Source organism: Nannobrachium achirus (assembly GCF_963921795.1).
Source record: "Nannobrachium achirus genome assembly, chromosome: 21".
NCBI lineage: Eukaryota > Metazoa > Chordata > Actinopteri > Myctophiformes > Myctophidae > Nannobrachium > Nannobrachium achirus.
The window spans coordinates 16,111,191-16,223,805 of NC_137828.1; the positions used below are offsets into that span (position 1 = coordinate 16,111,191).

The 112,615-nt window shown below is 41.4% G+C and overlaps 3 protein-coding genes across 4 annotated transcripts; 1 reads left to right on the forward strand and 2 right to left on the reverse strand.

Moving 5' to 3' along the window:
* Positions 1–16,978: 16,978 nt before the first annotated feature.
* Positions 16,979–76,760, reverse strand: nsmaf (neutral sphingomyelinase (N-SMase) activation associated factor). Its single transcript, XM_080752183.1, has 31 exons — positions 76,646–76,760; positions 74,355–74,441; positions 67,054–67,132; positions 66,801–66,862; positions 65,934–65,970; positions 65,732–65,782; positions 64,958–65,032; positions 64,739–64,786; positions 63,192–63,244; positions 59,622–59,751; positions 58,349–58,420; positions 58,007–58,115; positions 56,261–56,437; positions 54,631–54,710; positions 53,257–53,347; positions 51,669–51,732; positions 48,175–48,226; positions 47,652–47,772; positions 43,901–44,032; positions 41,202–41,244; positions 39,959–40,128; positions 38,954–39,065; positions 37,128–37,186; positions 35,140–35,207; positions 34,976–35,043; positions 32,707–32,830; positions 29,925–29,999; positions 27,979–28,129; positions 22,206–22,308; positions 21,865–21,974; positions 16,979–20,344 (listed from the first exon to the last, which is right to left on the reverse strand). Exons 1-31 carry the CDS (start codon positions 76,681–76,683, stop codon positions 20,250–20,252), a joined length of 2,736 nt encoding a protein of 911 aa, XP_080608309.1. The 5' UTR covers positions 76,684–76,760; the 3' UTR covers positions 16,979–20,249.
* Positions 76,761–78,873: 2,113 nt separating this feature from the next.
* On the forward strand, positions 78,874–89,084 carry tmem241 (transmembrane protein 241). Its single transcript, XM_080751949.1, has 15 exons — positions 78,874–78,951; positions 79,559–79,605; positions 80,929–81,006; positions 81,707–81,788; positions 82,846–82,923; positions 83,162–83,187; positions 83,881–83,932; positions 84,522–84,570; positions 85,812–85,857; positions 86,061–86,096; positions 86,270–86,304; positions 87,034–87,103; positions 87,344–87,437; positions 87,684–87,748; positions 88,982–89,084. Exons 1-15 carry the CDS (start codon positions 78,880–78,882, stop codon positions 89,043–89,045), a joined length of 894 nt encoding a protein of 297 aa, XP_080608075.1. The 5' UTR covers positions 78,874–78,879; the 3' UTR covers positions 89,046–89,084.
* A 1,034-nt stretch (positions 89,085–90,118) lies between these two features.
* Positions 90,119–108,804, reverse strand: rbbp8 (retinoblastoma binding protein 8). 2 transcript variants are annotated; one of them, XM_080751984.1, is made up of 19 exons: positions 108,740–108,804; positions 107,041–107,211; positions 106,425–106,467; positions 106,171–106,266; positions 105,024–105,139; positions 104,137–104,203; positions 103,546–103,727; positions 102,220–102,309; positions 101,483–101,541; positions 100,874–100,929; positions 98,816–99,062; positions 97,343–97,469; positions 95,403–95,491; positions 94,887–94,998; positions 93,521–93,667; positions 92,980–93,040; positions 91,949–92,036; positions 90,702–90,843; positions 90,119–90,282 (listed from the first exon to the last, which is right to left on the reverse strand). In XM_080751984.1, exons 2-19 carry the CDS (start codon positions 107,159–107,161, stop codon positions 90,182–90,184), a joined length of 1,944 nt encoding a protein of 647 aa, XP_080608110.1. In that variant the 5' UTR covers positions 107,162–107,211; positions 108,740–108,804; the 3' UTR covers positions 90,119–90,181. The 2 variants fall into 2 exon arrangements, with proteins under 2 accessions (XP_080608110.1, XP_080608109.1); XM_080751983.1 differs by having other exon boundaries at positions 101,483–101,544.
* Between the last annotated feature and the right edge of the window lie 3,811 nt (positions 108,805–112,615).

A 112,615-nucleotide genomic window follows, 5' to 3' on the forward strand; every position in this document is an offset into this window, starting at 1 on the left:
GGCAGGGCACGACACTGTGCGAGTCCAAGGGCTGAGACCGTGATGGATAGGAAGATATGCATCCTGCTCTGTTCTCACCCACAGCTCTGGAAGGTCTAGGAGGTGGGTGGCAGCATGATATAGATGCCTATATCATGCTGCCGCCATGGGAAGGCAGTCCCCTGTCCATCTACAGAGCCAGCCTGGCCTATATCAACGGACAAGGCAATATCATGTAGCTGTATCAAAGGCTGCCAGAAAAACTGTTCATGTGCGAAGAAGGGAATTGCATGCTACTTGGGGTGTCGTTGCCAAGGACTGGAGACAAGATGCAGCAGGATAGGTACACATGACAGTGATAGTGACTAGCAATTATTTGCATTATAATGCAGCCTGTTTTAATCATGTGTTCATTATAATTTCCCTGAAGCTGAAGCATGTGCATGTCTATGTGTGAAAGACCCAAAAAGGCAGTTGCATTCATTTCATTGAGATAATCTCTCTCTTTTTTTATTTATTTTTTAATAAAAAAATAATTTCTAAGATACATTGTTTTGGTCTCTGATTTTATCTGAAGTCATTGCGACCGTAGGTCGCACTTTACTATCAAAACCACCACAAAGTGTAACTCCGTCCGTCCGTCCCTCCGTCTGTCTGTCAGTCTGTCTGTCACACCTCACACGTCACACTTTTTCCCTGCTTATATCTCCGCAACCGTTGCCCCGATCCATGCCAAATTTTGCACACACGTTCCTTGGCTGCCAAACTACATCCTCCAAGGACCCCCGGAGCTCCAGGGACCTGGCTGGGGGACCCCCAGATGTAAAAAATTACCAAATGCGCAAACATGACCAAATGACCACCCCAACGGGGCTGCTCACGGGGAATTCCCGGGGACCACCGACTCCTGGTGCTCCAGAACGGATGCAAAAGTGGTGGCGCCCCCAGTGGAGGACCCCCTACACTGCAGCTCACATCAAATGCCGTAACTCCGGCTAGGAGCGACCGGGACAGCCGGGGCCGGTACCTATTCGTCCGCCTTGCCGGCGCGGAGACCCCACCCCTCATTTCTCACATGGCCCTCTTCTAGCGCCACCATGAGGCCGATTCTTGCAAAACACATTTTTGGACACTGCTCCTACAATTTTCGCCCTAAAATCACGAAAATCACTACACAGTATGTCTACACTCATGTCATCAACATGGATCAGGAAGATTTTGGCAAAACACATTTTTGCCCTATTTGTGGAGATGAGTGACCTACGGTCGCTTATCTCCCGATTAGGGAGCCTTACTGGTTGCTACAACTACATACAGTAGAATCGGACAGGAAATATAATATCTCGTTTACAGCCATTTTGACAACATGCAAACTCAAGAATAGTCCCTTCTGTGCCATAAATCTTAGCAAATGGATTCATATTGCTTGTATTTGCAAAAGCAGTCAACAATCATGGTAGAAATTATGTTAAAGCTCTATTTTGGGAATCCACCATCTTGCAAATATGCACAATAAAGGTCCAGACACACCCAATAATAAAACCAGTAAGACTCCCTAATCGGGAGATAAGCGACCGTAGGTTGCTTATCGGCATTTTATGTGAGCTGCAGTGGAGGGGGTCCTCCACTGGGGGCGTCACCACTTTTGCATCCGTTCTGGAGCACGAGGAGTGGGTGGTCCCCGGGAATTCCCCGTGAGCAGCCCCGTTGGTGGTCATTTGGTCATTTTTGCACATTTGGTCATTTTTTACACTTGGGGGTCCCCCAGGGAGCTGGGGGTCCCTGGGGCTCGGGGGACCTTGGAGGTTGTAGTTTGGCAGGCAAGGAGTGTGTGTGCAAAATGTGGCATGGATCGGGTCAACGGTTGCGGAGATATGAGCAGGGAAAAAGTGTGACGTGTGACGTGTGACCACATTTGGTCATTTTTTACATCTGGGGGTCCACCAGGGACCTGGGGGTCCCTGGGGCTCCGGGGGTCCTTGGAGGTTGTAGTTTGGCAGTCAAGGAGTGTGTGTGCAAAATTTGGCATGGATGGGGGCAACGGTTGTGGAGATATGAGCAGGGCAAAAGTGTGACTGACTCACTCACTCACCCACCCACGGACAGCCTGTGGAGGTTTTGGTAGTAAATGCGACCTACGGTCGCAATTAGCTATTCCATTGAGTCTCCCATGGTCAGACACCATGAAATAGACACCAAGTTTGCGTTTCTAGCTCATCTGGTTCAGAAGTTAGAGGCAAAACCTATTTTCTGTGTCCTTACATTATGGCGGCCATATCGTGGCGGCCATATTGGATTTCATGGAAACTTGCAATACAAAGAATTTTCATATGTATACCATTGATCAACCTGTGAAGTTTCGTGGAAATATCCCTCAGTTTAAATTTTTGCCCTATTCACCCCCCATTAAAACTAATAGGGGCTAATATTGAGGCGGCCATATTGGACTTTGTTGTACAAATTGACCGGGTTGTCCATATAGGTTGTGATCCTACTGGGTCATAGATAATATTTCTGGTGGACAACTTTTTATGTCGGGGCAAATGCAGGTTTCCTAAAAAAAGGCTGGTTTGCCCCCTGGGTAATCTTGGTTTGAGGCTCAGAAATACTGTCGGGAAACAGACAACCTCTTCTTGAGATCCTTCACAAATGACACGTTTATCCACATAAACCCTACATAATTGACCGGAGTCCCTCAGGGCTCTCTATACTGGTGTATTTTCAGTTTTCTGTTATTGTGGGGAAGCTTTGGCTGAAAGTACCAGAGCTTTTCCATCTGCTATTTACTGCGAAAGTTTTCCCCACAATAGGGATGCTGGGGTTTAAGTGGTCATGTGTTCCTGGACTTTGAGAGGACACATGCATTTAGTGTTACAATTAATGGGTGGGGACCCAGATACAGAACAGAGTGTTAGGTTGAACCAATTAAACCCAATACTTGATTGACCCGAGTCCCTCAGGACTTTAACACCCAAGGAGCCAAACACGTTCAGTGACGAGTTAAGGCCACTAGGTGTCACCATGCCAAAAGGAGTTATCTCGTCGAGAGACGAGACAACGAAGGGTTAACTGTACGCGCTGCTGCCTGCCCTCTGAATGACCCGAGTCCATTACGTCACCCCGTAGCAGAGAGAGAGAGAGAGAGAGAGGGAGAAAATGGCGGAGGCTGGTTACATTGATTTCCATTCTACTCTGAAACATAAAAAGGGCTTTATCTATGAATGAGGTGAAAAGAACGCCAGGGAAGCAGAGATCTGATTGTTTTCACGGCGACACTTTACCGCTTTGGTCGGCCGCGGTTTGGATTTTAGTTTCGCGAGCTTTTGTAAACAAAGGGATTATCTTCCTCAATCGTCAGTGGACACCCACGTGCACATGCACAAAGCTTCCGAGGCTCTTCAAAATAAAGCGTGAGTGAACGGCGGCAGCAGCAACAGCTAGAAATGTTATAAACATGAGCAGCCCATGTGATTAAACTAGTGACTTTTCAGTTTTCTCTCTAAATGAAATATCTTTGCTGAAAATTGCCAATGTACTATATTGGCTTTTTGAAAGTGTTAGCAAGCGTGACGCATTGGGAAATATTATGTCAGATTTTCACACGTAGAATTCTGCAAAAGTTACGGCAAGGATATTGTGGTCCACCGTCATACCTGCTGTAGAAGCTGACGATGGACTTCAGGGTCGTTCACATCAGCCCCAGAGCTTATAACTTGAGCTTCGAACCTTGAGCTGCAGAACCTAGAACACAACATGGAATACTAGTAAGACTCCTAAACGGTCGCTTATCTATCTATAAATGCGAGAAGTCTCTGCGTGTGTGTTTGTAATCCGCGTATCTCGAGAACCGTTCGTCCCACCGGCTTCAGATTCGGCACGCGCGTTCCCCGCCGCGGCACGGAGTGCAGTGCCGGGCCTCGACCCGACCCGACGCGTGGTTTTCCCTAACCGGCGCGAAACGCTCGGAATCTCCTTATGCGGGCTGATTGTTGACATCAGGCTGTTCCGGAGGAAATCGGCGCAAGCGCTGAGTCATTGTGACATCACTGCAGTGCCGGGCCTTGCCTCGACCCGACAGGCTGATTGTTGACATCAGGCTGTTCCGGAGGAAATCGGCGCAATCGCTGACTCATTGTGACATCACTGCAGTGCCGGGCCTTGCCTCGACCCGACAGATATCTCCGTATATGGGCATGAAAGGGACACAGGCATATACCGGTATATGGGCATAAAAGGGACAAATCGGCGCAAGCGCTGGGCATAAAAGGGACACAGACAGATATATGGGCATAAAAGGGACACAGACTGAGATCTCCATATGCAGTGCCGGGCCTTGCCTCGACCCGACAGATATCTCCGTATATGGGCATGAAAGGGACACAGGCATATATATGGGCATAAAAGGGACAAATCGGCGCAATCGCTGGGCATAAAAGGGACACAGACAGATATATGGGCATAAAAGGGACACAGACTGAGATCTCCATATATGGGCATATGGGCAGATACAGAGATCTCCCTATATGGGCATATATAGACAGATATCTCCGTATATGGGCATAAAAGGGACACATACTGATACAGAGATCTCCATATATGGGCATATGGGCAGATACAGAGATCTCCATATATGGGCATATGGGCATAAAATGGACGCAGATAGAGTATATGGGCAAGTATATGGGCAACCTATAACTCCATATATGGAGACATCTAGCTGCTGACATCAGTAAATCGGCGCAAGCGCTGACTCATAGTGACATCACTGCAGTGCCGGGCCTTGCCTCGACGGATATCTCCTTATATGGGCATAAAAGGGACACAGGCAGATATATGGGCATAAAAGGGACACAGACTGAGATCTCCATATATGGGCATATGGGCAGATACAGAGATCTCCCTATATGGGCATATATAGACAGATATCTCCGTATATGGGCATAAAAGGGACACAGACTGATACAGAGATCTCCATATATGGGCATAAAATGGATGCAGACAGACAGATAACTCCATATATGGGCATAAATGGACACAGGCAAACAGATGGTCAAAACGGGTCCTACAGAGATCTCCATATATGGACATAAAATGGACGTAGACAGATAGATATCCCCATATATGGGCATAAATGGACACACGCAAACAGATGGTCAAAACAGATCCTATGACAACAGGTATAATGGGGTTTGCATTAAAGGGCGGGGCATTCATCCCCTATTTACATTGTTCCCGAGTTGCCCAGGGCGCCGGGCGGCCGAGCTTCTAGTCTATTTGAATACACAAATAGGCCAAAAATGTGTTTTTCAAAAATCGTCCAGATGGTGGCGCTAGATGGGACAGATGCGTTTTGATTGCGACCGTTAGGTCGCAGTTACTTGCACTCCTATACTATCCAAACCTCCATCGGCTGTCAGTCCGTCCCTCCCTCCGTTAGTCAGTCTGTCAGTCACGTCACACGTCACACTTTTCCCCTACTCATATCTCCGCCACCGTTGCCCTGATCCATGCCAAAACCTCCAGGGACCCCCGGAGCCCCAGGGACCCCCAGGTGCAAAATGACCAAATGTGCAAAAATGACCAAATGACCACTCCAACAGGGCTGCTCACAGGGAATTCCCGGGGACCACCGACTCCTGGTGCTCCAGAACGGATGCCGCGCCCCCAGTGGAGGACCCCCGCCACTGCAGCGCACATAAAAGGCCGTAACTCGGGCTAGGAGCGACCTGGAGAGCTGGGGCCGGTACCCATTTGTCCACCTCGGCGGCGTGGAGACCCCACCCCTCATTTCTCACATGGCCCTCTTCTAGCGCCACCATGAGGCCGATTCTTGCAAGACACAAACCTGTACACATTATCTCTACAGTCATGTCATCAAAATGCATCTGTCCCATCTAGCGCCACCATCCACTCATCATCAGTACTACTGTCATCTGAAGAGTCATAAGGTGGGAGCTGCTGGGGCAAGGGGGGAAGGGTGTGATGCACTGGTTGGCAAGTTCCCAACCATAACCAAGGGGTAAGGGATGCTCTAGCAGGTTGTAATGGAGCTGGCAAAATGTAAGGTTTGTCCTTTCAAGATGAAGATTCAGTGAATCATCATCAGGAAGAAGACAGAGTGTAAATTGCTTCTTATACTGTATGTGCCACTTTGAAGCTCTGGCCTGCCCACAGGTAATAACTGCACTCTCACCATAGATGACGAAGAGCACACATGACTTCATGTCTCCTCTGACATCTTGTAACCTCAGGATCAGACATCACCTTCTAACACTGTCTTAGTATTGTCTTAGTATGGTAGCCTTCATGGACTGGCTAAAGTGCTATGGCATATGACAACCACCATGACTATGGGAGGTGGATGTCAGATTATTTCCCCACATACCCTCTGCAAATCTGCAGAGGCAGATTGATCTGGTATCAACTGCCATCATTGATGAGCAAGCAGTTCAGGACCCTGAAGGATGGCGTGCATGAAGGATTTGAAGTGAGCTATTTGACAGGTCTTTTCCTACACTGAGGTCATTACAGTCTGGTCTGGTCGACTCACAAGAGGTAGTGCATGACCTTAAGACTGCACTTTTAGATGGCCAAACTCAGGTTGAAACCTCCAATACCACTAACATGTGGAACGCCCTACCGAAAGCCTTAAAGGAGTGTATATCCGTAACTTCCTTTAAAATCGGTCACTTACAGGCGGCTGCTATACTCGAAATTTGTAATAGACAAAGCCTATACTTACTTACCTCCCCTTTTCCACTGTAAATATATTTTATTTATTTTCTTCTTTAATTAATCTTTTTCTGTTTTACGGCTGTTTTTCTTTCTTTTTTTTTTTTGCTATTGATGATATCCTCTGCATAGTACTGTGTTCTGTCTGTCTATGATTCAATGTTATATGAGATACATAAAGGTTTCCTATGTAAACAAGCGAAAGGCTTTATTGGATCTCCTTTTAGTTGACCTTGTAACAGTGAACTGTACTGACATGAAACCTTTTCCTATTCAAACTTCTAATAAAGTCTTCAATCAATCAATCAATGTGGCATGGCTGTTGACCTGGCGGTTGGCTATTTAAACAACATCATTTTCTCAGCTTGTGGTGCACTCAGAATAAATAAATAAATATAAAATATTTATTTATTATATGTCTAGGCTTTTGAACTCTCATGTTCTTTTAGAATGTGTATCTCACTAAGTGCTAATGGCCTCTTGTGAGCTATTTGACCTGCTGTGGTAAGCGTCACTCAAGTCTAAAAAGAATTGCATGGAACAGCATGATACAATCCAGGGGCGTCATTTGGGCCTACAGTGTTGCCAACCCTATAGTGTTAAATCCATTTGTAGGGTTCAGGGTGAGAGAGAGAAAGAGAAACAGTCACCGAACCGAAGCGACGTTCATGTGGATTTTGGTCTCTAAAAATATTTCCCCACCCTTTTTAAAAATACACCCCGGCCAAATTTGTTTAATAACCCTCCTAGATGACAAATCCATTGAGAAAGGGACCTTTGCTCTCCACGGTCACGGAAGTGCCATAAACGACCCAACTATGTAGTGACTCGACTCGAGTGGACTCGGTGGGGGGTGAGTCAAATGGTCCGAGACCGAGTCGAGTCCAAGTCAAATTAAGGGCGAGACCGAGACGAGACCGAGTCAATGGAGATTTGGACTCGAGTCCTGACTCGAGACGAGTCAATGACTCGAGTACTACAACACTAAAAATAACAGATCGACAAGCTCACAAATGTTGGGGTTTAAGTGGTAAAGCAGGCTGCCATGCCCAAATGCAGACACAAACGGAGAGTCAAGTAAAGGTATTCACAAGAGTGGGGAAGCTCATGAGACAGCAAAAGAGGCTGCAGCGGAGCAGGTACAGCAGGGGTGGGCAACTTTCATGATGGCGAGGGCCACTATATTTCCACCTTCACTCCAGAGGGCCACATTGCATATTGTCAAGTCCTACTTTGTCATTCTAGTATCTCATACAAAAGAATCAAAAAATAGCAGATCTACAAGCTCAAAACGCATCGCGCTGCGATGCGTTTTGAGCTTGTAGATCGGCTATGTTTTGCTTCTTTTGAATTGGAATCCTGAATAATTTTGTTGTTATTTTTTAATTGGAATCCTGAAATGTAACATTTTGATTTAATTTCAAACATATTTAATTATATACTCATGTTAACTTTATGAACTTGAATACAAATACATTGGACATAAAACATGCCATTTTAATACTACTATACTAGTCATTAAGCTACTAACATAGAATGACAGAATTAAAGCAGGTCATGTTTAGAATTGTAACAGCTGAAATCAATAATATATCAGTATTCCATTAACCTGTGGGCCGCATTAAGTGAAGGTGGGGGCCGCATGTGGCCCCCGGGCCGCCAGTTGCCCATGTATGAGGTACAGTAAGTAAGTACTGTATGGTTCAGAGGCAGAAGGAAATTGTTTGACTCGCAGCCAAAAACACACAGGAGAACACCGAGTGCAGTCACAGGGAAAAGTGTGGTGTTGCGGCAACAAATAGAGAGCGAAGACAAGGCCTTAAAATACTGTGAGGTTGATGAGCTTGGCAAGGCAGGTGGATTAACTTGAGAGAAACGAGGAAACTAGAGACAGGTGTGCCAAAGCTGGAAGTCGTGAGCCGGTACACCCAATATAGACATACTGTAGTATACGCAGGGGTGTCGCACCAAATTCTGGGCCCCGGGTACAAGGATTCACTGCGGGGGAGATACAACGCGGGCTTCACGCCGAAACGCGTCCGTTTGTTTCTGCTGCTCTGCAGCTTGCCCTGACCAACTAAACTTAAAATAAATGTGCCTTAAATGGACTTGTCCGAGAGTGCTGGTGTTCTCTTTGAGATTTCTTGTATAGTTACGTGTCCCGACCGTGCACCCGGTAAGAAGTTAAACGATGTTGAAATGAGTTTGAGTTGTGCTCGCACCCCTGCTGTAACGTTCACTGCGGGGCCCCCCATGAATGTTCTTCATAGGGGGAGGGGGTTTAACCCATTTAGACTGGGAACGCATTATTACGCATAATTTTGTGCTTTTACTGCTTTAACAATTGAAAAATATCAGATATACAAGCTTGTAGATCTGCTATTTTTGAAAAAATCTTTGAATATTTCAAATCCTTCAAATCCAGGTTTAAAAAAAAAAAAAAAACAACTTTGTATCTGTGTCAGTGGAGCTCAAACCTTTTCATGTGTGAAGGACCCCCAAAATGATATGTATTTGGCCACGGACCCCCTTCTCAAAATATTTAGTACCAGGGACCCCCCAGAAGCAAAATTTGAGTTATACATTTTTGCTTAAAAAAAATACAAAGATTTGCACACATTTTCACAACACTCGGTGCCGCGCTGTGAGCTTGTATATCTGCGATTTTTCAATAGCTAAAGCATAACATAACTTATTAAGGCCCCTCTACCTTGGGCCCTGTTAACTCAGTCCCCCCCTCACCCCCCTTGTGACGCCCCTGAGTATACGCTTACACAATCTACAGAGGCCCAAACAGAGACAGACACAGGCAGGAATCACACATAGAATAGACAGGTGGAAGAGACGGACGTGACACTAGAGCAGTGCATCGTGTGTATATCTATTGTGCGGGATGATTGCCTTTAGATGTGAAAAAAGTGCAACAAGACCCAGCTGTCTACATGTCTACAGTGGTTTTTTTTGAGCGGTGGTCACAACGCTCCTATACGTGGCCGTGTGTGTGGGTCTGTCTGTCTGTCTGTCTGTAGCCTGCAGTAACCTTTTCTGACCACACGTTAAGGGAGGGGCGCTGTTGTCCAGGCCAGACCAGGCACACACACACACACACACGCACACACACACACACACACACAGGGGGGAAGGGGGGGGGGGGGGGGAACCACCGCTCAGTTCACACGGGTGTGATTTTTTTTTTTGAGCGGCGGTCACACCGTCTCCTATACGTGGCCGTGTGTGTGGGTATGTATGCGTCCGTGTCTGTCTGTCTGCCTGTATGTAGCCTGCAGTACCTTTTCTGACCACACATGTTAAGGGAGGGGCGCTGTTGTTCAGACTCACAGACTTGTGCAGTTCAGATGTAGCCAGGAAACTAAACAAATAAGAATTTCACCCATATTACCTGTAATGTAATCAGTGATGTGACAAATAAAGATTGATTGGAACAGCCAGAAATGTTGTCTACTTTTGCTACTTCTGTTTCATGTAGCCAGGCAGCAACAGACGAGTTTTGAGTGCAGTCCGTTCATCACATGAGAGGATGACAGGATGTTGTCTATTACAAGAAATAAATAATTCTCCATATGCAGTGCACTGTCAATCTTCATCCACTTGAAGTAAACACAGTAAATGTTTCTTTCATCCTTTCAGCAGATCCGGTCTGGTCTGAAAGATGGTAGAGCTCTCAACTAATGGTTGATGAAACAAATCATAAAAGCCTGTGCTCTCATCAGCTGAGTGATCAGGCCTCAGACATAACCAAAAACCTTGCAAGTCTGTCTCCAATATTGTTCTCATAAAGACGCGTCCATAACAGGGATCCGTGCATAGAAATATCTACTTCCTATTTTCCTTAATATCAAAATCAAAGCCTGTGCGTGTGCACTATAATAAAGGACTGCCACAGACATTATCCTATATGTGCATCAAAATGCATGAATGCAGTATAAAGCGGGCCGTAATATATATATATATATATATATATATTATATATATATATATATATATATATATATATATATATATATATATATACTAATAAGTTATATATTGGACACATCATGTCATTGTTGTGTCCTATCAGACCTATAGGACACAACAAACAGTCAAACTGTTAACTGTGAACATTTGTTCATTTTTGTTGTAACAGTCTTGTGTGCATTTAATGAAGTTGTATGTATGGTATGGTATGATATTGTTACTATTCTACTTGGAGGCTGTTCCAGAGTCTGGGGCACACTGTACCTATGAACCTGGAACGACATGTTCCTGAGTTAATGATGTTCCTTTAGGGAACATCATTAACTCATCATACATCATGTCATGATCCAGAGAGGTGTACAGTAATTAAGGCTATTTGTTATCACAAGGAACATGGAGTCTATATTTACCTGGCGGTTATGTCCTTATGTTAGGTTTGGATATGCTGGCACTCAAACAGTGGGAGTGAGCTGACTGTATCCACAACTTTCCAACATCCCATCGTGCATTGCGCAGAAGTTGCACGGAGCTTCCGGCGCCGCAGCGGAGTGTGATCTACAAGCTCACAACGGTTGCATCTGCGACGCGACGTGAGCTTGTATGTCTGCTGTTAACCGGAAGTGTGGTGCAAAAAATTCCCCAGTAACCTCCCGCGGAAAGAGGTGGATAAACTGCAGCTTCTTGGTGAGATATACTTCAGTGGTAAAGTTGCTTGTTAAAGACACCTATTTCAAGGGGCATGGTGGCACAGTCGGTAGTGCTGTCGCCTCACAGCTAGAAGGTCCTGGGTTTGATTCCCTCCGAGGACGCTGAGGGCACTGTGTTCTCTCCTCCGCGTCATCAGCGCCCACATCCTAGGTGGGGTTGGCGAAAGGGCCTTTCTGTGTGGAGTTTGCGTGTTCTCCCCGTGTCTGCTAGGATAGATACCCTCACAAAAAACAGTAATCGTGGTCTCTATACTGCCTCCCCCTGGCCAGCCGGGGCGCCTGATGGAAGGGAAAGGAACTGGTTCGAATAACGTGTTCCTTCCACATGCTACAGTATGTCAAACCGGGGAATTTCCCCTCTGTCGGGTGATAAGTAGCGGCCTGCTCACTCCTCATGCATAGAAGGAAGCATGAGTTCAGTTTGGGGCTCTCCCCGGGTTGGCAGAGGGAGAGCAGAGCCCAGGATTACAGCTTAGGCAATTGGCACTGGGTGAAAAAGGGTTACAAAATCGTGGGATAAAAATAATGTTTAAAAAAATAAAATAATAATAGCCTAATAATAATCTACAAGGTCCCTTACATACATGAGTATATGACTGCTTATGAGAATTATAAATTACATTCAATGTCGTTTATACCTTCATCAGGTTATCTTTTAGGACTAACAAAATAACCTGATGGACTTAAAAGCACTAAAAAGATCTGAATATGTTAATTAACCCTGCAAGGACCAGCGTTGCTTTTTGGCAACATTTTTTTAAATCATTTAAAAAAAACGTTATAATTAGTTTTCCTGTTCTTTTTTCACATTAACATCACCATTAAATCCTATTGTTTAGTATTACAATGCCATTGGCCACGATATTTGCATATAAATACCCCCCACAGAGACTGACATTCACACCTCCCAGAGAAGTTGAAATTCAAGCGTCTGGACGAACAACATCTCACTTTTTAACTGAAGCTATTCCTCACTGAAACGTAAGTAAAATGCCTGTAATATTGTTTTTCGTGATCATTAGAATGTCTAGAACATGTACATATGTTATTATTGTGAAAAATATCCCAAAAATGCAAATTAGAGCTTGATTTATGATTTATGGCTATAAAACCTTACAAAAACATTATTCATTTTTTAACATTGCGTTTTCCTGTGATTAGGACTCCTACAACTCCATCTGATTTGTTTTAATTGTTTTGGTCTTGCAGGGTTAAAAGTGACTTAATTGCATCTGTCGCCTTTGTAGGTGTGCAAAAGACTTGCTTTTTACAAAGGTCACACCTCACCTAGACACAGTATCAGACACAATATTTTTCAGACACAAGCAGGCAGGCTCTATTACAGGGGTCTTCAACAGGGGCCCAAAGTTACTACAGGGGGGCCACCAAATCCTTGTGTGATAGGATAATCATTTTAAATTAACAACTTGAACCACCGCATCCCTATACAGGGTTCCCACGGTCATGAAATTCCTGGAAATATTTTGAAATTAGAAAAATATTTTTCCAGGACTGGAAAAGTTTTGGAATTGATCAAGGGTCCTGGAAGGTCCTGGAAAAAATAGCTATGCATTGTCTTTGGTTATTGATTTTGTTAATAGCTCTGAAATGTCAAATTAAACATGGGCCAAATTGTCAAATATTAGAGGCAGAAATTGTGAAAATAGCCGATCTACATCTCACAACGCCTCGCAACGCGAGGCGTTGTGAGCATGTAGATCTGCTATTTTTACAATAGAACCGTTTTATATAAAATTCCTCAACTCTTAGTGCTCGTCAGGGTGCCGGGGTCCCCAGTTAAAACATGATTATTTCGGGGGTCACGGCCTGAAAAGGTTGAGAACCACTGGCATACACTACCTGTCTTTGGGCATTGCGCATAGGAGTAAGCAACCTGTTATTGAGCTGATGTTATTGTTATATAGTCCTGGAAATCGGGTTAAATATTCTGGAAAAGTTTTAGAAAAGGTTTGGAAATTAATTGGTAAAATGTGTGGGAACCCTGCCTATAATCTGAGGAGAACTTTAGCCAAAAATAGCAGATCTACAAGAGGCGTTGAGAACTTGTAGATCTGATCTATTTATGAAATCGATGAGAATCTCCATCACACATGTATACAATATCTCAACTAAGGGGTCCTTGGCCTGGAAACGTTGAAGACCCCTGCTCTATTAGCTCAAAGGTAAAACATTTCAGCAGGAAACCGTGTTCAATCTGGGGTGGAAGAGGAAAGTCACACAGTGCAGATTTAAATGACTATGACCTTACCTTGATCTGTGAACACGACTTTCTCATAGGGTAGGGATAGGTCTCACAGGTCATCGCTGGAATGTCCAAAACTGTTATTTTTTCAAGAAATGTAATAAAAGGATCTGTGTTCCAAACAATGGATCCAATGTAGTTAGTATTTAGTCACACAAGCTCATGTTCAGTATCTCTAAAACCCACTTAACCACTTTTACTGGTAGCCTACATTTAAAGTTTTCTTAAAGCAGAGGAATTGCTGATCTATAAGCTCAAAGTGCGCAGACCACTTTGAAATTAAGTCTTTATCGTCTTGTGTCCTAAACATGTTTTGGAATACTTATCAGTCGAAGGATCTTCACCAAAAGAATAATTGTATCGTTTGGACTGAAGAGGTGGCAAGTTACTATAGAGGCCCCTCTCAACATGCTATGTGGTTTTACAGGATTTCATATTTCTTTTAGCACTCTGCTGCCCTCTAGTGTCTATATCTGTCTGGTCAAACAATGTTTGTGAAGTGTTGAAAAGTACAAAATATCTTGGGCACATTATCACAGACACCTTAGAGGATGATGAGGATATGTCTAGACAGAGGAGAATGCTATATGTACAAGCAAATATTTTGGTTTGTAAATTTCACCATTGTACTACTGATGTTAAGGTTAACCTGTTTAGAGCTTACTGCACTCCTCTATATACAGCCCCTCTGTGGGTGAAGTATAAGAAAGAGAGCTTAAAGTAGCTGCAAGTAGCCTACACTGACTGCCTTCGCATTCTGTTAAAGAAACCCAGGAGCAAAAGGGCCAGTGAGCTCTTTGTTACTTTGGGTCTCACCACCTTCATGGCTCTGTTGAGGAACCTGTCTTATAAGTTCATGTGCAGACTGGATCGCTCCTTGAATGGATTAATTGGACTGATGACAGACCCTGGCAGTAGCTCTGTCAGGTACACGTCTACCATTAGAGGACACTGGCATGAGTGCCTCTTTAGCTCTGGAGGGGCTGGGTAAATGTACTGTACTGTTTCTCGTTTTTTGTCTTGCTTGTGTAATGTATTGTTTTCTACCCTGTGGGCCTTGAGCCTGTAATGAAGTTTATATATATATATACTAATAACCTTGTGAGTGACCAAGATGAACACTCAATAAATGGTGCATTTATATAGTGCCTTTATCCAAGGCGCTTTACAATGATTTTGCATTACATTCACCCGTTCATTCATACACCGATGGCGGAGGAAACCATGCAAGGCACGGTGCTCAAGGACACCAACACTGGGGGAGCCCGGGATCGAACCCAAGCGGCCGCTCTACCTCCTGAGCCACTGCCGCCCTATAGATCAGGGGTCTTCAACAGGGGGTCCTCAGAGTTACTACAGGGAGTCCTCCAAATCTTTGTAGATCGGCTATTTTAGGCAAAGAGGTTTGGTGTAGAGGGGAAAAAGAGCAGACTAAGTACAGAGTGAAAGGTCAAGTTTAGTAAGTATCGAGGGTTCAACTGGTTAAATATATGAAAACAAAGATGTACATGAATCTAAAATACACAATGATTGTGTGCTGTCAAACGATGAAACTACATGGAATCTATGAACAGGTTGTGGGGGTCCCTGCTTCATCTTTCTCTCAAGTAAGGGGTCCTTGGCCTGAAAAAGTTGAAGACCCGTGCTATAGATGACTGTGGTATAACAATTGTGAGAGTTCTGCCAATTTAACAATCATGGAGAAATGTCAGAAAAAGTGAGTCGGACTTGGGCAGTGACAACACATAGAAATGTGTGTGGGGAGGATTAATTGGTATAACAACTACATTGGTGAGCATAAGGCTTCAACATTTTCAGGCCAAGGACCCCTTAGTTGAGAGAGAGATGAAGCAGGGACCCCCACAACCTGTTCATAGATTCCATAATAGTTTCATCGTTTGGCAGCACAATCATCAGTGTATTTTGGATTCATGTCAATTTGTGTTTTCAGATATTTAACCACTTGAACCGTCAATACTTTATCAACTTGCTCTTTTTCCCCTCTACACCAAAGCCCTTTGCCAAAAATAGCCGTTCTACTGCGAGGCGTTGTGAGCTTGTAGATCGGCTATTTTTAGCTAAAGGTCTCAGAATATGGAAGAATTTGGTTCAAGTGGTTAATATAAAAAAGGAGAAAAAAAAGAAGTTTCTATCACACAAAGATTTGGAGGACCCCCTGTAGTAACTCTGAGGACCCCATAGGGGTCCCAGACCCCCTGTTGAAGACCCCTGGGATAAGGGGTAAAAAGCTAGACTTTTCCTCCCCAATCAGTTGGGAGACCAACTGATTGGCAAAGCAAAGCCATGACAAAATAAAGGCGTTTCTTTTAAATACTCAACTGAGCGGAGTGCCTTGGATCTTACCTGTTCTTTTCTTTCTTTTTTTTTTAAAATATTTTTATCCCACGTTTTTTGCAACCCATTTTCTCACCCAGTGCCAACTACCTAACCTGTAGTCCTGGTTTCCGCTCTCCCCCTGCCGCGCCAGGGGAATTGGGGAGCACCTGGCTGGTAGTATAGAAACCAGGACTAATGCATGTTTTTGTGAGGGCATCTACCCTAGGAGACACGGGGAGAACATGCAAACTCCACACAGAAATGCCCTTTCGCCAACCCCACCTAGGGTGAGGGCGCTGATGACGCGGAGGGAGGAACACGCCCCCAGCCACCTGTTCTTTTCATACTTGGATATCAGCCTACAACTACAAGGGAAGGAACTAAAATGTGTTGACCAATAAAAAATAGTTAGCTCTAAGACGAGGCAAATAGTAAGATTTACAAAGAACTATGGTTTGAGTTGGTTGGTCATTATTTATTGTTCTTCAGTAGAACAAAGTTCTTACGAAAATACAGAACCGAATAAAACACAGAGACAGAAAACTCAAGCATCAACAAATCAACTTAAAAGAAACAATGTAACATCATAAGATACACAACACACCTTTATATGAACGAAGCCCACAGAAACGGCCACGTTGACAGAACCAAAACACTGAAGTGAAAACCGAAGCCATTGTACAGATAAACTAACCCAGTGGTTCTCAAACCTTTTTCGCGTCAAGGATAGGGGTGTCACGATTAATTTTACATGACGATTAATTGTCACTCAAATAATTGCGATTAACGATTTAATAGTGTTTTTGTAGGCTTTGAAGTTGCACATGGCAATCATGACACATAACTTGAATAAACAAAGAAATTACTGACATATTTGACAATTTTATACTTTAAAAAGAACATTGATAGTGGAAATAGCCGATCTACAAGCTCGCAACGCGTTGTGAGCTTGTAGATCGGCTATTTCCACTACTTTTGGAAAGTGTTTGTAACCATTAACATTTCTCAACATGGAAACAATTATGACGATTATGCAAAATAATTGCGATTACCTAAAATAATTGCGATTAGACGATTATGTAATAATTGTAACAGCCCTAGTCAAGGACCCCCAAAATAATGGCCACAGACCCACAACGGAAAATATTTTGTGCTAGGGACCCCCATACAAAATGTAAAACATTTAAAAATTATTTAAAATTTCTTAAAAAAGGTTTTTAAAACAGCAGATCTACAAGCTCTACAATGCGTCGCAACATGCTGTGAGCTTATAGATCGTCTATTTTTAAATAGTTGATAGGGTTAAAGTGGTTTCATGCTATATTGACTACTTTTGCTGGGGACCCCCTGGAACCCGCTCAAGGACCCCATGGCTTCCCCGGACCCCACTTTGAGAACCACTGAGCTACCCTACCCATAGCTCTGGTCCATCGCGTCACCTCCAGTGACGCTCTGACAGACCAGTCGGCAAATGAATAGACCGCGTTTTCTCAGCCCCTACGAGCGCTCAACTTCAGTCAAAATAAACAAAACTACTTCACTAATCACCAAACCAAAGGTAGTTTTGTGTTGTTGAACGTCTATTCTCCACGGTGGTGAGCCCCTCAGCACTCCACCTACTCTGTGAAATACATTCTTTTTGTCATGAAATAAAGTGCATCCAACTCGACCGCCGCTTATTTCCGGGTTGTGAACCATTGTATCTGCGGTGGCCGCTGGGTGGCTCGAGGTGGGTGCGTTTTATTTCATGACAAAAATAATGTATTTTACAGAGTAGGGGGGGTGCTGAGGGGCTCACCACCGCGGAGAATAGACTTTCAACAACGCAAAACTACCTTTGGTTTGGTGATTAGTGAAGTAGTTTTGTTTATTTTGACTCAAGTTGAGCGCTCGTAGGGGCTGAGAAAACGCGGTCTATTCATTTGCCGACGGGTCTGTCAGAGTGTCACTGGAGGTGACGCGATGGACCAGAGCTACCCTACCCACAAGAACCCCTGCATGTCATAATAGGCGAACATTCTGCAGAAAAATAGACAAACTACAAGCTCACAACTGCTTGTAGATCATCTTTTCCTGTTTGTGTACATCAAAGTATATAGGCTTTCAGTGGTTAAAGGCAATACTGTCTGTTAATTCTGTGCACAGCAATGAGATTTGACTTGAAAGTACTTTTCTTTGGTCTCCGATTGAGCACTGTTAAAATGGCGGTTTCACTTGATACTGTACTGTAATGGGAGAGTGTTTTCTGCTGGTGTTTCAGTCCGAGTGTATCAAAGGGTGCATTCGGAAATGTGCACCGGGTGTGGTTAGGGTTAGGGGTTAGGGTTAGGTTTAGGCATAGTTTTACTGAGGTTAAGGTTAGGGTTAGGGTTGAGTTTAGGCATAGTTTTACTGAGGTTAGGGTTAGGTTTAGGCACTCACTACACTGAGCACACACCCGGTGCGCATTTCCGAACGCACCCTTTGATACACTCGGACTGAAACACCAGCAGAAAACACTCTCCCGTACTGTAATACAGTGTTTCTCAACCACTGTGCCTGGGGACCTTTGGTGTGCCACTGAGAAGGGTCAAGTGTGCCCCTTGAAACTGCTTGAAAGCCAGTATTGTATTTATCATTTTAAAAATGATTTAAACTAGTGAAAACAGCCGATCTACAAGCACACAGATCTGCTGTTTTCACTACTGTCGTGCGACAGCCTTGTATGATGAAGCGGGGCTTTACTTTGTGAAGAAACGTACAAATTTGAAACTTTGGAGATACAAGGTTTCTTCCCGACAGTGACGATATTTACACCCCCCGTATTATGTTGGTGTGCCCATGGATTCTTGGGACATGAAAAGTGTGCCCATGCAGAAAAAAGGTTGAGAAACACTGCTGTAATGCAATTGCTATACTGTGATATAGCAAGTTGGGGGATTTGAAGAATGTTCATCAAGTCCAAATGAGTGAGTCAGCCTTGGGCAAAGCGGTCTAGTTTGAATGAAGGTGCATTCACCAGATGAAAAGAAAAGAAACACATTTTTCAAAAGGTTTCAATATGTGCGATTCTCACTACTTGTGCCGCTCCAGGCGAGAGAAAAAAAAGCAAAGCATTTATCGATGACATCGAATCTCATCACGAAAAACAAACTTGCGCTGTGTCTGGTCGGTGGGAACGAACGGTAATACCGAGTTCAGACTGGCAGCTACAAAGCTAACCTTTCATTTTCAATGGAAGACGGCGACATGAAGACAAAGCGAAGTATGCAGCCGCTACAAGAAAGTACAAAGTTTAGCTGGCTTCAACATTTCGCAGCTACAAAAATACAACACGACCAGGTGTTTAACCATTTCCACTCGACTTCTCTCTTCACACAATTGACCCTTTGTCAAGTCCCGCCCGTGGTACCGCCCCTCTTCGCACCCATTGGTTTGCCGTTTCTTGGTTGGACAAAAATCCTGCCTCTCCATCCACTACCATTGAAATAACGTGTTTTTCGGTTGCTTCGTATTGATGTTCTGTGTGTTCAATTCTTAATTTAAACTTGGTGTCAGTGAAAAGGAACATCTCAGGTGCAGTATAGTGACTGGGCATGATGTTTTCTGTTCTCCAAAAATGATGTTTTAGAAAGATTCAACATAAACAACTATAAGGCGGAACAAGGCAGAAAGAGCCTGCTGGCTGGTCAGTCAGTCAGTCAGTCAGTCAGTCAGTCAGTCAGTCAGTCAGTCAGTCAGTCAGTCAGTCAGGGACCAACTAGAAGGCTAACAAAGGGTCAATTCCTGCTTGGGGAGCCAGCTCTGTGCTCTTTTTCATTTTAACCACAGGGTTTATATCACAGCTGTCGGGTCACTTGGGTGGAAAACTGTTACTTTTCAGTGTTCAAATAAAATAAAATAAAAAAACAGCAAAAGTAGCAGATCAAAGCAGGTCGTTTTGCGCCGTGTTTCGATCTACCGCTCTGCTACTTTTGATGCTTTTGTGTGACCCTGTAGTATGATCAAGTACGGCATTAAACACAAATAGTTTGAATATAGAGACAAGAGGAGCAATGATATTGTCCTTTATATTTCTCTCCCTCCTAAGACGCATGTGTGTCAATGAGCGTCGGCAGGGACTCGGTGACAGATATGCGGCATCGCTTTGAATCTATGTATCTTTTGCAGCTGCCAGTGTGAACTGTGAACGCAGCGTTTTACAGCTCATACTTCTGGTGTCCAGGCTGGAGAACAGTGTGCGGTCGACTGCTGCTCAGTCTGAGGTTGCTTGGTTAAAAGTGGGACTTCCAGTAGATGATCTGTTTGTCTTCTCCTCCTGTGATGACCGTCGTGCACTGCTCGCTCATCCACATGGCCGTGACCGCACCTGCTCCGACGACACGCGCACACACACGCAAAGACAAACAGTTGGAATAATTAAGAACTTTAAATTTAGGCCTAGAATTATTGAATGCTTTAACTATTCTGTGCCGCGCTGCGAGCTTGTAGATCTGCTATTTTTGAAAAATCGTGAGCGTTTGAATTTTGACCCGATTCTATAAGTGTCTTTTGATTCCTTCTAATGTTTCTATGTCAGCAATCTGGCTAGCCATGGTCAAAGAAAAGGTCCTTTTCACTTAACTGGAGCTCAGTTAGTCTGTTCTTGAGAGACTACTATGTCAGTATTTCTCAAACCTTTTTCATGTGAAGGACCCCCAAAATGATAGGTATTTGGCCACGGACCCCCATCTCAAAATATTTAGTTCCAGGGACCCCCCAGAGGCAAAATTTGAGTTACAAATGTTCGCTTAAAAAATACATATATTCAAAGATTTGCACACAGTTTTCACGACTTTTCAAAAATAGCAGATCTACAAGCTCGCAGCGCAGCACTTGGTGCCGCGCTGTGAGCTTGTATATCTGCTATTTCTCAATAGTTAAAGCATTCAATAATTCTAGGCCTGAATGGGTAAACGCAAATGTGGCAAATGTAGATCTGACCACAACTTGGGAGGAGAAACTAAAAACAAAACAATACTATCAATCTAAATACATTTCATTTTGGAGGCACAGTATTATTCTCTTGTTTCAAATAAAAACTAAAATGCAAACATTTTAAAAGGATTATGCCTTGGTCCCATGGGCGTCCGGGGCCAAATACATATCATTTTGGGGGTCCTTGACATGAAACTGTCACAGATAGAACCGATGATCTAGTCCAAACCTGTTACTTTTTCAGGATTCAAAAAAAAAGAAAAAGAAGCAGATCGACTAGGGGGAAAAAAATATGCGCCTCGTTTCGATCTTGCGGATCTGCTATTTTTGATGCTTTTATGTGACGCTGTAGTCTGATCCAAGTCGGATGTTAATTTATGAAAAAAATCTAGAATATGGAGATAAGGTTTCTGCCCAGACAGCAAAGATTATGTATGATGATCCTTCTGAGTGTGTGTGTGTAGGGCTGTCACGATTATGACATTTTACATGACTATTAATTGTCACTCAAATAACTGTGTGATTAACGATTTAATCGTGTTTCTGTCGTTGACAATTACATTTCTGTTTGGCTTTTAGACTTTGAAGTTGCAAATGGCAGATATGACACATAACCTACAGTAAATATACAAAGAAATGAATGGCATATTTGACAACTTTACACTTTAAAAAGAACATTGATAGTGGAAATAGCCGATCTACGAGCTCACAACGCGTCGCGTTGTGAGCTTGTAGATCTGCTATTTCCACTATTTTTAACTGTTTGAACATATATAAACATTTTTCAACATGTAAACGATTATGAAGATTATCACAAAATAATTGCGATTATGTCAAATAATTGCGATTAGACGAATATGTAATAATTGTGACAACCCTATGTGAAGGTTGGTGTTGATGCCTGGGTGGTACCTGAATGTGCAGGGATCTTGTTGGTCACCGTGTTGCTGAGCAGGTCCCAGATCAGCAGGTCCCCGGACCGCCCCCCTGACAGAACTGTGTTCCCGTCCCAGCAGAAACACCTGTGGACCCACAAAAGATGTTTTGGCCATTATCTCAGGAATGCAAGGTCCAATCTGCTCACTTTAAAGCTTGTTGGATGCGTGACTTTGAGGACATTGAGCTGGTGGGCCAGTCAAAAACGGGACGGAAGTGGCCCGCGGGCCGGAGTTTGAGTATCACTGCCCTATGCGACACTAAACTCAATGGACTTCTGGGGTTCGAGAAAACGTCCACAGAGACGGTGATCCTACCTCTGTTCCTCCTCGGCTTTCACAGAGGAGATGACCATGCCTGACTGCACGTCTGTCACCTTCAGACAGCAGTCTGCGCCCACGCTCAGAATGTGTCGACTGTCTGAGGAGGCAATATCACAGGTATTAGTACAAAACCCCGGCAAGAATTGTTGGTGTACTTCCTAAAAATCTCACTTTCAATAAAAAATTCCAGAACAGTATAGCCTTCTTGTCATTACTTGCTCGAAGGAGAATCCTTCTAGACTGGAAATCTCCATTCCCCCCTAAACCAGATTGTTGGATAAAAGATGCCTAAATCTTGAGAAAATCAAGTATGACTTACAATGTTCCCCCGGAGGATTTATGTCCACCTGGGGCCCCGTAATAACCTATTTTAATAACTTGAGACAACTTCCGGACACCCCATAGTGCTCGATCTCTCAAATTGGAAATTCCGCCTCCCGTTGTTCGTATGTTTCTTCATATTTTTTTGACTTGTTGGTTCCAAAACCTTGTTTCTGTCTGCATGTCTGTCTGTAAGTAGATGTATTTCAAAAAAGGAAAAAAGAAGCATATGTACTGTACTTTTCCCTGCCCAATAACTCCTAATGCTGAATAAAAAACTAAAAATGGACAAAACCCCTGCAAGGAGCTGCTTCTTCTTGTGGGCTTTGCATTTATTCCTGTTCATCATCCAACTCCCACTTCTCCCAGACAGTGGTGGACAAAGTACTCAATGCCCTGCAGGGCATGAGTGAAAGTATAGATACTCCATGTCAAATGTTAAGTTTATATACAGGAGTAACTTGCATTCAAATGCATTACAAACGTGTTCCTCCTCGTTGACTTACATTGTATGGTGAATCAGCCCTCAAAGACACTCTATTGGCACGTACAAACGCAAACAAAGATGATTCAGACAGTATAGAACAGTGGTTCTCAACCTGTGGGTCGGGACCACCAGGAGGGTTCCCAAATTATTTTGAGGGGTCCCCAGATGATTAACCTAATGTGCAACATTGTTTTCTCACTCAGCTGTAATTAAACCAACAAAGTTTAAGTTTATAGAGGGTAAAGGTAAATGTTTAATACTTCTAAAATGACAACTTAAACATTGGCCAAACTGTCAAATATTAGGGGCAGAAATCTTGAAAATCTACATGCTCCCAACGCCTCGCAACGCTTTTTTATATATTAAAAAATAAACAGTATTTGGTTTTGTGATGTTCTATATTGTCTGAATCAGCTTTGTGTGTGCTAAAAGAGTCAATGTAAGTCAATGAGGAGCACATTTTGAATGATCAATTTCTAACCAATACACTTTTATTTCTTCTTATTTCCATTGGCGTGACATCATCATGGCAAGGTAACTACACAACGACCTGCCTCTATTAAATTGTCCTTGCCTTTAAGTACTTTCCACCCCTGCTTTCAGAGCACGTTTTCACAGATAATGTTGAATCTGGCCATCTATGAATGGGTCGTGTCATTCAGATAAGAATACATTTCTACAACAAAGGAGTTCTACGGCGCGCCTCAGCCTACGCGGCTAGTCTGGTGCATCGCAGGAGCGGGGACAGACAAAATGCAGAGGAGAGATAGAACTAGAGCAGCTCAGACAATTCAAGCCTTTTATTCAGGTGCTAGTACTAACGATAATGACTGACATTGAAACGTCATTCATGATCATTTGCAGGGGTGTCACATGGGGGGGGGGGAGGGGGGGGGGGGAATGGGACTGAGTTACTAGGGCCCAAGGCGGAGGGGGGCCTTAACTATTTCATACTTTAGCTATTGAAAAATAGCAGATATACAAGCTCAATTTTTGAAAAGTCGTGAAAAAATTTGAGCAAATCTTTTAATATAATTATGTATTTTTAAGCAAACGTTTGTAACTCAAATTTTGCTTCTGGGTGGTCCCTGGAACTAAATATTTTGAGATGGGGGTCCCTGGAACTACATATTTTGAGATGGGGGTCCGTGGCCAAATACATACAATTTTGGGGGTCCTTCACATGAAAAGGTTTGGGCACCAGTCCACCGACAGAGAAACATAGGTTTTTCAAAAAAAACGTAGACTTGCACAAACGTTTGCGATTTTTCAAAAATAGCAGATCTACAAGCTCGCAGTGCGGCACTCGGTGCCGCGCTGTGAGCTTGTATATCTGCATGTATATCTAAAGTACCCAGGGCCCAGAATTTGGTGCGACACCCCTGATCATTTGTACTAGCACCTGAATAAAAGGCTTGAATTGTCTGAGCTGCTCCAGTGTCTCTCTCCTCAAGATACATTTCTACATCTGAACAGTTATCTGCTCTGAATAACATAAGAGTCGCCGGAAAGAAACTCGCCTGGGCTGATGGTTTATGCCTTTTGATTGATTGAGGTATTTACTATTTATTAGAAGTTTTGGAAAGGAAAAGGTACAGTTTCATGACAGTACAGTTCACTGGTACAATGTCAACTAAAAGGAAACTCGGTTAAGGCGAGGCTTGTTTGTCGTTTTCCATTGAGATCCTTAACATCCTTATATATCTCTGTAAACAATGCCTAAACGGTTAAACCTAACCTTATTCCTAACCTTAACCTCAGTAAAACGGTGCCAAAACCTAATAATAACCCTATTCCTAACCTTAACCTTGATTGAATCATTTATTTAGACAAACATGAATAACATGATAAGTGCAGACAACACAAATATGTGCAGTGCAGCACAGGCTGGTTAAACATCCTGTCCAAAAAGGAACTTCATAAATAAGACCTTTTACGGCTTTGTTTACGTTGGAAGTCCTTGGCATTCATTTCATCACAAATAGTACAAGAACAACATTTATTGCAATTATAAAATACATTATATGTATGGAGTAAAGAACTACATTCAATGCAATTAAAGGTGGATTTTCAGGGCAGCCTTGAAAGGGCCCAGCGAGCTACATGTCTTGAGGGAAACAGTCAAGGAATTCCACACTTCAGTGGCAGTAGGCGGCCCGCAGGCCAAAACTGGCCCCTTGGAAATTATTTCTGGCCCCTCAGATTATTTTGAGAATTATGTTTTTATTTTATTTTGATTATTATTATTTTTAAACAATACTGGACAGTCCCACATATACGCTATTGTAGCTATAATGTCCAAACAGAGAACGCATTCCCACATGCTTTTAATATTCAACGTAATCATGCTGAGTGAATAGGCAGAGGGAGTACGCAGCAGCCGTGTGTAGTGACAGATTGGCGGTGCTGCTGCTGCTTGCTGCTGCTATGAGCTTTTACCTGTGGTCAAAGTACGTGGAAACTAACTTTGGAGGTGCCATCCATGCTTCATCTTGGTGCTGTCTAAAATAATTTCCTTTCAAGCAGCCAAAAATGTCACGGCAAAGCTGTTGCGCTTCTAAAGGGGCTTTGCATTGATGAGTCCAGGTAGGATAAACGGCGCATAGGCGTTAGCGGTGTACATTTTCTGTCCATATTTCTCTATAAACGTCCCTTTCCACTGTTTCTGCTTCTTTATGCTTTTGGTTCGTGTCATTTCTCTTGCCTATTTGAAGCAGATAAGGCTGATGTTTAGCGTTCTCTAGCAGTCTGTCTTTCTCTCTGCCGAGCAGCTGCGATCACTTCATTAACGACCAATTTGTCAACGTGCAGCGGTGTTGCGCAACTTGCGCACAGTATATTGAATCTACAAACTCACAACGTGCTGCACAGAATTGTAAGATGTGCAAAGTGATTTATTATGAATCATGTTTAAAAAATTATTATATTTATGTGATGTTGTAGTCTACGACTGGCAGCAGAGAAGAAGGAAATAATAATTATGAAAATAAAAGTATGTAGGCTAATCATTACAATTATTAAAGGCTTCATTCACTACATCAGTCCATCAATATTTGCAAATAGAAAGGGGGGAAACCGCTCGTTTTTCCACATATATATTCTTTTCTTTTTATCACAGATGCCTATGTTTGTAAGGCAGTATGTCTTGGAGTTCCAGTAACATTGTTTAACTATGAATTTCTTAAATTAGCCTTTCCCGCGTCTCAAGTCCCTAAATAATTCCTATTTCCTTCACTTGTTTCCTATTTCCTTGTATGTTAGTCCCGCCCACTGGGTGTTGGCCTATCACCTGTGATGTTGTCATCAGAAATGGCCAATGGGACGTCTCATGGGACTCTATTTCCTCAATGGGAGGGATTAACATACAAGCAAGGAAATAGGAAATAGGAATTATTTAAGGACTTGAGACGCAGATGTTCTGGCCCCCCATCATGACTTAGAAAAGAATTGGCCCGAGGCCAAATCTAATTACCGACCTCTGATGTAGAAGGAGAATTAACCCATATTTGTGCTATAATGTGTTTGTATTATCAGATCATTTTGTGCGCTCCCTCTGGTGTTGTACCTTATACTCAGTAAAACAAATTCAAGACGGCGAGCTTCTTTCTGGCGACTCTACCGGTTACCAGCTCAGTTGCTTAAAGGAGTCATCCAGACCAAAACACATATAGGGTTAAATCTGTCTTTTATCATACCCCTTCATACCTGCTTTAGTCGATTTTTTTCATAGCTGCCCCTTTTGCTAGATTTCGGCTGCCCCTGTTGCTAGATTTTGCGGGCCCTCTCATAACTAACAGAGTGTATAGCCTTTATACTAGTGCGGTTATTTCTTTAGCTTCAAAGTTAGTATTTTTTTATTGGATTGTGTTTACACAACGTCCTGAGACCAACCAAACCACTGTTTTGACCTCACAGGCACCCTTACTTGTCAAACGGCTTCTGCTCTGCACCAGAGCAGGGAGAGGAGAGGCTAGAAAGGGAGGGGAGGGAGGGGTCGGTTTGACAAGTAAGGGTGCCTGTGAGGTCAAAACAGCGGTTTGGTTGGTCTCAGGACGTTGTGTAAACACAATCCAATAAAAAAATACTAACTTTGAAGCTGAAGAAATAACCGCACTAGTATAAAGGCTATACACTCTGTTAGTTATGAGAGGGCCCACGAAATCTAGCAACAGAGGCAGCTATGAAAAAAATGGAATAAAGCAGGTAAAAATTAAGGGGTATGATAAAAGACAGATTTAACCCTATATGTGTTTTGGTCTGGATGACTCCTTTAACGCTGGTTTTTGACATTACCAAAACGAAGCGGATAAAAGCGCAGAACTTTTTTTTAGGCTTCTTTAGGACCTAACGATGGATTTTATAAGGGTAAACATCATGGATTTTTGATGTTTACCCATATAATATCCATATCAAGTTGGGCTCCCATAGACTTTCTATACAGAGGAAAATACCCAGAAAAGAAATCTGCTTTAAGTAGGATGTGAGGGGTCTAACTAGGGGTTTGTCATGAATCTGAATCCATTGCAAGCATTTGTTTTGCACAAAAACCTTTCCTTGGGCGAGAAATGGCCCCCAAAAACACCCAAAAAACTCATCACTAAACCATCATTTTGTGGGGCCATTTCTCGCCCAAGGAAAGATTTTTGTGCAAAACAAATGCTTGCAATGGATTCAGAATCATGACAAACCCCTAGTTAGACCCCTCACATCCTACTTAAAGCAGATTTTCTTTCTGGGTATTTTCCTCCTGTATAGAAAGTCTATGGGAGCCCAACTTGATATGGATATTATATGGGTACACATCAAAAATCCATGATGTTTACCCTTCTAAAATCCATCGTTAGGTCCTAAAGAAGCCTAAAAAAATGTTCTGCGCTTTTATCCGCTCCGTAACGGTAATTTCACTAAGCCATTGCACCAGAATAGAGAGTCACATGTTGGGTGTTTGAGCACAGATACCTGGACTAAAAGAGATGTGGTGGATGGTCCCAGAGTGGCACTGGACCTGGTGTAGAGGGGAGACGGTACCGCTGTCCCAGACGGTGGCCGTCCCATCTTTACATCCCGACACCAGTAGAGTGCCTGCTGGATTCAGACCAATGGTGTTCACCTAAAAACACAAGACCAGTGAACCAAAAAAAAACATTTTTATTATTTGTTGTACCCTAACCGAGATTTTTGGACCGCCTTAACCCACTCAGGCCTAGAATTATTGAATGCTTTAACCAGTGAAAAATAGCAGATATACAAGCTCACAGCACGGCACCGAGTGCCGCGCTGCGAGCTTGTAGATCTGCTATTTTTGAAAAAACGTGATATATATGTCTTTTTTTTTTGGCAAGTCTTTGAATATCTTTTTGAAAGTGAACATTTGTAACTCAAATATTTGCTTCTGGGGGGTCCCTGATACAATATTTTGAGATGGGGGGGGGGTCCCTGGAACAACATATTTTGAGATGGGGGTCCGTGACCAAATACATGTAGTTTTGGGGGTCCTTGGCATGAAACATTTTGAGAACCACTGACAGAAACATAGTTAAAAAAAAAAAAAAAAAACCTTAGAAGGATTTAGAAGACACTTATAGAATCAGGTGAAAATATTCAAAGATTTGCACACATTTTCAAGATTTTTCAAAAATAGCAGATCTACAAGCTCGCCGCGCGGCACTCGGTGCCGCGCTGTGAGCTTGTATATCTGCTATTTTTTAATATTTAAAGCATAAAATATTGCGTAATAATGTGTTCAAGCCTAAATGGGTCAAAATGTTTGGTAAAATGTGTTCTTCTCCTGACAACACTAAGGCCCTGGATATACTTCTTTTGTGTTGTGTACCTTAATCATTTGGTGGTAGTTTGGTTCTTAAATGTGAATATTCTATTAATTGTAATAGTGACAGCAATTCATGCAATCAATTAGTATTTCTTTAAAAAAAGAAAATCATTTTACAGCCCTTATTTACAATAACTAACATTCTACAGTCCCTTAGGTTATGTTCGTGTTATTGCGACCATAGGTCGCATTTACTACCAAAACCTCCACCGGCTGTCCGTCCCTGAGTGAGTGAGTGAGTGAGTCACACGTCACACTTTTGCCCTGCTCATATCTCCACAACCGTTGCCCCCATCCATGCCACATTTTGCACACACACTCCTTACCTGCCAAACTACAACCTCCAAGGACCCCCGGAGCTTCAGGGACCCCCAGGTCCCTGGGGGACCCCCAGGTGTAAAAAATGACCAAATGTGCAAAAATGACCAAATGACCACCCCAACGGGGCTGCTCACGGGGAATTCCTGGGGACCACCCACTCCTGGTGCTCCAGAACGGATGCAAAAGTGGTGACGCCCCCAGTGGAGGACCCCCTCCACTGCAGCTCACATAAAATGCCGTAACTCGGGCTAGGAGCGCCCGGGAGAGCCGGGGCCGGTACCTATTCGTCCGCCAAGGCAACGCGGAGACCCCACCCCTCATTTCTCACATGGCCTTCTTCTAGCGCCACCTTCAGGCCGATTTTTAAAACACATTTTTGGCCACTGCTCCTACAGTTTTGGCCCTAAAATCACGCAAATTGCTACACAGTATGTCTACACTCATCCCATCAACATGAATCTGTCCCATATAGCGCCACCTTCAGGCCGATTTTTAAAAACACATTTTTGGACACTGCTCCTACAGATTGTGCCCTAAAATCACGAAAATCACTACACAGTATGTCTACACTCATGTCATCAACATGGATCAGGAAGATTTTGGGAAAACACATTTTTGCCCTATTTGTGGAGATAAGTGACCTACGGTCGCTTATCTCCCGATTAGGGAGTCTTACTGGTTAGTAATGTATATGGGACCTGACTCTATGTACGTTTTCAAAGTTTCAATGAAAAACAACACTTGTTGCACTCACCCCAGCATCATGTTCAAACTCGGCCAGCAACTCGAACTGAGACTTCTTGCTGCTTGAGACGTCACGTTGCCAAACCTTTGACATGAAACAAACTGATTATTATAAAAGCAAAAATCATATCTCAATAAAACAATCAAATCTGGACAAACGAGAAGGGATTTTTAGGGACATTAATGTAGCATCACAGACGCTAATATACTGTAGTAACCTTAGAAAATAACGTCTCTGTCACAAAACAGTGTTGTTTTTGACATGACAAATTTTGATTTAGTTGCGACCGTCAGGTCGCATTTACTACCAAAACCTCCACCGGCTGTCCGTCCGTCAGTCCGTCCGTCACACGTCACACTTTTGCCTTGCTCATATCTCCGCAACCGTTGCCCTGATCCATGCCAAATTTTGCACACACACTCCTTGCCTGCCAAACTACTACTACACCCATCAATTCTCACATGCCCCTCTTCTAGCGCCACTATGAGGCCCATTCTTGCTAAACACATTTTTGGACACTCCTCCTACAATTTTTGCCCTAAAATCACGCAAATCGGTACACAGTATGTCTACACTCATCTCTTCTACATCGATCTGTCCCCTTTAGCGCCACCTTGAGGCCGAATTCTTGCTAAACACTTTTCTGGACACTACTCCTACACATTTGGCCCTAAAATCACGCAAATCGCTACACAGTATGTCTACACTCATGTCATCAACATGGATCTGTCCAATATAGCGCCCCCATCAGGCCGATTTTTTCAAACATATTTTTGGACACTGCTCCTACAGATTTTGCACTAAAATCACGCAAATCGGTGCACATTATGTCTACACTCATCTCATCAACATAGATCTGTCCCATATAGCCCCACCATCAGGCTGACTTTTTCAAACACATTTTTGGACACTGCTCCTACACATTTTGCCATAAAATCACGCTGTGACCTGACGGTCGCTTATCTCCCGATTAGTGAGTCTTACTGGTTTTAGTCATAGTCTTTTGAATAAAATGTAATTTAGTTTTAGTCATAATTTAGTCACCTGAAAAGTTTTATTTTTAGTCTAATTTTAGTCGACTAAATCTACAGTTGATTTAGCAACTGAAAAGTATTTTGGCACTGATTTTACATTTGGTTGCTGCGACGCGTTGTGAGCTTGTAGAACTGCTATTTTCAGCACGCAACACCTGAGAGCAACCAAACATAAAATTACTCTTCTCCACTAGTCCCTCCCGAACATCTAGTTTTTATTTTGTTGTCAAAATTGTCAATATATTTAGTCTTAGTCATCACAGCTTAATTTTTATTTAGTTTTCGTCAGTGAAAAAAACGCAGTCGACAAACATCATAGTTTTAGTCGACGAAATCAACACTGGTCCAAAACATATAAAGTCCAAAAAAGTTACTTTTCAGGATTTCAAATAAAAGAATGGCAAAAGTAACAGCGTTTCGATTTACAACTTTTGCCATTTTTTTCATTTGAATACTGAAAAGCAACAGTGGAAATATGATGTTTCCACCTGACTGAAGCCTCGACCAGAGTCGGGTCCGCGGTGGAAGGCTATCCACCGCGGTGTAGTGCGGTGTAGTCTTTTTGAGCGTTAACGTTGTAGTTTTATGACTCAAAAAGACTACACCGCGGTGGATAGCCTTCCACCGCGGACCCGACTCTGGTCGAGGCTTTAGACGACATAGGGCTTAAAGAACAACTTTGTTTTTTTACAACAAGGGTTCATATTTTAGATTGTAATTAGAGAAAATAAAAAGTGAGTGTTAAAATGTTTTCATTTGCTTTGTTCTATTGTTTTATCGCGTTTACCGTGCTAAAATGTGGGGCATGCGTACGCATGGGGGCATGCGTACAAGTGGCTAAATATGTCTTTTTAGACACAACTAGCCCTTACCTGTTCAAAGATATGAGCTCCAAAATGATGTGCAGTGTGTGGGTTATGGGATGTGCACTGTGCACACAGTATATGAGGGATGGAAAGTAACTTTAACTGGTGCTTGCATGATGTAGGAGCATCAATGTAAGAAACCCGTTTCGTTTAATGGCTACAGAGATACTGTTCCCCCCCCCCCCAGCCTGCCCGCCCACCCGCCTGCACACACACCCGCCTGCCTGCACGCACACACACACACACACACACACACACACACACACAGAGCTGGTTAAACATTTTGCCTCAAGCTAGATGCAGAATAGATGTGCCTCATGCTAGATGCAGAATAGATAGTAGATACACCATAAAAATGCTAATATACAGCATACGATTTGTGAAAGTGACAAACGGGCTTCACAGTTATGTCAGGTGTGTTCATATGCTTATGGTGATGCGATTTCAGATCAATTGCTCCAGCCACTGAGGAGAAACGCTGTGACAGACACTCAGACACTCAGACATTCGCAAAATTATAGTATAGATACGCCAGCAGTTTCTTTATTGCTATTTACTGTAACACTTCTAGCCCCATAAGTCACATCCAACCATGAAAGGTTGCGTTGTATCTTGGGAATGGGCTTATTCTGTGTAAAATGACATATTTAGCCACTTGTACGCATGCCCATAACCACTGAAATAAGAATCTCTAAAACAATAGAATGAAGTAAATGAAATAATTTTAACACTCATCTTTTATATTCTTTAATTACAATCTAAAATATGAACCCTTGTTGTAAAAAACTAAAGTTGTCCTTTAAATGGCCAACATCCTTATAGCTGAACAGCTACAATTACAAGGCAAACAGACAAATATACTGTAGTGTAGTGGTGTGTTGTTGCCTTTACCTTGACCGTGGAGTCCCAGGAGGCGGTGTACAGCCGCTCATCATGCCAGCACATCTGGCTCACAGCGTCATCGTGTCCCATCAGAGTGTCCTGTCTCCTGCCGTACGGCACTGAGTAGAAGTACCTGCACCGCAGAGGGAACACAAGGTCACGATGAACCAGTTTAAGACCTGAGGCAGATCCTACAAACGCCTTCTAAACCAGCCGTTCTCAAAATCCTCCAAATTATATTTATTTGGCCACGGACCCCCCCCCCATTTGAAAATGTTTCATGCCAACGACCACCAGAAGAGAAGATTTGAATGAACATTTTCTAGATTCAAAAACATGTTCAAAAATATCGTATTGCGTTGGCTATTTTTGATTTGCCAACGCTAAAATCTCCCGGAAATTTTATTAGCTTTAATCATTATGAAACAATTAAAAGTATGATCGCTGTATATAGCCGTTTCGGAGTCTTAGGCCCGCCTCCTAACTGTATCCTGCCGTATTTCCGGTTCTGACCGGATCTAGGTTTCCGTATCCTGTCCAAGGCCCAATCGTAGCTTCCGTCCCATCTGTTTACAATGTAAACAGAGGAAGGAGCAGCACGGTCATTTCATCGTCTTTTTTCACGCGTTTTTTTTTTATTTGATAGCTGTTTGATTATTGTGCCCGCCTGGCATATGATCCGCGCACATATCGTCTGCTATGTGCGCGAACGTGTCCACGTGTTACCATAGCGCACAACTGGCCGTTTCCAATGTTTTCTTATGTAACACCGGCGGATACAGCAGGGGTAACAGCCTGGCAACGGATTTGTCTATTCCTTTTTTTTTTATTCGAAAGCTGTCATCTTGTCTACCGGTCTACTACATGAGTCGCGCACAGATCATGCACTATGCGTGCACGTGCCCACGTTAAAAGGTAAGGACAATTTGGCAGCTGCTTACTACAGCTATGTTTAAAATGGCAGCAACATTGTTAAAATGCAACAGAGTCCCTCACACGTGACATTTTATTTTATCTTCTTGTTATCTCCTACTTCATAATACCAGTAAGACTCCCTAATCAAGAGATGCAGCGTGATTTTAGGCCAAAATGTGTACCGATTTGCGTGATTTGAGGGCAAAATCTGTAGGAGCAGTGTCCAAAAATGTGTTTGAAAAAATCTGCCTGAAGGTGGCGCTAAATGGGACAGATCCATGTTGATAACATGAGTGTAGAGCAAGTATGTACCTATTTGCGTGATTTTAGGGCAAAATTTGTAGGAGCAGTGTCCAAAAATGTGTTTGAAAAAGTCGGCCTGACGGTGGCGCTATATGGGACAGATCCATGTTGATGACATGAGTGTAGACATACTGTGTAGCGATTTGCGTGATTTTAGGGGCAAATCTGTAGGAGTAGTGTCCAAAAATGTGGTTTAAAAAATCGGCCTGAAGGTGGCGCTAAATGGGACAGATCCATGTTGATGAGATGAGTGTCGACATACTGTGTACCGATTTGCGTGATTTTAGGGCAAAAATTGTAGGAGCAGTGTCCAAAAATGTGTTTTGCAAGAATCGGCCTCATGGTGGCGCTAGAAGAGGGCCATGTGAGAATTGATGGGAGGTTGTGGTTTGGCAGGCAAGGAGTCTGTGTGCAAAATTTGGCATGGATCGGGGCAACGGTTGCGGAGATATGAGCAAGGCAAAAGTGTGACGTGTGACAGACGGACAGACAGCCGGAGGAGGTTTTGATAGTAAGTGCGACCTGACGGTCGCAATTATGTAAATGGCATTAACCCATTTAGGCCTAGAATTATTGAATGCTTTAACCAGTGAGAAATAGCAGATATACAAGCTCACAGAAAAAGCCGTGAAAATGTGTGCAAATCTTTGAATATATGTATTTTCAAAGCAAACGTTTGTAACTGGGTGGTCCCTGGAACTAAATATTTTGAGATGGGGGTCCGTGGCCAAATACATATCATTTTGGGGGTCCTTCACATGAAAAGGTTTGAGCACCACCGACATAGTAGTCTCTAAAGAACAGACTAACTGAGCTCCAGTTAAGTGAAAAGGACCTTTTCTTTGACGATGGCTGGCCAGATTGCTGACATAGAAAAATAGGTGTTTCAAAAAATCTTAGAAGGATTCAAAAGACACTTATAGAATCGGGTCAAAATTCAAATTTTTCAAAAATAGCAGATCTACAAGCTCGCAGCGCGGCACTCGTCTCGGTGCCACGCTGCGAGCTTGTAGATCTGCTATTTTTCAAGTGTAACACAAAGTGTGTGTAAAGCACTTACACATTGTTGTCCCATGAAGAGCACACCACTGTTTTATCATCAGGAAGCATCAAACACGATGATAACGCCTGAAAGAATGGTCAAGTCTCATTAATCATACTGAGAGAGAGAGAGAGAGAGAGACACACACACACTCAAGAGTAGTAACAAACACTGCTGCGTACCATGTTGGAGAAAGACATGCTTCTCTGGAAATCATTTAAGTCTTTGGAAAACATTTTGAGCGTTGAATCTGGAAAGGACAATGATGTAAAGAATAAGATCATTCAATGTTGCTCCGATTAAAGAGGAAGAAACCCCAAACCCACTCAAGAACTGATTCTCATCGTTTCCCCACAAGCCCCCCCCCACAGAGACACTACTGTTTAGACCAGGGGTGGGCAACTTTGATGATGGTGAGGGCCACTATATTTCCACCTTCACTCCAGAAGACCATCATTCTAGTATCTCATACAAAAGAAGCAAAAATAGCAGATCTACAAGCTCAAAACGCATCGCGCTGCGATGCGTTTTGAGCTTGTAGATCGGCTATGTTTGCTTCTTTTGAATTGGGATACTGATTACTTTTTTTGTTATTTATTAATTGGAATCCTGAAATGTAACATTTTGATTTAATTTCAAACACATTTAGTTATATACTGATGTTAACTTTATGAACTTAAATACAAATACATTGGACATAAAAAAAGACATTTTAATACTACTTTACTGACTACTATATAGACTGAAGGAATTAAAGCAGGTTATGTTTGGAATTAATTCCATCAGTCTATATTAGTAGCTTAACTCATTGAGTGCCTATCCCGAATTAGTTCAGGATATATTATCGCATCCCAGAGTGCCTATCCCGAACTAGTTCGGGATATAAAAAAAAAAAAAAAAAAAAAATTGAAAAAAAATTTTTCGATTTTTTTTTTTTTTGGACCCCATCAAATCTAGTGAACATGATTTCAATCGCGATTTTGCATGTTCCACCCCCATACAACCCCATCTAACATACAGGGCAGCCATGTTTGTTTACATAACATGTAAAACATAATGGCGATTATCTCAAGAATGCCTGAACGGATTTCCAATCGGATTTTTTTGTTTGAAAGCTGTGAACAAACTGCACAAATCCACTCCAATGCAATCCAGGATTGCATTGGATTTTTTAGAGCTCATTCTTCTCTGTTTTTTTCCCATGCATGAGGTGTGCAAGGTTTAATCATGGCTAAGTTGACGAAAATAAGGCTTCTAAAATGCTTGGTAGCCAATAGCTAACTTCAAGCTAACTTCATCCTCTTCCTGTACATGCACAAAGGAAAGTGTTCAGGCAAGTCATGGCTGCAGGGCTTCTGCATATACCAGCATATCTCTATGGGATTTTCTATGGCCACTGGGCGCCCTCTAGTGGTGAAAGGGGTGGCACTAAATGAGTTAATGACTAGTATTATAGTAGTCATAAAATGTTTTTTTTTTATGTACAATGTTTTTGTATTTAGGTTCATAAAGTTAACATGAGTATGTAACCAAATGTGTTTGAAATTCAATCAAAATGTAAAAAAAAAAAAAAAGAATTTCAATTCAAAAGAAGCAAAAATAGCCGATCTACAAGCTCAAAACGCATCGCAGCGCAATGCGTTTTGAGATTGTAGATCTGCTATTTTTGCTTCTTTTGTATGAGATACTAGAATGACAAAGTAGGACGTAGCAATATGCAATGTGGCCCTCTGGAGTGAAGGTGGAAATATAGTGGCCCTCGCCATCATCAAAGTTGCCCACCCCTGGTGTAAACAGTAATAGATGGTGAACACACACCGGCTCTGGACGACGCGCAGACATTTTGCACCAACGTGGCAACGCCTGGAAAAAGGAAGCGTGGAGTATCGGAGCAGCGGGCGAGGCGTGAACATGCGCCTGCTCGTGTCTGACGCCGCCGGTGTGGGTAGGTTCATTGAAAATACGCGGCGTCCGCAGCCGGTGTGTGTCCCCCTTTAGAGTAAAAATTAGGCAGTCTTTCTTGACATAATCTGGGTGTTTTATGTGTAGTGCGCCACATGCCGTATGTGAGAGGATTTTAATTCATTTTATCTTCAAATCCCCCACCATGTACTCGTGATTCACATATACCGTGATGAAAGAGTAAAGCATCAAACAATATTTTCCAGACCTTGTGAGGTAGAGAAGATGGCTGATCCATCCTGAGACACCGCGATGCCCGTGACAACCCTGTGGAGACGACATCAAATGATTCAGTGAGTAGTCCTTTAGTAACTAAATAGGTTGTGTAATACAGTGGTTCTCAACCTTTTCAGGCCGCGACCCCCATAATAATCATATTTTAACTGGGGGCCCCCTCACCCTACGAGCACTAAGAGTTGAGGCATTACATTTTGTACAACACGGTTCTATTGTGAAAATAGCAGATCTACATGTGTTGCAAGGCGTTGTGAGCATGTATTGTAGATCTGCTATTATCACAATTTCTGCGTCTAAGATTTGACAATTTGGCCAATGTTTATTTTGCCATTTTAGAGGTATTAACACAATTAGTGCCTCTTAATCTGAAGGTTGCTTGGTGCCTCGGTGCCACGCGGTTTCCTCCATAGGCCGCCGCTATTATTTTGAAGGGCTGGAAGGGGGTTGTTTTTGTTTTTTTGGATTATCACTTGACGGCAACGATTACGTCATCTAGTCACATGACAGTGTGGGACAAGAAGACGAAGATGGCTGCGCCCTGCCTTGTTTACATTTAGATCTGCTGCAAAATGTCTCAAAATGGCTATTTTGTTTAAATGAAGTTTCTTTATGGGCCTCTCCATTGACTTAACATTGAGGAGCTTCACTTCGCGTGCACGCCCAACGTGCGTTGTAAACAAATCGCCGACATTACCGATGCGAGCGGGACCGGAGCGACATTAAGTAAGTAATAATATCTTTACTGTATATACAGTAAGATTCACAGTCCTCACCGTCAACGGCGCCATGGTATTAACCCTTTCAATGACGGTGAGGACTGTCAACGGCGGCAGAACAGTTAAAAAGTCCTTAAATTGTCATTTTAGAAATGGGCAGATACCCTCTATACACTTAAACTTTATGTTGGTTTGTTTACTGTTAAGTGAGAAAACAATGTTGCACATTAACTCATTGATTGCCCCTTTCAAGATGGCCGCCAAGTACCAGGATGCCACGTTCCTAAATTTCTAGTGCACGGATACATTTTTAGTGCACGGATCGTGAACAGCTTTCAAACAAAAAAAATCCGCTTGGAAATCCGTTCAGGCATTCATGAGATAGAAGGCATGAGATAGAAGCCTTCAAAGTCAGACAAAACAAACATTTTGCCATTTTGAAAGATGTGTTTGTTATGGGGCTAAACATGCAATTTCGCGATTGCGATCATGCCTAATACATTTTAGGCATTTTTGGATTTTTTTTTTTATAAAAAAAAAATATATTTTCTTTTTCCAAAATGGCTGCCAACTCGGGAAACTCGGGCTGTGGCAGCCTGGGACTACTGTAATAACTCGGGAAACTCAGGCCTTGGCAATCAATGAGTTAAGTTCATCATCTGAGGACCCCCCAAAATAATTTGGGGGGTCGACCCACAGGTTGAGAACCACTGGTGTAATACTCCTATGCACCAAGACAGGCACTCAAACAAAATGGATAGACGTGTGTTGGGAACCTTTCCCACTGCAGCTATAATATACATAGACACCTAATTATTTCAGTGGTTCTCAAAAATAGCAGATAATCTACAAGCTATTTTTGAAAAAGAATATCTTAAGTATTTGAACGATTTTGAATAATATAGCATTTTTTAACACAAATTCTCTTCTGGGGGTCCCTGGCACAAAACATTTTCAGATGGGGGTCCGCGGCCAAATAAAGAAAAAAAATAAACATGACATTGCTTTAGCGAATATATTCTTTTTATATGAATGTTATATTATCAATAAAATAAAAAACCTCCATAAACTCCTTACTTACTCTTTGTGTATTTTGTGGCTGTTGATGACTTTCAGATTCTCCATGTTTGCCCAGGCCAGTTTTCTGCTCTCTTCAGTCAAATCTTCAAAGGAGGAGCCCTCACTTATGGAGACTACCCAAAAATAAAAATAAAACAACTATTGAATATGACAGTTTTTTTGTACCATACTGTATGTACAGTGGTCCTTGCCCCTGCCATTGTGTACAACCAATGGAACAAAAGGTCACTGGTCTACTGTATTGAATAGCCGTGAGATCTAAATGCTTAAGCCAGGTGTTCCCAAACTTTTTTGTCTCAGCGCACCCCATAAATATTTTTTTAATCCGAGGCACCCCTACATTATAATTTTCACTCCCAGCACCTTATATTTATAGCATATCGTCGTTGTCGGGTGGAAACCTTGTAGGCCTATGTCCAAAACCGTTCGTTTTGTATTTATCATCTATAAAATGTGAAAACAGCAGATCTACAAGCACACAACGCCTCGCATCGCGAGGCGTTGTGTGCTTGTAGATCGGCTGTTTTCACTAGTTTTGTGCGACGGTCTTGTATGATGAAGCAGGGCAAAAGACGTACACATTTGAAACTTGGAGATACAAGGTTTCTGCCCGACAGTGACGATATTTTAGTGATTATGTTGCGAGGAAAACGTTGAGATATTAGGCATTTTGGTTAGAACTGACTGAAAATAACTTTGTACTTCAAGTTTAAAATTATACTAAATTATATTTTTTCAAATGTCCAAACAAATTCCAAATATTATCAAATGATCTCGCGGCACCCCTGGACTGCCATCGCGGCACCCCAGGGTGCCCCGTCACTTTGAAAACCCCTGGCTTAAGCATGTAAAAAATGCCTGGAGTCAGTTAAATATCAGTTAAAATATTAAGTGCTATGAGGAGACTTTTAAGGTAAACCCATACTGAAACACCTCAAGAAGAATGCCATTTACGCCGCTACAATAAGACTGGAGTATATTGAGTTGTGTGAGTGTGCAGGGTTACCTGCTGCAGAGAGCTCAGTGGCTGGCCTGTCCACGCTGGGGCTCTTGGTCATGTGGTGGAACCTGGGGGTGATCCTCTGAGGGTGAGGGCTGGTAAAAAGCTGCGTAGGGGTCTGGCCAAACTCCAGGATCTGGGTGAGCATGCCGATCCTCTGCTCAGGATCCTCAATGCTTTTCAGATAAGAAGAAGAAGAAGAAGAAGAAGAATGAAAAATAAAAAACATGGAAACATTTACGACATCAACATGGAATGGTTAATGCCGAAAATCATTGGTTCTCAAAGTGGGGTCCGCCTAGGGATGGGCGATATGGAAAAAATATGATATGATATTTTCCCAAGCGGTATCACGATACACGATCTTATCACGATTCTTCATGTTGGTTTTTATGGTTATTTTTCAAGTTACTTAACAGTACAATCACTACAGAACAAGGTAACAAAAACTAAAAGAAAAAGTAGTAACAGACCATTTAGACCAGTGGTCCTCAAAGTGGGGTCCAGGGACTCTCTGGGCTCCTTTTGGGAGGTCTAAATTGACCCTTACAAGTATGTAACTCTGAGAGTATACAAATGAAACCAAATGGACCCTTACGGGTCCATTTGGTTTCATTTGTATGCTGTCAGAGTTAAGGGGAGACCTTGACATTTTAAAGTTTGAGAAGTACTGATTTAGACAAAATGCAGGTTTAAATTACATTTTGCAATGAATCTCGGTTTTAACAATTAACAGGATTTGTTATAAGGCTCCCTCATTGTATCACGATTCACGATATATACCAGTAAGACTCCCTAATCGGAGGATAAGCGACCGTCAGGTCGGCAACCTCATGGTGGCGCTAGAAGAGGGGCATGTGAGAAATCAGGGGCGGAGGTTGTGGTTTGCCAGCCAAGGAGTGTGTGTGCAAAGACAGCCGGTGGAGGTTTTCATAGTAACTCGCGACCTGGCGGTCGCAATGATATCTCTGAAAAGGCATATTGAGGAGAGATTGTATCGTCTCAACGATATTTATCACCATATCGCCCACCCCTAGGTCCGCCGGGGACCACCAGGGGTCCTTTGGGGGGGGCATACCAGGTGGTCCCCAGCTAAATTAGTTAATATATCGTCACAATCATTTATTCAAAAGTAGCAGATACAAGCTCATAGCACGGCACGAAAATCTGCTTTTTTTAATATTTGAGGGGGTCCTTGAGACATGAAAGGGCTTGAAAACCACGGCCAAAATGGAGTTCATTTAAATACCTGTCATAGTCGACGCCACCCTCGTACGTCAATGGGTGGAACACTGGAAGGAAAGAAAGAAAGAAAGAAAGAAAGATAGTTTTTAGTCACTGACTGAGTGGATTGTGTGTGTCTTGCTTACTTTGGTCCCTGGTCGTGGAACGACCTGCAGACTTGATTCAAATTGGCTGCACTAATCCCCTGAGAAGCTTTAGAAGGATCACCTTAGATCAGTGTTGGGAAAGTTCACTTTCAAAACGAACTAGTTCAAGTTGAAGTTAAAAACTTCTAAAATGAACTAGTTAATTTCATAGTTCATAATTCTACATTTTGAACTAAAGCTCATGGTTCCTCAAAATGAACCAACTTAGTTCTTTTTCGTCCTTTTTTTAACCATAATATTTTTATACTTTTGGCTATTCAAATGTATTTTTTTTTTGCTGCAAGCTATTATTTGTCAAAATGATTTACACAGCCCCTATAGAACCACACACAGCAATTATTTCATCCAACTTAACATTGAAGTGCCCACAATATTTAGGTGCCCACTAGTGCCCAGTCTTCCTGCATTGTGAAGCCTGAGGTTTCTAAACATTGCGCACATCTGCATGTTTCCGCATTGGTTAAAATAGCTGATCTACAAGCTCACGTCTCGTGGATGCGACACGTTGTGAGCTTGCAGATCAGCTATTGTCGGCATGCAACACACGTCATACGACGAAGTATAGACAGGCTTTACTTGCGAGACGTAACGAGGCGGAGACTCACACACTGACACACAGCGCTTGATGTGAAGAGAAGCGCCCAGGCAGACAGCACCGCGGCGCTCACATATCAACTTTCGCAAGGTTTGCGAGGCTGCAGCTGGGTGATATTGGGGCATGTGAATGAAAAGAAAGATGCGAGGACAGACCCGCACGAACGAGCCGACGAGCGCCGTTCATGGACGTCAGAATGAACACGTTCGACAATAGCGTTCATCAAGCGGAAATGAAGAATGTTCAGTTCGCGTTAGCCCAAAATGTGAACGTGTTCATGAACGATCGTTCATTGAACGCGTTCGGGTACAACACTGCCTTAGATATACTGTATATACTAACATTTGCAATTGTTCGGATGTCTATTAGTCTCTCAGGTTTTTTTCCCCCAACACCATGTGTAGATCTACCTCATGTATGAAAAATATTTTATATGACTTAAAGTGTATGACTTTGGAGTTATTCTTAGGTATTGGTGTATCATGGATGTCCTATTTGTTGTTTGTCTTGTATTGCATGTGTAGCAAAGACTGTAATTTTATGTCTGTCTCTTGGCCAGTTCCCACTTGTAAAAGAGACTATGGCGGGCTCTATTTTGATTGTCTAAAGTACCAGCTCTCATGCCGTAACTTAAAGGCCTGTCCATACCGTCTCCGACCACCAAACTTTTCGTCGGAAAGGTCCGGTTCAACTACAAAATGACATCACTCGCATCTTCTGAAAAACATTATCTCGAATTAGAGTTCGGAAAGCTGCACGTCGGAAAGTCGGAACTCTCCGACGAAAAGTTTGGTGGTCGGAGACAGTATGGACAGGCCGTTAAGTTTAAGGCATAAGAGCAAGTACTTAAAGGAGGACTTCACCACTTTTCAACCTATCTTCATATAATTAGTCCTCACTAAAAAAATAGCTTTTTTTTCCTTTTTTTTTCTCAGAGGAGGGCTGTGGGCAGGTCAGAAACCCATCGTCTTGTGACATCATCGATTGGGAATCCAAGCTAATAGAAACTGCAGGCTTTCTATTCCTGAAAAGTTGCAATGTTAAGGTGGAAGCCATTGTTCTCGCGATAATAAAAATCTAAATATTTTTTTCAAAAATATTGATGACATTTTTTGGGGGAAAATGATGATGTCACAAGACGATAGGAGACTTGGACCGAGTAGAATAAAATGTCGCTATTTTATTATGAACATTAGTGGGGACCTATTATATGAAGATAGGTTGAAAAGTGGTGAAGTCCTCCTTTAACTCTTTGAGTGCCACCCCTTTCACCACTAGAGGGCGCCCAGTGGCCATAGAAAATCCCATAGAGATATGCTGGTATATGCAGAAGCCCTGCAGCCATGACTTGCCTGAACACTTTCCTTTGTGCATGTACAGGAAGAGGATGAAGTTAGCTTGAAGTTAGCTATTGGCTACCAAGCATTTTAGAAGCCTTATTTTCGTCAACTTAGCCATGATTAAACCTTGCACACCTCATGCATGGGAAAAAAACAGAGAAGAATGAGCTCTAAAAAATCCAATGCAATCCTGGATTGCATTGGAGTGGATTTGTGCAGTTTGTTCACAGTTTTCAAACAAAAAAATCCGATTGGAAATCCGTTCAGGCATTCTTGAGATAATCGCCATTATGTTTTACATGTTATGTAAACAAACATGGCTGCCCTGTATGTTAGATGGGGTTGTATGGGGGTGGAACATGCAAAATCGCGATTGAAATCATGTTCACCAGATTTGATGGGGTCCAAAAAAATAAATCAAAAAAAATCAAAAAAAAAAAAATCATTTTTTTTTTTTTTTTTAAAGCCGAACTTGTTCGGGATCGGCACTCTGCGATACGCTAATAAAGCCGAACTAGTTCGGGATTGGCACTCAATGAGTTAAGACAATCAAAATAGAGCCCTATGTCTCAATGTGTTTTTACTGGTTAAATAAAGGTTAAATAAAATGACAGCATGTTACCGTTGTGAGAAGCGACCGCTTCGCTCCCTCGCTGCTTGTAGCCAAACACCAGGTCAATCCACTCATGGAGGTGTTCAGACACGTACTGACTCTCCAACGCTACCTTGTTCTTCTGGAGGAAGTCACTGGCGTCTGGAAATAACACACACTGCTGTCAGGATTATGACATTTGACAAGGCGATTATTTGTCACACAAATAATTGCGATTAGCGATTTAATCGTGTTTTTTTGTCGTGGAACACGGTCCAGACCGTATGATTACAAATTACATTTTTGTTTGTCTTAGGTTTTTACCTAGAAATAGTAGAAATAGTAGATGGTTTTGGTGTTGAACACACATTTTCTTTTTCGTTTTCCCCAACAAAGTGAATTTTTCAGATAGGAGGTTTTGCGTTTTGGCCCAGTAGGAGCGAGATCATTTAGCGACCTACAACCGGGTCGCGACGTGGTCGTTATTTTTCAGCGACCGGGTCGCTAAATCGAGCGACCGGGTCGCTAAATCGAGCGACCGGGTCGTTAAATCACCGACCGCGCCGCTAAACCGACCGACCCCGTCGCTAAATCTACCGACCTGCCTGCAGTTTTAGGTCGGTAGATTTAGCGACCCGGTTGGTACATCTAGTGACCCGGTCGGAAGATTTTGCGCCCCAGTCGATCGATTTAGCGACCCCGTCGCTCGCTTTAGCGGCGCGGTCGGTGATTTAGCGACGCGGTCGGTGATTTAGCGACCCGGTCGGGAGGTTGCGTGGCAGGTTAGCCTAACTGAGGTAAGGTTACTGAGGTTAGGGTTAGGGTTAGGGTTAGGGTTAGTAGCCCGGTGGTCGGTGGAAGCGACCACCGGTCGGTGGATTTACCTACCCAGTCGCTGGATTAGCGTCCCGGTCGGTGGAATTAGCGTCCCGGTCGGTGGAATTAGCGTCCCGGTCGGTGGTTTTAGCGTCCCGGTCGGTGGTTTTAGCGTCCCGGTCGGTCGACTTAGCGACCCGGTCGGTGTTTTAGCGTCCCGGTCGGTGGTTTTAACGTCCCGGTCGGTGGTTCTAGCGTCCCGGTCGGTGGTTTTACCGTCCCAGTCGGTCGATTTAGCGACCCAGTCGCTGAAAATTACCGACCACGTCGCGACCCGGTTGTAGGTCGCTAAATGATCTCGCCCTCTCTCTTTTGGCCATCGATATTTAATAACTTCATACAATATATCTTTTTATGCATTTCTGCTATTTCTACTATTTTTGAAATGTTTGAAAATGTATTTTCAACATGGAAATACTTTTATTACTATTACCTATTCTGCTACAACTAGCCCTTACCCGTTCAAAGATATGAGCTCTGAAATGATGTGCAGTGTGTGGGTTATGGGGTGTGCACTGTGCACACAGTATATGAGGGATGGAAAGTAACTTTAACTGGTGCTTACATGATAAAATGTAGGAGCATCAATGTAAGAAATACCCGTTTCGTTTAATGGCTACAGAGATACTGTGTACCGATCTGCATGATTTTTGGACAACATCTGTAACAGGGCCAGACCCCCCCCCCCCCCCGGGAAATACGGTAGTTGTGCACAAGATGTAACAGTAAATAACAACCTTGAACCTTACCAGCATTGAATACACAGTATATGTGTATGGAAATTACACTATTATCTTCTGTTAGGGCAGCGTATGGTTGTTGGTAAGTTTTTTTGTTTTTTTTTTGACAAAATATCACAGTACATACAAAGAGAACAGGACAAAAAGCAGTCACATACCTATAAAATAAATAAGTTCAAGGTTATACATTTAGGCATGATATTCATCACAGATTCTTCTAGTTTTCAAAGCTTTAGTGTTTGTACAGTGTTTAAAGGTTTCTAAGTATGACAACAGCAGGGCTTTAAAAACAACAGTATTTGGACGTCGGTTGGCAAATTTGGTACAATGAATATGAAACTTATATGAAACAAGAAAACCCATTTAGAACGGGTACACATTATTTGTGTATCATTATTTTATGCTTTAACGATTGAAAAATAGCAGATATACAAGCTCACAGCGCGGCACCGAGTGCCGCGCTGCGAGCTTGTAGATCTGCTATTTTTGAAAAATTGTGAAAATTAGAATTTTGACCCGAGTCTTTTGAATCCTTCTAAGATTTTTTGAAAAACCCTATGTTTCTATGTCAGCAATCTGGCCAGCCATCGTCAAAGAAAAGGTCCTTTTCACTTAAATGGAGCTCAGTTAGTTTGTTCTTGAGAGACTACTATGTCAGTGGTTCTCAAACCTTTTCATGTGAAGGACACCCAAAATGATATGTATTTGGCCACGGACCCCCATCTCAAAATATTTTGTTCCAGGGACCACCCAGAAGCAAAATTTGAGTTAAAAACGCTCGCTTTGAAAACACATATATTCAAAGATTTGCACACATTTTCACAACTTTTTTCAAAAAAATAGCAGATCTACAAGCTCGCAGCGCGGCACTCGGTGCCGCGCTGTGAGCTTGTATATCTGCTATTTTTCACTGGTTAAAGCAGGGATGTCAAACATGCGGCCCGCGGGCCGAATCCGGCCCGCGAGATGATTCAATCCGGCCCCCCAGGCTAGAGCATACATTTCTGAGCATTTAGAAAAAAAGTAAGTCTCTAGCCCATTCCTGTCAAGAGTTATGATTGTTTTAAGAATTAACCTAACTAATGTCTGTACACTGCAGGCTAGGTTTCTCCCACCTGGCAGTGATTGAGTTGATTGATTGGAATGTTAAGTGACCAGCTCTCTCTCTCTCTTTGAAGATGACAGCATTGCTAGGAATAGGGTGGTTGGTCTGGCTATGAATAATACCTGAACATACCTACAATATTCGAACTGTACTCAAAGATTACGCATATTAGACATGGAAATTAATGTTGTTAAAAAAAATAACTTATTTAAAAAATATAATAATAAAAATGTAAAGGTTTTATTATTCCGATATTTTCTGAATATGCCATTATTGTTAGTTACTTTTTTTTTTTTTATTATAAAATACAATAAAAATAATTATTGTCCTGCATCAATAATATTTTTTTAGCCATTTACAAATTATAGCGTACTGGAGACTATCAGGAATTTCTATTATCAAATGGTTTATTCTTATTGGCACTTCTTAAAGGAGTAGTTCACCCCCAAAATGCCATGGAGCCAATGTAGACTCATTCCTAAAACAGACATTTGATTACAATAAATGCATGCCTATTGATTCCGGATGGGGACCCAAATGCATTTGGGTCCCCATCCGGAATCAATGGGGGGAAGTGTACTATTATCACATTTTTGTCTTAGTAATGCGACAAATAAAATAAAGATATATTATTGAACTCAATTCTCCATGGCGTGAGTAATCAAAGAAAAAAAAGTCATTTTGGGGATGAACTACTCCTTTAAACAAATAGCATCTCTCGTACCTAACTGCAACTGTAATACCAATAATGAAAGTAGCTATTTTACTTAATAATGAACACAATTTGTAAAATGATATACTGCTACTGCTAGCTACAGCAGTGGCTGAGACGACAGGAAGAAAAACAGAGCAAACATGTGTGCGAGTGTGCATGCCATCCGATCCGCGACTGGTTCGGCCCTCTTCAAGTCGCCTTTCATCCAATGCGGCCCTCACCCCAAAATGAGTTTGACACCCCTGGGTTAAAGCATTCAATAATTCTAGACCTAAATGGGTTAAGAGAAGGTCGATAATATACACTTTTGTCTACATTCAGTTTATCATCATTTGAAAGACCTACCGGAGCTCCATGGTGGGAGGATGACGTCACCAACCATGCTTCCATTCTGCTTTCTCCCCAAGTCAAGACTCAGCCTGTTTACCAGGAAGCTACAGTCATCCCCATAGAATTCTGGAATCAACTAAAAAAAACATAAACACAAGCAACCACGCAAAGTCAAGATTTTGTTCAGAGAACACATCGATAAACGGACAAAAACATTATCAAATTGAAAGGGGGGGAGGGATAAAATAATAATAAATACATCCCACTAAGCACGCCGTCTAAAAGTTGTCTAATAGTGGTATAGATTTGAAAGTTTTTTTGTCGTCTAAACTTAGACAAGACGACTAATAGACATCTAATAGTCGTCTAAATATAGACGGTCTGCATTTAGACGGTCTGCATTTAGACGACTATTAGACGTCTATTAGTCGTCTAGTTTAAGTTTAGACAACAAAAAACTTTCAAATCTATACCACTATTAGACCACTATTAGACCACTTTTAGACGGCGTGCTTAGTGGGATGTTACACATTTGTACCTCTTTGAAGTCTGTTGCACCATCCAAGCAGTTTTTCCACGTTTCACCCATGCTGTAAGCACATACCAACTCTTTATTAACAGACACTAGGTCCAATAAGAAGACATACAAAAACACAACATTAAAAACGTCACACCAATAAATAAAATAAAAGAGAGCAATCAGAACACTAAAATAAGGCACTATACCAGTGTTTCCAAATGCAAGAGTGGTATTTCACATTACTGAACTGGGTTTTAGTCAGCAGCATGATAATCAAATTATTAGATACATTCAGACGACAAATAAACTTGAACGTCAAATCAGGGGCGTACCCAGGAATGAGAGTCAGGGTAGGCGAGATGCCAGCCGAAATGCCAGCGAAGTGCCACCCGAAATGCCAGTACCCCCCCCCCCCCCCTAAAATTATTAAAAAATATTATTTAAAAATAAATAATAATTATTATTATTTAAAAATAAATAATAATAATCACACATTTTAAAAATAGTTATAATAAAAACAATATTCAAGTAGGCCTATATTCAATGTAAGGGACAGGTCGAAAATGCCATGACCCCTCCTAAAATCTAAGTTTATGCCTAACCTCAAAGTGAGAAAATAAAATGAAAATTTTGGAATTTGGCTGCCATAAATAAAATTCGAACCAGTGAACCAGCAGGAACATTAGACTGAGAGTCAAATGACGAACTATGGGTTGCATATCTACTGTAAAAAGGCTGTGAGATATTCGTGTAATGCTTGTCATCCAGGATGGAGAATAAAATAAGTGGAAGTTTAGCATGAGGGAAAGTATATAGGCCTACCCAGTACAGGGAATTACTTGATATAGTCATAGACTACAGAGCAGTGGTGTAAAGTAACTAAGTACTTTTACTTAAGTACTGTACTTAAGTACAGTTTTGTGGTATTTCTACTTTACATGAGTATTTCCAATTTTCAATACTTTCACTTCTACTCCACTACATCTCGGATCCAAATATTGTACTTTTAATCCACTACATTTATTTGTAAACTTTTGTTACTAGTTACAATTTGAAGATATAAATTATGACATTATAAAACATATAGGCTACATTAACCAATTTAGCCCTATTTTATACCTTGGCTATTTGAAAATAGAAGATCTACAAGCTCACAATGTGTCATGATGGACACGTTGTGAGCTTGTAGATCTGCTATTTTCAAACGTATTGTACTTTAACTTTTGGTACTTTAAGTATATTTTGATGCCAATACTTTCATACTTTTACTCAAGTACATTTTGAATTCCAGCCTATTGCCTGTATAAGTATTGATACTTTTACTTAAGTAAAGAATGTAAGTAGTCTACTTTTTCCACCACTGCAACAGAGAAAACAAAGTTACACACATGTAGACAATGACAATCATGCCGCAAAATCAGTGCCAATGTGCATTTTCCATCATTAAACTCCAGCCCCAGCTCCAGCTGACTGCATGGTGTTGAAAACTACTCGGTCAAATCCAAGCAACACTCTAGTCAATTTCAGAGGACAGTAGGCTATAGCCTAGCTTTCAGGTAGAGGTGATTGCCATGAGAACAAAAGGCAAGCCGAAATTAATTTACATCTCAATGAAGGACTTGATTAGTTGACAAGTGGTCGCCTTCCCCCGCATACCAGTGAATGGGCAAGGAACGGGTTGAGCAACATTATGTCGGTAAGCTGGGCTTTTTGGGGGGGTTTATTTGTATTGTTAGACAGGATCAAAAATAAATAAAAGGCGAGCGCCTTTTCGCCTTAATGAGCCGTCCGCGCCTGCGTCAAATTTCTCAAAAGAGCATGACAAGTGCACACTCCTACTTCACAAAACAATTGACTGGCACTCGACCATCTTGGTTTTCCGAGTAGAATCCTCATACTATCATTGTATGGATGCTTGTCTGCTTATATTTTACCCACAAGGGGGCAGTATACATGCATCAACAGATTGTTAGGAGAATTCTAAAATGTGCTTTTATTTGAATCATTTGTATGTTTAAAGTGTTTACATTTGTCTTGTCATTAAAGATAGCTCATCATATTATTTGAGTTGCCAATAGCGTAAACATGAAACTGTGTCAGTAGTATGACCTTAAACTTGAACTGTGTTCATCAACTTGATATGAGATCTTAACCCATTTAGAACGGGTACACATTTTGTGTATCATTATTTCATGCTTTAACTATTGAAAAATAGCAGATATACAAGCTCACAGCGCGGCACCGAGTGCCGCGCTGCGAGCTTGTAGATCTGCTATTTTTGAAAAATCGTGAAAATTTGAATTTTGACCCGATTCTATAAGTGTCTTTTGAATCCTTCTAAGATTTTTTGAAAAACCTATGTTTCTATGTCAGCAATCTGGCCAGCCATTGTCAAAGAAAAGGTCCTTTTCACTTAACTGGAGCTCAGTTAGTCTGTTCTTGAGAGACTACTATGTCAGTGGTTCTCAAACCTTTTCATGTGAAGGACCTCCAAACTGATATGTATTTGGCCACGGACCCCCATCTCAAAATATTTAGTTCCAGGGACCACCCAGAAGCAAAATTTTAGTTACAAACATTAGCTTTGAAAATACATATATTCAAAGATTTGCACACATTTTCACGACTTAAAAAGAAATAGCAGATCTATAAGCTCGCAGCACGGCACTCGGTGCCGCGCTGTGAGCTTGTATGTCTGCTATTTTTCAATAGTTAAAGCATAAAATAATGATACACAATAATGTGTACCCGTTCTAATGGTTATAAGGTTAAAATGTCCTATATATCTACCTATCAATCTGTGCCCCTCTTCCCTAAAACAATCTTGCCAATGCTCCACGAGTCCTTTGTAAGACATTATGGCGGGCCAGAATATAATAAAAATGGCTAATTAGAAAACTGGATCTTGAGAAAAACCACCTTATATGCAACAATAACGATATTGCTGTAAAAAAAGGTACATTTGTGTTGTATATAACTGCATACTGATAGAACTGTGTGTGTAATTAAAATGTTACAGTGGCAAATAGAAACGCTCACTGTAATCAGTGAATGTTGCACGAGGTCATTCAGTTGATTAAGAAGTGAAAAAGAATGTTTTGTCTGGAACGGAAGCCATACTGCTTGTCAAACAGAGAACAGGAGCTCTTTCATTGTTCGTACAGAGAGATACAGTGTAATGTTTACTTTAAACTCATTTAGGCCTAGAATTATTGACTGCTTTAACCAGTGAAAAATAGCAGATATACAAGCTCACAGCGCGGCACCGAGTGCCGCGCTGTGAGCAAAAATAATTGTGCCTTTATACCATTTGTTCTCAAAGTGCGGTCCTTGGGGTATAAACAAAACAAAAAAATCGCCTATACTGATGAAAATCCCAAATAGGGACACCAGGTTGAAAATGTCTCAAGAGAATGCAGAGGACTAACCTGTTAAACATGCGATCAGCATGCAGAATGCAGAGGACTAACCTGTTAAACATGCGATCAGCATGCAGAATGCAGAGGACTAACCTGTTAAACATGCGATCAGCATGGTCATAACGTCCGTTCTGTAGACACAGCATGTGCTCTGGTGCTGCGAGGAAAAAGGAGCAGTGTTTAGGACAAAGATAAGATCAAGAAAAAGGATATTTAACCACTTAAACCAGGTCTATACTAGGCCCACTACTGTTTTCACTCTACACCAAATCTCTTTGATGATAATAGCCAATCGACAGTATAAGCTCACAACGCAAGTTGATAGCTTGTATATCTGCTAGTTCCACAGAATGTTCGATATGCCCAGAATAGGGAAGCTATAGTGTATGTATGTGGTTAAACATACAGTAGATACAATTCATTACATTATTTGGGTATAAACAGTTGCCGGCAACATTTATTAACAGGCAGTACGAATGTGTCTCCAATGGAATTTATTGGTATATTCTGTCCTTCCTTGGTAGAAAATAATATTTGAAGGCTATTCAAATTTTAATAAAACCAGATATTCGGGCTGATATGCGTCCCTCATATCTAGACTGAAGTACAAACAACCCCAAAAAACATATTGCCTCTAGTCTGGAGGGACACGGCTGCCTCAAAATCCCATAGAATGTACAGTACGTATTTATGTATAGTTTACAGTATAAAACAGGGGTTTTCAATGTTTTCAGGCCAAGGACCCCTTAGTTGAGAGAGAGGTGAAGCAGGGACCCCCACAACCTGTTCATAGATTCCATATAGTTTCATTGTTTGACAGCACAATCACCAGTGTATTTTGGATTCATGTCAATTTGTGTTTTCAAATATTTAACCACTTGAGCCGTCATCACCTAATAAACTTGACCTTTTACTCTGTACTTAGTCTGCTCTTTTTCACCTCTACACCAAACCTCTTTGCAGAAAATAGCCGATCTACAAGCTCACAACGCCTCGCAGCGCGAGGCGTTGTGAGCTTGTAGATCTGCTATTTTTGGCAACAGTTCTTAGAAAATGGACACTAGGGTTCAAGTTGTTAAAGGTATATCCAGTGATTGTATTTCATTCAAATAAAAAATATAATTGGTAAATTTTCCATTCATTCTCCTAACTAGAATGTGTGCTGACCATATAAGGACTTCAAACATGGCCCGTGTTGCGAGCATAGCTATATTAGGTTTTCAGAGGTGGCCAGCCAGTCCTCGACCAATCAGGGTAGAGTATGACCGTAGTTATGTTATGTTTAGCTATGATGGTCAAAATAAAAGTTTTGAGAACCACAGTCGCTCTGAATTAAGAACATCTGCTAAATGCCTAGATTGTAAACTACTGAACTCATAAAATAACACAGTCTCGTAGTAAATCAGTATCATACATATCCTGAAGCTGGAGACGTAGGCCTACCGATATTCAGTGATTGGGTCTAATGATCAAAACGAGAACATTATAATGGTGTAAAAAATCTATAAAGAACTAAACATTTCCACGCTGTAAGGCCAGTAAGGGACAAGATGACCCCCAGCCACTTTCATTATCACTGAATACACCTTTAATATAAAAAGGATTGGAAGATTTGGAGGACCCCCTGTAGAAACTCTGAGGACCCCCTGGTATAAGAGTTGAAGGGAATGAATGGACATACCCACTCTGACCAGGTAAAACAGGACGTAACCTGGAGATGAGTAGTGACTGCCGTACATGAAGCGGGGCTCAGGCATGCCTCTGTAGCGGCTCTGGAGACAAGAGAGAAACATGAGTGGCAAAGGAGAAACACTACAAGCAATAAAGTGGCATTTACATGGCATTGTCCACTTGACTCCACTGGCTTTACTTTGTTTAGAATCACCTCAATGTTAACTGGTCGATTCGTCATAACAACGCCCACCTTTAAAATGCTAAACCGCAGTTTTCCCAGACTTTTCCTTGCCAAGAACCTGCACATAGTACCAGTACCAGGCAGGGGGGCAACAGTTAATTGAACGTATCCATTATACAAAATAATAATCCATCCATCTGCAACCGCTTATCCGGAATTGCGTCCTCGGGGCGTCCTCCCGCAGAGAGCTCCAAACTTCCCTTGACAGGGCTTCATTTGCCATGGAAGACCTCCCTAGGGAGATGTTCATGAGGCATCCGTACTAGATGCTCCCTAGGGAGATGTTCATGAGGCATCCGTACTAGATGCTCCCTAGGGAGATGTTCGTAAGGCATCCGTACTATATGCTCCCTAGGGAGATGTTCATGAGGCATCCGTACTAGATGCTCCCTAGGGAGATGTTCGTGAGGCATCCGTACTAGATGCTCCCTAGGGAGATGTTCGTGAGGCATCCGTACTAGATGAAGACCTCCCTAGGGAGATGCTCGTGAGGCATCCGTACTAGATGCTCGAGCCACCTAAGCTGGAGCGAAGGAGCAGAACGTATCTTGTGGATGACTGAACTTCTAGATTATTTGATTCATCGAAAGAATAATCGCTAAGAAAATAATCGATCGTTGCAGGCCTGGTCCTTTTCTTAATGGAAAACCAAATAAGGTGAGTAGAGTGGAGTGGAGCAGAGCTGGAGAGGCCAAACTAAGGTCATGGGATCTCACCAGCAGCTAGGGCTGTCACGATATGACATTTTACATGACGATTAATTGTCACTCAAATAATTGGCGATTAACGATTTAATTGTGTTTTTTGTCGTTGGTAATTACATTTCTGTTTGGCTTTTAGGCTTTGAAGTTGCACATGGCAGATATGACACATAAATATACAAAGAAATGACTGACATATTTGACAACTTACTACTTAAAAAATAACTTTGACTACTATTTCCACTATTTCAGAAATAGTGGAAATAGCAGATCTACAAGCTCACAACGCGTCGCGACGCGTTGTGAGCTTGTAGATCTGCTATTTCCACTATTTCTGAAATGTTTCGACATTCACGATTATGACGATTATGACAAAATAATTGCGATAACGTCAAATAATCGCGATTAGACGATTATGTAATAATTGTGACAGCCCTACCAGCAGCCTCTCCAGTCGCTCCTGGTTCAGCGCTCCAACAGGCCTGCCCAGGTCCCTGAACGTGGCTGCATTGGTCAGATCTACAGCAGCAGACAGAGAGGAGAGGAGGGGATGTAACATTTAGGGCTGTCACAATTATTACATAATCGTCTAATCGTGATTATTTGACATTATCGCAATGATTTTGTCATAATCGTCATAATCGTGAATGTTGAAAAATGTCAGAAATAGTGGAAATAGCAGATCTACAAGCTCACAACGCGTCGCGATGCGACGCGTTGTGAGCTTGTAGATCGGCTATTTCCACTATCAAAGTTATTTTTTAAGTTTTCCACCGGCAGCGATAACGATGACGATAGCCATAAAATATCACAGCGATAATTATGCCTTCACATTGATGTCCGATAAAGTTATCGGACATCAATGTGAAGAGGCGCCAATTAACAGCCACTCGCGCAGAGCGCACCTCGAGCTGTTTGTCAGAGACCCAGTTCCATATCACTGTGATCTTAACCACATCGTTGTTGATCCTAACGATGTAGTTGTCGGCTATCGTTGTCTTTATCGGTGTTGAGTGGATGCTGCCGATCCACTTCAATTGAAAACCCACTTTTTTAAATAGTTATCGTCATCGTTATCGCTGCCAGTGGAAAAGGGCCTTAAAGTTGTCAAATATGTCAGTAATTTCTTTCTATATTTAGTGTATGTGTCATATCTACCATGTACAACTTCAAAGCCTAAAAGCCAAACAGAAATGTAATTATCAACGACATAAACACAATTAAATCGCCAATTGTTTGAGTGACAATTAATCGTCATGTAAAATGTCATATCGTGTGACAGCCCTAGTAACATTGGTCAGATCTACAGCAGGACACAGAGAGGAGGGGAGGGGATATAACCAGGGGTGTCGCACCAAATTCTGGGCCCCTGTACAAGCATTCACTGCGGGCCCCCCATATTAGACTGGGAACGCATTATTACGCATTATTTTGTGCTTTGACTATTGAAAAATAGCAGAAATACAAGCTCACAGCACGGCACCGAGTGCCGCGCTGCGAGCTTGTAGGTCTGCTATTTTTTTTTAAACCGTGAACATTTGTGCAAGAAACCTATGTTTCTATGTCAGTGGTGCTCAAACTTTTTCATGTGAAGGACCCCCGAAAATGATAGGTATTTGGCCACGGACCCCCATCTCAAAACATTTAGTTCCAGGGATCCGCCAGAAGCAAAATTTGAGTTACAAATGTTCGCTCAAGAAATACATATATTCACGACTTTTCAAAAATAGCAGATCTACAAGCTCACAGTGCGGCACTCGGTGCCACGCTGTGAGCTTGTATATCTGCTATTTTTCAATAGTTAAAGTATAAAATAATTAAGGCCTCTCCACCTTGGGCCCTAGTAACTCAGTCCCACTTCCCCCCCCCCCCTTGTGACGCCCCTGCATGTAACATTGGAGGGAATAGGGGCACTAGGAGCAAAGTTAAATACTTTGTGCCCTGGTTGTCCAAGGGGCTAGCTTCGTTCGCTGGAAATGACGCCACTTCCGGGTTCTCCTTGAATCTCTGCTGTTACTATTAAATGGCCCAGCAGATGTCGCTATTTCACATGTCTTCTACTGGTGTACCTAGCTGTGGGCTGGCGTAGTCGGAGATGACCCAGGGGAAGACGGGGTACTGGGACAGGTCGTTGCAGCTGCGGTCCGCCAGGTTGTTGAGGTGCACCAGGTACTGGTGGTTACTGATGTGGCCGCGCTGCCACTGCAGCATGTAGCTCTCTGCAGTGTGCTCCGTCATGTGGTTCTCTGAGCACACACACACATGAAAACCAAATGGTAAACAGACTCGGTTTCACAGATGTTATTCCTACTTGGGCAGTGATGTTACTAGGTTTTCAATGTAACGGGTCCCGGGACCCACAGGTGGTCATTCAAATGGGTCCCAGAAAAGTTTTATGAGTCCTCAATACAATGTTTTCGAGCGCTGTGAGCTTGTAGATCGGCTATTTTCTAAATGTTTGCCTATTTCTTATATTTATTTTACAATTTGGCTAATGTTTGAACATGTGCCCCTAATGAATTCGGGCGCGCAAAATGGCGTCGGACGTCGCTGGAATCAAAACATTGACGTTACTATCGCCTGTTTAAGACTTTCTACGTGGATTTTATTTGTGTTAACGTAGTGTAAAGTAGGATGCTTTCACCCATGAAAAATGGTGGTGTCTGTGGAATTTTAAAATGTTTTTCTTTTACCGCGACCCGGTAAATTATTTTAACATGGACTCCAATGGAGGCGCATCCCCGGGACCCCAGGACCATGACATGAATGAGTACTGGGCGACTTGAATGAGTTTCTGATGCGGGATGCGCACGTAATGACATCACTGCTTGGGAGAGTGTTTTTTGCAGGTCTTTAACCCATTTAGGCCTAGAATTATTGAATGCTTTAACCAGTGAAAAATAGCAGATATACATTAAGCTCACAGCTGCGAGCTTGTAGATCTGCTGTTTTTGAAAAAGTCGTGAAAAATGTGTGCAAATCTTTGAATATATGTATTTTCAAAGCGAATGTTTGTAACTCAAATGTTGCTTCTGGGGGGTCCCTGGAACTAAATATTTTGAGATGGGGGTCCGTGGCTAAATACATATCATTTTGGGGGTCCTTCACATGGAAAAGTATGAGAACCACTGACATAGTAGTCTCTCAAGAACAGATTAACTGAGCTCCAGTTGAAGTGAAAAGGACCTTTTCTTTGACGATGGCTGGCCAGACTGCTGACATAGAAATGTAGGGTTTTCAAAAAATCTTAGAAGGATTCAAAAGACACTTATAGAATCGGGTCAAAATTCTAATTTTCACGATTTTTCAAAAATAGCAGATCTACAAGCTTGTGAGCTTGTATATCTGCTATTTCTTTCTTTCTTTTCAATAGTTAAAGCATAAAATAATGATACACAATAATGTGTACCCGTTCTAAATGGGTTAACATTCACCAGGTTAGCATTCACCAGTGCCGGCAGGTTAGCATTTCACCAGGTTAGCATTCACCAGTGTTAGTTTTACTGAGGTTAGGGTTAAGGTAAGGTTTAGGTCTATCCCCGTCCCCCTGACTTTCGTCACCTCCGCACAGCCAATCACAAGCTTCCGCTGCCTTAACCCAGTTGCTTTTTTGATACACTCGGACTGAAAGACCTTCAAAAAACACTCAAAAAACACTCCCATGCCTACTTTATATATGAACAATTGCCGATGTACAAGCTTGCAGAAGACCTATTTTCAGTCGATAGTTTGAGGTTGAGCAGAGCTGTGTTGCAATAAGCGCTGTAAAACTCCCTCTTGTAATAACTTGACAATACTATTTTCATTTTACTGACCCAGGAAAGTGGCGATGTAGTAGTATATTTCATCTCGGTCAGCAGTGTTGTAAAACTTCAGGTAGATGTCAGAGCGGGAGTCGTTCTCAGTGCAGAACACCTCCAGGCCCTGAGTAATACGAGGACACACGCACGCACGCACGCACACACACAGCTATTTAAAAAAAGAATCTTGAAAGTATTTGGTTTTTTTCTTTAATAGTTTTGTCTTCTGGGGGTCCCTGGCACCACAACACCTTTTCAGATGGGGGTCCAAGGCCAAACACATGTACATTTGGGGGTCCTTGACATGGGACACCAGGGTTGACGTGTAAGTTTGAATGTGTCCGTCTACCAACTCACCAGTGGTCTGAGACCGTGTCGTCTCTTGTAGATCCGTCTGACACTGTGCAGCTTGATTTGAATCACCTGTTCCTAAAACACAGTGGAGTTAGAGATACAAATACATTAATGTGACCTGAATGAACTAAACAAAAAACTAAAGAAAGGGAGAACCAACTATAAATTGTAACAAGTCGAGTTGTTTCACAACAGCTGGCATAAAATAAAACAGATGTGAAACAACTGTATGTCGAATATACTGCACAGTAGAGCTAGGTCATAGTTGCGACCGTTTTATGCCCATATATGGAGTTCCCTGATGTCATCAATACAGTATTAAGCCCATATCCAACAGGACTTCATATGGGAATGCCCATATATGGAGGCCACATACCACACTAACGCAGGTTCTACAGACAGGGATCTCCATGTATGGGCATAAAATGATGTCAGATGTCATAGACATCATAGGACTTTCACATAACAAATAACTGAGTAAGCATGTTTTGGCTCTCACAGCATATCTCCATATACAGTACATGGATCTCCATATATGGGTACCAGGGGTCTCCATATATGGGTAACTGGTCCGATATACATCACTGGCCAGATGGCCAAGAACTGGCACGTCCTGAGGCGTCTTACTAGTAAGTATATTCTACTCCTGATGAAAGCATGATTCGGATTGGTCAGTCAAGGCCTTTGTTATTTCCTGACGGCAGGCACCTGTCTCTGCATTCAAATTTAAATTTAGTGCAAAAGTAGCAGATCTACAAGCTCAAAACGCTTGTGGATCTGCAACTTTTGATACAATTGCGTGACGCTGTAGCATGATCAATTAGGGCAGGGGTCTTCAACATTTTCAGACCCCTTAGTTGAGAGAGAGATGAAGCAGGGACCCCCACAGCCTGTTCATAGATTCCATATAGTTTCATCGTTTGACGGCACGATCATCAGTGTATTTTGGATTCATGTCAATTTGTGTTTTCAGATATTTAACCACTTGAGCCGTCAATACTTAATAAACTTGACCTTTCACTGTGTACTTAGTCTGCTCTTTTTCCCATCTACTCCAAAACTCATTGCCAAAAATAGCTGATCTACAAGCTCACAGAGCTTGAAGATCTACAAGCTCACAGAGCTTGTAGATCTGCTATTTTTGGCTAAAGTTCTCAGATGGACGTTAGGGTTCAAGGGTTCAAGTGGTTAATATAAAAAAAAGTTTCTATCAAACAAAGATTTGGAGGACCCCCTGTAGTAACTCTGGGGACCCCCCTAGGGCTTCATAACTCACTGGATAGCTATTGAGAGGCTGGAAGTACAGACTTTCATCCGTTATGCACACGTGACCTGGATTTGACACCAGCGGCAGGACCATCTCCACCGTGCACTCCATGTGCGGCCTCTCTGCAACACTCTGAAAGCTTACAAGGACAAACTGTTATTAGAATGCTGCTGAAAGACTATTTTTACACATTTAAAGGTGATACACCATGACATTTCACTTTTCCTATTTTAAAACCTTTTTTTGGGGTCCCACTAGCACCTTCTATCCTCACAAAGTGCCATTTCTGACCGTTGTGTCATTCTCTGGTTTTGAGAAGGCGAAGGTTAAAAGTAATCCCACGGGTTCTCAAAACAGGCTATCCAGATTTGCTGCCGATTGTGACGTCATCTGCCGATTGTGACAAAATGAGAGAGGCTCTCTATTCAGGAGTGGTCATTTAGCCTCAAACCTTTTGAAAAAAGTTTTTGGGACATAAACAATATGACATAAATACTTTTTAAATGCATGGTGTATCACCTTTAAGCTTTCAGAGTTACTCTGGATTTTACTGCACAACAAATGTCTATTCTGGGAGACTTATACAAACACAAATAGATGTGTAGCTTATTTAACCACTCCCTACTTAATTATATGACAAAAATAGCAGATGCACAAGCTCACAATGCATGGCACCGTCCGCTGTGACGTGTTGTTTTTGATATTTTGGAAGTATAAAAAAGTAAAGAAAGGAAAACTCACACCAGGGATAATAAGCTTAAAAGGTGTGATGTCATGCCTCGAAAAGTAACATTATGATACAGTAAGTCACATGGTCTCTCTGTAAATGGTCTGACCGTATCACAGATTGATCTCTGGCAGCGCAGCTCACACTGACCATGAGGAATCAACATAAAATGCATTTTTATTGTAATTCTGTGCATATAATATATATATATGTACCCGTTTGGATATCTTAGTTACACCAATATTGTTCGTGTGAACTAGTTTGTTTATGCATATTCATTGTAATTATCAAAATCACTATTTGGATTTATCGCTCTGCTTGTCCATGCTGCACCACACTAGCCTGACTGCAAGCGTCAAGACTCTATCACACACTTCGTTTACACAACACCACCACTACCAACAGGGGGTGGTGTTGTGCAGTCTGGTTTATTAACCAGGCTAGCACCACACTGTATGTGTCTGACCCCCTGCTGACCGGGGTAAAATCCAGCCTTCAACCCAGGCTTGTCAACTCTCCTGGATTTCCCAGGAATCTCCTGGATTTTGAACCCCTCTCCTGGGAGTCTCCTGGATTGTCAAATCTCCTGGATTTCTCCTGGATTTTGTATCAAACTCCAGAACACAGGAAATGACATCTACTATGTTAAACATTTTCTGGGGGAGGACCCCCAGACCCCCCATTTTAGAGGTGGGGGCAATGCATGCAAGAAAGATCATACAGATATTCACTTAAGTAATGACTTAAAGATGAGAAATCATTATTAAAGATGTCCTTTTGCTTCAGTCATCAAATCTGTACACCAACATTTGGCATTTTAAGGCTGAAATTGTACCCATGCTAGTAAAGCAAGCCTGATAAAAGTATCAAACATGCACAAAATCCACCAGAACACAGGAGATTAAATCTAGCCTACTATGTTAAAAATGTTCTGGGGGAGAACCCGCTTTAGGGGTGGGGGCAATGCATGCAAGATTATAGATATTCACTTAAGTAATGACTTACAGATGAGACATCATTACTAAAGATGTCTTACTTTGCTTCTGTCATCAGATCTGTACACCTACTTTTGGCATATTAGGCTGATTGTACACATGCTAGTAAAGTAAGCCTGATAAATGTATCAAACATGCACAGAACTCAACAGAACACAGGACAATATATCTATTAATTAGGGCTGGGATGCGATTAAAATTTTTAATCTAATTAATTACAGGCTCTGTGATTAATTAATCGCAATTAATCACATTTTAATCGCACATCGATATTTGACCCGAGAGGCTTTTTTTTTTCAAGTAAAACACATTTTGTTGTACAAGTGAATTTTTTAAATCTAAATTTTGCATCCACTGGGCCAAGCAAAGCGCTCTGATCGGCTACTTCTCCCTTTGTGTTTGTTGTCTCTTCTTGGTTGGTGCATCGCTATGATCGGTATGCCTGAAACTGAAGGTTCTGTGGTGCAAAAACTAAGTGCGATTAAAATGCGTTAATTCTTTTAATCGAGTTAATTTTCTGTAATTAATTAATCACAATTAATCAGTTAAAGTCCCAGCCTTACTATTAATACGTTTTGGGGAGAGGACCCCCCAGACCCCAGTTGGGGAGTTCCGCGCACCCCCCAAAAATAAATCTCCTGGATTCTGACAGTCCAATGTTGACAACCCTGTCAACCGCCCTACAGCGGGGGTGGGAATTCCATAGCCACAATTACAATTAAAATACATTTTCATGTGAGTTTCCTGGTTAGTTGTGGGAGCGGGGGAACAAGGAAAGGGACTGACAAAACTTCTCTCTTGCAGTGTAAGCATAGGGGAGGAGCCTTACAACAGTACAGTAGATACGTGTTATATATTATAAATGTGGGGAATACTTACAATATAAAATAGACCCTGTGCGCATCGTAATGTCGTCAATCATATTAGCTAATCGGATTTACCATTTTTTGCGTGTCATAACCCGTTTAAAAGAGTAAATTGAGATCAAGATCAGCAGAAAGTGGTAAAGAAAACGTGTTTTCTGAGGAGAACTTGTGACCTTGGAAAATTATATTCATAATATTAGGCCTATTAGTGTCAATTAGCAACACATACATGAAGCCATTAACCCATTTAGAGCGGGTACACATTTTGTGTATCATTATTTTATGATTAAACTATTGAAAAATAGCAGATATACAAGCTCACAGCGCGGCACTCCTTGTAGATCTGCCATTTTTGAAAAATCTTGAAAATTCGAATTTTGACCCGATTCTATAAGAGTCTTTTGAATCCTTCTAAGATTTTTTTGAAAAACCTATGTTTCTATGTCAGCAATCTGGCTAGCCATCATGAAAGAAAAGGTCCTTTTCGCTTAACTGGAGCTCTGTTCTTGAGAGACTACTATGTCAGTGGTTCTCAAACATTTTCATGTGAAGGACCCCAAAAAAGATATTTATTTGGCCACGGACCCCCATCTGAAAATATTTAGTTCCAGGGACCCCCCAGAAGCGAAATTTGAGTTACAAACGTTCGCTTTGAAAATACATATATTCAAAGATTTGCACACATTTTCACGACTTTTTCAAAAATAGCAGATCTACAAGCTCGCAGCGCGGCACTCGGTGCCGCGCTGTGAGCTTGTATATCTGCTATTTTTCACTGGTTAAAACATTCAATAATTCTAGGCCTAAATGGGTTAATACTGTAGCACAATAATTTATCATATAGACCCTAACATGACAACCACATATAAGTTGCATACGAGACTTCAGACAGCCAGTCATGACTGTGACAGACAGCAACATTACACGGTATTAAATCGCTATCACAACAGCATACCATGCATCCATACACTTCAGCTTCATATGAACATACTTGTTTTTGTCAAACGATGATCTTGCAAGTCGTGACTGCAGGTTAGCTTCAATCTAGGAAGAGAGAAGTGTAAATTAATCAATAGTTTTTTTAGGACAGTTGTTCTCAAACATTTTCACGTCAAGGACCCCCAGATTCATATGTAGTTGGCCACAGACACGCACACAACTGAAGCCATTTGTGCAAGGGACCCCGTAATAAGAGAATATTAATTATTCTCTTACCTTGCACCAAATCTTGGCAAATCTCGATAAAGATTTACGAAGATTTGCCAACAGTTTCCGACACAAGCCAAAATTGTTTCTCGTTTTGCAGGGGACCCCACACTGAGAGCAAGAATACCATAACAAGTATACTTAATTAAGGTCATTACTCATTTTATTTTCATAATTACAATTATGTAGTTGAATATTGCAGTAAATACTACAAAAGTGTGGCTAGAGATGGACTGATTGTTAGCTTAGTGTTAGCTTGTAATGCACTATGTTTGATATTCAAATGATGCCTTGTCCAAACATCCTGTATGCCATACAGGATGTTTGGACAGGACCGATGCAACCACTCGCACCATGCAACCACTCAACCATTATTCCCCATGACAGTCGCAAGGTGCGTTGCATTGGTGTGATATGGCCTCAAAACTGTTTGGATGCAAGGAGTTGTGAGTAGTTGCACTGGTGCGGCTTGAGCCTTTATGCAACAGAACATACAGTAGACCCCCGTTTTATAAGATTGTATATCTCTGGGACCCCCAATCTACACTGCATAATCGTCAGTGTTAATATACTGTACCTCTGAGTTACAGACATGTAAGGGTCAAGTTGGTTCCTCCTAACTATAAACCAGGGGTCTTCAACAGGGGGTCCAGGACCCCTAGGGGATGCTCTGAGTTACTACAGGGGGTCCTCCAAATCTTTATGTGATAGAAGCTTTTTTTTCTCCTTTTGTATATTAACCGCTTGAACCCTAGCGTCCATATTCTGAGAACTTTAGCTAAAAAAAAAGCTCTGGGGCGCCCGCTGGCCTAGTGGTCAAGGCGCATACCACATACTCGGCTATGATGCCTGCTGGCGTCGCCGGTTCGATTCCCGATCTGGACGACCTTTGCCACATGTCCTTCCCCATCTCTCTCCCCATTTCCTGTCAGTCTACTATCCTATCAAATAAAGGCATAAAAAGCCCAAAAACAAATCTTAAAAAAAAAAAAGCTCTGAGCTTGTAGATCGTCTATTTTTGGCAAAGTGTTTTGTTGTAGAGGGGAAAAAGAGTACAGAGTGAAAGGTCAAGTTTACTAAGTATTGACAGTTCAAGTGGTTAAATATCTGAACACACAAATTGACCCTAACAAAAACCCTAATCCAAAATACACTGATGATTGTGCTGTCAAACAATGAAACTATATGGAATCTATGAAAAAGTTGGGGGGTCCCTGCTTCATCTCTCTCTCAACTAAGGGGTCCTTGGCCTGAAAACGTTGAAGACCCCTGCTATAAACCATTTAGCTGGGGACACCCTGGACCCCACACTGAGAAGCAGTGATTACTCACCATGGCTGTCTGGTCTCCAAGCTTATCCAGGCAGGATGCTCTGTGAAGCTGACATTAGAAAACCACACAACCAAGGTTATTACGGTTTTGTATTTGTCATTGTTTTTTATTTCGATTTCAGTTTTGGTTTTGATTCCATTTCAACCACTAAAAACCCCGGCATTAGTATTGTGGGGAAAGCGTTCGCAGGAAATAGCAGGTGTATAAATGCTAACATACCTGTAGCAACGTTTGGACCACATCCTCGGTTTTATTCCAAACCTCCAGCTGAAACACAACCCTGATCTGTTTTCCCTGGTAAAAGAACGGAGGGGTCATTCAACATGAGACTAGGGCAGGGGTCTTCAACAACAATCAAAAAGGAAACAATCAAAAATCTAAACTAAGAAATGTAGGTACGCGTAAACGGGAATAAATATGTGTAAACGCTTGGAAAACTAATTTACGGGACCATAAGAAGGAGACATCAAATTTCTCTTTGGGTCTGGAGTTAACACATCTGGTGCCAACCCGAGTTTCCCGAGTTTGTATTGGTACCACCCCTGTGCCAACCCCGAGTTTCCCGAGTTTGGGCCGTTTTTGAAGAAAAAATAAAAATAAAAAATTCAAAAAAATAAATTCAAAAATTTTATTTTTTGACCTCCAGAAATGTATTAGGCATGATCGCGATTGCGAAATTGCATGTTTAACCCCATACCAACCCATTCTTTCAAACATGGCAGCCATGTTTATTTACATCTGAAGAAAACATAATGGCTGCTAAATCATGAATGCCTGAACGGATTTCCAAGCGGATTTTTTTGTTTGAAAGCTGTGAACAGTGTGCACACACGTGGTGCATCATCTAGGCATGGGCGTGCACGATCCGTGCACTATAAATTACATAGAGGTCTATGGAGACCATGGCATCGCGGGACATTGAAGAGAAAAAATCATTGCAACATAAGTGTTAAATGTTGGGGAATCACTGCACCACAGTACAGTAACACTTACCCTTTCAATCCTGTACGGCGCGATCACATTGTTCTCTTTGATATGGTACACCTGAAACCCATAACAATTTGTACATTTATTTACAACCGATATACTTTAAAAAATCCCAGTCTGTCAATGCATGAGCGATGACGCATGTTTTAAGGCCAAAATCAAATGTTTTAAGGCCAAAATCAAATCAAAATATGTATAGAGCACACACCTGTTCACATAGGATAGAGATCCTAGAAGGCTTGTTCCTAAGAGGAAGACATCACTCAAATAAGTGGAAAACACATTCAGTATTTCAGTATTCAAATTAAAAAATGGCAAAAGTAGCACATCTACAAGCTCGAAACACATCGCATGTGGATCTGATACATGTCATGCTTTTGTGTGACACTGTAGTATAGGGTTCCCCAATTAGTTTTCCCCAAGGGCCGAAATTATATCTAGGGTACCAAGCCGAGGGCCACAACATTGCAGGAGGCGACGCCGGCGTTCCCGCTACCCCAGCGACAGTTCAGATATCGTCCTTGTCGGGTGAAAATCTTGTATGTCCAAAACCGTTCGTTTTGCATTTATCTTTTTTTAAATTATTTAAACTAGTGAAAACAGCCGATCTACAAGCACACAACGCCGAGGCGTTGTGTGCTTGTAGATCTGCTGTTTTCACTACTTTTGTGCGACGGCCTTGTATGATTTGCGAAAGAACATACGAATTTGGAGATACAAGATTTCCAGCCGACAACGATGATACACTAGTGTTGTTGCTGCTCTTATACCATCATTATTACTGGGGTTGGTGTGGGCCAGACAGTAGCCCCCCGCGGGCCGCAAATGGCCCACGGGCCGCCTATTGGGGAACCCTGCTGTAGTAGGTCAAACAGGAAATTAATTTAGAGGTTTCTGCCCGACAGCGACGATATACTGTATGTAGTATCACAGTACTCCATTACACTATGTTTATTGTTACTACTTACTGTTGTGTTACTACTGTACACAGTATCGCATTCGCAGTACTCCCTTACTGTGTGTATTGTTACTATTTAAACGTATAACAGGGTCTATATAAATTGTCTATACTCACTCATTGAAGGGGTTTCCCTTTTCCTCCACAAATTCAATCCTTTTACAGTCTTTTAGAGGAATCTGAGGACAAATGGACATTTGAAAAGGGAACCTGTTTACTAAGCCCAACAGAGCAACACTTTTTTATGAATGCCATTACAGAACAAGCAAAGATTATCCTTATGAACAGATGTTGGCCTTCAGCATGTCTCCAGCAACTTCCATTTTATTCGGTGGGCTAAAGAAAAAGCAACAACATAAAACAAACATACCTTTAAAACTGGTTCGGCAAAGTCTTCCGGGTCAAATATGATGGACTTGGAGCACACTTTGAATGAGCCTCTGACCTTCCTATAAGCAAAAGAAGTACTTCGCTGATTACAAACACAAACACAAACACAGGAAAGCTAGCAAAATAATTGCCGACCCCTCCCATGTCCTGTATTCAGAATACCAACTGCTACCCTCTGGCAGACGTTACAGAGTCCCAGTGAAAAAGAAGAAAAGACATTAAGATTAAAATTAAGATTAAGATTAAGATTAATTTATTTAGTCCCGAGGGAAATTTGTCTTGGGCATGCAGACTGCTACAGAACATACAACAGGACAAGACAGAAAGAAAGAAAGAAAAAAATACAACGAATAGTGCAAAAAAGTAGTGATGTGAGCGAGGCGAGGCGTTGTGAGCTTGTAGAACGGCTATTTTCAGCAAAGAGGTTTGGTTGGTGTAGAGGGCAAAAAGAGCAGACTAAGTACAGAGTGAAAGGTCAGGTTTATTAAGTGGTTTGGTTGGTGTAGAGGGCAAAAAGAGCAGACTAAGTACAGAGTGAAAGGTCAGGTTTAAGTGGTTAAATATCTGAAAACACAAATTGACATGAATCGAAAATACACTGATGACCATGCTGTCAAACGATGAAACTGTATGGAATCTATGAACAGATTGTGGGGGTCCCTGCTTCACCTCTCTCTCAACTAAGGGGTCCTTGGCCTGAAGACCCCTGCATTAGTGGGAGTGATGCTGGCACAGAGACAGATTGAGTTACACAGCACACGCTGACTGCTAGGATCCTGCAGGGACCAGGGTTGCATTGTGCTTGTGAAGTCAAAACTGCACTTCCCAGAGTGCATCAGCAAAATGGCTGCCTACCTGATTGGGTGCACCTTAAAAGGAGTGGAAATGACCATGCATTCAAGCAAACAATCTCCAGGGAGAAGAGGCTCCAGTTTGAAAGCCCTTTTTTGTGCTTGAAGTTAATAGTTTAAAGGGTTAAAAGGTTAGAAGTTAAAATGTTTAACATTTAAAAAGATTTAAAATGTAAAAGGTTAAGTTTAAAAGTAATGTCAATGACAAGGTCTGATCTCCAAGCTCAGATCAGTTATCCTTTTCAATTTAAAGGGCTTAAATGGCCCATTTGGCTTAAAATGTTCATTTAAAATGTTGACTTTAATGTCTAAAAGCATTTCATTATTTGAATGACGTTTATGTTTGGAATAGTTTAAAAAACACTGTTTAAAATGGGCTACGTTATAAAGAAATGCTAAAAGTATAAAAACAATTGGAAGTTAAAAATGTTCATTTAAAAATGTTCATTTAAACTACTAAAAGTGAGAAATTCTTGAAATTGCCATGTTAAAAGGTTTAATGTGCCAAGTGAAAAGGGGCAGATTTACAAGCTCGTAGATCAGCTATTTTCGTTTATTCCTTTAAAGGGCTTTAAATACAAATGGCTATGTATTTAAAATGTTGACTGAATGTTTAAACATTTAAGTGATTCAGTAAACTGTTATTATTTAGTCTAAACATTTAAGTGATTTGAAAACAGTTTATAAAACAGTTTGTTAGAATGTAACTTTAATGTTTGAAAACATTTGACTGAAAACATTTAATTGGTTTAATGTCTAGAAAGTAAAACATTTAAATACTTAATTACTTACCTTTACCTTAATGACTTTACTTACCTTAAATACTTACCTTAAATACTTGCTGTTTAAAAGGTTAATTATCTTAAATACTTACTGTTTAAATACTTAACCGTTTTAAAAGCTTACTTATTTGAAGACATTTAAGTTGAATTTTGAAATCGTTGTTTAAAAATACTTTCTGTATTCGAAGGTTTTCAACCTGATTATTGACCCAGACCAATCAACAAATGAAGCCAACAAATCAAGAAAAGTTGGAAAATAAAGAGTTGATTTGAGTTTGGAAATCTTGAGTTGCGTCCTTGTGTCCTTTGGAGCCGAAACTAGAGTGTGACTTGACAGTTGAAAACCACTGCGGGCAGCCTGGACCTGAGGATAAACGGCGGATCCAGAAACAAGCTGTTGACGCGGAGGATGAAGATGGCGGGAGATGACTTGGAGAAGAGGGTCAGGCAACTCAAAATTGAGAGGACCATTGCAAAAAGCAGCTTCACCAGTCAAGCCAACTATATGGAGAGAAGAGCAAGCAGAATGCTTCAATCTGAATTAAAGGAAGAGTTCACTGAACTTTCAGACCGGTTCAGAACAATGCTCAAAGTCAATGATGACTACAAGGTTGGGCTGCAGGCTGCAGAAGTGGCAGTGGAAGAGGCCGACCTTACAAGATCTGTAAAAGAAGCAGAGACAAAGCTGGTGGATATAAGAGGCATTGTACAAGCAAACCTGTGGTCAAGGTATGGCAAGAGTGAGCTTGAAATGACAATCATTGCAGCAGGAGAAGCCAAAGATTATGCGTACTACATACCTGTGGTAAGTGTAAATTTAGAGGGATATGAAGTGTTCCTAAATATCTTGGGCAAGAGGATGAAGGAGGCCATATCAGCAAGGTCCATATGGGAAAGATGGATCCCTTTGGACTCGAAGAAAGATGTGGATAGAAGACTTGAGGCCCTAAGAACATCCAACAAGCAGCTTGAAAAAAGAAAATATAAATTTGTTACAGCAAGGTGGAAGCATGATTCCGGAGCAGAGAGCGAGGAAGAAACCACGCCAGCTCAAATGGTGGACATCATTACGGAGCAGGTTCCAGATGATCCTTTACCTTGTGACGTTGACGCCCACAATGCCCTGGACGTCGACTTGGATAAGCCCCTGGAGGACAGTGACGAGTTACCAGAAAATGCCCTGAAAATAAGCCCTGTGGAAGACGTGGATGCTGCTGCCCCACTAGAGGCCAAGGAGAGTGAGACTCCAAAACAGTTAAAGTGTGAGGCAACATCGCCCAACCAAGGTGTACTAACTGGTGAAGACGTGATTGACAGCTGTCCAGCTGCACCCTTTGAATTCACCACCATGGACCTGCTTGGCCCTCATGAAGTGAAGGATGAGGCAAAGTGGGAGGCAACCACACCCAAGTGGGTGACGGTGGATGTTGGGGTCAAGAAGAAAACAAGCAGCCCTGCACTTCCAGAGCAAGACAGAGGTGAGGGGAAGAGTGCTGGGCCAAAGAGTGCTGGGCCCAAGAAAAGTGCCAAGCTGATGAAACTCATCAAGCTGATGAAATACACCAGGCTGAAGAAGAGAGCCAGATTCAAAATAAACAGATTCAAGCAAAGACTTATAAAATTCAAGAAAAACGACTGGCTTCAATTAAGGAAAGCTGAATTTGACACTGCACGGAGGATTGCTGATCACAGAATCACAATTCCAACAACTGAGGCAGTCCAGCTTCAGAAGGAAGATGTGGCTCAGACCAAAAAGATGCCTGACATCGCAGCTAAAGCAGGCACTCCTGAAGACCAGAAGGAGAAATCCACATGGCAAAATGGACCACAGTTCCTGAAGTCGCCAGTGGAGGAGTGGCATATGGATCCAACTGGAGAAGTAAGAATGACTCTGCAGAAAGAAGACCTACTGAACACTCAAAGACCAAAGAGTGAAGCAGCAGAGGTAAAACCTGAGTCACACCCAACTCCAGGAACCAGCCCACGGCTAAAAAGGCTGCCGTTACTGCGGAAGAGGATGGAGACAATGACCAAAACGGACAACAAAAGCTGTACCAAAAGTAAAAGCTCCCAGGCAGTGGCTGAAAATCAAGTTCAAAACCCCACAACGATCAAAGTGGGAGGCGTCATCACCCAAGTGGGTAAAAATGAAGATGAAGAGTGTTAGGCTCAAGAAAAATACCAGGCCCAAGAAGATGAGGCTCAAGAAGGGAGCCAGGCCTAAGGAGAAAGCGATACTCAAAAATATGTACAGATTCAAGAAAAGTACCAGATTCAAGCGAACAATATTCAAGGAAAGAATCTGCTTCAAGAAGAGAAACGGCCAGGCTGAAGAATATCAGGTTGAAGAGGATGGAAAAAAAAAACAAGACTGAAATTGTGTGAGCTCTCTGGTTATGGAAAACCAGGAGCTCAAGTGGGAGGTGTGAAGTCAAAACTGCACTTCCCAGAGTGCATCAGCAAAATGGCTGCCTACCTGATTGGGTGCAACTGAAAAGGAGTGGAAATGACCATGCAAGCCCTTTTTTGTGCTTGAAGTTAATAGTTTAAAGGGTTAAAAGGTTAGAAGTTAAAATGTTTAACATTTAAAAAGATTTAAAATGTAAAAGGTTAAGTTTAAAAGCAATGTCAATGACAAGGTCTGATCTCCAAGCTCAGATCAGTTATCCTTTTCAATTTAAAGGGCTTAAATGGCCCATTTGGCTTAAAATGTTCATTTAAAATGTTGACTTTAAAGTCTAAAAGCATTTCTTTATTTGAATGACATTTATGTTTGGAATAGTTTTAAAAACACTGTTTAAAATGGGCTACTTTATAAAGAAATGCTAAAAGTATAAAAACAATTGGAAGTTAAAAATGTTCATTTAAAAATGTTCATTTAAACTACTAAAAGTGAGAAATTCTTGAAATTGCCATGTTAACTCATTTGGTGCCAGCGCCCTCTAGGGGCCATAGAATGCCAGGGTATCTCTCATAGGCGAGCGCTTTAGCTTCCAGGACCTCACCTTCCAGGACCTCACGTGCTCACGTTCATGCACGTCATGGAAATGTCCCGGATGATAATGCTAACAGAATGGCTATTCCCATTTTGTCATCTAAAAGATCATTTTTGGGCGATTTCGCCGTAAATAAACCTCGCGCCGCTTCCCTAAAGACACAATCCAGAGATATAAGCCTTCAAAGATGTGGTCTTTCATTGGATTAGGCGGAGATTGGCGATTTCGTTCGCAAATAACGTCCGGCCGGGACGTTGCTAGCTTTCGGCTAGTAGCTAGAAAAATCAGGCCAGGCTTCAGAAGGCCTCTTATCATTTTATTCCATTTCATTAAATATCCCGGACTAGTTCGGGATAGGCACCCTGGAATACGTCGCGCCGCCTACAATGAACATTGGGTGAACATTGGGGGGGGGTCTAAACTTTATTTTAAACCATTTTAAATGGAATAAATCGTCGGAGCATCTAGCGTCTCTCGTTGGTGAGCGCTGGGCGAGCCGGGACCACCCACGTTGCTCCAAGCAGCTCGGGGTAAGTAAAATAGCAAATAAAAAATTGTTTTTGATCCCGAATATCCCGAACTAGTTCGGGATAGGCACTCAAAGAGTTAAAAGGTTTAAAGTGCCAAGTGAAAAGGGGCAGATTTACAAGCTTGTAGATCAGCTATTTTCGTTTATTCCTTTAAAGGGCTTAAATGGCTGATTTAATTTAAAACATGTATTTAAAATGTTGACTGAATGTTTAAACATTTAAGTGATTCAGTAAACTGTTATTATTTAGTCTAAACATTTAAGTGATTTGAAAACAGTTTATAAAACAGTTTGTTAGAATGTAACTTTAATGTTTGAAAACATTTGACTGAAAACATTTAATTGGTTTAATGTCTAGAAAGTAAAACATTTAAATACTTAATTACTTACCTTTACCTTAATTACTTTACTTACCTTAAATACTTACCTTAAATACTTGCTGTTTAAAAGGTTAATTATCTTAAATACTTACTGTTTAAATACTTAACCGTTTTAAAAGCTTACTTATTTGAAGACATTTAAGTTGAATTTTGAAATCGTTGTTTAAAAATACTTTCTGTATTCGAAGGTTTTCAACCTGATTATTGACCCAGACCAATCAACAAATGAAGCCAACAAATCAAGAAAAGTTGGAAAATAAAGAGTTGATTTGAGTTTGGAAATCTTGAGTTGCGTCCTTGTGTCCTTTGGAGCCGAAACTAGAGTGTGACTTGACAGTGCTGATGGTCGCTGTCGGGCAGAAACCTCCTATGTCCGTATTCCAACGGTTTGTGTTTTTTTCTTCGTAAATGAAATAAATATCTAGGCACTATAATTGACAGCAACCTTAACTTCAGTGACAGCACTGACTATATTTTCAAATCCTGTAACCAACGTCTCCACCTTTTACGCAAGCTCAACTCCTTCAGGGTGAGCAAGCACATCATGGAAACAGTTTATAAGAACCTCGTAGAGGGAATCTTAACCTTCAACATGGCAATGTGGTACGGTAATCTTAAAATACAATGTAGAGGCAAGCTGCAGAGAATAGTAAATCTGGCATCAAATCATAGGGAAAAAACAAAAACAATTAATTTGTATCTACAATGAAGTGCTTAGGAAAAAAGCTGTCAAGATAATAAATGATCCCTCTCACCCACTCCATAGGGAGTTGGATTTACTTCCCTCTGGTAGACGCTATAGAACAGCTTGGGCACACCGTAGCCGCAATATTTTTAAAAATTCATTCATTCCAAATGCCATTAAGGCATTGAATGATGTCATGTCTCGTTGATCTGCCTGTTTCTTCACCTTATATGCCACTGTTGTCGTTCTTGTTGCCTTAAGATGTTTTGTGTGTAAGTGTTTGTTGCTGTTTATCTGTCATTTTAATGTTGTCTAAATGTATATGAGACAAAAGACAAATTGTGGACAATAAATGAACTAACTAACTAACTAATGAACGCCCCACGTGATCACACTACAGTGTCACACAAAAGCATCAAAAGTAGCAGATGCACAACCTCGAAACGCGTCGCTAAGCATTTTGAGCTGCAACTAAGACACAGTATTGGAAATATGAGGTTTCCACCCGAAAGAGAGGATATGTTATTATATTGTTTTTGTGTCTAGTTCAGCAGCGACTAGTCATGTTCACTGATGTGTGCACGTGTGTGTGCGTGTGTGTGCGTGTGTGTGTGTGTGTGTGTGTGTGTGTGTGTGTGTGTGTGTGTGTGTGTGTGTGTGTGTGTGATATGTTAACTGGTTTATCGTCTGTGAATTTCATGGTGTATTCATAACACATGGCACAAGGACAACAAAACCTCACAAACAGCGATCGGATATCACTGCATACAGTACATTCACTGTGTGTTTTTAAAGCAATAAGCCATCGGAGGCAGTGACTTTACTGCGAGCTTGACGCAGAGCGGGGTGCCTAGGTGGTGAGTTTGTAGATCGCATATTTTTTAATGTTAAATAAGGTTAGGTTTAGGGCGGCATAGGTTTACTGAGGTTACACTTAGGAAGGTCACCGGATTCTTTTTTTCTTTTTTAATTACACACAGGTTACAGGAATCGTTATCGGGGAAGGAAAACATTGTATTGGTACTTCTCTAATAAATTAGGCTTGACATGTCGCTTACCTGTCCTTCTGAGAGCTTGTGGTCATGAGCAGTGCGGTGTGCTGTTCAAAATAGTATTCCTCCAGATCCAGCAACAACAGTGAAAATCTAGGGGGTAAAAACAACAACAACAACAACAACAGAACACATGAAAATGACATCAGAACAATAGACAGTTCTCAAATTCTGCCCGAACACGACCCGACCCTACCAGACCGGACCGATGTTTTTCGGGCTGGGCCGGGCCTAAAATGTATGCTAATTAGTCGGTTAGGGCACAGATAGGGACGGGCCTTAATTGTCAGGCCCGTTGAGAACTCTTATTCAGTGTGTGTTATCTAACAGAGGTTTAGTGACACAGGCACTTAAAGGGGAATACCACTCATTTTCAACATTGAACGATGTCATTAATATACCTTTGAGTTGTTGTGTGGAATTTATTTGGAAATAAGAAAAAGTCCCCCCCCCCTTCTGTGTTGCCTAGAACTGGAGCATTGGCTTGCAGAGTACAGGAGAGTGTTTTTTGCAAGTCGTTCAGTTGGAGTGTATCAAAAATCACACCCGTGTGAACTGAGCGGTGGTTCTCCCCCCCCCCCCCCCCCGTGTGTGTGTGTGTGTGTGTGTGTGTGTGTGTGTGTGTGTGTGTGTGTGTGTGTGTGTGGCCTGGACAACAGCGCCCCTCCCTTAACATGTGAGGTCAGAAAAGGTACTACACAGGCTTGAGGCTACATACAGACCCACCCACATACAAACAAACTAACACACAAACATACATACCTACACACACGGCCACGCTATGGAGACGGTGTGACCACCGCTCAAAAAGCTACTGGGTTAAGGCAGACTGAAGCTTGTGAATGCTAACCTGGCGAATGTTAAACTGGTCGGACCAACGGTGCTTAACCCAGTTGCTTTTTTGATACACCCAGACTTAAAGACCTGAAAACAATACTCTCCCTGCAAAGTACACCTTCTTGATGTCACTGATGATCACACAACCCCACAACCAATCCTCCAGTTCTAAGCAACACAGAAGGGGGGGACTTTTTTCCAATTCCACACAACAACTCTAAGGTATATGACATAGTTCCAAGTTGAAAATGAGTGGTATTCCCCTTTAAACCCCATATGATTGACAGGATCCCTCAGGGCTCTATGCTAGAGTCTTTTCTGTTTTCTGTCATTGTGGGGAAAGCTGATGCGTTGTAAGCTAGTCAATATGTTATATTCAGCTAAAGCTTTCCTCACAATACGGATGCTGGGGTTTAAGTGGTTAATTATCAGTGTGTCCATTAGGTCACTCTTACGACTGTCTATAGGGTGAACTTATATGAACAGGAGGTTATATGCCAACGTTTATAAGGAAATGTTTTTGTCTTTAAAGCCTTCGCATTCATAAGATGAGATTATTTTACTGTACACGTGTGGTGAAAGTGAAACCTATGATCTGAATAGTCCTCATTTCTTATACATTCTCTAATTGTGTTTAAACTTCTAGACAGTGACATAATAGTGAGATTAAACTGTTCCTCATTTTGCTGGGGGAGGGAGACCCCCGGGTGTCCCCTTGGACTCCACCTAGCTAGATCTGCTCTATTAGATCATTTTTATTTACATCTCCAAATATGCAATAATAATAATGACAGCAAGCAATATAATCCTCATTAATACCACACTGCATGGGTATCATTCACACTAGAGTGGCATGTGCCAACACAGTACAATCCTCAGCATTAATCCATTTATAACTGACACTATAACAATTGTATGAAATGTACACCCTGGATAGGACACATACTGGCTGTCAAGTATAGCCTAGCCTGAATCACATAAGGAGTATATGGGCTCCAGACAGTACTGGGCAGTCTGCCCAGCACTTGTGCCAACAGGCTAAAACACTATATTATATTATAATGTATTCTAACGTGTAAGATATTTGTGAAATTCCCACGTCTTTGTAATCTGTGTCTGTGTGCAAATGGAACCAAATGGTCCCTGACTGACGACTGTGAGTCTGTGACGACTGACGAGTCCATTTGGTTACAACACTGAACACACATATGACAGCTCACTCAAATCAGACTTCTCGCAACTTAACGGTGCATATTATATGATATGATATGATATGGCATATTTACAATGACAATAATGAGTGCATGAACAGTCTAAACTTGCAGCTGTAGTGCAGACTGGCCTAAAGCCTTGCCGTACGACGGTGTGTCGACAAAGTGATCATTCATCTCCTAGTATAAACTCATTCAGAACATGGAATCGCAGCGGGTGAAACCATAGCGACAGATCCGAACACTAACCTCTCTTTAGATCTCTCTCTGGTCTTCAGAAAGGCCATGGTGGTGGTGGTGATGCGTGGTGCAGTGACAGATGTCCTCCATCGACCATGAACCACTGACTGACTGTACTGGTGTGATCACTCTGTTGTTGTTCTGCTATGAGTGAATTACCAAGTAAACACGGAAACTTCTCAGCGACCACGTGACCCTACCGTGTGGGCGTGAGCAGGGCACAGTGGGGATGACGTCACGTCAAACCCTGACAATATGGTTTCAAAAATAAAATGCACCTTAGTGGGTCCCTTTATTTTATTTTTTATTTGTTTTGGTTTCCTGCATTTTGTTTTTTTAATTATTGTTATTTCAAAACCTTTTCAAAAAAGGATTCCCAAAAAAGCAATAATTTTCATGAATTAAAAACTGCTTTTTTCCAGTAATTTCATGAAGAAATCAAAGAAATATTTGAATCAAAGAAACATTTAAAATTCATGGAATTTTAAATGTTTTCTAAATTCCATGAATTAGAAAACAAATGTTTAAGAAGTAGTGAAAATAGCCAATTTACAAGCTCACAACGCTGCGCAAAGCAACACGTTGTGCACTTGTAGATCTGCTATTTTCTCTAGTTTGGGTCAGGGTAAAAGTCTAATCTCTCTTCTCGACAGAAAAGTTTGCGAACCACTGCTTAATATAATACATTATTTATTTATTAATTTTAAATAGAAAGGAAATTCAATTCAAATGGGCTCCGCATGAGAAAACATTGTGAAAACACTCAGAATATGTAGGTCTATGATGAAACATACGTGCATGGGCGTCACAACGGGGGGAAAAGTGGGGCTGAGTTGCTAGGGCCCAAGGTGGAGGGGGCTTAATTATTGGAGTGGTGAAACCGTCTCCCTATAAACAGCTTCGTTCGTGGCTATGTGGGTGGGTGGCCGGCGGGCTGGGTCTGTAGCTGGCAATAGGCAATACCTCTACTGACCACACACACACACACACACACACACACACACACACACACACACATAGATCTAGAACACATAGAATCTAGGTACAGTACAGTAAGGTACAGTAAGTACGGTACAGTAAGGTACAGTAAGGTACAGTACAGTAAGGTACAGTAAGTACGGTACAGGAAGGTACAGTACAGTAAGGTACAGTACAATGTACAGTACGGTACAGTAAGGTATAGTAAGTACAGTACAGTACAGTACAGTAAGGTACGGTAAAGTAAGGTACAGTACAGTCAGGTACAGTACAGTAAGGTACAGTACAGTAGTAAGGTACAGTAAGTACAGTACAGTAAGGTACAGTACAGTACAGTACAGTAAGGTACAGTATAGTAAGGTACAGTAAGGTAAGTTACAGTCAGTACAGTAAGGTACAGTAAGGTAATGTACAGTAAGGTACACTAAGGTAAGGTACAGGAAGGTACAGTAAGTACGGTACAGTACAGTACAGTAAGGTACAGAAAGTACGGTGCAGTAAGGTACAGTCCAGTAAGGTACAGTACAGTACAGTAAGGTACACAGTAAGGTACAGTACAGTAAGGTACACCCACTCACACAGTGTATAGCTGCTCAGCTTCACCCCTCCACTTCGAACCGAGGTTTGATTTTATTGAAAAATAGCAGATATATACAGCTCACAGTGCGGCACAGAGTGCCGCGCTGTGAGCTTGTAGATCTGCTATTTTTGAAAAGTTGTGAATGATTTGAAATATTCAGAGACTTGCACAAATGTTCATGATATTTCAAAAATAGCAGATCTACACCAGCACTCTGCGCTGCAATTTTTCAATAGTTAAAGCACAGAATAATGCATAGGCCTAATAATGCGTTCCCAGTCTAAGGGTTAAACCCCCTCCCCCTATGAAGAACATTCATGGGGGGCCCACAGTGAATCCTTGTACCCAGGGCCCAGAATTTGGTGCGACACCCCTGTGTGTATAACAGAAGTCTCAAATTTGCCACCGACAAGGACGAGTCTTTGCCACGGACATAATACCTTTATTTTGGAGTTTTGGGAGTGTGTGGCCGGAATACAGCATAGTGTCGGTGGCTCGCTTGACACACCAGCAGTGACGAGCCTTGTGACGTGTCAGCCCCGGACCAGGTACAGAAGAGACCAAGAGGCACAGGGAAGTTTTGTGGACAGCCAAAGCCATCATGTAAAACGATGATCTGTCCATCATCATCATGTTTGTAAATAGATCATGTCCATGATGATGAAGATGGGGCATCATCATCATCATGCAGTGGAAGAGACACTTCACTGGGCTGATGTTCAGCTGCCTCTTCATTGCAACATATTTCACCAATAAGGTAGGAAATAGAATAAAGCCTTTTTTTATACCAGGATCGAGTAATCAAACAGTTTTTTTTTTCATGTCAAGGACCTCCGAATTATAAATGTGTTTGGCCGCGGAACCCCCACCCCCGATCTGAAAAGATTCCCTCCCTCCCATAACATTTGGGTTGTAAAATGTTTTAAAATAAATCTTTCAAGATTTTTTTTTTTTTTTTACCCCCTTTTTTACTACATTGTCGATCTACAAGCTCACACCGCGTCAGATTGCGACGCACTGTGAGCTTAAAGATCTGCTAAAACAGCTTTCGTATGTTTAAACTGGTTTTGACGCTCAAACCCCTGGGGCTACAAATCAAGCTGAAGACACATACACTGTGATTGAGAGACTCTAGACTAGTCTAACAAATGCCAGAGTTGCATTTGTATCCACTCTTCTTCCTGATGTTGAAGAACAGTAGGCTAACTAACTTCCTCCTCTGTTTGTAATATGAACTATGTTTTCACCAAACTTTTATAGCCCCCAGTGACAGCCAAGTCTAGACAAGTAAAACCTTGTTCTCTATGTTGTAAACACCAGTTGTTTCTAAAAGTTGTTGAAATGCATCTGGTTTCTGTTTCCAGTTTGTCCTTTCTGTGTTGAAGTTCACCTATCCTACTTTATTTCAGGGGTGAGTCGCATTGCTTTCACTATTTCATTTCTAGAGCATAATATACAATATAATTGATCATTTATTGTAATGGCAAAAGTTTAAGGCTGCAACCTTTTTTTATGTGGGAATAAAGTATCATTGGAAGTTGCTTGGTCTTCCTGCTCATACTGTACAAATAACAGTATCCGTTTAATGTCGATCTGTGATCGGGTAGGACACCTACTGGTTGACCAGAGGTATTGCATGAAGCTTGATCGATTGATTGAAGAATGCATTAGAATGTTGCACAGGGGAAAAGTACAGTTTCATGACAGTACAAATCACTGGTACAAGGTCAACTAAAAGGAGATCCTACACAGGAACCAGAACCACAATAGCAAATGATATCCCCATCCCTGCCCGAATTGCTTTCTGTATTTAGTTGAGCAGTTGAACTTCTGGCTCTGGCAACCCGGGTTCCAATCTCAGGCAGGACATACATTAGCCAAAAATAGCAGATCTACAAGCGACACATCGTGAGCTTGTAGGTAAGCTATGTTTGGGGCGAAAAGATTTGGTGTACACGGAAAAGAATAACGCCTCACATTTGTAGAGTGGCAGCAGGGGTGTCGCACCAAATTCTGGGCCCTGGCCCCTGGGTACAAGGATTCACTGCGGGCCCCCCGTGAATGTTGGGGGAGGGGGTTTAACCCATTTAGACTGGGGACGCAGTATTATGCATTATTTTGTGCTTTAACTATTGAAAAATAGCAGATCTACAAGCTCACAGCAAGCTTGTGGATCTGCTATTCTTGAAAAATCTTGAAAATTTGTGCAAGATTTTTGACACGATTCTATAAAGTGTCTTCTAAATCCTTCAAAGGATTTTTGAAAAACCTATGTTTCTATGTCGGTGTTGCTCAAAACCTTTCATGTGAAGGACCCCCAAAATGATATGTATTTGGCCACGGACCCCCATCTCAAAATATTTAGTTCCAGGCAGGGACCCCCCAGAAGCAAAATTTGAGTTACAAATGTTCGCTTAAAAATACATACATTCAAAGATTTACACATCATTTCACGACTTTTCAAAAATATCAGATCTACAAGCTTGCAGTGCGGCACTCGGTGCCACGCTGTGAGCTTGTATATCTGCTATTTTTCAATAGCTAAAGTATAAAATGATTAATGTCCCTCCACCGTGGGCCCTAGTAACTCTGTCCCACTTCCCCCCCCACCTTGTGACACCAATGAGAGGCAGTGAGATGAAAAACTTAGATTTTGAAAGTGCACCATCTTTATCATCATCATCATGTCATCTGTCACCACCAGTACTAAAATAAATCAATGTTTTATGTTTAGATGGCAAACATGTATCGGGGCTCTTCTGCTACTACTCTGTGGCAAGCTGGGATGGGTGGAAATGAGTCGCATTAGCAGGTAATGTAAAGGATACTGGATACTGGAATGACATCGTCTTCAATTATTTACTGAATGTGGTTTCTCACTTGTCTCGTCTGTCTGTGGAAGTAACTGTATCTGAAGAAAGCTTTGTTTGTGGTTATACAGGAGTACTGGAGTTCTTACTGGATCTTACTCAGTGGTGGAAAAAGTACCCACCTTTACTTTACGTAATAGTATCAATACTGCAAGGTAGAAATACTCTGTTATGGGTCCAGAATATAACATTTACTTGGGTAAGAGTACAAACGTATTGGCATCAAGATGTACTTTAAGTACCAAAAGTAAAAGTACTCATTATGCAGAATGTCCCATTTCACAAGTTTTGTATGTATGTATGTATACAATGTACAAAAAATATTTAGAAAATAGCAGATGCAACACATTGTGAGCTTGTCGATCAGCTATTTTCAAATGGCCAAAATTTATATAGGGCTGAATTTGGTAATTTATGTATTGTAATAATAATCCAAATCAAGTTTTGATATGCCTCTGAGCTGCAGTGGGTAAAAGTATGGAAATGTGTAAATACTATAGAAAGTAAAACATAACTCAAAATTGAACTTTTTACAGTAGTACATATGTACTTAGTTACTTTGTAACACTGATCATACAGGAGTACTGGAGTTGTAATGGATCTTAGATTCTTAGTTGATGCGTTTCATCCTTGTGTCGGCAGGTCGGCAGCTCTCCCCTGGCTCCCAGGCTCTCTCTTGTTTGTGGGAAACATATATGCCGGCTCAAGATCACTATCATCTCTGGTATGTAATTCACATCCCTCCACTGAACACATGGCAGCCTATAAATTACATATACTGTTGACTAGTATTATCCACTTAAGCCTGGCACCCTCATACAAAAAGACAATCTATATTAAGCTCACAACACTCACAGCTCATGACACAAACCCCAGCATGTATTGTGACAGAAAACAGAAAAGAGACCGTATAGAGCTCTGAGGGATTTTGATCAACCATATAAGAGTTTAAAGGTGATACACCATGCATTTAAAAAGTATTTATGTCATATTGTTTATGTCCCAAAAACGTTTTTCAAAAGGTTTGAGGCTAAATTACCACTCCTGAATAGAGAGCCTCTCATTTTTCAGAGCATTTTCAGCTGCAGTACCCCCCCCCCCCCCCCCCCCAATAAAAAAAAAAATGTTTTTTCTTCAAAAACGGCCGTTTATGACGTCACAAACGGCAGCAAATCTGGACAGCCTGTTTTGAGAACCCGTGGGATGCTTTAAACCTCCACCTTCCCAAAACCAGAGAAAGACACAACGGTCTGAAATGGGACTTTGTGAGGATAGAAGGTGCTAGTGGGACCCCAAAAAAAGGTTTTAAAATAGGAAAAGTGAATTTTCATGGTGTATCACCTTTAAGTGGTTACAAATGACATATGTGTATAAATTAAATATTTCAACGAACACTGGTGTCTAAGGTTAGAGCAGTGAAGTTTGACGTCATTTACCCATCCTACCTGGTTCACGTTTTTTTCCCCCATTCTGAATTCCCATAGACTTTTTTTATATCGTGTCAAATTAGAACTGTGTTCCAAACATAAACAAAGGATCTCAGCGGTTTGACTCATATGGATATGAAGAATCAACTGATTGTGAGAAAACGCTAATGTTACTGTCACCGAATTAGTTAAATTTTCGCTAGAAACAGGCTTTATCAAATATGAGTGACTGACTATCATAAACCTTAGAGCCATCTTGCCGACAATATGAATGCTATATTGTACTGTATTTTTCTTTTATACCTTATCAAGATGGTGGTCAAAATGTCTCATGACTTTTACCTTGTGTTCCAGAGCATTCCTTTTTTCTTCACCCTTCAAAATGCCTCCCATGTGGTCAGTTTCCTGATTCTGAAACTCAAAGATAGAGAGGTAAATAAATTCAAACCATGGCTCCTATTGTACATATGTTCATGAAGACATAATTACTGAAGATGCATCACATCCATTTGTCCTCAGGCAAGACCTCGAATAGAACTAGCCAGAAGCCATGTATTTGGGAATAACTTAATATATTGTTGTTGTTGTTCTTGTAGTTGTTTGGTTATTTTTTTCCAGTGTATATGTAAATGTTTTGATTTGGTGATTTGATATTTCTTGTCATCAACAGAAGCTGCCATGGCTGAAGAATTTTAGGTATGCAATGTTTTCCCCCCTTTTAAAGATACAACTAAAATTTATAATAGTGTTAATTTGTAGCAATAATGAACAGTTAAATGTGCTAATTATGAATGAAAGAAAAGGTTATACATGATTAAAGCTATACTGTGTAAGTTCAACTAGTGGTCAGTAGCGGTATTGCTTTTTTCGGCCTTTTTTCGGCCGGAGTCGTCGCGGACCACCGCCGCGGACCACCGGAGCGGCGCCGCAAACCACCGCGACCGATAGTAATCCGTGGAGGGGTAGAACGCATGGTAGAACGTAATTTTCTGGCCAGGATTTGTGGATTAAGAGGTTAAAATCCTTCACCATGGTAAACACTGTAGCCAAGCGGAGGCGCTTCCTGGAGACCAGAGCAGATAAGCTGTGATTGGCCGGTAGTGTACCATGTGTGCATGATCGGCGATGTGATTGGGCAACGTATACACAACGTATACAGATGATGCAGATTACGTCATTTTGGCGCGAAATCCGGTCCACGGCCAGGATCATAGAAAACATATAAAGAGAAGGCTTCAGAAGCTGAAAATAACGGAGTGGGTGTTCTAAAACTTTAGCGATTTAACAGTTAGGACAATTTTAAGATTTGTTTTATAAAAAAAGTTACATGGTACAACTTTAAAACAGGCAAGACACGTATTCATATCAAAACATTTCTTCCTCTTCTAGTGTCTGTCTTCTGCTGATGTCTGCAGTCTCCCTACCCCTGTGTGACCCTCAGGTGAAAGACTCTTTATCATGTGTGTTTTTATCACTACCACTGGACATAATTATAACCTTAAGGTAGGGAATGTATATAGACTGTACATGTGTCTGATACCCATATCCTATCCCAAAGCTTGTCCTATGTACTGTATGTATTTATGTTCTATGTAGCTATTATACCAGTAAGACTCCCTAATAACACAAACTTTAGAAGGCAATCGTAGCCAATCAGGAGGGAATATGGGAAATGGGACAGATCCATGTTGATGACATGACTTTTAGAGATACTGTGTACCGCTTTGCGTGATTTTAGGCCAAAATCTGTAGGAGCAGTGTCCAAAAATGTGCTGTGCAAAAATCGGCCTGATGGTGGCGCTAGAAGAGGGCCATGTGAGGAATGAGGGGTGGAAGTTGTGATTTACCATCCAAGGAGTGTGTGTGCAAAGTTTGGCATTGATAGGGCCAACGGTGGCGAAGATATGAGTAGGGAAAAAGTGTGACGTGACAGACAGCCGGTGGAGCTTTTCATAGTACCTGACGGTCGCAATTACCGTGCCCCCTTAATGTTTCAACACATTATTTAACTATGCTTATGCTCCTTGCAGTTTGACCTGAGTGGATACATGTGGGCTTTGGGTCATCTCTCCTGTGAGGGTAAGTTCACCCACACTTGGCAATAAAGTCAGAGGCTTAAAATGCATCGACTTCAATAGATATCAGTGTTCATATGCTATGAACCAGTTTAATTGTTGTTTTTGCCACACAAAAAAGAAAAGAAAAGAAGAAGAAGCCAGATTTACATGGTGCCCATCAGCTAGGAGTTAACTAACCTCGCATCACCAGGCTTTCCGCTGGGGGAAAGCCTGGTCTTCGTTTACTAAACGGGCCGTTTGATCCGGTCGGGAGCGGAAGATCTCCTACGTTTTTCTGTAGTCCAAAACGGACTACACTTTGGCCGGAAACAACGACCGGAAACAGTTTCAACCCAGTTAGCGCATGCGCAAGTCGTTAGCCATGTAGTTAGCGCATGCGCAAGTACGGGTTAAAACTGTTTCCGGTCGTTGTTTCCGGCCGAAGTGTAGTCCGTTTTGGACTACAGAAAAACGTAGGAGATCTTCCGCTCCCGACCGGATCAAAAGCTCGAAATTGGAAGCCAGCCCAGGCTAGGAGTTAACATAATGCCTATACACCCCAGGGGTGGTGTCACACCAAATTCTGGGCCCTGGGTACAAGGATTCACTGCGGGCCCCCCATGAATGTTCTTCATAGGGGGAGGGGGTTTAACCCATTTAGACTGGGAACACATTATTACCCATTGTGTGCTTTAACTATTGAAACATAGCAGATATACAAGCTCACAACGCGGCACCGAGTGCCACACTGCAAGGTTTTAGATCTGCTATTTTTGAATTTTTTTGAACATTGGTGCAAGTCTTTGAATATTTCAAATCCTTCTAAGGCTAAAACCTTTTCATTTGAATGTATTTGGCCATGGACCCCCCATCTTAAAACATTTAGTTCCAGGGACCCCCCAGAAGCAAAATTTGAGTTACAAATGTTCGCTTAAAAATACATATATTCAAAGATTTGCACACATTCACGACTTTTCAAAAATAGCAGATCTAAAAGCTCTCAGTGTGGCACTCGGTGCCGCACTTTGAGCTTGTAGATCTGCTATTTTTCAATAGCTAAATAAAGGCCCATCCCTTGGGCCCTAGTAACTCAGTCCCACTAATTTCTCTTTTGGGTTTCGACCCGAACATTTTGGGAGGATCAATCAATCTTGTACCAGATTCTGATTGAACCATGTGTGGTTTTGAGTAAGTATCCAGTCACCTACTAGTGCACCTCATATCTATATTCCATAAAATGCAATAATATACGTTTGTTTTCAGGTGCATATCGAGTGTTCCAGGTTTATTTCAAGTCCAGCCATTTGAGGTAAGTCATGTTTGGTGGTCGTGGGCAATGGGCATACACAGCTATAACCATCAACTATTACTGGATTATTGGGGTGCGTTTACCTGCAACAAGTGCTGAAGTACCTGCATAGAAACAACAAATACTGTACGGTACATAGAAATGCACAATGCTGTATATTCAGTATCACAGTGTCTGATGCACAGACTTTCATTGCTTTGCAGTGACCTCGAGCAGCAGTACATTAACTATTTGTCCAGGTAAGAATGCATCCTTCATGAAGATACTGTAAATATTCACGTCAACCTTCCTATCGTCTCTGTCGGGTGGAAACCTGAAGCTATGGTAACTGTCTGTATGAATCTCATGCTGTTTTGTGGAGAACTGTGCTGTACGTTGCCTTGCTACTTGTTTACCTGTCTTTGACCCGTAGTGTGTTGCTGCTGGCCATTGCGGCTCACCCCACAGGTAAGAGTTATTAGGCCTTCGTTGCTGTCTGGCATAACACACAATCTCCATATTTTAACTTTTTGTGTTCTTTCATAAGTATCAAAAGTAGCAGATATGCAGCTCGGAACGCAGTGCAAAACGTTGTGAGCTGGTAGATCTGCTACTTTTGAATTCTAATCCTTTAAAGCAGTGGTCTTCAACCTTTTTCTTGCCAAGGACCCCCTAGCTGAGAGAGAGAGGAAGCAGGGATTCCCAATACATACTGTATATATAAAAATTATACAGATTAAACGTGTTCATAGATAGCTTCACAGACGTTTGACAGCACTATCATCAGTGCATGTTGGATTCCTGTTAATGTGATTTTTCAGACATTTAAACTTTCACTCTGTACTTGGTCTCGTCTTTTTCCCCCTCTACGCCAAACACCTCTTTGCCGAAAATAGCTGATCTACGGCGTTGTAAGCTTGTGGATCTGCTATTTTCTCCTACTGTCCTCCTCAGAATAGGGATGCTAGTTCTTATCACACAAAGATTTGGTGGGACCCCCTGCTTAAAGTAACAGTTTTGGACCATCCAACAGAGAAGGGAATTCCTTAGAAGTGTTCATTTTCAGTTAGGCAGATACGAATAAATAAATACCTAACAAAAAATATATATATAATGGAAATACAAATAAACATTAGTTGTGACAAAAGTATTTTGGTTACATAAAGTTCCTTCCTAAATCCCTTTGGTTCTTTCCAGGGGACATTTTGGGTGCCTTGGAATTCCCTTTCCTTTGGTCATACACATTTCACTGTGGCTGCTGCGCCAGGTATAACCTCTTTCACCCATAAAGGTTTATTACATAAGATCGATTCATGTGCAATAACAATTGCTGTCGGGTTGCTGTTATCTTCTGTTTGAGAACCACACATGGCTGTTGATGGACAAATGCTACTGCATTTAAAAACATACTGATATTTGTAATCTGTTCTCGTAGTTTTTGTTCCAACCCTGACAACTGGAGGTGCTTGTTGTTGAAATCTAAACAGATAACTGTCTTGTCTCACAGTGCCTTGCTGGGTTTTTTGCTCCTGTTGGTGACAGTAAAACTAAGGAGCGGCCTGACCCTTGAACACTGCAGAGCCTGGGTTTTTCTGTCCAAGGTAATTTACTATGACTATTATTTGCCATTTATTATAACCTTTTATCATTTGTATTATTATTATTACAGTTCTACTGGTAGATATTATGGAGGAATTTCCGTAGAAAGTAACTTGAATATGAACACAATTCATATTCTCTGAAAAACAATACGCAAAAGTATGAATGGGGATTTCATAGCAGGATAATTGTGAAACTTCAAATGTACTGCCCAAAGTGAAAGCGTTTTGTTTTTCCTTTCTCCTCAGGTTACTGCCATGTGCCTCTGTCCATTACTATTCACCATTGACATCAACACTCCATCACTTCTTTGGTGAGCACAGAGTGAGGATTGTTTATCCATCACATACAAGCTCATAGCAGGTCACTTCATGCAGGATTAAAGCCTCAATCTGTGTGATTCCTTTGAAGAACAGCAGGAATAATATTACTAATACACCAGTAAGGCTCCCTAGGCGCCACCACTTTTGCATCCGTTCTGGAGCACCAGGAGTCGGTGGTCCCCGGGAATTCCCCGTGAGCAGCCCCGTTGGGGTGGTCATTTGTGCACATTTGGTCATTTTTTACATCTGGGGGTCCCCCAGGGACCTGGGGGTCCCTGGAACTCCGGGGGTCCTTGGAGGTTGTAGTTTGGCAGGCAAGGAACGTGTGTGCAAAATTTGGCATGGATCGGGGCAACGGTTGCGGAGATATGAGCAGGGCAAGAGTGTGACGTGTGAGGTGTGACAGACAGACGGAGGGAGGGACGGACTGACTTACACTTTGTGCAGGGTTTGATAGTAAATGCGACCTACGGTCGCAATCATCATTTTACATAATGCTTGTTTAGGAATCCGTGCTGGTATAGGGCAGGGGTTCCCAAACTTGTCTCAGGGCACCCCATGCATATTTTTTTAATCCGAGGCACCCTTACATTATAATGTTCACTCTCTGCACCTTATATTTATAGCATATCATCGTTGTCGGGTGGAAACCTTGTATGTCCCAAACCGTTAGTTTTGTATTTATCATCTATAAAATGTACTAAATTAGTGAAAACAGCAGATCTACAAGCATACAACGCCTCACGATGCGAGGCGTTGTGTGCTTGTAGATCGGCTGTTTTCACTAGTTTTGTGCGACAGTCTTGTATGATGAAGCAGGGCTTTGCTTTACCAAAAGACGTACACATTTGAAACTTGGAGATACAAGGTTTCTGCCTGACAGTGACGATATTTTAGTGATTATGTTGCGAGGAAAACGTTGAGATAATAGCCATTTTGGTTAGAACTGACTGAAAATAACTTTGTACTTCAAGTTTAAAATTATACTAAATATTTTTTCATGTGTCCAAATAAATTCCAAATATTATCAAATTATCTCGCGGCACCCCTGGACTGCTGTCACGGCACCCCAGGGTGCCCCGTCACCCACTTTGAAAACCCCTGGTATAGGAGTCTCCTTTCTTAAATTTTTACAAATCACACATTAGAACTTTGCCATACATAGAAACATTTTCAGATGAGGTTTTATTTAGCTTGAATCCATGCGTTGACATGTGTTGCAGCGTACTGTTCAGTCACCTGGGGGAGGTCGTCCTGCTTTATTCGGAGAGAGAAGCACACACGTGATGGACCTTCACCACGTCTGACTACTACTTGCACTTTCACAACATTCTCAGTAAAATGTCTTAAGATAACTTTTGTCTGTTTTGATAATCTTACAATAAATTGCATATTTCTTTACACAATTGGAATGTGTTGTTTATTATGGTTTTTGGTTTATTAGTTTCTCCGTCAAACTAAAACAAAAGAAATACTATAAAAACGTGGATTTCATCATGTAAAATAAATATCTACATTTGTTAATGAAGATTAAGAAGGTCGAAGGATTTAGGTAATTACATTTGAAGTCCATTCATATACAATAGTACCTTTTACTTACTGTATAACCACCACCACTTGACCTCACACAGCGGCTCGCACTGCGAGCTTGTAGATCGGCTATTTTCAGCAAAGAGGTTTGGTGCAGAGGAAAAAAAAGGAAACTAAGTGTAGAGTGAAAGGTCAAGTTTAGTATTGAAGGTTTAAAGACGGGGTGAAATCAAAAACATGTTTTTCACACTTTTAGAGCATATCTGTCGTGATAATATGGCCATACCTAACACTAGATGCCAAAAAAATAGAAAATAAACAATTTTTGTGTATATTTATATCAAAGGTCCCTAAATAGGCCATTCTTAATTACTTCCTGTGAACAGAAATGACATAGATAGTTTTTGAATATAAATGAACCTTTGATTACATTCACCTGTTTGTTTCCCATTGCTGGCTCCCATTACTCCCATTACTCAGATTTTAAATCCCATCGCCTGAAGGGCTGGTCCCCTCGGAGAGGTTCAGAAACACACAGGCTTCCTTTTCAAACTGATACTTCAAAATAAAATACCCAAAATAGTCATTTCATTGGGTCTTTAAGTGGTTAAATGTCTGTAAAGACACATTAACACACATACACTGCACTGCACTATTTAATCTGCAACACAATATGTAGTGGAGGTCCCTGCTTCATCTTATATTGTAGTATAAACATTCAACTTCAGAGGTAAATCCTTGTTCACAGGTACAAGCACTCAACAGAATGTGGCTTTGGAGATTTTATTTTAGCAATGTGCACTTGTAAAAAAAACTTAAAATCACATTATTGGTAAAATTAAATATACACAGTATTAATACACAGTATTTCCTGTAGAGAGATGCTGTCGTGTCTAGGAGGATCCCTGCTCTTTACGTTTAGGAGAAAACAACGCGTTGAAAGGCTGTCTTCTCCGGATACGTGGCTCTGGATTATTGTCTTCCTTGATGTAACCTAAAATATTTTCAGAACATGAGTAAACATAAATACATCATTATAATATAGTATATTTGCGTGTTTAAGACAGTGGAAATGATTCCCAAAACACTTTCAGGATATAATGTCGCACATTATAATCATTGATTATGCTTACATTATGAAATACTATGACATGTATAGAATTTAAACAGACTCACCAGGCAGGGATGTGATATATAACAACTGACGGTAGTGCACGTTTTGTTTTACTTTATTTTACAATTTGAGATTTTTGGTCAAATGTTTTGCCTATATCATGCCCCAAATAAGGACATCAAGTTTAAAGAGCTATGTCTGCACTTCTGACTGCCTGTAATCAATAACCAAAATGACAGGCCTAAGTCAAACCCAAATAATACCGTAGCTTGTCACAAAAAAAGGGGGGAAAAGGTTACCTCTTTCAACACAGGTCTGAGTTGATGGGAATCCAACCTCCCAGAAGTTCTCAGGAGTGCTGGGAGGAATATAACGGAAACGGTGCCTCGAACAGGCCGTCAACTTCTTCTTCTTTTCCTCTTCTGGCAGATGGTCATAATACTGCAGGGAAGGCAGTGTCTCAGAATTATGTTGACAAAGCATTGTACACAGTAAAACATTGATTTAACCACACATAAGTCCTATATACTTCGTCATACAATAACAGTCGGATCTACTGGCTCACAACGTGTCGTGATGCCAATAGATTACGAACTTGTAGATCTGCTATTTCCGCCAGTTTCCCCAAATGGGGATTCCGGGTTGAAAGCGGTTAACTCAGATTTAAAGATGCAATCCACAACCTTTATGTCCTAGCCGAGATTCGAACCCAGGTCTCTGTGTGTGGGAGACGGAACGTCCGCATGACCACAGAGGAGATACATATTGCTTTGAGCTACAGGTCAGGCAGTACTACTTGTCAACCACTAGTGTTAGGGATCCTCCGATCACGTTTTTGGAGGCCGATTCCGCCTGAATTATTACAAATTATAGAAACAGGAATTAAAAAATATTTAAACTAATATAACTAACAAAAGGATGTCTGCAGTTATTGCACAGGCCTGTGCCCAGTGGTGGAAAAAACACTCTGTAGATATACTCTGTTACAAGTAAAAGTCCAGAAAAGTAAAAGTGCATAAAAAAAGCTATATTATAAAGGATCGGCTTTACGGATCCGTGGCGGACGATCACAGTTCACGTCATTAATTGAAGACATCGGCTAATTTAAATCGGCCACCGATCGATCGGAGCATCCCTAACTAGTGTTCCTAACCGACGTCTTTTATTCACTAAATAAAGTTCCGGATTGCAGCTTTAATCTCTAAACCAGGGGTCTTCAACAGGAGGTCCGGGACCCCTAGGGGGTCCTCAGAGTTACTACAGGGGGTCCTCCAAATCTTTATGTGATATAACCTTTTTTTCTATAGCCGATCTACAAGCTCACAACGCCTCGCAAAGAGGTTTGTTGTAGAGGGGAAAAAGAGCAGACTAATTGACATGAATCCAAAATACACTGATGATTGTGCTGTCAAACGATGAAACTATATGGAATCTGGGGGTCCCTGCTTCATCTCTCTCAGCTAAGGGGTCCTTGGCCTGAAAACGTTGAAGACCCCTGCTCTAAACTAAAAGTCAGGATTCTGCTGTGTACTTGAAGCCAACTCACTATGTCACATTCCTTGCATGTGCTGCCCTTCAGTTTCCGTCTCTCCTCTTTGTTGCGAACCACTGCCATGTGTGCATATGTTGGGTGTCTGACGGAGAGAGAGAAAGGTTACACTTACTTATAATATTGTAGAATCTACATTATAGATTTGAAAAATATCACTGTAAATGGGTTGATCATGTAATGCAGTGTCTCCAAACCGAAATGTTACTAAGCCCATACTTACCACCCCTTTTCCCTTTTTACTTCTTTTTGAATGCTTTTTTCCCCTTTTGTTATTGATGATATCCTATGCATAGTACTGTGTTCTATCCATCTGGCTTTCAATGTTATATGAGATACATAAAGTGGTTCCTGAGTAAATAAGCCAAAAAGCTTACTAGGATCTCCTTTTAGTTGACCGTGTACCAGTGATTTGTACTGTCATGAAACTGTACTTTTTCCTATGCAAACTTCTAATAGTCTTCAATCAATCAAACAACCTTTTCAAGATACACTATGAATTAACCACTTAAAGGGGAAGACCACCCATTTTCAATATTGAACTATGTCATTAATATACCTTAGAGGAGTTGTGTGGAAATAGAAAAAAAGTTCCCCCCCTTCTGTGTTGCCTAGAACTGGAGGATTGATTTTAATTTACAATGTGTGATGTCATCAAGTTGTAAATTACAATACAAACCCCAAAATCAATCTTCCAGTTCAAGGCAACATAGAAGGGGGGGAACTTTTTTTCTATTTCCACACAACTCCTCTAAGGTATATTAAGGACACAGTTCATTATTGAAAATGGGTGGTCTTCCCCTTTAAACCCCATTTCAAATGTAGTGACAATAGCTCACTACGTGTACATCGTGTTGATGTACTCTCTTGTACATTGCCTATTTTCATTATTATACCGTTTGAAAATGTCTTAATGGTTTTATTTTATTATTCTTTTCCCATCAACTTGTATATCTGTTAGTTTCACAGAATATTTGCCCTGGAAAAGGGAAGCTTGGGTTCATGAGGTTAACAACAACAATACTCACCCGGCTTTGTTTTCCTTAGCATCATCTCCAGGGTTTTCATCAAAGCAGTGTTCTTTTTGGACTAAACCAAAACAAAGGCAAAGACATCTGAACAACAGAAAATCGTACTTCAGACAAAACGCCAACAAGCATCGCTCATCTAAAGCGGTGGTTCTCAACCTGTGGGTCGGGACCCCCAGGGGGTATTTTGGGGATGACTCATCAATAAACAAACCAAAATAAAGTTGTATAAAATAAAGTGTATAGAGGGTATATGCACATTTCTAAAGTGACAATTTAAGGACTTTTTAATACCTCTAAAATGACAAATCGAACATTGGCCAAATTGTCAAATATTAGAGGCAGAAATTGTGAAAATAGCTGATCTACATGCGAGGCATTGTGAGCATGTAGATCGGCTATTTTCACCGTGTTATACAAAATGTAATGCCTCAACTCAGTGCTCGTCAGGGTGAGGAGGGACCCCAGTTAAAATATGATTATTTTGGGGGTTGCAGCCTGAAAAGGTTGAGAACCACTGATCTACAGCAGAAGACCCTACCATCGTCCATCTCCTCCTCCTCATCCTCTTCATCAGTACAGTGCTCGTCGTGGTCTAGATGTGTGAGGCTGTTGTAAGACTTGTACTCGGCGCAGGCTGTGGTGTCAAACATTTCATCCAGGCTGTCGTTGGCCTTCTGGTGATGTCCTTCAGAGCAGAGGAGAAGGTTAGGCATATTTCTTTTTCCCAATCTACAGTATATCTCGGAGAGTGCTCAATGTCGAGGAGCTCTGTCGACCACTGACAGTTCTAGCAGGCATTGATTGACACTAAGGCTTGCCCACCTGCCACCGGCAGGTAAATAAAACTTTCGGGCAGGTGGAGTTTGCTTTCAGGTTGCCCGACCGGCCAAGTGCTTGTTTGAGCGGGGAAGCAATCGTCTATAAACACAGCGCGAGATATCTGTCTAAACAACTGAACGTGGCCAGAACGCGTCTTCTGGGCTGTGAAATGTCAAATAAGAGCACCGTTTGCCTATAATGTGCTGTTTTCACTGCTACACTTAAAAATATAAAATAGGTGTGTGAACCCATAGTCACATTCAATCATAGCTATGTAGGTATTTGGATACATATTTAGGCATGATATTTCTTTATCGCACAGCCCCAGAAGGCAAAGCAAAATAAGTGTTAAATTGGACGGTAATTCAAAGTTTACCCATCATTTTATAATTGACTATTCAATTACCTTTTCGGGCAAGTGGGCATGACCTTTGGGCAAGTACAACATGACCTGTACTTGCCCGAAGGGAAAGTGCCTCTGAGACCTTAGCAGGGTTCCCACACATATTTACCAATTAATTTCCAAAACGTTTCCAAACCTTTTCCAGAATATTTAACCCAGATTTCCAGGACTATATAACAATAATTCAGCTGAATAATGAGTCGCTTACTCCTATGTGCAATGCCTAAAGACAGGTAGTGGATGCCAGTGGTTCTCAACCTTTTCAGGCTGTGACCCCTGAAATAATCATATTTTAACTGGGGAACCCGGCACCCTGACGAGCACTAAGAGTAGAGGAATTTGTGAGTGTTGTGAGCATGTAGATCTGCTATTTTCACAATTTCTGCCATTTGACAATTTGGCCAATGTTTAATTTGTCATTTCAGAGGTATTAACAAAATCAATAACCAAAGAGAATGCATAGTTATTTTATCCAGGACCTTCCAGGACCCTTGATCAATTCCAAAAACTTTTCCAGTACTGGAAAAAAATATTTTTCTAATTTCAAAATATTTCCAGGAATTTCATGACCGTGGGAACCCTGCCTTAGTGTCAAACCCAGGTTCTAGTGATAATTTCTAGAGTTCAGTTGTAGTGATGGGTTTGGTTCTAGCAATGGGATACGCTGCATTAGAGCAGTTACCAGAGACGTGTCCTGTGTGGTGTGTATGCGTTCCCCGGCCTTGCAGCATACTGTGACTTATGAAAGTACAGTCAGGATCCACCGTCTCTGCTTGGTTGTGTGGCGCCACCTCCTGTCCGCATAAACACATTATCATTATAATAATTAACTGTATTTACAGAGCACTTATTGAAACCAAGTCACAAAGTTCTGCGTTTTAAAAAGTAGTATGTTCATAATCGTTGGAACATTTTCCAAAAATAGCAGAAATAGCAGCTCTACTAGCTTACAACGCGGTGCGATGCATGCGACTCGTTGGAAGCTTGTAAAATAGATCGGCCATTTCAGCCATTTAGAAACTATTTGGAAAGCATTAATTGATGAAGGATTTACATTTTCTGTTTACAAAGGCTAAAAGCCACACATTTATTTATTTTTTATTTAAGTATAAATGTTCCAATGTTCAAATCCAAAAAAGATTATACAATTAATCACATTTATTTGTATGACAATAATCTAATGGTCAAAATGTCATACCTCGGGGGTGCTGGGGCTGCCAGTATGGTACTGGGAGAGGGCTGCTGCAGGGTCAATGCTCCACGTCTGGTCCACCTCAGCCTTCCTTTCTGCTGGGAAAACACAGGTTAGCAGGTGGGCTGCCGGGTGCTCAATCCATCTGCAATCCAATTTCAATTGGTGGTTTTAACCCATTTAGGCCTGAACACAATATGACGCAATATTGTAATATGCTTTAAATATAAAATAAATAGCACCCGTGCGAAGTGAGCGGTGCAAACTAATTCCTGCGCGAATCAGTGTTGATAGGCATGCATGGCAATATTGTTTTTGTTGTGTATGATGTCAGTCTAGAGGTCTGCTCAGACTATATAAGTCTTTATCGTCATTTCTCATCAGTTAGTTGACCAAGCTACGGATTGTAACTTGTAAGAGTGTCGTAGTGTAATGATAAGTGACCTTATTTACCTCCAGAGAGGCCTCCAGAGAGGCGAGAAGAGGCCAGAAGATGAATATTTTAGTTTTTCAAAGTCTGTTCATTTGTATTTTAAACTTGTATTAGCTGCCTATCATTTATAACCTGTAAGATTTTCCACAGTCTGTCTAAAAGTGTGGTTATTTTATCGCTTATAAGTGATATTCATCTAATACAATTTTGAAATTCAAGGTTAGCACCGCTCAATCATTTTTTATGACGTATTTTACGCGGCCTAAACGCGTTATGACGTATTTTACGCGGCCTAAACGCGTTCTAAATCAGGGTTAACCAATCGGGTGCCTCTGTGACTATGACATCATGGACAGATCAACAGAATCGAAGTGTTTCATTGGTCTAGCAAACTCATGTCATCATCATTTGTGACATCATAGTTTTGGTAAAAAAAGCGGTCTATAGGAGCGGTTAGCACCGCTCAAAAATAGCAGATATACAAGCTCACAGCGCGGCACCGAGTGCAGCGCTGCGAGCTTGTAGATCTGCTATTTTTGAAAAATCTTGAAAGTTAGAATTTTGACCCGAAGTGTCTTTTGAATCCTTCTAAGATTTTTGGAAAAAAAACTATGTTTCTATGTCAGCAATCTGGCCAGCCATCGTCAAAGAAAAGGTCCTTTTCACTTAACTGGAGCTCAGTTAGTCTGTTCTTGAGAGACTACTATGTCAGTGGTTCTCAAACCTTTTCATGTGAAGGACCCCCAAACTGATATTTATTTGGCCACGGACCCCCATCTCAAAATATTTAGTTCCAGGCAGGGACCACCCAGAAGCAAAATTTGAGTTACAAACGTTCGCTTTGAAAACACATATATTCAAAGATTTGCACACATTTTCACGACTCTTTTCAAAAATAGCAGATCTACAAGCTGTGAGCTTGTATATCTGCTATTTTTCAAATGTTAAAGCATTCAATATGCCCAGGCCTAAATGGGTTAATACATCTTAACCACTTTCAACCTAGTGTCCCTATTTTGGGAAAGTCACTATTGACAACCAATGTCAAACAATTGGGTTGCAGTGCGACGCAATGTGAGCTTGTAGATCGGCGATTTTAACACGCCCAAAATGATTACTCGATTACTCACCCCAAGGAAATAATCGACATCTTTTTGTTTTTGGCACATTCCTAAGCCAATAATTCGAGAAGACTCTTCATAGGGAACAAAGCAGGCTCTTTGTGTCTCCATAGGGAACCACTGTTGGTCATCACATTATTGGCTTAGGAAGGCCATGAATTCACATCTCCATGGGGAGAGTAATCTATAGAAAAATATACTATCCCTTTAAATACTTGCTACCAAATACTTGCTAGTACCAAAGCAAGGTCAATGTCACACTGTGACCTGATCACTTATGTCCATGTTTTATGTTTAGAATGAGCTTTTATTCAGTATACTGTACTTAGCATCTATTGCACTAATCTCAGCATTTCAGCCAGGCACTGGATATAGTCAGGCCACCAGCTCACCGTCAACAGCAGAGTTGAGGGGAATGTTCAGATCTTGCAGGACGCTTCTTGTCCGTCCTTCACCTCCATGCACCACCCAGTCACTTTTCCTCCTCGTCTTGTTAGGACTCAGACGCACTGACAACACCTAACAGACGACACATAGATAGCACGTTTTTATTGCCTTGCCCACAGCGATGTGTGGGTCTTGTCTGTGTGTCCAAGGTTGGTTTGTTGGTCTGTATGTCTGCCCGTTAGCAAAATAACTCAAGAACGAATGGCCCAATTTGCCAATTTGATAAAACCTAGCTGCTGATTTTACCCTAGCTGCTGTCTAAAACACAAAGATTTACTCATTCACTGCCACGATTGAAAATCGAACTGCCAGTGTTTTCTTACCTTTTACGCAGCGTGCGTGCGTGTCCATCGTGTACGGATTGTGTACGGATCGTGTACGGCGCGTAGACACACCATTCGCCGTTGGCGGACACAAAAATAAAACGCATGCTAATCCGAGCTACCGTCTCAGAGCTACCAGCAGCTTTGTTTACACAGTAAGCAAACCAGACCGGAAGCACTTATTTTAGTTTTTCCAATTTTGTTCCAAAATTGTTTTTAACAGATGACTGCCCAAGGGCCACAAGAGGCCGCTAAAGTGCCAGACATTCCCCCGTAGGCCACCACTATAACATACGGGTACCCACGCAGAAGTGGATTGTCATTTTACGTTGAACAGTGTTATGAACATGACCTGGATGAAGAGAGCTAACAGTTAGCTATAGTTTTTTTTCTTTTTTTGAAGCCCGATTTGAGGCTATTTAGCCGCAAAAAAAACTTTTTCGCTTCCATAGTAACACAGTTCAGAGAAAAGGGGCTCTAAAGATGTGAGAATGTATTGGATTAGGCGGCGCGATGCGGCGGCGTTACCCGATTACGGGCCGGTGGAAAGAGATCGCGGTTTTCGGCCTGGATGATAATTTAGACGGGGGCTTTGTTGAGGCCTCCGATTATTTAATTCATTTTATTAAAGAAACCGGAATTCTTCGATTTCGGCACCTCGGATACGTCGCGCATAGATTGAGTTTTTTTGGGGGGGCTCTAAACTTTATTCTAAACCATTTTCAATGGAATAAATCGTCGGAACACGCGTTGGAAAGCGATGGACGAGCCAGGACCACCCACGTCTCTACAAGCAGCTCAGGGTAAGTAAAATATAAAAAAAAATATTGTATTGGATTGAAAAAAAGAACCGAAATTGTTCGGTTTTAGCACTTAACGAGTTAAGATGATAAAATTAATTAATACCTCGGGAAACTTGGGTTTGGCAGGCTGGACCAATGGCCAAAACTCGGAAAACTCGGACTACTGTATGGTAGGGAATGTTTTAAAATATGGAGATAGGAGACAGCAACAATATACTGAGTCAATCGGACCTTTCAGAATCTCAGAACATTCACATTTCTGTTGGTTCTTGTGAATCATCCACACCCTCACCTTGTGGACGCTTGGCTGATTCTTGGAGATCATGTGACCAGTGACTCGCTCTTCATCTGCAGCATGTTGCAGGGAAACCTTGTCCTCCTCCTCGACCTCCTGGACAATGTTCTCCTTCCTGCGCTTGGCTTTGTGAAGGGCGCCGTCGCCTGAGAGCAGCCTGGTGGTGGCGCCGGGGAGCAGCGACGGGGACGCTCCGGTAGCGTCCAGGATGGAGAAGGGACCACGATGTGCCCTGAACGAAGCTCTGTGAAAAGAGTGAAGGGAATGTGTCAGGAATTATGACCAATTAACCCATTTAGGCCTGAGTCCGATTTGAAAAAAAGCCTTCACAGGTCACAGGTTTCAGCGGTTTCTTGACATTCAGTCTCATGCTGTTGAATGAGCATTAGCGACAGTACATAGCTACGTTACGTGGCTGCGAATGGCCCAATTTGAAACCACGCTGAAACCTGTGACCTGTAGAATTGTGACCATAGGTGTCTCACTCACAGCACCTCCTAGGAGTAACACCAAATTTCACTAAGTGAAAAGTAGTTGGTGGTGGCGGGCCTTGCAGTGAATATAGCTACCTCGGTTTCATATTTTCTGTTAGGTAAGTGGTTTAAGGGCTTTATTAGATTGGATGGAAGCCACTAAAGCACTCTGGCAGAACTACAGTACTCTATCTCCACAGGAAAAACAGCAACAGCATTATAACTGACGGGAGGCTCTCTCCATTCCGACATGTCGCCACTCCGAAATGTACTTCTTATTGTCGGAGTGGCGACACTCCCATGGGGCTTAGGTTTATGGTTAGGGTTAGTGTCGGAATGGAGACATGTCGGAAAGGAGACATGTCGGAAAGGAGACATGTCGGAAAGGAGACATGTCGGAGTGGAGACATGTCGGAAAGGAGACATGTCGGGGTGGAGACATGTCAGAATGGAGACATGTCGGAAAGGAGACATGTCGGAATGGAGACATGTCGGAATGGAGACATGTCGGAGTGGAGACATGTCGGAAAGGAGACATGTCGGAAAGGAGACATGTCGGAATGGAGACATGTCGGAAAGGAGACATGTCGGAAAGGAGAGATGTCGGAAAGGAGACATGTCGGAAAGGAGAGATGTCGGAAAGGAGACATGTCGGAAAGGAGACATGTCGGAAAGGAGAGATGTCGGAAAGGAGACATGTCGGAAAGGAGACATGTCGGAAAGGAGAGATGTTGGAAAGGAGACATGTCGGAAAGGAGACATGTCGGAAAGGAGAGATGTTGGAAAGGAGAGATGTTGGAAAGGAGACATGTCGGAAAGGAGAGATGTCGGAAAGGAGACATGTCGGAATGGAGAGATGCACTCATAACTGACAGCCCAGGCAGGGTTGTTAATGTTATCCCAGCAAATTTGCCTGGCTCCAGCCAATAGACCCGCCCACTCTCTGAGTGGACTGCTTCTCTTGGTCTGGAGGTGTCATATGACGCGTCTCTTTCTATCGGTTTCTTGGCTAACCGACCAATGAAATCAATGCAAGACGGAGGAGGGGTGCGTCTAACTTTTGAAAATCAACAGAAACAGTGGAGGGAGGGGTGGCTCACCAGAGTTCTTAATTGCCTCCTTTGAACTACAGAAGAGCTACAACTACAAGTGTCGATAGCTCGTTAGTGATTCTCTCTAATCAATGAAACATCAAAGACAATGACCTGTTTGGTGCATGTCATAGAGGGGAGGGGGAGGAGGGAATGTTTTGTGTACACAAGTCAAACACAACCCCTCCCACCAGATCTCTTGTGATTGGGAATTTCAAATCCCCTCCCCTTTGTAATCAAATAGAATAGGGACAACTTCAGACTCAAGCTCCAGCGTAGAGTCTGAAATCAGGCTACCAGCAAATAGCACCATCTTCACAAGTACAAGATGCCCTTTAAGAGCATCTGAAATAAACAAACAGGGTATCCAAGGCCACTGCAAACGTTGAGGGCGTTTAAATATTATCCAATGCAGTGTTGTATACAGTAGTGACATGATGTTTTAGTGACATGATAGTAACCAATGACATGTATTGCAGTTTCATTCCTACCTTGAAGGAACCTTGTACTGCTTAGGAGGAGTTGAGGAGCCTTGTTCCTCTTTGTTCTGGAAAGCACAATACTGTTTGAAACACACTTAAGCCAAAACTAAATTTACATCAACGTGGTCCGAGTCTATGCACTATTAGCTGGACAACAAGCAAACAAGCACTGCACAGCACACACACACACACACCAAGACTTTTCATGTTTAAACATTTTCAAGTTTCATTAATGTCTCCTAATTGGTCATTATACAAAGCAGATGCCAATTTATTATCCTGTTCACTGTTAAAGTGTTGCTTGCAATAATAAGTAAGACATATCCTTTCCGAGTGCTTTTTTACCAGAACATTTTAATTCACACAGAGAGGAGTGTTTCTTTTCTTTTCACTGAAGATTCAGGCACAAGTGATTTGAGGCCATTTGCCATAAGACGCCAAAGACGAAAAGACAAGAAAACATTGAATAAAGCACACATATCCAAAGGCAGGGACAAATACTACGAAAGATTTGAGTTTGTACACTGAAAGGTATTTTTATTACCACTGATAGAAAATACCTTGTGTGTGCACACATGACATTGTCCAGTACAAGCAGGATGTGAGAAAGTTGCTCACCAGTAACTTAGGAACATCCATGCGACACGTTTCAGCTACTACATCGTCCAGACAGGGGTCTTCTGAAATGAAACAGAGTAACAGATAGGGCTGTCACAATTATTACATAATCGTCTAATCGTGATTTTTTTTGACATAATCGTGATTATTTTTCATAATCGTCATAATCGTCAATGTTGAAAATGTTTCATATACATATTTATTTTAAGTAAAAAATAGTGGAAAAAGAGAAAGCTCACAGGAACATTCAGTGTCTTTGCAATTGTTTTATATCCTTTTGTCCTTTTTTTTTTACAAAGCAATAATCTCTTCTCTGAACTTTTCTGACCATTCCTTAGATTTAGCCATGTTTCTAACTGCTCTAATCAGTCAACAAGTCAACACACTTCTAGTCAGGCCAGATTGCACATCTGATGCATCTATTTAAGCCCCTGATTAGTCGATTGCAGTTGATTACAGATGTTTTCAGGTGTAATTAAGAGTTGAATAATTGAAAGTGGCGTTGAAAGTGGCATTTAGCATTGAATTTAAAAAAAAAACACAACAAATCTTACTTTTGAGCTATTTACATTGTTGTTCTTGTATGATTTATTTATTTCATTCAGTTGTCAGTTTGTGAATTTAGACAATAAACCAGATTTGTAGAGAGGGGGGGTTGAATAATTTTGAGCACAACCACTTAAGTCTGCTTTATTCATGTCAAAATGTTTGAGTTTTGTAGATGAAGCCATACATACGTGAGGTCTGTGATGTATCCATCTCACATGTGTTCGGTACGAGCATTTCTCCACCATCCCTTAAAATCTCAAGACTCTCCTTGTTCACCTCTACCACAGAGAAGCACACAAGCACAGAAAGTCCTTTACACAGGTTCCATAGTCGGGTCAGTTATAACTCAACTCATCTTCCATCGCATTGCATGACGGTATCATTTGCAGACAAGAACTTATCTTTGAGCTAACAAACAAGTCACATCGCAAAGCATTGATACTTAACCCTAGCGTCCCTACTCCCTATTCTGGCCAATCCTTTGGTGAAAATAGGTGATCTACAAGCCCACAAGGTGTCGCATTGGCGAAAATGTTACGAAGTTACAAAAAGAGGTGTCAAGGGGACAAAAGGAGAGGACCAAGTGGGACGATATGAAAATCTCATATCACGATTATTGTGACCAAAGAAATCGTGATTTACGATATTATCACGATAATCATCAAAATATCCCCAACATCCATTATCCTGGGTCGGAACATTTGCCAAATAGCAGATCTACAAGCTCACAACGCGTCGCGTTGCGACACGTTGTGAGCTTGTAGATCGGCTATTTTTTGGCAAAGAGATTTGGTAGAGTATATAGTATTATAAGTATGTTTTACCAATAGAGGGTTTAAATGGTACCAGCTCGGCAAATAAAAGGTGAATTGATCCCAGTGCATAACGGAGGACGATTTCTCGATGAATTAAATCTCCACAATGCAGGGGGGGTGCCCGCTGGCCTGGTGGTCAAGGCGCATACCACATACTAGGCTATGATGCCTGCTGGCGTCGCCGGTTCGATTCCCGACCCGGACGGCCTTTGCCGCATGTCATTCCCCATCTCTCTCCCCATTTCCTGTCAGCCTACTGTCCTATCAATTAAAGGCATAAAAAGCGCAAAAACAAATCTTTAAAAAAAAAAAGAATCTCCACAATGTGTTTTTTATCACGATAAATGATAATATCACTTATCGTCCCATCCATACTAATCACATAGGGTTTATTTTATACATCTTAGTTTAAATGATACTAAAATAGCCAATATACAACCTCACAACACGTTATTGTAAGCTTGTATATTTGCTATTTTTGAACACTGTTGCCAATACCCAAAATAGGGATGTGTTACGATTGAAAGTGGTTGAAATCAGTTATTGCAGACAAGCAACACCATAGTGCAATAGAGTACAAATTATGCAACAGGCTTGCCAACAAGAAAATCTTGTGAAACAAATGCCACAACCCAATCATCAAAGGACGACGACACCCGAAAGAAGAAGAACAGGCTTCCATCTATACGTGAGACTGACCGCTGAACAGGGAGGTGTGCAATGGCGGTAGGGGTTTCTCCTTGTAGCGGACGTGTTTGGTCTGGCCGTCTGTTTTACGGCGCTTCAGTTTGTTGACCAACGGCATGGCGCTGGCGTGAAGCGGCGAGTCGGGGATCATTCCCTCTTCCTGCTCCGAGGGCGGAGTGTCCTGGGCCGCAGAGCTGTCAATGACGACAAGCACCATCACACTTTAATCTGGAAATAATACTCCCTCCATCAAATGCTACGCTCCAAAACAGAGCCAGCCGGTCGACTTCATTTTTAGACAGCACTGTTAGTTCAGTGGTTCTCAAACCTTTTCATGCCGCGGACCCCCAAAAATGCATATATATTTGGCTGCGGGACCCCCAGAAGAGAACATTTAAGTTCAAAAGTACCTAAATTATTCAAAATCTTCCAAACATTTTCGATATTTTTCAAAACGTTTTTAAAAAAAAAAGGAAATGTGCAAGCTTGCAGCGCGGCAAGAAGTGACGTGCTCTGAGCTTTTGTGCAATTTTGAATAGCCAAATTATAAATGGATAAAGCGGTTAAAATAATTCCCGGACATGAGAGAGAGAGAATTCTCACCTCTTCAGTTTTTCCAGCTCTTTGCTCAGTTTTCTGTTTTCATCCTGAAGGCTGTCCTTTTCATTCTCTGTCCAACACACAACACAAAGTTACAATGACATCACAAGGAACTTAAACTCATATCGAACGAGTAGTTGATTGCAAAAGAATAATAGTAAATGAACACTATATACATACATATACACACACGCACATAGAGCAGATGTATATGCAGGGGTGAGATGCCGTGGGCTCGGTTGGGCTCGGCGAGCCCACACTTATCAAGCTGTACGCACGCGCGCCCGACATGCAAGTTGTGTGACGGCTCGACGGCTCGGTCAACACTTCAATCCCCTACCTGTCTGCTTTGCATAACAATACTTTGGTAGGCAGGCTCATTTACACTTGTATATGCGGCCAGCATATAGCCTACGCTCGCCTAGCATTCTTTGCAGCTCCTTTCGGAACCTCTCCCTCCGCTATGCAGCTCCTCACTCTTCATGTCATGAGTTTAAATCACTCATTTTGTCAGTGCTGCATAGCGGAGGGACTCGGGAGAGGTTCCGAAAGGAGCTAGCAGACTTTACTGTGTGTGGGTGAGTCTATAAAGTCTATGTTAAGTTATTTTATATAAAACCTAAAGGAAAATACATTAATTGAAACTAAAATAAAAAAAACAACAAATTAACAATGTAACTAAATAAGAAATATAATTAGATTAATAATGTTGTGTTATACAGTATTAGCACCGAGCGGCAGGCATGCATGCACAAATGCGCGTGGACGTGCGTGCGCACGTGACGTCATGAATTTAGAGGGGAACCACTTCAAAAATCCATATCACACCACGGTGTATATGTGTGTATATGATCATATGAGTGTATAAAGTGGAACATGGAGGCGCTCACTGAGCTCAGCGATGAGGCACATGTTCTGCTGCTGAGTCTTGTCCAGCTCCGTCTGCTGCTGCCTCAGCTGCTCCTCCAGTGGAGCACAGCGAGCACACACCTCCGTCAGCAGCAACCTGCAGACATAAGACACAGACCATGCCAGCGGATCTCAAACTTTTTTGTGTCAAGGGACCCCCAAAATGATGATGTATTTGGCCGCGGACCCACATCTAAAAATGTTTTGTGACAGGGAACCCCAGAAGAGTTCTACAAGATCTACAAGTCGCGATGCGACGCGTTGTGAGCTTTTAGATCGGCTATTTCCACTAGCAATGTTCTTTATAAAATTGTCAAATATTTCAGTAATTTCTTTGTATAGCCTATTTAAGTTATGTGTAATGATTGCCGTGTGCAACTTCAAAGCCTAAAAGCCAAACAGAAATGTAATTATACACAATTAAATCGTTTATCGCAATTATCTGAGTGACAATTAATCTAGGCCTGTGCAAAAAAATCGATTTACTATATTATCGTGCTGTTAATGCTGGCGATTCAATTAATCGATTTTCAAAGTTCAGAATCGATTTTCCCGATTTTATTTATTTGTTTATTTTTTAAGGCGAAATTAACCTGAAGGTGAAATAACAACTTTCAGTCAGAGTAAGTACAGGTCCTAAAGGAACAGTTTTAGGTCATGAGGATGTCATGTTATGGCTAAAGCTAGCAGTGCTGTAGGCCTGCAGCACAGCGATTCTTTTTATTTTTTTTATGACTGTTGTGTTCTGTGTTTTCTGGCATCTTGACCAGGAACATGTTGTTGTAATGTTGTACCACTGGCACTTTGGCTGAAATAAATGTCAGAAAGATTGACTGACTTTATTTGGCTGCATTGATTTGAAGTGTATGATTCAACTTTTAATGTTTTATATTGTTTAGAATTGTTTTAAAATGTTTCAATATAAAAAAGCTGTAATTTTTGGGGAAAAATCGCAATAATCGTGATTCGAATCGCAAATCGCAGGAAAACACAATAATCGTGATATAATCGAACCGTCACCCTATGAATCGAAATCGAATCGGGAGGTAAGTGAATCGTCACAGGCATAAATTAATCGTCATGTAAAATGTCACAATCGTGACAGCCCTAGACATGGCCAGTCCTTACCGTTCCTCCAGCTTATGGATAGTGTCCTGCAGGCCTTTGTGACTCTCCCTCAGCTCCTGGTTACGACTGTAGAAGTCTTCCAGCCTCTGAGCATCACTGTAAGGAAGCACAGTGTCAACAATCAAGGACTGTCTGCTGCAACCATCTTCTCTTAGCAATAATCTTGTTCATTTTCAATTAACCATAATGGAGAAATACGTTTTTTTTTGGAAACCAAAGTTGTAACGTTGCCATAAAAAAAGAAAACTACTTACAGACAACGCTCCTTTTTCAGCTTGCTAACCTTTGCCTCCAACTCTGGGAAAAAAAATATAATAATAAGTGCACCTTTTTTTGTACAAATAAATACAGCTGATTTAAAGACACTGATATGGCTGGGTTCTCCAACATCACTTCTGAGACTCCTAAATTCAATCCCTCGTATTTTTTTTTATTGAATTCAACTTTCATTAAAAACATCTTTTTGGGGAGATACGGCCATACCGTCGGTAAACAGTGACTTATTACCACAATAACTACAAATCCATACCGCCCCGGCCCTATGCACAACATCAAGCTGTTTGTTACCGGGAGGAATACACGCAAGTTACAATGCATCCCTTTTACTCAACATGCTGAATATTCACTGCTGAATAGGAAAACAAAACAATCCCTAGCCGGCTAACACCCGGTTCAAGAAATATTGTAATTGCGATGCATATGCATGTGACTTTGTTATGGTCCGACCGAAAGTACATTTTGTCGGGAGATTTAGTCGGCCCTTGGGTGTTTTGATATGTTCTAATGTGGCCCCCTTTGAACAAAGTTTGGACAGCCCTGCACTAGACGCTCATGTGCACGCCTCTGGTTCCAGCATCAGACTGTTCCTACCTTGAAGTGCACTCTTGTGGCATTCTTTGAGCTGCATCCACAGATCTTCAAACAGGTCACAGCTTGGTTTGACGGTTCCACTGGATGCAGAACTGCTGCTGCTCAACACAGGGCTGTTCATCTTCACTCGCCGCCAGGATTCAACCTTCTGCACTTATATGTCAATAAGCCCTGTGTGTAGAGAAAATATAAACACATACATTTCAATATAGATTCTTTCTTTATTGATCACTGCGGGAGAAATGCAGGTGTCGTAGCAGCAACTGCAATAAGCATCCCAGCAAGCACGGTCAGGACCTGGACCAATCAGTGACGTCTCGATTGGGGCCAGATCAAGTCAGACCAAGTCAGATCTGGCCTTGAATATCAACCAACATAAATCCTGCCCACGAAAACGGACGTCCTTGATTAATCAGAGAGGGTCCAATCGAGGCCAGATAAATATCATAACTAGTCAGATATGTCCCAGAATATAACCTTACATTCTCATATTTCAACTAACATTACAAATAATAATCCATAATGTCCATATGACGTCCTGGTAATGACGTCAAGATCATCCCCATATAATATGGGCTGTGATCTGGCCTAGTTCTGAACGTCACCGGAGTCATCGGAGGACGTTATGATAACGTCTTCATGGTTTTGGCTTGCAGGGATGAAACACAGGATAGGTACAGGTAAGAGTAAGATAAATAAGGTCAAATTAATTTGAAATAGAAAGAAGTTCAAAATAAAACATAATAGGCTTAAGACTCTGACCTTAACTATCTGAACTTGGTCTGACTAAGTTAGCAGGCTATGTATGTACATCCGTGATGTACATACATACATACATGTGACTCAAATAATCGCGATTAGTGATTTAATTGTGTTTTTGTCATTGACAATTACATTTCTACATTGGCTTTTAGGCTTTGAAGTTGCACATGGCAGATATGACACATTACCTAAAAAAACAAAGAAATTACTGATTGGACGTATTTGACAACTTTATAACAAAACATACATTAAACACTTACTGCCTATGTACATTTTAGCCATTTGAAAATAGCAATAGATATGATATTTTCAATAGATTTGTATGCATTTTAAAACTTGAAAAGGGACAATTTGCATAATAAACTTTTGGTACTTTAAGTACATTTTGTTGCCAATACTTTTGCACTTTAAATACAGGACTTCAACTTGTAACAGAGTATTTCCACATCACAGTATTGATACTTTTATCAGAGTAGAATGTGGGTACTTTTTCAACCACTGCTTCTCAATATTGAGTGTTTTTGGTTGATTGATTGATTGATTGATTGACTGAAGTATTTATTAGCAGTTTGCATAGGAATAGGTACAGTTTCATGACAGTACAGTTCACTGGTACAAGGTCAACTAAAAGTATAAGCTCAGGAAAGCCAAGGCTCATTTACATAGAACACATTGAATGACAGACAGTTAGAACACAGTACTATGCAGAAGAAGATATCATCAGAAAAAACTGTTGTAAAAAATAATGCAAAAAGATTATCGCACCTGTATTCAAAAGATTAGCATGAAGCTAAATTTTAGCTTCATGCTAATCTTTTTTCAATTTTCAGTCGCTGTAATACAACCTAACGCTGATAAACCCACGTGCTCGTGGCCATGTGTGTTAGTTATCTGCAACAGTGCACTTCATTGGATGCTGAAATAAACATGAACTTACATTAATAATGACAATAATCCCTGCTGTAGTGAGTTGAGTTCAGCTCGGTTTACATTAATAACAACAACAAATCTCGCGCGTTCACGCGCTCCTCCATTATCATCCGGGTTGTACCGCAGTCAAAGTTGTATCGTTCCGACCAAAAGGTAAACGTATCCAGCATGACCAGCAAGTTCCTTCATGTATTACTAGTACTACTTGTAATACTTTGTTTAGTATGTTGAACTATGTTCACGTTTTAGATAATGACTAGCAAGACTTTAGGCAACTTTATTAGCAGATTAGGCATTTATACCATAGAGTATATGATTTATACCAGGGGAATGATAACACTGTGACACACACCTTCTTCTTCTTCTTCTTTTGGCTTTCCGGCCGTCCAGACGCCCATCGGCATATTGCTGCCTCCCACTGTTTGTTCTAGGTATTACAAAGTGTATACTGTGGCCTTACACCTTATGGTTTGTTTGTTTGTTTGTTTGTTTGTTTGTTTGTTTGTTTGTTTGTTTGTTTGTTTGATTGATTGATTGCATTGGTGGAAAAAAAATACTCGAATGACTTGAGGTATCAATACTGCAATATAGAAATATATAAGTAAAAGTCCGGAATTCAAAATGTACTTGAGTAAAAGTATGAAAGTATTGGCATCAAAATATACTTAAAGTAGGCTACCAAAAGTAAAAGTAGGCTACACCATGTTTGAAAATAGCAGATCTACAAGCTCACAACGCGTCGTGAGCTTGTAGATCTGCTATTTTCAAATAGCCTAGGTATAAAATGGGGCTAAAGTGGATTAATGTATGTTTTATAGTATAACCATTAATATCTACATACAAAGTAACTAGTGACTAAAGTTTTCAAATAGGCCTAATTGTAGTGGAGTAAAAGTACAATATTTGCCTCTGAGATGTAGTAGAGTAGGCCTATAGGGGTCTATTTTCAGGCCGAGGACCCCTTAGTTGAGAGAGCGATGAAGCAGGGACCCCCACAACCTGTAGATTCCATATAGTTTCATTGTTTGACAGCACAATCATCATGTGTATTTTGCATTCATGTCAGTTTGTGTTTGACAGATATTTAACCACTTGAACCGTCAATACTTAATAAAGTTGACCTTTGACTCTTTTTCCCCTTTACAAAAAACTCTTTGCCGAAAATAGCTGATCTACAAGCTCACAGTGAGCTTGTAGAGCTTGTAGATCCCCCCTGTTGAAGACCCCTGTAGTAGAGTATTGAAAACTGGAAATACTCAAGTAAAATACAAATACCTCAAAACTGTACTTAAAGGAGGACTTTGCCACTTTTCAACCCATCTTCATAGTGTTCATAATAAAATAGCAACATTTTTTTCTACTCGGTCCAAGTCTCGTAGGAGAGCTGTGGGAAGTTCAGAAATCCATCGTCTTGTGACATCATCATTTTCCAAAAAAAAAAACAAAAAAAAAAAACAATATATTTTTATCGCGAGAACAATATCTTCCACTTTAACATTTCAACTTTTCAGGAGTAGAAAGCCTGCATTTTCTATTAGCTTGGATTCCCAATCGATGATGTCACAAGACGATGGGTTTCTGACCTGCCCACAACCCTCCTCTGAGAAAAAAGAAATAAGCTATTTTTAGTGAGGACCAATTAAATAAATATAGGTTGAAAAGTGGTGAAGTACTCCTTTAAGTAAAGTAGGCTACTTAAAGGGCCACTTCACCTCTGAGACAGCCCGATCTTATTGTATTGTCTTTTGGGACACGATCAACATAATCCTGAGTTATTTATTTGTGTTCAATCTGTTTTTTGAGATATTTTAGTATTTCAGCATGTACTAGTGATGCGTTTTGCATCATATGATGCAAAAAAATTGTTGCTTTTGATAAAAAAAAAAAGTAGGATAACTTTTAAAGATGAATAATCGAGTATTATAATTATGGGGGGTATATCAAAATAAAAAGAATTGACCTTTTACTTCAAACACACATCTTTAGCATTAATGTTAAAATGTTAAAGCTTGAAGATTATGATTATACAATGATATACCAAAAAGAAAAATGCACTGGACTCCATAATCACTTTTAGACATTTTATTTACAATATCAGTACATTCATGTACAGTTGTTTCCATAATAAAGTAGCTTAGCATTTCCTGGAGACACAGTTAAGACAAAATGTACAGTAAGGATTCAATGGGTAGGTTTTTATAGGTCAGAACAAGCGCTTTCTCTCTACTTGTAAATGTATCTGTGATGTATTACTTTTTATTTTATCTATTTTTACGTTTACAAATGTATCCTTGTTTTGCACTGAATGGCATGGCTTCTTATATTATACAGACAAACATAAAAGTCTTAAGAATTTTAAATGTTCTTCATATAGTACATTAGAATTAGAAAACTCCAAACCCCTTGGTCTTAAACAAGATCTATAATAATATATAACAAATAAACACAATGTAAAAATAGTAATGCAATCCCACTTATGGCCCACACATCACTGCCTTTTTTCTCCAAGCATGGCACCAAGAGAAATTTTTATTTCAAAGAAAAGGAACTTTGTCCTTTGTACGAGGATCTGGTTTCTGAAGCAGCACAGAGAGAAAAACAGACCAAAAAAAAAAGAAAGATAGTTTGGCTTTTCGTGTTATGTGTTTTGACACTGGTAAGAGAAAGAGAGATGTCTGTTTCGTTCACCTTTATTTAGTATATTGTGTAACACATGACTGTTCCAACTTCAAGTCAACTCCTTTACTTGTAGATATATTTGCAGATGTATGACGGGTGGATATGCATCTCTATTAACAAGCCATGATTTCACTTTGTACAGACAATGCCCTGCTGTTGACATTAGCTGACATGCAGAGTTAGCTGTTACCACACCAACCCAACCTGCGGAATCTATGAGCTCTAGAAGTAATAGTGTGCTACTGAAATTTAACTCCATATTAGGATCCATCTTTTTTTTTTTTTGCTGTGCTAAATACCTTTGACAAAAAATAGCCTATCTACAAACTCACAACGAGTCGCAACGCAAACACACTGTGAGCTTTTAGATCTGCTATTTTGGCTTAATGTTTTCCCCAGAATAGAGACACTAGGGCGTGGCTAAAGCAGTGTTGTCAATACATCTTTTTTGACCAATCAATAAAAAAGGAGCACCGAGCCTTTTTCCCCAGTACCAAAGCAAAAATGTTCCAAAAGGAAGTTATTTAGTCTTCTTAGATGATAGGTACTAAACACCTTGTTAAGCTGGAACAAGCTTCCTACACATATTATTCCAAAATAATCTTCTTCTATCCCCCACTCTCACTCACACTGAGTGAAGTCGTTCAAGGAAGTCAGGTTCCCTCCCCGCCATGCTGAGCGGACGTTGGTTTAAAAAATGGAGACACGTGCATAAAGAGTCTGTAGCTTTAGTCTCTAGCAGGCTGAATGATGTCAGCATCAGAGTCCAAGAAGAAGTAACTCCGTCACACATTTAACCACACAAAACCCTGCATCCGTACTGTGGGGAAAGCCTTTGCAGGAAATAGCAGATCGACATTCAACAAAAGCTTTCCACACAATAAAAGAAAACAGAAAATACACTAGTGTAGAGCCCTGAGGGACTCCGGTCAACCATATGGGGTTATGTGGTTAAAGGGATATTTCACTTTCAAAAAAACGTTTTCTCATTTTATCATCTATTAATCTTTAGATATTTGATATTCATTTCCCCCATGTTGCTCCCTTCCAGGACCTTCCTATACAAACCCATTATAACTTCAAATTCCATTTTAACCATGATAGATTCAATGACAACAACTGTCCTTTTTTTCTGGTGACACCTAACACGTCCTCAAAATGGCTGGTGTAGGACTACAAATGCAACCCATGAATAGGAAGGTCC

Excerpts from the sequence above, each read along its gene's own strand:
- nsmaf (XM_080752183.1), bottom strand. The coding sequence starts at position 76,683 with ATGGCCTTTCTGAAGACCAGAGAGAGATCTAAAGAGAG. Across the intron at positions 74,442-76,645 it reads AGAGAGAGATCTAAAGAGAG|ATTTTCACTGTTGTTGCTGG; the intron begins GTTAGTGTTCGG and ends TTTACCCCCTAG. Across the intron at positions 53,348-54,630 it reads AGCGACTGGAGAGGCTGCTG|AGCCGCTACAGAGGCATGCC; the intron begins GTAGGGCTGTCA and ends TCTTGTCTCCAG.
- tmem241 (XM_080751949.1), top strand. The coding sequence starts at position 78,880 with ATGCAGTGGAAGAGACACTTCACTGGGCTGATGTTCAGCTGCCTCTTC. Across the intron at positions 83,188-83,880 it reads CCATGGCTGAAGAATTTTAG|TGTCTGTCTTCTGCTGATGT; the intron begins GTATGCAATGTT and ends TTCCTCTTCTAG. Across the intron at positions 87,104-87,343 it reads CACTGTGGCTGCTGCGCCAG|TGCCTTGCTGGGTTTTTTGC; the intron begins GTATAACCTCTT and ends CTTGTCTCACAG.
- rbbp8 (XM_080751983.1), bottom strand. The coding sequence starts at position 107,161 with ATGAACAGCCCTGTGTTGAGCAGCAGCAGTTCTGCATCCAGTGGAACC. Across the intron at positions 93,668-94,886 it reads CCACACAGGACACGTCTCTG|GACATCACCAGAAGGCCAAC; the intron begins GTAACTGCTCTA and ends TCTGCTCTGAAG. Across the intron at positions 92,037-92,979 it reads GCTAAGGAAAACAAAGCCGG|ACACCCAACATATGCACACA; the intron begins GTGAGTATTGTT and ends TCTCTCCGTCAG.